Source organism: Aquarana catesbeiana, linkage group LG09, assembly GCF_042186555.1.
Source record: "Aquarana catesbeiana isolate 2022-GZ linkage group LG09, ASM4218655v1, whole genome shotgun sequence".
Lineage (NCBI taxonomy): Eukaryota > Metazoa > Chordata > Amphibia > Anura > Ranidae > Aquarana > Aquarana catesbeiana.
The window spans coordinates 289,671,292-289,815,470 of record NC_133332.1 but is presented as its reverse complement, the minus strand read 5'-3'; the positions used below and the strand labels follow the sequence as shown (position 1 = coordinate 289,815,470).

Genomic DNA, 144,179 nt, shown 5'->3' with positions numbered 1-144,179 from the left:
TCTCCTGGATCTCACGAAGCAAAGGCATATGAGAGAATTGGTCACGCTGGAGTTAACCAATTCTTAGTCCATGAACTCCTCCACACCCTGTTCATGGACTGGGCTTGGGTCAAAGAATGCACCCCAACACCAAGCCTCCACACAGCATGAACTCTACGACGAGTACGTACACGCAACATGGCTTCAGAACGCACTGAAGAACAGCAAGGCCTATGAAGAGCAAGCTGAAAATCAGAAATGAGCGGACAAGAACACACTGAAAAAACAGATACGAACTGTCTACAAGCTCTGAAAAGCAGATACAAACCCACAAGCACAAACTGAAGAGCCAAACCTCACCAAACTTCTACTAACACGAGATAAACACGAGATTAGCAAAAGGAGCCCAAAGGGTGGCGCGCTGGCTATTGCACTTCCTTTTTCTAGTTCCGTCATACGTGCTGTACGTCACCTCGTTCTGGAAGGTCGGACTTTGGTTGGACTTTGGTTTGACTGCTTGAATGGAATTTTGTCAGAGTTCTGTCTGAGAAACCTTCGGAGTTTATTCCGACGGCAAAACCGGTCGTGTGTACAAGGCATTAGTGTTTCAGGCAGGTGTTAAAACCTAATTCAAAATGCCAATAAATACAAGAAAAGTCGTATGATGGGAAAGGGAACCATCTTTTGGCAAAAAGACATGCTTATACTAGCCCCGTCATATTTCCATCACATCATATATATATAAAATAAGCAGGTAGACCAACAATATTTCATGTATAAAATTTAATTCAACACATTTATAAACTCTGGTAGCAGTCCACATTACCATTGCCAAAGGCATCAAACATACTGTTACAAGTTATAAAAATATCGGGCCTTTTATAGGAATTCAGTTTCATCCTTATTAATACTGTATAAAGTCCCACTTCCATTTTGTCACTTGGGATTCTGCCTCCAGTGGTGATTTCTCTTTGTGCTTCCTCTCTGTTTGAATGCTCTGTTACACCACTGTACCCACATCTTCCTACCTCTGTTAGCTCCTCCGTATTCCTCTACAGTACATACTGGCCACTTTTGTACCCTACACACATATCTTTTGCATGCAGTGCCCACTGTTCCTCTACGCTACATATGGCCCCCATCATACACTCTGCACTCCTTTTCTGCACATTCTACCCCCATTCATGCCTTTCCCACTCCTCTCCATCATGTAGTTTCCTGCCACCATACCCTGCCATTCTCCTGCAAACACTGTCCACTATTATACGCTCCACACTCTTCTCCTTTACATGTCCGCTATCATACTTGCCACATTCTGCATATATTGCCCTCTGCCATACTATACCTTACACACCTCTTCTGCACAAACTACCCACCTCCATATCCTGCACACCTCTTCTGCACATGCAAAGAGGTCTATCTCTATGCCCTACGCACCTCTTCTGTGCATGACAATGACTGCAGTCACTCTTGGGCCTAGAATTATCTGCCTGGCTCCTTTGATTTTCGAATCGAAGGATGTCGGGTGGTAGTCCAGTTCATCAGAAACCGCCTAAAATTCAATCAGTGTATGGCCATCTGTGGAGCCAGCCCATTTGCACCATAGTGGCATTCAGTGCCGGGACAAGGTCATCTACAGCCCAGGACAAACATGCTAACGTGCACCTCCCAAGATGTATAAGCATTATATGTCAGCAATAAATTCTCCCTCCCAACACAAATCCCCTCGCCCCTAATCTCCTCTCAACATCCCCCCCACCTCACATAATACCACAGTGCCCAGGGCAGCTGCCCTTCCTACCCACCCCTTGTCCCAGCCCTGGTGGCATTTATGAAAGAGCAAGCTTATTGTAAGTGTAGCACCCCCTAGCGTGGCTAGAGTGCTAAGTAATAGGATTTTTGTTAGGTTAGGTAAATTCGACTTGGCTGTGTGCTTTTCTGGGTCAGGGTTTTGAGTGACTCAGGTAGGCTGGATGACTCAGCAGTAGTTTCTCTGGTGACTCCTCCCTGCTTGCTAGAAATTAGGAGAAGGTTCCAGAAACAGTTTGGGGGGGGCTAGGAGGAGCTGGCTGGAGTGTTCTGTGGGCCCTGACCAATCCCAAACAGAAGGGTTTGTAGGGGGCAGACCCCCTCAAATACTCAGGTTCGGCCGAGCTGGGGCAGTGTGGAGTTTGGGTGGAAGATGGAGATGGAGTGTCAGGGCTTTGAGAGTAGCTCCCCAGTCTGGGGGGGGGGGGTGAACTCAGTCCTGGGCTTGGGTGCAGAAGGGACCCCTGTTCATGACACATAGAGGGATCCTGACCAGGAGGCACAGGAGCAAGGAGAGGACAGTGGGAGAACACTGCCGGTCTAATCTCCTGGGAGGAAGACAGCCAAGAGGGCTGGTGAGTGTTACATAGTTGCCAACAGTCCAGATTTTCCCAGGACAATTCCAATTTTGGGACCCTCGTCCTGATTTAAGCTTGTCCCGATTATTTTCCTGGGATTTTGCTTTTGTCCCGGGAAAATCAGGAATGTTTTTGGCTAAAAACGGCAACGGCTACACAAAAATGGCCACCTCCATGAGTGTTGTTTCCCCTTGTGTTCAGTGCAGAGGAGAGGGGCAGCCAATCGGCTTCTCTCTTCAGTGTACAAATAGAAAATTCTATTGTACACTGAAACCTATTGGCTGCAGGGATTGGTGACCTCTCCCTGCTCGCCACTGAACACAAGGAAATGTTCAGCCTCCACCCACCGCAGCCAACCCTCCGCCCCCCTGTGTCCAATGAGCAGAGACACTGATGAAAGGACCGGGGCTCTGCTGGCTGGGGACACTGGTGGTTCTGGCTACCCCCTCCCCCCATGTCACCACCATACCTGCACCCCCTCCCCCATGTCACTACCATACCTGCAATCCCCTCCCCCATGTCACCACCATACCTGTTCCCCCCTCCCCCATGTCACCACCATACTGTTCCCCCCCTCCCCCCGTGTCACCACCACACCTGCACCCTCCCCATGTCACCACCATACCTGCACCCCCTCCCCCCATGTCACCACCATACCTGTTCCCCCCTCCCCACATGTCACCACCATACCTGTCCCCCCCTCCCCCATGTCAACACCATATCTGAAGCCCCCTTACCCATGTCACCACCATACCTGCAACCTCCTCCCCCCCACATCACCACCATACCTGCACCCCCCCCCCATGTCACGACAATACTTGCACCCCCCTCCCCCATGTCAATACCATGTCTGCACCCCCCTCCCCCCATGTCACCACAATACCTGGACCCCCTCCCCCCATGTCAACACCATGCCTGCACCTGCCTCCCCCCATGTCAACACCATGCCTGCATCCCCCTCCCCCCATGTCAACACCATGCCTGTACCCCCTCCCCCAAGTCAACACCATGCCTGTACCCCCTCCCCCAAGTCACCACCATGCCTGCACCCCCTCCCCCAGGTCACCACCATGCTTGCACCCCCTCCCGCCTAGTCACCACCATGCCTGCACCCCCCAAGTCACTATCATGCCTGCACCCCCAAATCACCACCATGCCTCCACCCTTCCCCAAGTCAGCCTGTACTCCGTCTGCAGCCAACACTCCATCTGCTGCCAACACTCCACTGGGGGCACTGATTTGAGGCACTCTGCTGGGGGCACTGATTTAAGAGGCACTCCGCTGGGTGCACCTTATGTAAGAGGCACTCCGCTGGGGACACTGACCGCTAGGAACACCTGATGTAAGAGGCACTCTGCTGGGGACACCTGATGTAAGAGGCACTCCCTATAAATTTTTTTACAATGTTGGCAACTATGGTGTAGCAGTCAGAGGACTAAGAGGCATTCCTGAAGGGACTGGGTGCAAGCAGTCGGGGATCAATGCAGAGTCAGTCTGGGAGGACTGTAGAGAAGTTGGCAGGAGGGCTCTTGAAAGGAGCAGCTGCAGCCAGGTGGGCTGGCAGTGCCTGAAGAGGTGGTACTGGGAGAAGTAGCTACAGGAAAGGACAGCTGGCACCAAAGACCTATGTTTTTGCTGCAGTACTAAAGGAGCCCGCGGTCCCTGCCTGCAAAGGGCATTCATTTAGCTCTGACTGAGATGTTGGATCAAACCGTCAGTGTTAGCTGGTCCTGGGAGTTGTAGTTCTACAAGTCTGTGCTGGAGGTAGAAGAAGAAGTGTGTATATACCGGATGTATATAGTTGAGTCCCTGAAGATTTCTGATCAAGTAGGCATCCCACAGCAACCCGTCCCCATCCAAGTTTACTCCCCCTAAATAAAAAAAAACTAAACAAAGCTGCAAGGACTGTTTCTTGTCTACAGAGTGAATGAAAAATTCATGTGGCTGACTGTGCAGGGTGGGAGAAAACCATATTCACCAACAGCTCCTGCGGGGGTAGCGCTACATACATTTTGGATAATTTAAAGTGCGTTATTAACAGTAAATGCTACCACTGTGTGGCTAATTGTGGCCCTACCTACACCCTATAGATGTGCAAGTAGCGATCCCCTCCTACTTTCCCTGACTGATGCAGTTCTTGTAATGCTAAATCTAAACTGGCATTGTAACATGCTGACAATGGGAATCAGACAGTTAATTCAGAATTGTTTTTTTTAAATGAATAGGGTGTAAAACAAGAACTCAAAATGCTATGTCAAGGATGTACAATATTTCACAGAGAATGATCATAAATGAAGTATTACAGGAAAAAAGTCAACTGAAATTTCTTGCCTGAACTGGTTTAAAAAGCCTTCCAGGAAAAAAGTTTTAGAAGGCTCACAAGATTTTGTAAAAATAGAAACATATTACGGTAAAACAAATCTTGTCTTCTGGTTACAGTATACAGTACATGGATGATATTTAATTCTCCAAAGTAAACAGTTGCCATGTTTTTGGGAGTTTTTTGTTTATTAAAAGCAGTTTTAACCTTTATTAATTTTTGTCATTTCCATTCTACTGATTTACTGCAGCCCTTTTTATAGCCACTTCCTGTCTACAGGCACTTGCTCCAGTATTGAATACCTATCATTGCTCTGGACTGGATTCCTGTCAGTGGGGGAATGTACCTGTGCAACTTGTATTCACAACTAGAGTCTCATGTGTCAGGATGACCCCTCAAGAAATGCCTGGAAATGCCTGGAAAGGACCTTCATATCATGGTCACCAGGTGTTCTTTTAAAGTGGTTCTAAAGGCAGAAGATTTTTTACCTGAATGCATTGTAAAACCTTCCGCACACAGGATCCCCCCAGAATACATACCTGAGCCCAATCTCCATCCAGGCTCTCTCTCTCCTCACTGGCCATGAAGGCAGCAATGGGAGCTATTGGCTCCTGTTGCTGTCAATCACAGCCTTTGAGGAGAGAGTGGGTAGTGGAGTCAAGCTGCGCTCTGTGTGTCAATGGACACAAAGAGTGGGGCTCAAGACCAAGCCGCTTGCTCTGGGGGCACTCGTAAGGCAGGATGAGCCAAGAGCGCCGGCAGGGGACCCCAGGAGAGGAGGATCGGGGCTGCTCTATGCAAAATCATTGCCCAGAGCACGTAAGTATAACATGTTTGCCATAATTGAAAACAAAGTTTAAAGTGGAATTAAACTCAGAAAATTAAAACCCATTGACAGGCAGGGTTTTTATGACCCAAGAGACCCTTTTGGTCTCTACTGTCATAAATGCTTCCCCCTGCCTGTCAGTGGTCATGTGCACTGAGAAAAGATGGATGCACCTGGCACCAGTAGGAGCGTTGACAGCGAAGCGCTGGAGGGCATTGTTTAACAGGCAAGTCTGCCATGATGTGCTAATATATGGTGTATACTACTAGCATATTATATCATAAACCACTTAGAGGCCCAATAAATACAAAATATAGCAGATTTTAATTCTGATTTAAAATTACAGTTACACGTTAAAGCTGATATTAGATTTTAGTGATTGGGCTAGTGATTAGAACATGGTATACTCCCTTATCTCCCCACAGTTAAATGTTTGATGCCTGACGTGGCAAAATCCAATACCAAACACTGTCACATAGTGATTGGAAAAATCTACCTTTCCATCATTGCCCCACTTTCAGACCCCTACAAGATTCCTATGCAAATTTTGACTTTCTGAAAGGAAAGTACGGACACTTTATATTGCCTGCAGGGTAGCTAACCTGTGACTCCACCAAGTACCGACAAAGCACAGGTTCTCTTTAAAAGCTTCAATACAGGGCATTTTCACCACCTTCCTGCCCAGGCCATTTTTCAGCTTTCAGCGCTGTCACACTTTGAATGACAATTGCGCAGTCATGCAACACTGTACCCAGATGAAATTGTTATCATTTTTTCCCCACAAATAGAGCTTTCTTTTGGTGGTATTTGATCACCTCTGCGTTTTTTATTTTTTGCGCTATAAACAAAAGAAGAGTGACAAGTTTGAAAAAAACACATTATTTTTTACTTTTTGCTATAATAAATATCCAAACTTTTTTAAACAAATTTTTTCCTCAGTTTAGGCCGATATGTATTCTTCTACATAATTTTTGGTAAAAAAAAAATCGCAATAAGCGTATATTAATTGGTTTGCACAAAAGTTATAGCGTCTACAAAATAGAGGATAGATTCATAGCATTTTTATTATTATTTTGTTTTTTACTAGTAATGGCGGCAATCTGCAATTTTTATCATGACTGCGATAATGCGGCGGACATATCGGACACTTTGGACACATTTTTGGGACCATTCACATTTATACAGCGATCCATGCTATAAAAATGCACTGATTACTGTACAAATGTGACTGGCAGGGAAGGGGTTAACACTAGGGGGTGATTGAGGGGTTAATTATGTTGCTAGGGAGTGTTTCCAACTGTAGGCGGAGGGGATTCACAAGGGGAGGAGACCGATCGGTGTTCCTCTGTACTGGGAACACACCATCAGTCTCCTCTTCTGACAGGACCGTGGATCTGTGTGTTTATACACACAGATCCACGGTCCTGCTGTGTTACCGGGGCAATCGTGGGTGCCCGGCGGACATCGCGGCCGCCGGGCACGCGCACCGAGTCCCCAGTGGCACGCGCCCCCTGGTGGGCCGAGAAGGCGAGGGCGTCATATGACGCCCTCCCAGAACGAGAGCCGTGCCGCCCGGCTGTCATATGACAACCGGTGGGCGGCAAGCAGTTAAAAGCAGTAAGACCAGTTATTAGGGAGTGGGTTTTACTGTAAATGAAAGTCATATGCTATACTGTATATGGGAAAGAAAACAACAGATAAGAAGCACTTTTAACTTTTGTTCAAACTCTATGGAAACTTGTAGCTTAGAATAACTATTGTCTTTTCAGATAATGATCTATAGTCAAATGTTTGTTTTGCAAAAGAAACTGGAAGCTAAAGACTAAAGCCCCATACACCCGGGCAGAATGTCAGGAGACATTTGACGGTACAAAAAATACCGGCCGTCAGAACACAACAGCTCAGCGGGGGAGCCTTGCATGGTTAGTACAGCGGCTTAACTCGCGGGATTGCACGAAGAAAAACTCAAAATTGACCTACATTATTGTGCATGATTCTTTACCATCAGAGAACTAACCACAGATCTTCTGTGGATGTTGGCTGCCTCAAATCCTCCTGTCTCTTCATGTAAACCAGACAGACTCAATGATGTTGAGATCTGGGGTCTGTGGGGGCCAAACCATCACTTCCAGGACTTCTTGTTCTTCTCTACTATGAAGATATTTCTTAATGACATTGGCTGTATGTTTGGGGTCGTTGTCTTGCTGCAGAATACATTTGGGGCCAATCACACACCTCTCTGATGGTATAGCATGATGGATAAGTATTTGCCTGTATTAAGGACATTATTGATCAGGCAACGCTGAGGACAGTAGACGCAGTGGTTGGCCAAGGAAACTTAATGAAAGACACATCATGCTTACTTTGCTTCGACATCCCAAGATGTCCAGCAGTGTCAAAAGCATAGATCTGGCGGAAACCAGTGGGACCCAGCTAACACCCATCTACAGTCCAGAGAAGTCTGACCAGAAGTGGTCTTCATGGAAGAATTGTGGCCAAAAATCCATACTATATAACTATGTTCAGCGTAAAGAAGAACGAAGAGTCCTGGAAGTGAAGGTTAGGTTACTTCTTCAAGATGTCTGGAGCAACCTACCTGCCGAGTTCCTTCAAAAACTGTGTGCAAGTTTACCTAGAAGAACTCATGCTGGTTTGAAGCCACAGGGTGGTCATCCCAAATATTGACTTGATTTGGATTTCTATTTTGTTCATTTACTTTCCATTTTGTTAACTGATAGAAATAAACTATTAACACTTCTATTTGTCAAAGCATTCTTAATGTTCTGCATTTTTTCACACCTGACTAAAACTTTTACACAGTACTATATATGATACAGTCTGATAATAGCATTAACACAGCCGTCTTTGTTTTTCTGAGTCCCCTCTGTAACAAAGTTGATTACCTAGTGATCCGGCCAATAAGTCTGTTTTTGAACTTCCTTAAAGCGGAGTTCTGCCTGCAAAAGAAAATTAAAAGTCAGCAGCTACAAATACTGCAGCTGCTCACTTTTAAAATAAGGACACTTACCTCTCCAGGGCGCCCGCGATGTCCTCACCCTTGGCTCCGGGTGCAGGCGTCGGCATCTTCAGTAAGGGAATTAGGAAGTGAAGCCCTGCGGCTTCACAGCCTGTTTCCTACTGCACATGCGCGTGTCATGCTACGCGTTCTGAATGGTCCCTGCTGTCTTCTGGGACCTGTGTGTCTCCCAGAAGACAGCGGGGGGGAGGGGTGGAGGAGGGGCCGGACATGGCGTAGTTCTGCGGCGCTCTTTTGCCGAAAGTGGGAGCAAATACCTGGATTAGACAGGTATCTGCTCCCACCTCCCCCCTGAAAAGTGTCAAATGTGACACCGGAGGGGGGAGGAACCAAATCAGCGGAAGTTCCATTTTTAGGTGAAACTTCGCTTTAACCAGCCCAAGCTGTTCAGCAAAAGTGTAATTTAGAAGGTTGAGACAAGCCATTTAACAATGGCAGGGGTGCTTACAACGATCAGCTTTTATTAATTTATGTAAAATCTTTATCCTAAAAACTGCTTAATAAGTGTTAGCCAGAGTTAGGTCTTAATTTGTTAGTCACTTATAGTAAAGTGTTTGTAAAGTTAAAGCATTTTTTTATGTTAATGCATTACCTGCCTTAACCACTTAAGCACCGAGCCTCTTTCTGAGATTTGTTGTTTACAAGTTTTTTTTGCTAGAAAATTACTTAGAAACCCGAAACATTATACATTTTTTTTCTAACACCCTAGAGAATAAAATGGTGGTCGTTGCAATACTTTCTGTCAAACGTAATTGCGCAGCGGTCTTACAAGCGCACTTTTTTTGGAAAAAATACACTTTTTTGAATTAAAAAATAAGATATCAGTAAAATTAGCCCAATTTTTTAAATATTGTGAAAGATAATGTTACGTCAAGTAAATTGATACCCAACATGTCACGCTTCAAAATTGCGCCCGCTCGTGGAATGGCGACAAACTTTTACCCTTAAAAATCTCCATAGGCGACATTTAAAAAATTCTGCAGGTTGCATGTTTTAAGTTACAGAGGAGGTCTAGGGCTAGAATTATTGCTCTCACTCTACCGATCGCGGCGATACCTCACATGTGTGGTTTGAACACCGTTTTCCTATGCGGGCGCTACTCACGTATGCGTTCGCTTCTGCACGGGAGCTCGTCGGGACGGGGCACGTTTACATTTTTTAAAAATTTATTTTACCTTTTATTTTTTATTTATACACTGTTTTAAAAAAAAAAAAAACTGTCACTTTTATTCATATTACAAGGAATGTAAACATCCCTTGTAATAGAAAAAAGCATGACAGGACCTCTTAAATATGAGATCTGGGGTCAAAAAGACTTCAGATCTCATATTTAGACTAAAATGCAATAAAAAAAAAAAATTGTATTTTAAAAAATTATTTAAAAAAAAATGGCCCTTTAAGAGCTGTGGGCGGAAGTGACATTTTGATGTCGCTTCCGCCCAGCAATTGTATGGAGACGGGTGGGGGCCATTTTCCCCTCACTTGTCTCCATTCCCAGCTACCGAAAGGACGCGATCACCTCTGCCGCTGCCGACGGGTCCGGTAAATGGCGCAGGGCACCGGATCGCGACGGGAGGGGGGGCCTCTCCCACCACTGATAAAAGTGATCTTACGACGAATCTGCTGCAGAGACCATTTTTATCTTGTAGCATACCGCCCGCTGAAGACGGGAATGCCAGGGTTATGGCAGCTAGCTGCTGCCATAACAATGATATCGTCCTTCAAACAGCCGCCGCATAACGATGACAGGCGGTCCGTAAGTGGTTAAGGTAAAAAACATTTTATCACTTGTTGTGCCCAACCCCCTACCCCAAACACTATTCTAAGGCTTCTCTCAATCCATAACTCCCCCAACTGCAGTTTTTCTCACCTCTCTCCATGCTCTTACAAGCCTCACTGATAGCGGAAGCAATTGGCTTACTTCTGCTCTTATTCAAATCCTGTGAAGAGGGAGCAGGGGTGGAGCTGGGCAATGCTGCGTGTGTCTATGGAAGCACAAAGCTATGCTCAGTAGTGCATCCGCATGTGTGCCTACATAGCACATGGCTTGCTTTGGGGGCACACAGGAGAGGAGGAGCAGAGAATACCGGCGAGGGACTCCAGAAGACATGGCAAGGGACAGCTTTGTGCAATACTATTGCACAGAGCAAGTAGGTATAACATGCTTATTATTTTAAATAAAAACAAAAATGGCCCTTACAACTTATTTAAAGTGATGGTAAAGTCTATTTTTTTCTTTAAAAATATCAAACCTGTTATACTTACCTGCACCGTGAAATGGTTTTGCACAGAGCAGCCTGGATCCTCCTCTTCTTGGTTCTCTCTTTGGTCCTCCTGGCTCCCCCCTCCTGTCCCCAAGCCGTGCCGAAGCTCTGTGTGCCCGTTCAGGCATGGAGCTGCAGTTTGGCCCTGCCCCCTCTATCTCCTGATAGGCTAACTGACTTTGACAGCACCGGGAGCCAATGGTGCCAATCAGGAGGGAAAGTCCCAGATGGCCGAGGCACTCGTGCACATCGCTGGACGGAGATGGACCTCAGGTAAGTATTTTATCTTAATGCATAGAATGCATTAAGCTGCACAGATTTTTGGACTTTCATTATACTTTTGGAATCACACTGTTTTTTTTTTTTTTTTCTGTCACGGACGCAATCATTATTTTTACTGTTGATGAAGACTTTTCATATGGACTTTCATACACAGATTCTGCACGTTTTGTTCACTCAGAATTTATTGTCTTTATTGGTTTTGTATTTTGTGCACCTTTGTATTTTTTCATTTGTTATTCAAGGTGACTCAGGTTATAAGCGCGACATATTTATATACACAATTTTTGCACTACATGATAATAATAATAGATATTTGATAGTCTTTTGTTGCAGATATATATATATACACACACACATATACACATACATACATATACACTTGAAACTTTAGCGCAGTATTTACCTTATATTCCAGTTAAGTTTTGGGCACTCGCTTTCCCGGCCCACCAGGGGGCGCGCGCGCCCGCCGTGTCACTGGGCACCCGGTGCGCATGCCCGGCAGCCGCGATGTCTGCCGGGCACCCACGATTGCCAGTAACACAGCAGGACCGTGGATCTGTGTGTGTAAACACACAGATCCACAGTCCTGTCAGGGGAGAGGAGACTGATGGTGTGTATCCAGTACAGAGGAACACCGATCGGTCTCCTCCCCTAGTGAATCCCCTCCCCCTACAGTTAGAAACACTCCCTAGCAAACACAGTTAACCCCCTCGATCACCACCTAGTGTTAACCCCTTCCCTGCCAGTCACATTTATACAGTAATCAGTGCATTTTTATAGCACGGATCGCTGTATAAATGTGAATGGTCCCAAAAATGTGTCAAAAGTGTCCAATATGTCCACCGCAATATCGCAGTCACAATAAAAATCGCAGATCGCCGCCATTACTAGTAAAAAAAATAAAAAAATAATAAAAATGTTATAAATCTATCTCCTATTTTGTAGACAATATAACTTTTGCGCAAACCAATCACTATACGCTTCTTATTGCGATTTTTTTACCAAAAATATGTAGAAGAATACATATCGGCCTAAACTGAGGAAAAAATTTGTTTTAAAGAAAAAAAAATTGGATATTTATTATCGCAAAAAGTAAAAAATATTGTGTTTTTTTTCAAACTTGTCACTCTTCTTTTGTTTATAACGCAAAAAATAAAAAATGCAGAGGTGATCAAATACCACCAAAAGAAAACTCTATTTGTGGGGAAAAAATGATAACAATTTCATTTGGGTACAGTGTTGTATGACCGCGCAATTGTCATTCAAAGTGCGACAGCGCTGAAAGCTGAAAAATGGCTTAGTAGGCAGGAAGGGGGTGAAAATGCCCAGTATTGAAGTGGTTAAGGGGGGATATGATCAACATGTAGAAATACATTAGGGGTTCATATAGTGAATTTTGTGTTGAGATACTCACTTTAAGGTCATCATAGAGCACAAGGGGACACTCTTTACGTCTGGAGGAAAAGAGATTTCATCTCCATACGGAAAGGTTGCTTCACAGTAAGCTATAAAAATGTGTAATAGACTCCCTCAAGAGCTGTTCTGGCCAGCTCAGAAGATTGCTTTAAAAAAGGCCTGGATTCTATCCTAAGTGTACATAATATAACTGGGTACTAACATTTATAGGTAAAGTTGATCCAGGGATTATCCTCTCGGGGCTTCGTGGCTTCGTCTGGAGGATCGAGGATGGTGGCGTAACGCGTAGAGGTGGAGCCTGGCGGTGAGATTATCTACACATACGTGAGATCTACTGGATTCTGTTGATATGCTTTTTTTTATTTATAAATGTGAGTGCATTATATGAAGCTGGGGTGGCGAGGTTTGTTCTGATTAACACCCAGGTACTGCACCATTGGAAGCATTCTTGTCTTTTCATGTCATCTTGTAGCTGTCAGTGATAAGTTTGGAGCCACCCTTAAAGGGGAACCGTACTGTGCTCTATGCTTACTTGACCCTGCTAGGGTCTTGGTTGGAGGTGAGCCTTCATTGCACTAGGGGAAGGGAGTACGGAGCGGAACACAATATTTGCCAAGCGCGGCTCACAATTAGGCCTCTTGCACACTGCAGCTTTAAAAAGCTCAGTACAGCTTATTTTTTTACTGAGCTAGAATACAGCCCATTCATTGTAATGTGCCTATGCACACAGGCGCGTAAACAAGCGCCGTGTATTCTTCAGTAAAAGAAAAGTCTGCATTTTTGGTCAGTAAATTACTCCTATATATGCGCGAATGCGCGTAAGTGTGCGCACAAATGTGGGCTAATGGGCACCATTTACAATCTGCAGAAGAACGCGAGGATACGTTTGAACGAAAATTGAGCAAACGCATATGCGCGAAAATACATTTTTAAAAAAAGTTGGAAAAAGTAGATGCTCAAACAGGAGTATCATGTGCAAGAGGCCTTAGAGGCTCTCTTTGGGCATTCATTTTAAGAAGAATTTGATTCTTAATACATATGGACTTTTTTGATTAACATTTTTTTGCACATTGTTCATCTATGGGCACTTGTTATATTGGGACTTGCACTTTAATAGAAATCATTTCATTTGTTAACTTGAAGTTGGACTATGAATTATGTTACTTTTTAGTTATTTATGGATGTATGTGCTTCTTTATGAGGAGTTATATAGCAGCGCTATCACATTTATATACTATATACATTTGCTGTGGGTAGTGGAGGTACACACACTCTGTCCTTCACGTACCCCCAAAAGAAAAAGTCACAATCAGTTAGGTCTGGTGATCTCGGCGGCCACATGCAGAACACCTGGTCATTTTGTCCAGCGCGACCAATCCATCTGTCTGGCAGGTTCTCGTTGAGAAATTTGTGGAAAGCAGTATGCCAGTGCGGCGGTGCCCCATATGCTGAAAAAGATAGTCACCACACTCAGCAGCTAGTTCTGGAATCAACCAGTTGGTTATCATTTCTAGGTAACTTTGGCCATAAACGGTTGGTCCCTCATAAGTTTTGATTTTATAACTACTTCAAGGAAATCAAGAAGTGTTTTTGTGCTCACCCTGTATAGTCCTGATCCTGCCCTTATCTCATTATTTGTATATTATTTATGGTAATGAACCCCTTGCCACCCAGGCCATATCTGACACTTCTCTCCTACATGTAAAAATCATCATTTTTTTGCTAGAAAATTACTCAGAACCCCCAAACATTATATATATTGTTTTAACAGACACCCTATGGAATAAAATGGTGGTCTTTGCAACTTTTTATGTCACACGGTATTCGCGCAGCAATTTTTTTAAACGCGTTTCTTTTGGGGGGGGGGGGCTGTTTCATGAATAAAAAAAAAAAACTAGCGTTAGCCTGATTTTTTTTTGGTATAATGTGAAAAATGATGTTACGCCGAGTAAATAGATACCTAACATGTCACACTTTAACGACTTACAAACCGCCTGCCGTTATTATACGGAGGCTCTTTGAAGTGGAATATCGTTGTTATGGCAACAGCTAGCTGCCATAACCCCAGTATCCACTTCTTCAGCGGGCGGTCCGCTTTCAGATAAAAGTGGTCTCAGTGGTGGATTTGCCGCAAGATCACTTTTATCAGTGGCAGAAGAGGGCCCCCCTCCTGCCGCACTCCGGTGCCCTCCGCCTCTTACCGGAGTCGCCGGCAGCGGCAGAGGCGATCGGGTCCTTTCCCCTGTTTGGCACGGAGCTAAGTGAGAGGAAGATGGCCCCCACCTGGCTCCATACCATTGCAGAGCGGAAGCGACATCAAAACGTCACTTCCGCTCATAGCTCTTAAAGGGACATTTCTATTCTATTCTATTACAAGGGATGTTTACATTCCTTGTAATAGTAATAATAGTAATAGTAATAAAAGTGATACTTTTTTTTTAAAGAACAGTGTAAGAATAAAAAATAAAAAGTAAAATAAATAAGATTTTTTTTTTTTTTTAACGTGCCCCGTCCCGACGAGCTCGCGTGCAGAAGCGAACGCATGCATGAGTAGCACCTGCATATGAAAACGGTGTTCAAACCACACATATGAGGTATCACCATGATCGGTAGGATGAGAGCAATAATTCTAAACCTCCTCTGTAACTCAAAACATGCAACCTGTAGAATTTTTTAAACATCGCCTATGGAGATTTTTAAGGGTAAAAGTTTGTCGCCATTCCACGAGCGGGCGCAATTTTGAAGCATGACATGTCGGGTATCAATTTACTCGGCGTAACATCTTTTACAATATAAAAAACAATTGGGATAACTTTACTGTTGTCTTATCTTTTAATTAAAAAAAGTGTATTTTTTCCATAAAAAGTGCACTTGTAAAACATATACGGTGGGTGTGACAGAAAGTATTGCAACGACCACCATTTTATTCTCTAGGGTGTTAGAAAAAAAATACATAGTTTGGGAGTTCTAAGTAATTTTCAAGCAAAAAAAATGATTTTAACTTGTAAACAACAAGTTTGAAAAATAGGCCTGGTTCTTAAGTAGTTAAAATTGCGCACACTTGTGGAATGGCGCCAAACTTCAGTACTTTTAAATCTCCATAGGAGACGCTTTAAAAATGTTTACAGGTTACATGTTTAAAGTTGCAGAGGAGGCCTAGTGCTAAAATTATTGCTCTCGCTCTAACAATCGCGGCGTATGTAACCTGTGTGTATCTGGCCCTGATACTAGCCAGTGCCTCACCAGCCACTGACCTCACAGCACGTCCCTGGTGTATTGTGATCTGTTAATGTGGTGTTAGTCAGCTTAGCTGTGTGCTGGCTGTGCACTCTAAGGCGACTTTCACACTGGGGTGCTTTACAGGCGTTTTAGGGCTAAAATTTGCACCTGCAAAGCACTTGTAAAGCGCCTCTCTTGTCACTCAAGTATGAAAGCCCGAGTGCTTTCACACTGGAGCAGTGTGCTTGTGGGATGTTAAAAAAAGTCCTGCAAGCAGCATCTTTTGGGCGGTTAATGAGCGGTGAATACACCGCTCCCAAAATGCCCCTGCCATTGAAGTCAATAGCCAGCGCTGCCGAAGCGCCTGCAAAGCGATTCGGCAGCGGTGCTTTGCGGGCGCTCTTAACCCTTTTTTGGCCGGTAGTGGGGGTTAAAAGTGCCCCACCAGCGCCTGAAAAGCGTCACTAAAACTACGGTAAAGCGCTGCTAAAACTTTCAGCGCATTACCACTAACGCGGCCGCCAAATCAGTGTGAAAGTGACCTAAGTGTCCAGTGATTATTCTCAGTCACATGCTGTGTGATTGTTCTCCAGCAAGGTGTGCTAGAGATATTACTGCACATTATACCCATGTTTCCCCGAAAATAAGCCCGGGTCTTATATTAATCTTGGCCACCAAAAACCCAGTAGGGCTTATTTTCAGAGTAGGGCTTGCCATGCAATGTGCCCAGTGTAAATAATGGCAAAAGTGCTTGTAAACTGCCAGAATCCTGGCCACTACAGCAATATACAATGAAAAAGGTCTATGTCTCACCTTCCTATAGCGTGGCTTGGTGCTTCCATGACTTTCCTGAGCTGTCTTCCTTGCACCGAGCACTGCAGAAGGGGGGGGCTGAGATCCCCCGCTGACAGCCAGGAGAAGAGAAGGGGGAGAGCAGTGAAGATCAGCTGAGCGGCGCTTCCATGGCCCACTCCGAGCAATGCAGAGGGAGGGGGGGGGGGGTCGAGATCCCCCACTGACAGCCAGGAGAAGAGAAGGGGAGAGCAGCAGAGATCAGCTGAGCGGCACTTCCATGGCCCGCTCCGAGCAATACAGAGGGAAGGGGTGGGGTCGAGATCCCCAGCTGACAGCCAAGAGAAGAGAAGGGGAGAGTGGCGGAGATCAGCTGAGCGGCACTTCAATGGCCCGCTCCGAGCAATGCAGAGAGAGGGGTGTTGAGATCCCCCACTGACAGCCAGAAGAAGAGAAGGGGAGAGCAGCTGGAGATCATATTGCGGCGCTATAAGAAGGCATCTGATTAAACCAGACCACAGAAAACACACACCTTCCACACTATACAACACAGCAATAGAGAGGATTCTAGCAGTTTACATCCACTACATGGTGTAGGGCTTATATTTTAGCCCTTCCCGAAAATCTAGTTAGGTCTTATTTTTGGAGAAACACGGTAGATATTTAATACCTGACCAATTAGCAGGCCTGGGGAGCTTACTGTGCATGCTGGGAGAGCTATTAAGTATCGGAGTCACTTCCTGCTCTTTCTCTTTCTCTCCAGGGACTTTCCCTGAGAGGATGTCTGTGTGATCCACTTATCTAGGCCTCAAGCTTTAGGGCCTAGAGTTATGAAGTGTTGAGGGATCTCCTGCCATGGGAGGTGCCCCTAAGCTGATGGCTGAGATAAAGTGCTATTGGCCGTTGGGGAAGCAAAGCTGCGGTTGTCCTACCACAGGGATGGTGAGTGACCGACCGAGCTGGGAAGCACCACATGAACCCACTGCTATCCTGCCTTGTACCCCAAGACTGAGAATACAGAGGAACCTCAGTTGACAAGGAGCCACATTTATGAAATGTATTCCAGCCAGTAGAATTCTGTTACTGAAGGATTGATATTAATGAGAAGACCATGTATGAGACCAGAGACTGTGTATTGTTAATGGAACCCTTGGGTATCCTGTGTTCCCTTCACCCTCCTTCCCACTTTTCATGCATGTGCATTATTAAAACATCTAAAATGTATTTAAAGTGACTGTCATCCTTAATTAATCCACCACCACCTGGGAAAAAGGACTTTCACCCTGAGAAGGCATGTACCTGGGACATTTATCACCAAGTAAGTGGGTCTGGAACATTCACATGTACTTATTGGGCATCCGTAGAGCCAAATGTACCAGGACTGGTTACCAATAGCGTTACATAAAGATACACAACGGATGTGTCTTGAGAAGCAATGTTATTCAATGAGGCTCTCCGAATATCTGCGTTGCAGTTTAAAAACAGAGGCAAGTCCGTTTTCTGACTCCTGAACTGGTCTGTGCTGTCTACTGCCACTTGAAGATGATCGCATCTTGTAACAGGAGAATGTGTGTGTGCCCCAAGCCCAGGCAGATCAGTTTGTATCCTCCTCCCATCTACGCCCTACAGGGCCGGGCACACTTCCAGATATGTTCCACATCTCAGTAAAGGATGGTGCTTCTACTGTGGTCTAGGCTGAGCTGTATGTGTCAGATTGACCTGACAGGTTTACCCAGTTTAAAGGCTTGCAGAGCATTGTATATTATTTTTATTTATGTAGAGAAAGCAGATTACTTAGTCATTTAGGGTAGGGGTCTCCAAACTTTCTAAACAAAGGGCCAGTTTACTGTCCTTGGGACTTGAGGAGGGCTGGACTGTGGCCAGTGGGAGTAGAAAATGTCCATCAGTGGTAGTAAACAATGGGCCAGGACTGGTGGTAAGTGGGAGTAAAAAAAAAAAAAATTACATGGCGCCTGCAGTCAATAGGGGGAGGAATAGTGCCCCATCATTGGTATTAGTGGGAGAAATAATACCCTATCATCTGTGTTAATGGAAGGAATAGTGCCCCATCATTGGTAATAGCGGGAGGAATAGTACCCTGTCATTGGTACTGGTGGAAGAAATAGTGCCCCATCATTGTTATTAGTGGAAGGAATAGTGTCCCATCATTGGTATTAGTGTGTCAGAAACCATGAATCAGACTAAGACAGAAGTACAGTTAAATCACACTTGTTTAATAATAATAATAAAAAGGTAAACAGAGTAAATGTAGTCAAAACATAGCCAGAGTTCAGGAACCAGAACAGATAGCCAGACAAGCCAAAACGTCAGGGAGCCAGAGATGAGCGTAGTAAAACAGCAAGCAGGAAGGAAGAAGGAAGGGCTGAGCCCAGCCCTGACAGTACCCCTCCTCAATGACCCCTCCCCCTGAGAGGACCACCAGACTTGAGAGGAAAAGTCAATGGAAATCACAAGGTACGACAAGGCCATGTACGTCCGAAGAGGATTCCCAAGAGCGTTCCTACGGGAGTCAACAATGGACTATACTTCATACTCCTCATGGTTCTCAACCTGTACAGGGTGAGGACGAGGCACTGAGGCAGTAAAGCGGTTGCAGACCAAGGGTTTTAAAAAGGAGACATGAAATACATTTGAGATACGCATATTAGAAGGAAGGTCTAATGCGTAAGCCACTGGGTTAATCCTGTGAAGAATATGGAAAGGCCCAATAAACTGAGGTGCGAACTTCAGAGAGGGAACACAAAGTCGGAGGTTGCGAGATGACAGCCATACCCTGTCCCCAACCTGGTAGGAAGGCACAGGCAGGCGTCTGCAGTCAGAATGGAGTCTGTATCTATCATTAGCATGTCACAAATCCTTCTGGACTTGTGCCCAAGTGGAACGAAGACCATGGAGAAGCTCCTCTAACGCAGGAATACTCTGTGGAACAAACCAGTCAGGCAACATGGAAGGTTGAAAATACAAAAAGTGATAAAATACCAAAGCGCTGAGATGAATTTGGTGAATAAAATTATGTGAAAAAATTATACTTAAGAGATATCCAAATAATATAGCTGCAATTAATATTGTGAAATGCACAAATAAATAAATGAATATGAGTGAATAATTGCGCTGATATTAACCTCTTAATAATGCACCTAAGTGTCCTTAATCAATATGTGATAAAAATAAATATATAAAAGATATCCAAATAATATAGCTGCAATTAATATTGTGAAATGCACAAATAAGTAACTGAATATGAGTAAATAGTTGCGCTGATATTAACCTCTTAATAATGCACCTAAGTGTCCCTAATCAATATGTGATAAAAATAAATATAAATGTGTGATTGTGAATAATAATCCTCCTGTGAATTAACACACACTAAAATAGATGAATAAACCCATAAATTATGCCAAAAATGTCCTGTGTATAGGGGTACCAGAATCTAATAAGTAAGCCAAAAACACTGATAGGAAGTTCAAGTAATGGATAAATCAAAGAAAAAATAAAAAAATAAAAATTGGAGGTTCACTGATGAATATGAAAATAAATGGCAACAAGTTCAATACCAATTTCACCATTTGGCAATTTCACCATTAAGCTGCCGCTGATATTAGATAGGGTATTTTAGTTTTTCAGCAGATTTCCCCGACATGCAAGATAAGCACAAAAAACAGATCCATTGCGCAGAGATTAAAACAGAGTGATACTAAATATTAAGATGCTAATCTCACTCACATATCCCCGTTCGTTAGATCGCATGAGAAAGAAAAATGATCAACTGCATTCAGCTATGCGCTGGAGGCTCCTCATCCACCGCCAGTGCTCACACACAGACACTGTTGGAAACGTCACAGGCTCCTCCTCCTGACATGGAAGGTTGCAAACCATAGTTCGCCATAAACAAGGACAATTGGGAAGCAGAATTCAAGGCACTATTGTGAGCAAACTCCGCCCACAGCAAGAGGTCTGACCAGTTGTTACGATGGTCAGAAATGTAGCAACGTATAAATTGCTCCAAGGACTGACTGGCTTGTTCTGCAGCCCCATTAGACTGCGGGTGATACGCAGAGGAGAAGGCAAGCTGAATTCCCAACTGTGCACAAAAGGCTCGACACAAACTGACTACCCCTGTCCGAGACAATCACATTGGGTAGCCCATGTAAGCGAAAGATCTCCCGAGCAAAAGTGGAATACAATGGGACATTTTTGAAAACCGGTCAACCACCATAAGTATAACTGTGTTGCCCTGGGAGTTGGGTAACTCCACAATGAAATCCATACACAGGTGGGTCCAGGGCCTCTCTCCATTTGGTATGGGTTGTAGGAGGCCCACTGGAAGGTGTCGTGGATCTTACTCTGAGCGCACATGGAACAGGCAGCTACAAAGTTACATCAGCACGTAGACTAGGCCTCCAGAATTGTTGGGAAATGGCCCAAAAGAGTTGATTCTTCCCAGGGTGGCCAACAGCCTTGGGAGAATGGTAAGTCTGGAGCATGGCAGTATGGAGACTCTCTGGAACAAAGCAGCGGTCACAAGATTTCTCAGGAGGAACATGGACCTGAGCGGCAAGAATTTTGTCACCCAAAGGAGAAGTGAGACTGGTGCGAACCGTAGCCAGAAAACGTTAAGGAGGAATCACAGGAACCGGAACCGACTCCATCTTGGAAGTGGAGTAAAATTGTCAGCCCTTAAATTCTTAGCACCGGGTAAGAATGAGACAATGTAATTGAAACTAAACAAGAAAAGAGCCCATCACGCCCTTCTGGGAGAGAGGCGTTTAGCCTCAGACAAGAATGTGAGATTCTTATGGTCATTAAGAATGAGAACCGGCACAGTGGTACCTTCGAGGAGAGGTCTCCATTCTTGCTAGGCTAAAATGAGATTGCTAACAGCTCTCTGTCACCAATCTGGTAATTGCACTCAGCAGGTGACAATTTCTTGGAAAAGTAGTCACTAGGATGCATAGAGCTCTGAGGTAGAACATTAAAAACAGAAGGGCCCCAACTCCAGTCTCAGAAGCATTAACCTCAAGAATAAAAGGTAACGTAGGATCAGGATGTGCCAACACAGGAGCAGAAACAAAGGCAGCCTTGAGACTCTCAAAGTCCTTAATGGACTCCGGAGACCAACTCTGTGGGTTACTGTCCTTTCTGGTCATATCAGTCAGGGGCTTGACTAGAGACAAGAAGTTACGAATAAACTTCCAATAATAGTTGGCAAAGCCAAGAAAACGCTGCAGAGGACGTAAACCCATGGGTCGGGGCCACTGTAGGACTGCTGAAAGTTTCTCTGGGTCCATCCCAAAACCAGCAGTGGAAATTACATAGCCCAGGAATTTAAGCTGTTCACGATGGAATTCGCACTTCTCCAATTTACAATAGAGATTGTTCTCTCTTAGTTTCTGAAGCACACGACAGACATCTGTGTGATAGCTCTCCAGGGACTTGGAAAATATGAGGATATCGTCGAGATAAACCACCACAAATAACTGCAACAAATCTCGGAGGACATCGTTAATAAATTTCTGGAAAACTGCCGGGGCGTTACAAAGGCCAAAAGGCATTACGAGGTACTCATAATGTCCTGTTCTGGTATTAAACGCAGTTTTCCACTCGTCACCCTCCTTAATCCTCATGAGATTGTATGCCCCTCTCAAATCAAGCTTTGTGAAAACCATTGCTCCCTTGAGGCGGTCAAAACTCCGTAATCAACGGAATCGCATAGGCATTCTTATTCATGAAACGATTGAGACCCCTATAATCAATACAAGGTCTCAGTTCACCACTCTTCTTCACAAAGAAGAAACCAGTACCAGCAGGAGACAAGGATTTGCGGATGAAACCTTGAGAAATTGCATCTGCAACATACTCCTCCATGGCCCTATCTTTCAAGACCAATAAAGGGTAAACCCGGCCACGCGGGGGTATGGCACCAGGTTGAAGGTCAACTGTGCAATCATACGACCGGTGTGGAGGCAAAGTATCGGCTTGACCTTTGTCAAAGACATCGCTAAAATCGCGGTACTCCTCTGGCAGGGAGGAGAGTGGAGAGGTGCACAGGACCTTGGCTACCTTCTGGAAGCATCTCTCACTGCACTGTGGCAACCAGGACAGAACCTCAGCACGGATCCAATCAAAAGAAGGGTTGTGCCTCTGTAACCAAGGATAACCAATAACCAGAGGAAACTTAGGTGAGGAAATAACTTGGAATTGGATTATCTCATGGTGAAGGACCCCTACGGCCATGGACAACGAAACAGTCTCATGAGTCACATGGGCAGGCTGTAGAGGTCTCCCGCCAAGAGCCTCAATGGCAAGTGGAGTGTCACACAGCTGCAGCGGAATCGAGTGCTTTGATACAAAGGCAGCATCAATGAACAGGCATGCAGCCCCAGAGTCGATTAGAGCCTGTATCTCGACGGATGACTCAGCCCAAGACAGGGTAACCGAAACCAGGGGCTTATCTTTATGGGAAACTGGAGACGAAACAACGCCACCTAAGGTCTGTCCATGACAGGACCTCAAGGTTCGGGCGTTCCCTGGACGGGTAGGACAAGACTAGAAAATGACCAGCCTGGTCACAATAGAGGCACAATCTCTCCCTCCTCCTAAGGGCTCTCTCATAAGCAGAGAAACGCGTGAAGCCCAAGTGCATGGGTTCATCTTCACAGACTGACTCGGTACCAGGAGGCATGGGAGGTGAGGGAAGCAAGGGTGGGACTGCAAAGCTCGAAGACAAATGTACAGGAGGCTTGTGCCAGTGCTCCTTAAAAGAGTCTTTCTCTGAGTCTGGAGTCAATGAGGATGGCAAATGTGATCAACCTCTCCAGCTCAGTCTGTTTGATGGACATGAGGCTCTTGGCAGCAGAAGCGGAGCGTGCGGGAACGTCAAATACCCTTTTGAAAGAAGCCACAAATTCTGGGTAACTCAGGACCACAGGTGTTTTGCGTCTCCCATAGAGGGTTTGCCCAGGCCAAGGCTCTCTCAGAAAGCAAAGATATCATGAAATATCCAAAATCAAAACCTATAACAACCAATGAAAAATAGGAAAAGATAGTGGCGCTAATGAGTGTGATAGTGATAAATAACAGTGAATCAAAGAAATATTGAACAATGATTCTGTAGTTATAAATAATAAAAATCATCCAGTGATAAGTGAAAAAAATCTATATAATAATAATATAGTCCATGAATATAAGATGGCAAAACAAATAAGACTTCAATCTTCTTGGACTCAATCTTCCACCACACCAACGTGTTTGTGACACCTCTCCCTCTGAAAAGCGCACTTACTAGCTTGTATTGCCTCCTACTCTCGTGTTTGTCAAAAATAGCAATTGAACCACACCTGGGTTGCAAACGATGATCCGTGACTCAAATCAGAAAAGCTCCATATGTGGAAAATAAATAAACAAAGTGCTCCACATAGCGTGATAACGTTTCAACCAGTTTAATAAAATCACACCAAAAAGACTTCAATGTTTACACTCACATTTAAAACGAAAAAAGTAAGCCTCAAAAGTAAATCCACAGCAAGCAAACAAACGATGGCTTAGCGGTGCACTGCGGTCATGGCGGAGATGAAGTGTGCGCTTATGATGTGTCAAAATGTGGAATCCCATGAGGAGCCAATCCCATGAGGAAGTCTTAGTGATGAAACATGTCGGGGGCGTGGCTACACGGCAATCTATCGTACTGACGTGAGACGCCGCTTGCTGGACAGTAGGACCTTAGGAGTGGGGTGAGAGACACATCATAAGCGCACACTTCAGGTCCGCTGTGACCGCAGTGCACCGCTAAGCCCTCGTTTGTTTGCTTGCTGTGGATTTACTTTTGAGACTTACTTTTTTCGTTTTAAATGTGAGTGTAAACATTGAAGTCTTTTTGGTGAGATTTTATTAAACTGGTTGAAACGTTATCACGCTATGTGGAGCACTTTATTTATTTTCCACATATGGAGCTTTTCTGATTTGAGTCACGGATCATCGTTTGCAACCCAGGTGTGGTTCAATTGCTATTTTTGCCAAACACGAGAGTGGGAGGCAATACAAGCTGGTGAGTGCGCTTTTCCGAGGTAGAGGTGTCACAAACACGTTGGTGTGGTGGAAGATTAAGAGTCCAAGAAGATTGAAGTCTTATTTGTTTTGCCATCTTCTATTCATGGACTATATTATTATATAGATTTTTTTCACTTATCACTGGATGATTTTTATTATTAATAACTACAGAATCAATGTTTCAATATTTCTTTGATTCACTGTTATTTATCACTATCACACTCATTAGCGCCACTATCTTTTCCTATTTTTCATTGATTGTTATAGGTTTTGATTTTGGATAGTTCACATTTTTTATCAAAGTGGCAGCTTTTTATTATACATCATTTTGTTGCTGCTGGCAGCATTAAAATGACCTGCCAATGCTGCCCCCCCCCCCCCCCCCAAATCACCATGTCCCCTCCTCTGCAATACCTATGTTACTTCATACCTTGGCCCCGGGCAGGTGCTGTAGCGTGGTGTCTCTCTTCTTCCTCCCGGCCTGTGTACTTGAAATGTCAGAGCCGAGGAGGTGGGTGCAGCCAGCAGGGAGAGAGATATGATTGCAGTGTGTGGGACAGTCGGACCCTGGACATCTCTGCCTCACTCCCTCCTCCCCCACTCTCCCTGCACATCGCATACAGCTGAGAAGATCCCAGAAGGGAAGGAGGGAGTCGCGGCGCTGGTGCTGTCACCCGCTGCCAGGTGTCACCCGGGTGCGGGCCACACCCCCAGCGCCCCCCTAGCGACGCCACTGACCCTATCCATAAAGAAAAATGTACCAGGACTGGTTACCGATAGCATTACATAAAGATACACAACGGATGTGTCATGAGAAGCATCTCCAAATATCTGCGTTGCAGTTTGAAAACAGAGGCAAGTCCGTTTTCTGACTCCTGAACTGGTCTGTGCTGTCTACTGCATCTTGTTGTAACAGGAGAATGTGTGTGTGCCCCAAGCCCAGGCAGATCAGTTTGTATCCTCCTCCCATCTACGCCCTACAGGGCCGGGCGCCCTTCCAGATTCCACATCTCAGTGAAGGATGGTGCTTCTACTGTGGTCTAGGCAGACCTGTATGTGTCAGATTGGCCTGGCAGGTTTACCCAGTTTAAAGGCTGCAGAGCATTGTATATTATATTTATTTATGTAGGGGAAGCAGATTACATAGCCCTTTAGGGTAGGGGTCTCCAAACTTTCTAAACAAAGGGCCAGTTTTCTGTCCTTCGGAATTCAGGAGGGCTGGACTATGGCCAGTGGGAGTAGAAAATGTCCATTAGTGGTAGTAAACAATGGGCCAGGACTGGTGGTAAGTGGGAGTAAAAAAAATAGTTACATGGCGCTGGCAGGAGGAGGAATAGTGCCCCATCATTGGTATCAATGGAAGGAATAGTGCCCCATTATTGGTACTAATGGAAGTAATATTGCCTCATCATTGGTATTGGCAGATGGAAAGTGCCCCATCATTGGTATTAGTGGAAGGAATAGTGCCCCATCATTGGTATTAGTGGGAGAAATAGTACTCTATCATTGGTGTTAATGGAAGGAATAGTGCCCCATCATTGGTAATAGTGGGAGGAATAGTACCCTGTCATTGGTATTGGTGGAAAGAATAGTGCCCCATCATTGTTATTAGCGGAAGGAAAAGTGCCCCATCATTGGTATTAGTGGAAGGAATAGTGCCCTATTATTGCTATTAGTGGAAGAAATAATCCCCAATCATTGCTATTAGTGGGAGGAATAGTACCCTACCATTGGTGTTAATGAAAGGAATAGTGCCTCATCATTTGTAATAGTGGGAGGAATAGTACCCTATCATTTGTATTGGTGGGAGGAATAGTGCCTCATCATTGGTATTAGTGTAAGGAAAAGTGCCCCATCATTGGTATTAGTGGAAGAAATAGTGCCCTATCATTGCTATTAGTGGGAGGAATAGTACCCTATCCAGTGGCATCACTAGGGTTGGTGTCACCTGGTGCGGTAAAACATGGTGTCACCCCCCCAGGACAAAGCAGGCTAGTGTGTCGGTCTGGCTGTCCCCTCTTAACCTGCCACAATGGAGCTGGGATGGGATTGGGGGGATGGATGGAGCCGGGATGGATGGAGCAGGGATAAGATCAGAGTGGTGGATAGAGCCAGAATGGGATCGGGGGAATGGATGGTGCCAGCATGGGATCAGGGTGATGTATGGAGCTGGAATGGGATCAGGGGGATGGATGGAGCCGGGATGGGGATAAGGAATGGATGGAGCTGGGATAGAATTGGGGAACTGATGGGATCGGGGAAATGGATGGAGCTGGGATGGGATCAGGGGAATGGATGGAGCTGGTCTGAGATCAGGGGAATAGATGGAGCTGGGATGGGGTGGCGGATGGAGCTGGGATGGGATTGGGGTGGTGGATGGAGCCAGGATGGGATCGAGGTGGTGAATTGAGCCTGGATGGGATTGAAGTGGTGGATGGAGCTGGGATGGGGTGTTGGATGGAGCTGGGATGGGATCGGGGTGGTGGATGGAGCCCGGATGGGATTGGGGTGGTGGATGGAGCCCGGATGGGATCGGGGGATGGAGCCTGGATGGGATGGGGTGGTGGATGGAGCCTGGATGGGAGGGGTGGATAGAGCCCGGATGGGATCTGGGTGGTGGATGGAGCCCGGATGGGATCGGGGTGGTGGATGGATTCAGGATGGGATCAGGATAGTGGATGGAGCCGGGATGGGATCAGGGGAAAGGATAGCGCCGGAATGGGATCGGGAGATTGATGGAGCTGGAATGGGATCAGGGGGATGGATGGAGCCGTGATGGATGGAGCGGGGATAAGATCAGGGTGGTGGATAAAGCCAGAATGGGATCGGGGGAATGGATGGAGCTGGAATGAGATCAGGGGATGGATGGAGCCGGGATGAGATCAGAGGATTGGATGGAGCCGGGATGAGATCATAGTGGTGGATGGAGCCGAATGGGATCAGGGTGGTGGATGGAGCCCGGATGGGATGGGGTAATGGATGGAGCTGGGATGGAATCAGGGGAATGGATGAAGCCGGGATGGGGTGGTGGATGGAGCCCGGATGGGATTGGGGTAGTGTATAGAGCACGGATGGGATTGGGGTGGTGTATGGTGCCCGATGGGATTGGGGTGGTGGATGGAGCCTGGATGGGATTGGGGTGGTGGATGGGGCCTGGATGGGATCGGGGTGGTGAATGGAGCCCGGATGGGATCGCGGTGGTGGATGGAGCCCGGATGAAATCGGGGTGGTGGATGGAGCCCGGATAGAATCGAAGTGGTGGATGGAGCCTGGATGGGATGGGGGAATGGATGGAGCTGGGATGGAATCAGGGGAATGGATGAAGCCGGGATGGGGTGGTGGATGGAGCCAGGATGGGATTGGGGTAGTGTATAGAGCCCGGATAGGATTGGGATGGTGTATGGAGCCAGGATGGGATCAGAGTGGTGGATGGAGCCTGGATGGGATCTAGGTGGTGGATGGAGCACGGATGGGATCGGGGGGTGGATGGAGTCTGGGGGTGGATGGAGTCCAGATGGGATGGGGTGGTGGATGGAGTCGGGATGGGATCAGGGTGGTGGATAGAGATGGAATGGGAGCGGGGGATGGATGGAGCCTGGATTGGATGGGGGAATGGATGGAGCTGGGAATGGCTGGGGTGGTGGATAGAACTGGGATAAGATTGGGGTGGTGGATGGAGCCAGGATGGGATCGAGGTAGTGAATGGAACCCGGATGGGATTGGGGTGGTGGATGGAGCCGGGATGGGATCAGGGTGGTGGCTGGAGCTGGAATGGGGTGGTGGATGGAGCCCAGATGGTATCGGGGTGGCGGATGGAGCCCGAATGGGATTGGGGTGGTGGATGGAGCCCGGATGGGATTGGGGTGGCGGATGGAGCCCGAATGGGATTGGGCTGGTGGATGGAGCCCGGATGGGATCGGGGTGGTGGATGGAGCCCGAATATGATTGGAGCCGGGATGGGATTGGGTGGGGGGGTGGATGGACCCAAGATGGGATTGGGGAATGGATGGAGCTGGGATCTTTGATTGGGGGGGTTAGAGGATGTGTCCTAGGGGGTACTTTGGGAGAGGAGAGGAATTGTGCTGGGGGGGGTTAAACTTCAAATCTGCCTCCCTCCTACTTCTAGCAATTTAGTAATTTCTAACCCAAAACAAACCACTCCCTAGTGCATATGCAGCTATGTTTCAAAAAACATATGGAACTGGATGGCACTGGAATAACAAACTTATGAAAAAATAGACAATTTTATTTACTAGAAAAACAGTTGAAAAAAGTACATTACAGTTTGTACGATTAGGTTTGAATTCAGGGTGTGCAGATCCCCAACAATTAATAGAAAAATGGCCTACACGTTTGGAGAACAGTGCCGCTTCATCAGGGCCTTGAAGATAGCACAGTATGACGTTGTGTGAATTCTACAGATGAAACATTAATTAGTACTGTTTAGATTATATAATTACATAGATAAGAATTGAATATACACTGTATACAAATGTTAATGCATGAATCCTTACATAGGTATATATTAATAGCATGTCATCATAAATATTTATCAATAAAATTAAATTATTTCTAAAGCATTGAACAAACAAATACATTTTCAACTCATTGGGGGTATATAGAGATGCTTTTCACACAGAGAGCTAGAACAAAGGGAGTCAATTGCATGCTGTTAATTATCCAGATATGTTACGCTAAACTATGGAATTATGTAAAAATACACACACATATACATATATACACACACACAGATATATAATATATAATATATATATATATATATATATATATATATATATATATATATACACACACACACATACATATATACATATACATACATACATACATATACAGTACATATAGAGACCATAGTGTTTCATGAAGGCGTATCTCTCACTCACCCATTTATTAGGAAGAGCGGCTTCTTGATGACTGGGCCGCACGGCGGGAGGTAAGCGGCGACCGTGGTCCAGACAGGGTTAACGCAGACTGCGACCGCCGCTCACCTCCAGCTATACGGGGTTACATCCCGCTTTGTAGTGGCGGGGAAAGGGAGTTGACTGGGGCTTTCTACTTTACTGATCTGGGGCTGTCTATTACTGGTCTGGGGCTGTCTGTGTACTGGTCTGGGGCTGTCTATTACTGGTCTGGGGCTGTGTACTGGTCCAGGGCTGTGTACTGGTCTGGGACTGTCTATTACTGGTCTGGGACTGTCTATTACTGGTCTGGGACTGTCTAATACTGGTCTGGGGCTGTCTATTACTGGTCTGGGGCTGTGTACTGGTCTGGGACTGTGTACTGGTCTGGGACTGTGTACTGGTCTGGGGCTGTCTATTACTGGTCTGGGACTGTGTACTGGTCTGGGGCTGTCTATTACTGGTCTGGGGCTGTGTACTGGTCTGGGGCTGTCTATTACTGGTCTGGGACTGTCTATTACTGGTCTGGGACTGTGTACTGGTCTGGGGCTGTCTATTACTGGTCTGGGACTGTGTACTGGTCTGGGGCTGTCCGTGTACTGGTCTGGGGCTGTCCGTGTACTGGTCTAGGGCTGTCTCTTTACTGGTCTGAGGCTGTCCTTTTACTGGTCTGGGGCCGTCTCTTTGCTGGTCTGAGGTCGTCTCTTTGCTGGTCTGGGGCCGTCATCCTTGCTGGTCTGGGGCCGTCTCTTTGCTGGTCTGGGGCCGTCTCTTTGCTGGTCTGGGGCTGTCTCTTTGCTGGTCTGGGGCCGTCTCTTTGCTGGATTGGGGATGTCTCTTTGCTATATTGCGATGTCTCTCAGAATGAATATACACAAAAAAGATGCGCAAAAACTAAAACTAATTACGTGACCAGTGACCAACAAGTGAATGAAATGATCACATAAGTGAATAAATAAACCCAATAATTATAATTCATTGATTAGGGTGCAAAAAACCTAGTTTTATGTCACATTTAGTTTTTTTAATTATTTATCATTCACTATATTAATTAATTCATTTTTTGATACACATAGGTTTTTTTGCACCCTAATCAATGAATTATAATTATTGGGTTTTATTATTTATTCACTTATGTGATCATTTCATTCACTTGTTGGTCACTGGTCACGTAATTAGTTTTAGTTTTTGTGCATCTTTTTTGTGTATATGTATTGTTTATGGATTAAGTATTTAATTCTTTAAGATTGCTGAATTTATATAATTAATATAATTTTTTATATTTTAGTTTACATGGTACGGTTTAATTAGCTATCCGGGTAAGCACAGAATTTACCAAGCTACACACCTCTCAGAATGAATATCTGGTCACCAACCACCCCGCAAACGCCCGCCCCACATCTCCGCCCTACTTCCCCCAGGGATTGGGCTGCCCAGTTTAAAATGCCCGGGCCTATTTTTTGTCCCAGTCTGGGCCTGCACACAGCACCCCATATTGACAGAAAAACACAGAACTGTTGAAATTTTTGCACATTTATTAAAAAAGAAAAACTGAAATATCACATGGTCCTAAGTATTCAGACCCTTTGCTCAGTATTTAGTAGAAGCACCCTTTTGATCTAAAACAGCCATGAGTCTTTTTGGGAAAGATGCAACAAGATTTTCACACCTGGATTTGGGGATCCTCTGCCATTCCTCCTTGCAGATCCTCTTCAGTTCTGTCAGGTTGGATAGTAAACGTTGGTGGACAGCCATTTTTAGGTTTCTCCAGAGATGCTCAATTGGGTTTAAGTCAGGGCTCTGGCTGGGCCATTCAAGAACAGTTCACGGAGATGTTGTGAAGCCACTCCTTCATTATTTTAGCTGTGTGCTTAGGGTCATTGTCTTGTTGGAAGGTAAACCTTTGGCCCAGTCTGAGGTCCTGAGCACTCTGGAGAAGGTTTTCGTCCAGGATATCCCTGTACTTGGTCGCATTCATCTTTCCCTGTCCCTGCAGCTGAAAAACACCCCCACAGCATGATGCTGCCACCACCATGATTCACTGTTGGGATTGTATTGGACAGGTGATGAGCAGTGCCTGGTTTTCTCCACACATACTGCTTAGAATTAAAGCGGAGGTTCACACAAAAATTGAACCTCCGCTTTTCGGAACCCTCCCCCCCTCCGGTGTCACAGGGGGAGGGGGGTGCAGATACCTGTCTAAGACAGGTATTTGCACCCACTTCCGGCATAGACTCCCACGGGAGTCTATGCCTCTTCCCGTCCCCACCGCGCTGTCTGCCGGGACACACAGAGAGGTCTCAGAGACAGCGGGGACCAGTTAGGAAGCGCAGTGCGACTCGCGCATGCGCAGTAGGGAACCGGGAAGTGAAGCAGCAGCGCGTCACTTCCTGATTCCCTTACAGAGAATGGCGGCGGCAGCACCCGAGGACCGAGGGACGATTCAGTCTCGGGTGCCGACATCGCTGGACCCTGGGACATGTAAGTGTCCTTATTTTAAAAGTCAGCAGCTGCAGAATTTGTAGCTGCTGACTTTTAAATTTTTTTTTTTCGCGGGACTCCCTCTTTAAAGCCAAAAAGTTCTATCTTGGTCTCATCAGACCAGAGAATCTTATTTCTCACCATCCTGGAGTCCTTCAGGTGTTTTTTAGCAAACTCCATGTGGGCTTTCATGTGTCTGCACTGAGGAGAGGCTTCCGTCAGGCCACTCTGCCATAAAGCCCTGACTGGTGGAGGGCTGCACTGATGGTTGACTTTCTATAACTTTCTCCCATCTCCCGACTGCATCTCTGGAGTTCAGCCACAGTGATTTTTGGGTTCTTCTTTACATCTCTCACCAAGGCTCTTCTCCCCCGATAGCTCAGTTTGGCCGGACGGCCAGCTCTAGGAAGCGTCGTCCCAAACTTCTTCCATTTAAGGATTATGGAGGCCACTGTGCTCTTAGGAGCCTTAAGTGCAGCAGAAATTTTTTTGTAACCTTGTCCAGATCTGTGCCTTGCCACAATTCTGTCTCTGAGCTCTTCAGGCAGTTCCTTTGACCTCATGATTTTCATTTGCTCTGACATGCACTGTGAGGTGTAAGGTCTTATATAGACAGGTGTGTGACTTTCCTAATCAAGTCCAATCAGTATAATCAAACACAGCTGGACTCAAATGAAGGTGTAGAACCATCTCAAGGATGATCAGAAGAAATGGACAGAACCTGAGTTAAATATATGAGTGTCACAGCAAAGGGTCTGAACACTTAGGACCATGTGATATTTCAGTTTTTCTTTTTTAATAAATCTGTAAAAATGTCAACAATTCTTTGTTTTTCTGTCAATATGGGATGCTGTGTGTACATTAATGAGGAAAAAAAAATGAACTTAAATGATTTTAGCAAATGGCTGCAGTATAACAAAGAGTAAAAAATTTAAGTTGGTCTGAATACTTTCCGTCCCCACTGTATATACATATAATGTATTTTTACATAATTCCATAGTTTAGCGTCACATATCTGGATAATTAACAGCATGCAATTGACTCCCTTTGTTCTAGCTCCCTGTGTGAAAAGCATCGCTATATACCCCCAATGAGTTGAAAATGTAACTGTATTTATTTGTTCAATGCTTTACAAATATTTTCATTTTATTGATAAATATTTATGATAACATGCTATTATTATATACCTATGTAAGGATTCATGCATTAACGTCTGTATACAGTGTGTACCCCTACATATAAACCCCCTAGTGCATAGCCTCAACCCCCTCTCTAAAATTACTGCTGGCAGCATAGCTGTAACCTCAGATCGTTGAGACGCTGAGACTGCCATCAGTCAAGGTAGCTGGCAGACCCAGACTTGGAAGTCGGGATGGCACGCTGCCTCGACTGATGGCAGTTACGTCAGACGAGAGCGTACTTCAGACCACTCTCCGCTGAAAATGGGTCACAGAGTTGCAAAACGAATTGCACTTTTGTGACCCAGAGGAGAAACCCAGTCTAAAAAGCTCAGGCTGGACTTCTCCTTTAACCACTAGACATCCGCGCTATGGCCGAATGACGGCCACAGCGCGGACCTGCATTCCCGGGAGGACGTCATATGACGTCCTCCCCTGTGCACGCTCCCTGCGCGCGCCCTGCAGGGCGCGCGCCGGGCGCGCTGTGATCACCGAGTCACTGAGACTCGGCTGATCACCGATCTGAGTAAGGGGCCGGTCCCAGCCCCTTACCATGTGATCAGCTGTCAGCCAATGACAGCTGATCACATGATGTAAACAGGAAGATCGGTAATCAGTTTTTTTTTTACTCGCGCTGACAGCGCGAGTAGAGAAAAAAGCCGATCACCGGCTCAGATGTCAGGGACATCGGTCCCGAAGTGGAAGCACAAAACATTCCTCATCAGTGCCACCCAAAAGTGCCACCTAACAGTGCCCACAGTGCCACCTAACAGTGCCCACAGTGCCACCTATCAATGCCCACAAGTGCCACCTACCAATGCCCACCTGTAGTGCCAATCAGTGCCACCTGTCAGTGCTGCCCATCACTGCCACCCATCAGTGCCCATCACTGCCACCCATCAGTGCCCATCACTGCCACCTATCAGTGCCCATCACTGCCGCCTCATCAACGTACATCAATGAAGAAGAAAAAGTACCCGTTAAAAATTTTTTATAACAAAATATAAAAAATTTTTTTTTTTTTTTTTTTTTTAATTCAGGTTTTTACATTTTTTTAACAAAAAGTAAAAACCGCAGAGGTGATCAAATACCACCAAAAGAAAGCTCTATTTGTGGGAAAAAAATGATAAAAATTTCATTTGGGTACAGCGTTGTATGACCGCGCAATTGTCATTCAAAATGCGTTAGCGCTGAAAGCTAAAAATTGGTCTGGATAGGAGGGGGGTTTAAGTGCCCTGTAAGCAAGTGGTTAAATCTATACAGAAGCACATATCCTAAAGCAGTCATCTCCAAACGGTGGCCCTTTACTTACCTTTATTCGTCCCTTGGGGTACTATTCTTCCCACCAATACCAACATTGAGGCATAATTCCTCCGATTGACACCAACAGTGGCGCATAATTCCTCAGCTGTAAACCACAATAAGTGCTTAACCACTTAACCACCTTAATACCTTAGGGCGTCATATGACGTCCTTGACTTTGTGTGGGGATATCTTAATGATGCCTGCTGCTACAGGCATTATTCAAATATCATTCTTTCCATCCGGCGATTCTGTGCACGATAAGAATGATCACAGTGGCAGTTCTGCCGCTTGATCGTTCTTATAGGCAACGGGAGGGGACGTCCCCCCTTCACGCCGCCAACCGGTGTTTCTCTGGGCTCTCCCGTGCCATCGGGGGCCCAGAGAAAGAATCGTCTGGCGCCGGATGACGACGATAGAGATTTCTGGTGATACAGATGGTCACCAGTCATCTCTATGACCGTCGGAGGCCCAGGCACGACGTTATGACGTTACGCCCAGGTTCGCGGAAGTAAACAAAGCCGCCATCGGCAGCATGAGATCAGTGAATTTTTTTCTAGATCTCATGCTTTCCAGCCTGGAGGAGAGATGTGGGGTCTAATTGACCCCGCATCTCTCCATAAAGAGGACCTGTCACAATAGATTCTTATTACAAGGTATGTTTACATTCCTTGTAATAGGAATTAAAGTGATAAAAAAAAAAAAAAAAATGTAAAAAAAAGTGTAATAATAAAAAAATTAAGTAAAATTTAAATAAATAAATAAAAATTCAAAACGCCCCTGTCCCTCGTAGCTCTCATTTAGAAGCGAACACATGCGTAAGACCCGCCCACATATGTAAACGCCGTTCAAACCACACATGTGACGTATCGCTGCGTGCGTTAGAGCATGTACAACAATTATAGCACTAGACCTCCTCTGTAACTCTAAACTGGTAACCTGTAAAAATTTTCAAAGCATCACCTAAATTGGGCTAACTTTACGGTTTTGTTATTTTTTAATTAATGAAACCGAATTTTTTTCCAAAAAAAGGCGTTTGAAAAATTATTGCGCAAATACTGTGCAAGATAAAAAGTTTCAATGACCGCCATTTTATTCCCGAGGGCAGTGATGGCGAACACGTGGCACTCGTGCCGCTGCCGGCACGCCAAGCCGTCTCTGTGGGCACGTCGTGACAATTGACAAAATCATCATTGGAATCGTCCACACCGCACCCGCGAACTACATCTCCCACAGTTCTCTGGGGCTAGCGGTGATGTGTCCGAGTGGGCGTGACACACGCTCCAAACGAGAGCGCTGAAGCCACGCCCCCGTTCTCTTTATCTGACGTCTCTTTATCTGACATTCCCTGCCGACACACCTGCGTGTTGGAAATCCCTTCATCGGACACCACCGGAGCGCCCTGGGAACTGACCCCACACTGCAGCCCAGATTTCAAAGAGTCAAATGTAAGTTATTATCCACTTGCTGACCCGCCATAGCCGAAAGACGGCTACAGCGCGGTCGGCTTATTCCTCCCAGAATCTTGCTCCCGCAAGCCCTACAGTGTGAGGGAAGAGGGGGAAGGAGAAGGGGAGAGATCGTTTGCAGAGTATGGTTACTGAGCAGCGCTGTGGGCACCACAGATCCAGCCCACAGCACTGCTCAGTACCCATACTCTGCAATAATCTGCAGTACTCTGCCCATACTCTGCAGTACTCTGCCCATACTCTGCAATACTCTGAAGTACTCTGCCCATACTCTGCCCATACTCTGCAATACTCTGAAGTACTCTGCCCATACTCTGCAATACTCTGCAGTACTCTGCCCATACTCTGCAGTACTCTGCCCATACTCTGCAATACTCTGCCCATACTCTGCCCATACTCTGCAGTACTCTGACCATACTCTGCAATACTCTGCAGTACTTTGAACCCGTGTCCTGGCCTATGGACAACAATGAGAATTTTTTTTTTCATTCCAGCCCTTTGTATCTACAGCGGACCCAGCAGAGCAGTGTCAGCGGTTTCACAGTACATTGGACAAAATCGTGAGTTGCTCTTCTACAATTCTGTGTTTATTATGTACCTTTTTTGTGAAATGTCCATACTCTGCAGTACTCTGCCCATACTCTGCAGTACTCTGCCCATACTCTGCAATACTCTGCCCATACTCTGCCCATACTCTGCAGTACTCTGCCCATACTCTGCAGTACTCTGCCCATACTCTGCCCATACTCTGTAATACTCTGCCCATATTCTGCAATACTCTGCAGTACTCTGCCCATACTCTGCAGTACTCTGCCCCAAAAAAAAATGTTTAATGAAAAGCTTTGTTATTGTGTTTTTCTTTTTAAACAAATTCTGTTAATTAGTTGACGACTGTTCAAGTTGTTTTTTCTAAACTAAAACCTCGGTATTCAGGTGTAATTGCGGTGTTAGCACTTTGAAAAAAATAAGTCGTTTTGTGTTGCAGTTTGGGCACTTGGGCTCAAAAAGGTTCTCCATCACTGCCCTAGGGTGTCTGCTAAAAAAACATATATAATGTTTGGGGGTTCTGAGTAATTTTCTAGCAAAAAAAGGATGATTTTTACATGTAGGAGAGAAGTTCCAGAATAGGCCCTGTATTGAAGTGGTTATGGGCATACTTTGCAAAGCCAAGCATTAACTAAAGACTGCAAACATAGGTCACCAACTGATGATTTTATTTTTTCTTACAAATGAGTGTTAGCTCTGTGTATATTCTGTGTGCAATAACCCTTGTATAGAGAAAGTTTGTCTTTAAAGGTTTTGGAATAATTTCCTGGGCCCTGGTCTCACTATGGTTGAGAACTACTGCCTTATACTGTCCAAAACTAGAAAATAAAGTTAGAATGTGTTTGCACTTTATTAAACGCTCATGAAAAGCACATGTACTTTACATACAGAAGTGGAAAACCATATCAAACAGAAATCTAAGGCCCCTTTTACCTGGGTAGGGTCTGATCAGCAGGGGATCCATTCACAGATAAATTGCAGCCGAACGGTATGAATGTCACTTTTGTGACATCATTGTCCAGTTTTTCCACCCGGACCGTAATGGACCCATGGTAGGTCTATGGGCAGGTGGATATAAACACACGTGTGTTGTTTACTCCTTACTACCTCAGATCCGTCACGTTTAGGTCTGAGAAAATGGAAAAGGATGAATTTTTTCAGACCTAGACAGACTCAAAAGTAACCAAATGTACACAGACACTCATCCATTTACATCACTTTGCCCATAGACTTGCATAGAGCTTTTGTTCAGATCTGCCTGAAAAAACGAAAGACGGATCTACAGTTGGAAAGTCCGGGTTGCAGTTGATGAACTGCATGGAATTGTTTTCCTGCTGTATCTAGAGCAGTGGGTCAAAGCGTCACATGCTCTAGACCTAAGAGGAGTTCTAAATTCAGCCACCGGTTTGTCTAGACATAGAGCATATTCAGGTTTTTGTGGTTACAGGCTACTAGCAGAATTCAGCACTGCATGACATCAAAAGGAAAAAGCTTTAACAGAAAATAATTTCACCTGTCGTATGTCATAATCAATCTTTCAGGCAAACTGAGAAGCTGCAGGATATAACTTTAAAACACTCCTTTAAACTGCATTAGCCATTGGCTCCACAGCACACCAATGTACATAACATCCATGCACGTTGCGGTAAAGTGGGTGTTACTACAGAGCACTGATATGAATGGGACCATTTTTAGATGATTAAAGCTGAACTCTGGGAATTATTTGTACTGCCTACTTATGTTGTTCCAGCTTGGCACAATGTAAGTATGCATTATTCATATCTGGTGGACCATTGGGGAAGCTAGAAATCACAGTACAAGTCAGTGCTACCACAGTTATAGCCAAGATCATCTGGATCATGCTCAGGTTCTATGCGAGCAGTTGCTGCACTGCACACTGACCACAGGGGGCCACTCGTACCTCTGCCATTCATACAACTGCCTTGTATTTACCCAGATAGCAAGGATAACTTGCCAAAAATTTGTGGCAGTGTTGAATTGTAAGTCTTGTTAACTTGCTGCACGTTTTCACTGGCAAGTTGTACACTTGCAGAGCACTTGAAGCACAAGTTCTAGCTGACACTTTTCCAATTTGTAGCAAATTTTGTTTGTCAGGTCTCTAGCAAGAGCAAAGTTGCAGTGGTGAGTTTATAGCAAGAGCACTGCAAGTCTATAGCATGAACATTCAATCACAGTGACCCCTGTGGTGGGATGACTATTGCGCAACATAACTGAACTAGAACTTGCTGCAATTGTGCATCAAACAAGTCTAGCAATAGCTTAGCAAAGTCATTTTCAAACTTGCGGTTCAATTGTTTGCTATCCGGGTAGTTCAATGACTAAAAGGCATTCTCTGGTTGGACGCTCTAAAGATGATGATGTCACCACCCCTCCTCTCCACCTTGTCCAATCAAAGAACGCCTTCACTAAAAAAAAAAATACAAGGAGCTCTATGAATGGTGGCAGTGCTGAGCAAGTGACAAATGCAAATGCTTGCATAGAACATGAGTACGTTCCGAAAGGCCGCAGCTATCATTGCAGTAGCATCGACTACTACAGTGATTTCCAGCTTCCTCAGTGGCCCATCAGGTATGAGTAATACATACATCTATTGGGACAGATTTACTAAAACTGGAGCACTCAGAATCTGGTACAGCTGTGCATAGTAACCAAACAGCTTCTAGGTTTTATTATCAAAGCTTAATTGGACAAGCTGAGGTTAGAAGCTGATTGGCTACCATGCACAGCTGCACCAGATTCTGTGTACACCAGTTTTAGTAAATCCCCTCTATTGCGTCAAGCTGGACTGATGTAAATATGCAAAATAAATAATTCCCAAAAACATAAAAAACTTTTCCAAGTTAATAAATAACAAACATTTCCATTTTTCTTCATGTTCTATAATCAGGAACCCTGCTAAACGATAAAACTGTGAATAGGCTGTAAATTTAAAACTTCATCTGGTTTGGATTAAATTAAAACTTAAGCAAATTTGTCAAAGGCTGAATTGCCTTGTCATTACTATCGAGATTGTAAACCAATGTCTTTCGCTAAAAAAAATAAAAAAAAATTGTAAACAATCTTTGGGACTGATATCTTTCCAGTGATGCAAAGTAAAGCTGGGTACACACGGGCCAAACCAGCTTTTGAACAGCGATTCCAGCCAATAGCTGCAAACGCTAACCTGTGTATTCTGGGGGGGGGGGAGTCCCCATGTCAGAATACAGGGAGAGATCGCTGCATCAACATCGCTTGTATTGATGCAGCAATCTGTCAGTTTTTTTTTTTCCATTCAACCTGCTGGTTGAATGGAAAAAAAAAAAAGACATGTGCATAATACTGTCTCAGTATTTAACCAGAGGATGGCGTCAGTTAGCAGGGGTAGTATCCCTTCTTGGAATGTATACTGGATAATTCTGAAGCATGCAGCTCCACATCTCCGTACAAATCACCTGTGAGTAAGAAATAAGAAAGGAGCCTGCACTGACCTTCCCTCCTCAATTCCAGTGTAAATGATGGTGTCTCTTTCCCCGGTGCAATGTACGGACACCCACAGACATGAATCTCTGTGCGCTGCTGTATTACGCCGGTGCTATCGTAAGCACAAGTATAGCAAAGAAAAGAATGTTCTCTATTTTTTGTAGATGCCCCTACTTATGCTTATGGTAAACCCAGCGTATGCTGGAGTACAGCAGCACACACACATTCGGGCCGCATTCACACCTGAGCATAGCGTCTTTTTTTTTGGCACATTTTTATGCGCGATTTAGGCACGTTTTTAACCATTTCAGCCCCAGACCATTTGGCTGGCCAAAGACCAGAGCACTTTTTGCGATTCGGCACTGCGCCGTTTTAACTGGCAATTGCGCGGTCGTGCGACGTGGCTCCCAAACAAAATTGGCGTCCTTTTTTTTCCCCCACAAATAGAGCTTTTGGTGGTATTTGATCGCCTCTGCGGTTTTTATTTTTTGCGCTATAAACAAAAAAAGAGCGACAATTTTTTTTCCTCAGTTTAGGCCGATATGTATTATTCTACATATTTTTGGTAAAAAAAAAAAAAAAAAAATCGCAATAAGCGTATATATTCATTGGTTTGCGCAAAAGTTATAGCGTCTACAAAATAGGGTATAGTTTTATGGCTTTTTTATTATTATTATTTTTTTTTACTAGTAATGGTGGTGATCTGCGATTTTTATCAGGACTGCGACATTATGGTGGACAATTTTGACACATTTTTGGGAGCATTGGCATTTTCACAGCGATCAATGCTATCAAATTGCATTGATTACTGTAAAAATGTCACTGGCAGTGAAGGGCTTAACCACTAGGGGGCAGTGAAGGGGTTAAGTGTGTCCTAGTTTGTGTTCTAACTGAAGGGGGGATGGGACTGTGCAGAGAAGATGACAGATCGCTGTTCATACTCGGTATGAACAGACGATCTGTCTGTTCTCCACTCAGAGAACCGGAAACTGTGTGTTTACACACACAGGCCCCAGTTCTCGGTGTGCTCTGAGCGATCGGGGGAGCCCGGCAGTGATGGCGACTGCTGGGCACTCGCACCGGCTTTGTGGGCTAGCAGGGGGCGTGCGCACGAGCCATGTTGCCGCAGTAAACTGCAGTGGCTGTTCGGCATGCGGTTAATGCGCGATTTTGAGCTTTGGTGTTTTTTATCAGCCAATCAAGAAAACCACCATCGTTGCTAGGTATTTTAGCTTATCCATAAGCTTTTGTTTCTTTTTTATGATTATTATTTTTTTCATTAGGATAAGTACTACCACTACTACTACTACGAAATAATCAATAAATTATAAATGAATACTAGGTAATAATAAATAATTAACCCCAACGTAAAATAATAATAACCAACCCTAACGCAAAATAAATACATTATTATTATAATTAATATTATTAGGGTTGGGGTGTTTATTATTATTATTAATAATAATTTATTTCATATTTGTTAAGGTTAGGGGTTCATGTATTATTAATTTACTTTATCTATGATGATTTTAGTTATTTGTGTATTTATTTTACATTTATTTATTCATATATTATTACTATTTTATGTTTTTAACAGAAAAACACGCAACAAAATAGGTTTCCATTAATTTCTATGGGAATGCCTGATTCGAGCTACAAAAAAAGCTCCAGAACTTTGAGCTTTAGGCGTTTGGCGAACTTAGAGTGGAGATGTGAACCATGTCCATAAAGAATAATTGATTTTTTTTAGGGCTGTTACTGATTAAAATTTTGGTGTTCGATTAATTGATTTTTTAAAATCGATTAATTGACTATTTTCGATTAATTAGAACGCACTTACAGATCCAACTACTTTTAGCTGACATCATGCATAGCTCCTCCCCCGTACGCGTTACGTTCAATCAGAACTTCCTCAGTGGGGCTGGGCTACGGCGTCACCCTACAGTCTATTTAAATAGCACCGTTGTGCATCAGGGGGACCGTTGGAGAGCCAGAGACATCCATCACCTGCTGAGACAGCAAAGTGTCAGCTCTTTGGAAAAAAAGTGCCCTCATCATAAATGTTTCTTGATTGCTGGATAACCAATCAATGTCAGTTCATCGTCAAACTGACTTACAGTCAGTTATAAAGCCCTCAGATATGTTGATTTTCATAGCCAAGTCCAGGATTTACATAGATGTTTATCTGAATACTTTGACCAGTGAGATCAATCAAATCGTTAGGATCTGTCTTCCTCAATTTTTGATTTCACGGACATCGACGTCACCGGACTCCTCCCCCCTTCCCTTCATTAGCAGACGGAGGCACTTGGGGAAGGGGGGAGGAGTCCGGTGATGTAGATGTCCGTGACGACACCGGATCTCCAATGGAACTCCCTGAAGACCCAGAAGCCGGCGGAGAGGTGAGTATCGATCAAAAGAATTTTGATCGATCAAAAAAATTAACGATTAATCGAGGAATTAATCTTTTATTTTCCCAGCTCTAATTTTTTTGCTCCTCCAGCGTTTTGGGGCTTCAATCCTCAAGCTACAAAACGCTGAGATGTGAATGGGGCCTCATGGCTATGGGAGGCTGTATGCTGTACCTGGGCTACCTGGACAGTTTTTATGTTGAATGGGCTCACCTGCCCGTGTTCAAAAGCCCTTAATTTGTAAGTGTGCCTATATGTAGGCAAAATGAATTTTCCTGGCGCCAGCATGGCAACAGACTACCACAGGAATGCTGCTCTGGATTGACACCAGGAAAGGAAAATTATGGTAAGTATTTGATACAATTTTCTGTTTTCCTGGTGCCAAAACCACAGTATACATGTAATAGAATTCTGCCAAGGATTGGTCCAAGGAAAGGAAAATTATGGTAAGTATTTGATACAATTTTCCGTTTTCCTGGTGCCAAAACCACAGCATACAAGTAAAAGCATTCTGCCAAAGATTGGTGTCAGGAAAGTAAAATGACCGTAAGAATTTGATACAATTTTCTGTTTTCCTGGTGCCAAAACCACAGCATATATGTAAAAGTGTTCTGCCACGGATTGGTGCCAGGAAAGGAAAATGATGGTAAGTATTTGATACAATTTTCCTTTTTCTTTTAGATTGGAGGCACTGTTTGGATTCCCCCACATTTACAATCATGTCTTATTTTCTTCTCCCACACACAATATATAACTTGACCTAAATGCATAATCACATCATAAGGTGTATGGATACATACTGTAGATATGCTTGCCTTGTTTTTAGGTATCCTGGAAATGAATGAACAATTGAATTCATAAGTGAAGAAACGTAAGTAGCTTTGATCATTATCAGTGCATAATTTACAGTACTAACAAGAGTCAATGTGTCACGGCATTCCTATACACTGGTTTGTGCTAGTACTGGGCAATACAGTCCAGAAAAAACTAATTAGACTTGGTGAGCTGCTCCCAAAACTCAGCCATTGTGACCTTTAGACACGATCTTCTCGTATGTTGTACTGTATATGCCTGAATTCAACTTAGCATTATAATCTTGCAGTGCTCAGTACAGCAGAGATTAGATTGGGTGAGGAAGAAGAAAAACAAAGAGCCAGTCTGCTATACCAAAGTGATAACAAGGAGGAGGAGAGAGTGGAATATGACAGGGAGAGCTAATCAGGCTGCTGCTTCTTCTTATCACTGCCCACTCACATGAGAACAGGGGCGGATCCGGGGGGGGGGCAACGGGGCAATCCCCCTCCCCCCGAGAATTCGGGTGAGAGAGCGGGCGGCTCCGCAGGCGGTAGGCGGGTGAGAGTGCGGGCGAGCAGCTGTGCGGCTCAGTGGGTGAGCGGACAGCTGGCCAATCAGGGAGCTGGCGGGTGGGGGAGCAGAGAGATGACATCATCTCTCACCGCCTGGCGCCCACCCTGCATCCCTGCAGTGCAGTTTTGCCCTTACTGTGCAGGCAGCCGCAGAAAGCAGAGGGATGACATCATCTTTCTGCTGCCTGACTCTAGGACACAGCAGGAGACCACTTTAGCAGGAAAGTGACACAGCAAGAGACAATCCGCAATGTGTGGCAGGTCACGTGACAAGTGACAATCTGCATCTGGTGGCAGGCGACGGTGGCAAGTGACACGCTCAGGGCTCCCACTGATTCTGCATTATGGTGAGTTTTATCAACCATGGTGCCGTTTTCAAAATTTGGAAAACAGGTAATTTTTCTCCTTCATTGATATGCGCTGATGAGGCGGCACTGGTGGGCACTGATAGGCTGCACTGGTGGGCACTGATAGGCTGCACTGGTGGGCACTGATAGGCTGCACTGATGGGCACTGATAGGCACAGTTAAGGCGGCACTGATAGGCACAGATAAGGCAGCACTGATGGGGACAGATGAGGCAGCACTGATGGGGACAGATGAGGCTGCACTGATAGATGGCACTGATGAGCACTGTTAGGTGACACTGATGGGCACTGATAGGTGGCACTGATGTGCAGCACTGTTGATGAGGCACTGATTGTGGGCACTGATAGGTGACACTGTGGGCAATGATGGGTGGCGCTGGTAGGCGACACTGTTGTCTACTGTTATGTGGCACTGTTAGGGGGCACAGATGGGCACTGAGGGACTGATGTCCCTCTCACGGCCGCCGGTGATTGGATTTTTTTTTTCTCCTCACGCTGTCAGTGTGAGGAGAAAAAATAACCGATTACCGGCTCTGTTTACATCACATGATCAGCTGTCATTGGTTGACAGCTGATCACGTGGTAAGGGGTCGGGATCGACCCCTTACTCCGATCTGTGATCCAGCGAATCTCATAGACTCGCTGATCACAGAGCGTGCCGCGCGCGCCCCTGCAGGAGGCGCGCAAGCCATCATTCGGCTATAGCGCGGATCTGAAGTAGTTAACATTGCATCACTGCTTATCAAAAAGGTACCAATGTTTATTTTATAAAGCGATAATAAAGTGGCCCTGAGAAGTCCAAAAAGATTGGTATCTCTGATGTTGAATAACTACTTCACCTCCGGAAGGTTTAACCCCCTTCCTGACCAGGCCACTTTTTGAGAGATGGCAGTAACTGACAATTGCGCCGATGTGCGACGCTGTACCCAAATAAAATTGATGTCCTTTTTGTTCCCACGAATAGACCTTTCTTTTGGTGGTATTTGATCACCTCTGTGTTTTTTATTTTTTGCACTAAAAAACAAAGAACGTCTGACAATTTTGAAAATATATATATATATATATATATATATATATATATATATATATATATAATTTTTTTTTACTTTTACTTTTGCTATAAAACACATCCAATTTAAAAAAAAATTTAAAAAAATCAAATTTCTCAATTTAGGCCAATTTGTATTCTGCTACTTATTTTTGGAGAAAGAAAATCCCAATAAGTGTATATTGATTGGTTTGTGCAAACGTTATAGCGTCTACAAACTATGGAATATTTTTATTTATTTTTTATTTTATTTTTTTACTAGTAATGGCGGCAATCAGCGACTTATGGTGGGACTGCAATATTGCGGTGAACAAATCAGACACCTAACTGATGCTTTTTTGGAGACCAGAGACATTATTACAGTGATCAGTGCTAAAAATATGCACTGTCACTGTACTAATTACACTGCTTTTACTAGTGGAAGGCATGGATCGGGGTTTCTGCTTTACAGAAACACAGGATTAATGCCTTCTGTACTGATAAAACGCCAAATCTGGCTTGTTTACATAGGCAGACTGTTATTCTATCAGTGTACCAAACAATCAGCAGGTGCCGGCAGACATCGGGTCCACGGGACCCGCTGATCAGCTCCTGCTGTATGAAATCACAGCGGGAGCGAGCCAGCAGCGGCGCACACTCGCGCCCAAAGCCCAGAAGTGCAGAATCATGTATATATACGCGATTCTGCGCAGTGCGGCTGAGAAGCTGGATTATAGCTGGAATGTCGAAGGAAGTCTGGTGGCTCGTTCAAGGAGTTTAACCACTTCAATACCGGGCACTTTTGCCCTTCCTGCCAAGGACAACTTTGAATGACAATTGCACAGTCATGCAACACTGTACCCAAACTAAACTTTTATAATTTTGTTTAGAACTTTCTTTTGGTGGTATTTGATCACCTCTGGGGTTTTTATTTTTTGAGAAACAAATAAAAAAAAAAGACTGAAAATTTTGAAAAAAAAAAAAAAAAAACTTTTCTTAGTTTCTGTTAGAAAATTTTGTAAATAAGTAAGTTATCTCCTTCACTGATGGGCACTGATGAGGCTGCACTGACAGCACTGATAAGGTGGCACTGATGAGGTGGCACCAATGAGGTGGCACTGATGCAGTGGCACTGATGGGCACTAATATACAGCACTGAGGGGCACTGATAGGCGGCACTGATGGGCACTGATAGGCAGCACTGATATGCGGCACTGATGGGCACACATAGGTGGCACTGATGGGCACTGATAGGTGGCACTGATGGGCACCGACAGACGACACTGATGGGCACTGATAGGCGACACTGATGGGTACTTATGGGTGGCACTGATAGGTGGCACTGATGGGCACGGATGGGCACTGATAGGTGGCACTGATGGGTGACATTGATGGACACTGATAGATAGCACTTATGGGCATCACTGTAAAAGAGGCAGTGGCAGATAATTATGATTGGCACTGTGTAGCATGATTTTTTGGGCACAGGTTGGTTGGCATGATTTATGTCCACTGATTGGCATCCCTGGTGGCCATGGGTCACATACCTGGTGGTCATCAGTGGTGGCAATCCCAGGTGGTCCTGGTGGCATCTCTGGTGGTCCTGGGTGGGCATCCTGGGGGGGGGCTGCACTGATAATCAATCAGCACAGACCCCCCCGTCAGGAGAGCAGCCAATCGGCTCTCCTCTACTCGCGTCTCTCAGACACGAGTGTGGAAAAGACAATACACGGCTCTTCCTGTTTACACCATGATCAGCTGTGATTGGACACAGCTGATCACGTGGTATAGAGTCTCCGTCAGAGATTCTTTACCGAGATCGGTGTAGCGTTGTGTCAGACTGACATGCTGCCCCACTGATTGCTGCGCTGCGCAGGGCAGCCCAGATCCTCCTTTTCTGGGATCCCCTGCTGGTGCTCCAGGCCCCTCCTCTCCAGCAAATGCTCTCAGGGAAAGCCACTTTCCCAGGGGGCACCCATGCAAGCTCGCTCCCAAGCCGCCCAGTCTGTGGTTACTGACACTTGGCCCCGCATCCCACTCCCTCTTCACAGCATTTGATTAACGGCAGCGGGCGCCAGAGTGTTCTGGCGGGGGGGGGGGGGCGGTCCCCCTGTCAAAACACAACAGCTCAGTGGGGGAAATCGCTCTACTACCCTTGCATGGTTAGTAGAGCTGCTCCGCCTGGAGCTGTTCGTTTTTTTCGTGCAACCCGATGAATTGCACGCATAAAAACTGTTAATGTATACCCAGCTTAAGTGAGTGCTGTGGGAGTTTATCTCTAGACAGGGTCCTCTAGGAGGGTCCGTTAAACTCAGCTGCCTATTAGTTGGTGAGCACTACAAGTGTATGTGATTGCAATTTTTTTTTTTTTTTTTTTTAAGTTCTCTTTTCTTTTTTCTTTAAAGAGGAATTGCAGTCTGCTAACATAATTTGTAATAAAAACATCTTTGCCATTCTGAAGCTTCCCTCCAACCACTTTGCATATTATTTTATATATACTATGATTCTGTACTTGCCAAATATGCTGCAGAAATCTCCCTCCACTGAGTCTGGTTGCAACCATTTTAACTGTGGGCAGCTGAAGCTGCTGCCTGTTCACTTCCTGGATTTACACAGACACACACCTCTAGCTCTGTAGCTCTTATTGGGCCTCTTATGACTCATCCCCCCTCCCTTCCTGGCAAACGCTCACGAGAGTGAGAGAGAGAGCTGTGTATGATGTCATACGCCTAGGCTTTTTAACAGGAAGTGGGCGGTATAAGGTATTTATTGAAAAAAAATGTTTTACTATCCAAAGTTAAAATAACAAGGGCAGAATATTTAAAATGGTACTAAACCCAGTAATATGAAAATAGTCCCCCCCCCACAGTGCCCACAGCTTATAAATCTTTTTACATTAAAATACTGCCACTATATATTTTTTTGGATGATCTGTATACCACTGTTTCATGATAAACTGCACAGTTTCTCCAGTGCTGAGAGTTCAGGTAGGAGGAGATTTCCACTACAGCCTGTATACACACCCACATGTGTGATGTCAGTATCATGTGGCCTGGCTAGCTCTGAGAACAAGTAAATTCTCTCCAGCATAAAAGACACAACTGAGCATGTGCAGGTCGGCTACCCTGCCTATGTTAGCTGGCCTTCTCAGATAGACTGTGCAGGAGGGAAGGATCTGTACATACAGGATAAAGCAGCCTTTTTACACAATGCAGAGGATTAACCCCTCAAGTTCCACAGTGAGTATAACAAGCATACTATGCTGCATATACAGACAGATTTTACTGTTGTGGGTTTAGTAACACTTTAATAGCTGGAAAGATGAAAAAAATGACTGAAGTTCCGCTTTAAATAAAACAAATTTATGCCAAATTCATAAAGACTGGGAAAAGGAAAAATGATGTGTTGCTCATAGTAAGCAATCACATTCTTAATTCTATTTTCTCAGATCCTCTTGAAAATTTAACCTGATTTCAGTTTTGCCTCCTTCCAGTTTTTATGAACGTTGCCCACTGAGGTTGGCTATTGTCCAGTCTAAAGCCTGGTACAGACTGTATGCTTTTTTCTGTTGAGCCCTGAATAAAAAAAACAAAAAAAAAACCCCTGACAGATCACTGTATGATCACATGCAGTGTTAGAACAGCGATCTCCCCCCGCTGTGCTATTGTGTTCTGACCCAGCCAGAACATGCCGGTCAGTGCTCTCAGCCATGGCACTGCCTACCACAGGGTAGTGCACTGTAATAGCTAATCTTACTGAGCAGGTGCAATGAGGCAGCATCTTGTGGAAGGCAGCACACTCACTGATTTTTTTTTTGTTAACCCAGCATATAAGGCAAGAGAAGTGGTACTGTGCAGTGTCCATACATACAGAACATACCTCCCAACTTTTGAACTTGAGAATCAGAGAAATACGGGTGCCACCGCAAAAAGTGGGTGTGACCAAACATGACAGTGGGAGGAGCTTAAGGGTCATGGTTAAAACCTGGGCTTCCTTGTACCTTTAAAATATGCTTTGATTACTGTGCCACAAGCTGGAGTTTCAGGGATACATATGTAGCGCTGACAAATTTTTGATCAAGCGCTTATTTGTAAATTTAGTGGGTTATCTATTCTGTATATAGTTCAGAGTTAATCTATGGCTAAATTAGCCTCTGTTCCAGCATTGGCTGTGTTGCGTGCAGTTCCACACTGTTGCCTGTAGGTGTCGTTGTCACCATAGGTCAGTGTTGGAAAAGCAACAAGCTGAAGTATATTGAGTGCTCTTCTTTCCCAGAGGTAACTCGGCAGAGGTGGTCCACTGCTATGCATTGTGGGAGAGAGTACTTAAGAGACAGATGCCATGTGCTAGAGAGGAGTTCTACCTCGTGACCCTCGAAGGCTGCGTTGCTGCAGCCGTGCAAGTAGGCCCAGAAGCCTGTCTGGGGCCTACTACTACAGAGATGGTCCTGTGCTGTCTGTCCTGCGGGAAGAAGCCGGACAATTGAGAAGACCCAGGGGAGGACCCATCTTGGAGAGGACCATGCGGAATTCTGGTGTCTCAAGAGGGGCCTGGTGACTCAATTGGAAGATGCATCTTAACCTAATCTACCGCACAAGTACTGCCGGGTCGGCTTAAAGGTTCTGGTACTGTGTTGCTGTTCATCTAAAACTACTACGTCCTGTGGCAGAGGATCGTACAGTTAAATTGTTCTTCTCAAGTCTGTGGCAGAGACTTTTTTTTGTTCGTGCTACGCTCCGACTGCTAGGTCAGTGAGAGAGATCTATCCGGGTGGGCAATGATTTAATCTCGGACTGAAGGTATATTCGTCCCCGAGATTTTAACTCCTCAGTGATTCAAAGAAAAGGTATTTTATTTTATTTTATTTATTTCAGGTACTTATATAGCGCCGTCAATTTACGCAGCGCTTTACATATACATTGTACATTCACATCAGTCCCTACCCTCAAGGAGCTTACAATCTAAGGTCCCTAACTCACATTCATACATACACATACTGGGGACAATTTAGACAGGATCCAATTAACCTACCAGCATGTCTTTGGAGTGTGGGAGGAAACCGGAGTACCCGGAGGAAACCCACGCAGGCACAGGGAGAACATGCAAACTCCAGGCAGGTAGTGTCGTGGTTGGGATTCAAACCAGCGACCCTTCTTACTGCTAGGTGAGAGTGCTATTCACTACACCACTGTGTCGCCCAGGTATTTGAACTTTCCTGCAGCTCTTCTTCTACCTATTTCCTGCTACTTCTTCCAGTTATTTCCCATTAAAGCATTGGAAAAGTACTAAAGTGACTGGTGCCTACATTGTCAGATACAAAGCTCAACATAGACTCTAAGTTCTGGTATTGGTGAAACTATGGGTAAAGAGGTGACGGTAACAGCCCGATCTAAATCAGCAGCTCCTTCGGGGGTCAGTACTACACATATAAACCTCAAAATAATGGCATGAAGGAAGGATCACTATGGCACATGGAAGGCAGGAAGGAAAGATCATTATGGCACCTGGAAGGCAGGAAGGATCACTATGGCACATGGATGGCTGGAGACCCAAAAAGCAGGGTTTCTCAACCTTTTAACCAAGGAACTCGTGGCAAAAAGTTTGAGATCTCCTGGAACCCCTGGAATAATGTTCAGTTCCTAATCTAATCCTAAACCTTTATCTACATCTCTGTGTCTCTAGGGGATGTCTTTTGTGGTTTTATTGTTAAATAATTTGGATAGGGTGTAGGATAGTACAGGATACTCCAGAACCACTAACAATAACAAGAGGACGCTCTATATTGTAAACTTTAGGAACAGTTCTGCTCAGCTAAGGGTACCCTTCCCATGAGAGACTAGTAGAGGAGACCAGAGGGTATGCACTTGTAAGCAGTTGCTTACAAGCATTGGGGTTGAGAGAATGCTTTAGGCTGACGACAGAAAACAAAAATAGCGACACACCAACGTACAAAGAGCAGGCTTCTTTATTTATTTAATCCATACAGGTAAAAAAAACAAAAGCGCACAGCTCCAGGACAGCCAGTAAACGTGTTTCGCACGTTAGTGCTTATTCTTTACAATTTATTTAATGAATAAATAATGGCGTTGGCATGTATGGATTAAATAGAGAAGCCTGTTTTTTTGTACGTTGAAGTGCTGCTATTTTTGTCTATTATCTTCAATGATCACAGCTGCAGACCCAGCTGGCACCCAGGTACATTCAGGGACTTTGGATCTCATGCAGGTTAGCCTCGGAGCAGTGTGTACCCTGTGTACCTTTCTCTGGACAATTCCCGCCAGGGAAGGGCTTAAGCTAAGATTAGCATTTTCCAGGGAATTTCTGGGCACTGCCCTCCACTCTGTGCTGTCAATAAAAAGGGGGAAGGCTCTGCTCAGGTGCTCTCTGTCATGGTCTGCATGGGAAGGAGTCCAGAGGCCAAGCCTGAAAATGTAACCACCAGCAACATCTGGAGCATGCGCTAGGAAAGTCTGCCTGAGCCAGGACTCTTCCATATATGAACTCTCACCTTGGGGAAGGAATGCAATGGGGAGATTGGATCTAGCTAGTTAGAAAGAACTGTTATTGCAATGCTGGATTGTACTGCCGAGATTTCCAGTTAAAGTGATTGTAAAGTCTTGTTTTTTCTATAAAAATAACAAACATGTTATACTTACCTGCCCTGTGCAGTGGATTTGCACAGAGCAGCCCAGATCCTCCTCTTCTCGTGTACCTCTTCTGTGCTCCTGACCCCTCCCTTTTGTCAAGAGCCCCCACAGCAAGCAGCTTGCTATGGGGCACCTGAGCTGAGACACAGTTCCATGTGTCCATTCAGACATGGAGCCCTGGCCGGCCCCACCCCCTCTCTCTCCCGATTGGCTGACTGACTTTGATTGAGTCATTTGCTCCTGCTGCTGTGTCTCAGCCAATTAGGAGGGAGAGTCTCGGACGGCCGAGACACTTGTGGACATGGCAGGACAGAGATGGGGCTCAGGTAAGTATTAGAAGCGCTAAGGGGGGCTGCTGCACGTAGAAGGCTTTTTATCTTAATGCATAAAATGCATTAAGATAAAAAAAACTTCTGACTTTACAACCCCTTTATGTCTGACAAACTGTTTCATGCCTCATCTGACATTATTACAAAAGGGGTGCATAGAGGTACAAGGCGTATCCAGAAGAACAAGGCATGTAAGTACATAGAAGGAGAAGAGGAAGGAACAGAGGGCCACCATGAAGGGTTAACTAAAGACAGGAGTTAGCGGGTAACCATGAACTGGTGGAAATGTAAAAACAGCCAGATAGGCATGAGTGACAGGTCCTCCAGTAGCGAGGGGGACAGTGCCCTGACTCCCTCCCTCGTGGTCTGGTCCCCAAAAACATTCAGGACTGAACCCGAGGTATGCAGACCCCATGGACCTAGCTAAAAAAAAAAGAAAAAAAATAGACTTAATCTTCTAACAGAAAAGCCTACAAGAAAACTATTTGACGTAGATGTAAGCCCTAACTGGATGACATTTAATTTGTTTTGGCAGTAAGTGTTTCATCATTTTTGCTGTTGAGTGCTGCTGGTCTCCTGCAGCCTCTTGCGGATGCTTCTTGTCTATATGCACTCACTGCAGCTTCAGCCGCACATCAATTGCTCTAAACTGGCTTCCTAATAGTGACAACAGTGAACCACACCTGCATAATATGTGTTGGCAGAGCCACTTGCAGTCTCAACCAAAGGTGCATGATACAGGGTGACAATATAGAAGCATAAATTGTCACCAGGGCTTTTTTCTCAGAGAATAGGTGCAGGTACCCCCCCCTTCTGAGTCACCCCTGGTTTCTGCCTGCCAACCTCCAAGCACCATCCTTTGGTTCTGCCCCCTACCCACCTCCCATTACTGCCCCTCTTAGGGAATACAGAAACAAGTATTATTTTGTGCTGCTAAGTTATTTGTATGGAATTTGTTAAAATTAAGCAGTAAAATAGATCCCCTGCAGCCAGCAGCATTCGACCCCCTCAGCAACAATAGATCTACCCCAGCAAAAATCTAATAATAATAATATTCTATTAATAATAATAATAATAATAATAATATACCCTCCAGCAGCCAGACCAATAGACCCCTCTATCAACAGTAGATCACTCCCAGCAACAATAGATTCCTCCAACAACAATTACCCCCCCAAGAATAGATCCACCCACCGATAATAGATTCCTCAGCTTCCAGCATCACCCCAGTACCCATTGTGGTCCCCCACATTTTAACTGAAAAAAAGCCCCGGTTAACGACCCATAACAGGAAGTGCCTGAGAAATGACATTCTTGGCAGGATCACCAAGTATTCTTTTAACAAAAGCTGCACATATGAAAAGATTAAGGCCTGGTTCACACCTAGGCATTTTTAGCACGTTTTCAGGATTGCAGAAACACACTACAGTACATTTAACATAGTTTCCTATGGATGTAGTTTATATTTGTTCATTTTATGGAAATGGCCGGGGACTTTTTTTTTTTCTGGTTTTTTTGGTTCCATAGACTTCAATGGATGAAAAGCATGTATTTAAATACGCAAAATGCACCTGCAATATGCAAACTGCAACCTGAATAGGTGTGAATCAGGCCTAAAAACAACTTTTAGGGTTTTTGCACATGGATTCCAAAAATGCCCAAATTTTCAGGCATATGGGTGTCTTTTTCTCTACTGATCTTAATGAACCCTATTGTTTACAATGGCTCTGTATACACAGGCCTGTACACTTCTGCTGAAGTAAAAGAAGATCAGTAGTAAAAAAAAAAAAAACTGTATTTCTGGCAAGAGTGATTGCTGTTCATACAGCAGTACCATGTGCAAGAACCCTAAAATTCCATTAACATGTTCAATCTTATCAGATTTTATCGATGGTGTTAACCTCCCTGGGGGTTTTCCCGAGTGTGGCTCGGGGTTAAATTTCAGCACCATTAGTGGTAACCCCGAGCCACACTCGGGATTGCATTTCGGGATCCTGGTGTGGTATACTTACCTTGTCCCAGGATCCTGCAATGTCCCCCCACTGTGTCTGTGGCCTGTGTCCTCCTCCTGAAACCTCTCTGTGCCGGGCTCCGTTCCCTGCGAGCGTCACGACGCACGGGGCGGAGCCTGGCGGCAAATTCAAAAAAGTGAAAAATCATAATACATACAGTACACTGTAATCTTACAGATTACATTACTGTATGAAATTATTTCACCAGTGCTTTGTCCAATGCCCTGCATACAGTTTTATATGATATATACTGTTCTTTCTGCCTGGAAACTAGAGATTGTCCATAGCAACCAAAAAGTGTCCCTTTACGTCAAAAGTGGTTTTAGACCAGCTAGACAGCGATAGTAAATTAGAACACTTGCAGAATTGAGCGATAGTGAATCATGGGGAAATTTACTTTATTATTATATTATTATTTTTTATAATTATTTATATTTATTTATTATATGTAGCGCTGGTAGATTTGCGATCTACCATCTGATAGGTACATTTAGTAAATTGCTTGTTAGGAGAAGTTAGATTTGCCTCTGTTCCAGCTTGGCTGACGTTGCATGTGTTTCCATACTGGGCCGGTGGGTGTCGTTGTTACTATTGGCTAGTGTTGGAAAGGCAACGTGTCAAAGCGCATGGATGCTCTTCTGTCCCGGAGACAACTCAGTGGAGGTGGTCCTCCGAGTGGGATTCTGGGAGAGGGTATTTATGCGACAGACGCCATGTTTTAGGGTCGTTTTACAGCCACCTGCTGGCCCTCCTGGCCGACAGGTATGCGTTAGAGTGCTACCTCGTGGTCCAGCTTGTCTGGGGCCTACCACAGCAGCCGAGGAATGGTCCTGAGCTGTCTATCCAGAGTGAGGAAGCTGGACAACCAAGGAGATCCCAGGGGAGGACCCGTCATGGAAAGATCATGCGGAGTGCTGGTCTGGAGAGGGGCCCGGTGACTCGGTTGGAGGACGTATCCTAAAGTAACTTTACAGCATAGTGTTGCCGGGTTTGGCTTAAAGGTTCAAGCACTGTGACTGAATATCCTGTGGCAGAGGATCATACAGGTTCATCCCAAGCAAGTCTGTGGCAGAGACTTTTGTTTGTGCTACGTACTGGCTGCCAGGCAAGTGAGAGAGGCCTATCCAGGCGAGCAAAGAGTGTGTCCCACAAGGGGAGCGCATTCTACTGTAATATTTAACTCTAAAGGACATTTGTCAAGAATCCTACAGAAAGGTATTTGAGTTTTCCCTGCAGTTTCCCTTCTGCCTCTTTCCTGGTACTTCCTTCGTTAATTGTTCAATAAAGCATTGAAAACGCACTCAAGTGTTGGTGCTTGTATCGTCCGGAGGTAAACTCAACGGAACCCTAGACCCGGTGCCGGTGAAACAGAGGGAAGGAGAGTGAAGGTAACAAGCCCGCTTAAACCAGCAGCTCCACCGAGAGTTATTGCTACATGTGGGGGCTCGTCCGGGATTTGTTGACCGTCAATTCTCACAACCCAGAGAAGTGTTTCACCGGGAGTTTACGGTGAGAGCTGGACTTTGTCAAAATTTTGCAGGAAGAGAAGGGGTTAAAGCTGCAGGACTTTATTTCTGAGTGCATAGACGGCGGGCGCCAGTGAAAGCCCAGGAACTACGTGATCAGAGGAACAAGTGGGAGGAGCCTACCCTACTTGATACCGCGTGGGATGCGTGTATGTGTTTGGCGCCAGAGGAAAAGAGAAGCCTCGTGATCGTGCTGAGAAGATCAGAGTGTGGCTATGTCTTTTCCGGCGATGCAGCCAATTATGGGACCAAGAATGTTCCCTGCAAACACTGTGTTGAATGCTGTGCTGACCAGAACCCTGCTTACGGATACTGGAGTTCATTTGAAGCTGCAGGGGAGGTTTGTTCTGTAAACTCAGGAGATATTGAGGGACTGGGCATGATCTGCCACTGATGTGAAGGACTGGCCGTGCATCTTCGTCCGTTTGGCCGATGTCCGCAATGTGGAGAGTACTTGTTTGTGGTGGAGCAACCTACCACATCGCCCGGGGTTATCGGATGGATTGGGCAACAGGTATCGCCACAGTAGAAGCTGCTACTACTACAGAGAGAGAACGGCAGGTCACCACTTTGCCTGTTGTTACTGACAATGTTCCGGAGAGAGACACTGCTGTTGCCGTCTCATCAGGGGACATTACTGTGATCTCTGCGTCCACTACACCTACTCCTGTTGTATCTGTTCAGACGAAGGTGGGATATGTGAAGGCTTCCCGCGGCCGTGGTTCGAGGCCTACCTCAGAGGTTACCTGAACCGGAGCTACCAAAGTCCACATCAGGAACGGGTAAGCCACTGATGGGGAATGTATCTGGGACTGTAAATAAGTATCTGCCAGCGGAAGAGTTAGGAGATTCGGAAATAGAATCCATGTCGGATCTTTCCGGTGATGATGACTTATTTGAGACTATGTCACAAGAGCTGCTGTGGTCACAAGAGCTGTTGTGGTCACAAGGCGAAGACGTCGCCTCTGCTATGATTTTCCCTGAATGGACAGCCCTGAGTTCTGGGAAGACGTCACCCTGTGTGGAGCCGCACAGTACTGTTACTGAGACTTTATCGAAAGTTGCTAGTTCACTACAGACACCGCTGGGTCTATGGTGAGCAAATCATTGGATTCCTGTGTGCCTCCTGGTATAGGGAAAGACAGATCTTTGCCCAAACTTGCACGTTTGCAGAGAATGTTAAACAAGCGTGTGGCTGCAGAGTATGGTTTGGAATTCCCCTATGTGCCCCAGGACATAATGCAAGTGATTGAACTTAACCGGGAACTTTGGTACAGTGAAGCTGTTTGGGACTATTTGTCTGTGCCTAAGCCTTTTCGAAAGACTGGATGTTCTGTTAAAATGGATGAACGTTTTAGTGGATGTTTTATGCACTGGAACTTCGGTCGGCACATCTATGCTGACAAAGTGGTCATCTGCAGGCCCGGAAAAGATGACGTTGTCTATTTCATTACCACAGTGGATAAAACGGGAAAGACACTGACCTTGCCAGATCCCCGGTTTAATTGGTGATTATGGACAAAGGGACTTTGAAGTTAGATAGTTAGTTAGTGTCAGTATAAAGAGATCTTCGTGGTCACGATCTACATATTCTGTTCAGTGTTTTAAATCCAAAGACTTCTCTTTGCTAGCCGGATTTTCCTTCATTTAAAGAAATCATTATACAGGGATGGACTCCTTAAGATTATTTTGATATAGGTAAAAAGGAAGACAGGCTCATTTTTAAAAAAAAAAAAGAGAGATGAGGCTTTGCTCCTGATAGTGTACAGTATATGTGTGTGCTTAATATGTTTTCCTTTTCAGGAACTATTGGATCTCCTATCAAGCTGGGAGGCTTTTCAGCTAGATAGATAGTGAGGTTATGTACAGTCATAGGATAGTTTTGTTTACGGACGTGAACATAATGTTTTGTAGATGTAAGTCTTATATTGTCTTTCCACTGTCTTTCTTTCTTCTTTGACTATCCAAGTTATTAAAAAGTTTAAATACCTACTCCCAGGCTTGGGAGTTACTGTCATTGTTTTTGGACAGACGTTGGGGACAACGTCTACTGTAGTGGGGGGAGTATGTAGCGCTGCTAGATTTGCGATCTACCATCTGATAGGTAAATTTAATAAATTGCTTGTTAGGAGAAGTTAGATTTGCCTCTGTTCCAGCTTGGCTGACGTTGCATGTGTTTCCATACTGGACCGGTGGGTGTCGTTGTTACTATCGGTTAGTGTTGGAAAGGCAACGTGTCAAAGCGTATGGATGCTCTTCTGTCCCGGAGACAACTCGGTGAAGGTGGTCCTCCGAGTGGGATTCTGGGAGAGGGTATTTATGGGACAGACGCCATGTTTTAGGGTCGTTTTACAGCCACCTGCTGGCCCTCCTGGCCGACAGGTATGCATTAGAGTGCTACCTCATAGTCCTCCGTTCCGGAGGCCCGCGTCGCTACGGCGCATGGGTGGGCCCAGAAGCTTGTCTGGGGCCTACCACAGCAGCCGAGGAATGGTCCTGAGTTGTCTATCCAGAGTGAAGAAGCTGGACAACTGAGGAGATCCCAGAGGAGGACCCGTCATTGAAGGATTATGCGGAGTGCTGGTCTGGAGAGGGGCCTGGTGACTCGGTTGGAGGACGTATCCTAAAGTAACTTTACAGCATAGTGTTGCCGGGTTTGGCTTAAAGGTTCAAGCACTGTCACTGACATTCACAGCAAAACCCATACATCCTGTGGCAGAGGATCGTACGGGTTCATCCCAAGCAAGTCTGTGGCAGAGACTTTTGTTCGTGCTACGTACTGGCTGCTAGGCAAGTGAGAGAGGCCTATCCAGGCGAGCAAAGAGTGTGTCCCACAAGGGGAGCGCATTCTACTGTAATATTTAACTCTAAAGGACATTTGTCAAGAATCCTACAGAAAGTTATTTGAGTTTTCCCTGCAGTTTCCCTTCTGCCTCTTTCCTGCTACTTCCTTCGTTAATTGTTCAATAAAGCATTGAAAACGCACTCAAGTGTTGGTGCTTGTATCGTCCGGAGGTAATCTCAACGGAACCCTAGACCCGGTGCCGGTGAAACAGAGGGAAGGAGAGTGAAGGTAACAAGCCCGCTTAAACCAGCAGCTCCGCCGAGAGTTATTGCTACATATATTATAATTTATGATTTTGTGTTTCAAACTTCATTATACCTGGGATATCTACTAGACTCTTGGTGGACAGATTTAAGTTTGTTATTGCTGAGAATTACAGGCCTACAATATAAAAACGCCAAATTTCTATGCAAAATAATTGTACCACTTTGGGACGCAAAAATCTGACATAATCATACCGCCAGGAAGGCTACATAAAAGCTAAATTAATCATAGTATGTCATTTTATAAACAAAAAAAAGAAAAAGCAGTCATTGACAGGGAGTGATAGTCCATACAGACATGGCTGGTAACAAAATACGTTTGACATTCCTGTTTTGTTTCTTTACTGGTGTCACATTGACGTCACCATTGACCTGGCAGTATGGAGATTTGCACGGAGCTGAACAATGAATGTCCTGTTCACACTTCTCACACTTCTCAGCTGCTCGAGAACAAAAGGAGAAAATCCTGACACCCCCTCCAATGATGTCAGCTAATTTACTTTAACAGTATGTGAAAAGAACCAGAAGTTAGCACATGGAAATTCAATACACAGTGTACATAGGAAACACACAGGCTTTAAACATACCTCGCAGATGTTCAACAATCTTTTTAACCCAAGCATTTCTTTTATCCTTTACTTTTGGGATCTTGACACCCTTGATTATCTATTATATATTAACCACTTGACTTACAGAAGATGTACCCCCTTTTATGACCAGGCCATTTTTTGCGATACGGCACTGCATTACCTTAGCTCACAATTGCACGGTCATGCAACACTGTACCCAAAAAAAAATGTCATTTTTTTCCCCACAAATAAAGCTTTTTGATGGTATTTGATCACCACTAGGTTTTTTTTTATTTGCGCTATAAACAAAAAGAGACAAACAAACAAAACAATATTTTTACTTTCTGCTATAAAACATATCCAATAAAAAAAAAATTCAAATTTCTTCATAAATTTAGGCCAATATATATTCTGCTACATATTCTTGGTAAAAAAAAAAAATCCCAATATGCGTATATTGATTGGTTTGCACAAAAGTTATAGCGTCTACAAACTATGGTATCCATACTGGAATTTTTATCTATTTATTTTTTATAGTAACTAGCAGGACTGCGATTTTGTGGCGGACAATCGGACACTAACTGACACTTTTAACACTTTGTGAGAACCAGTGACACTAATACAATGATCAATGTTAAAAATTTGCTCTGTCACTGTTCTAATGACCCTGGCTGGGAAGGAGTTAAACATTTAGGGCGTTTAAAGGATTAAAAGAGTTGTAAACCCTCACGGTTTTTCACCTTAAAGGGTTACCAAACGCTCATTTTTAAAAAAAATAACAAACATATCATACCACCTCTGTGCAGTTGGTTTTGCACAGAGTGGCCCTAATCCTCTTCTTCTGGGGTCTCTGGCGTCTCCTCCTCTTCTCGAGTGCCCCGCTGGAGACGCGCTCTCCTTCGGGACACCCATGTGGACGCGCTGCTGCGTCTATTGTCCCAGACAGCAGGACTCAGCCCCGCCCCCCCCGGGTGCCCGCGTCATTGGATTTGATTGACAGCAGCGGGAGCCAATGGCTGTGCTGCTATCAATCTATCCAATCAGGACACGAGACACCGGCCGGAGCTGGTGTGCTCTTTCCGTCGCGGGAATTACAGGGCTCTGGTTAGTAAAAGGGGGGCTCATTTTGTTTGAATTTAAATTTTTATTTAAATTAGCACATAGTTTAGATGGCGCCACATTCTTTTCAGCTATTTTGTTTCATTTGATCCAATTACCATTACAAATTAAGCTAAACAACCAGTGCCAGCACAAGGTCATTTACTTGAGGTCTTGAGGTGATTTCCTTCCCATTGGAAAGATATCCTCTCACTTTCTGTTGAGTCTACAGGACAGGAAGTGAAGTAAAATCTCCTTAATGAGACACAGATTTAAAAAAAAATTGCAGCACTTTTAACCCTCCCTTTAACTATCCAAAGTGAGAATAATTGGATTTAGATATGCCTAAGGATGGTTTAACACAGACGTTCCTTTTTTTTGTTCAGTTCAGTCACATTTTTTTTTTTAAATGGATCAAAAACAGATACGGATATCAATTTTTCCAAAGTGACTAAACTGAACTTCAAACACTATATACAGCTGATGCTAAGGAGTGGGCCAGGAAGCCGTCCTTAACAACTGACAGGTCATCAGCTGTCAGCGGGATTCCCCGCTGACAGCTGAATGTAAAAAAAAGAAAAAAAAATTGCTGGCAAAAAAAAACAACCCCCCCCCGGTCCATCCCAGGCCCTTTCGGGTCTATTATGGATTCGGAGGAAAAAAAAATTGCGTGGGTTCCCCCCAAAATCTATACAGAACCTTATCCAAGCATGTAGCCCGGCAGGTCAGGAAAGGGAGGGGACGAATGGGCACCCCCCTCTTGAACCATACCATGCCGCATGCCCTCAATATGGGGGGTTGGGTGCTTTGGGGCAACATGGGGGCAAGGGCACCTTCCCGGCAACCCTGGCTGGTGGTTGTCGGGATCTGCGGGTACCGTGAATGGGTATCGGGTACATAATACCCCTACCCATTCACCAAAAAGGCAGTGAAATGTGAAAAATAAACAAGAGCTGGTTTTTGACAATTCCTTTATTAATAGCTCTGTCTTCTCCCGGTGCTGTCCTCTCCACCGCCCTCTCTTCCCGCTGCTGTCTTCTCCTGCCATCTCTCCTGCCAACGTCTTCTCCTCCTGCCGCCGTCTTCCCCGATGCCTTCTCTCCCACCACCGTCTTCTTCCTCTCCGTCAACGGTTGGATGAAAAACGGACTTATGGAACGGCCGTTGTGAAAGAGGCCTAATTGTAATTTTAAAGGACATTTTCAACACTTTTAAATCTGCAGGTTTCATTAACATAATCCCTGATGATCCTTCCATAATACAGGATGATCCTGCCATACAGGTCCTTGTTTAGGCACTTCCTTTTACAGAGTGTCAATGCTCTGTCCCTGTCTCCCGTTTGATCTCCTGCGTTGTCACCCTCTCACGTGGTTTTTCAATAGAGACTACAAATGGACGGTTTTTCAAACATTGCAAAGGCATAGTCCATAGCTGTCACCATCAGGAAACTCGCCTGCAAAATGCCATGTAGCCATTACTGGAGTTCATGTAGACATAAAGAGCCTGCAAAGAGGAGGTCTGCAGCACCAAGATGCAACAAAAGAAGAAAAATTGTTGGAAACAAATATTTAATTGAAAAAAAATGTCAGCTGTTTATGACACAGTGATTTAGAAAACTAATTGTCAGTTAGGGTTTACATGTACTTTAAACCTTTTATTGCCACCAACGTAAATAATATATTGGTGGCTTTGAGGGGTTTTACACACACTCCAGGCAGCTACAGCTGCCAAGAGTCTATGTAAATCTGACAAATCGACTATCTGGATCGCTTGCACACACTCTGGTAACTCATGATCCCCCCCCACACGGCCCTGCCATGTTTCCCAGACTTTGTGTGCCCATTGGCAGACCTGAGACCAGTATGGCAGATACTGCCAGGTAGAGGGGAAGGAGATCAGTGAACATCCATTCCCTGATCTTCCCTTTCTGTTACTGACCTGGAAGTGACATGTAAAATGTCATTCCTGGGTCCTGGTGTAACTTTCCCCAGCCATAATGTGATGCGGGTTCCTTTCATTTAATTGGAGGACAGGTGAGATATCAGTGGTCTTTTAGTCCCTTCTCCTTAGGACCTGTCACTAAAAATGTATTACATAGGGGACTTTTTGTTCCATATGTGATGAAAAAGAAGTTTAGTAAAAAAAAAAACAAAACCAAAAAACAACAATTTAAATAAAACAGTGTAAAATAAATAAATAAATTATATATATATATATATATATATATATATATATATATATATATAGCGGGTAAAATAAGTATTGAACAACCATTTTTCTAGGTAAATGTAAATCTATTTCTAAAGGTGCTATTAACATGAAATTTTCACCACATGTTGGTAACAACCCATGCAATCCATACATAGAAAATTGACGAAAAAGGAAAAAGTATTGAACATGCTAACTGAAATTTATTTAATACTTCGTACAAAATCCTTTGTTGGTAATGACGCCTCCTGTATGGAGAAACTAGTCGCATGCATTGCTCAGGTGTGATTTTCACATTCTTCCATACAAACAGTCTTCAAATCTTGAAGGTTCTTTTGGGCCTCTTCTATGAACTCTGATCTTTAGTTCTTTCCATAGATTTTCTATTTGATTCAAGTCAGTTGATTGGCTGTGCCATTCTAGGAGCTTTATTTTCTTTCTTTGTAACCATTTGAGAGTTTCCTTGGCTACCGATACCGTACGGCAGTGCATCTGAAAGGCTTTGGGATACAGGATCCCCAGTGATAAGATGGTGCCAAAGCTGGACGGTATCCTCCTCTGCCGCCAATGTTTTCTCCTATTGTGTGGTTACTTTACACTTCGGTTGAAGATTGAAGAGAAAGCCCCCCCCCCCCCCCCCCAATTATTGGACACTTCATATGTGGACTTTTAGCTTTTTTATGGTTATCACTTCATAGCACTTTGGGGACACAGTTTGTTGTCAGATATTATTTATTTATTTTTCATTATCTTTTGTATCCATTCTGCCCCTGTGATTGAGGTACTCTAGATGTTTATATACACATTTACACATTTTTATTGATTCACGTTGACATTTTTTAGCGCTACACTTATTTTTTGCATTTCTCCTCAGACTTGGTTTGTTTGTGTGTTAGCTGCTTTTTGTTTATGATTGTTTAGGTTTAGCGCAGTATTTTCACCCTTTTTCTACACAATGCATAGCCAGAGTCCAGTAACCGGATCGGTTAGTCAGCCAGGCCAGAGTTCAGTAACCAGATCAGGTTCTCAGCCAGGCCAGAAGTCAGGGATCCAAGTAGAGGAACAGGAAGCAGGATAAGGAGCCAGAAGGGATGTCAGCAAAGCCAGACTTTAAACAGGAATGCAGGAGATGGTTTCTTGTGATGTGACCAAGGCAAAGGCAGAGATGAAGTGAGCTGGACAGCTTTAAGTAGGCAGGTCAGACGAGCAGGATCAGGAACAGCTGGATAACTGTGGAGAGAGATGAGAGCTGGCAATTAGCTGACAGCTGAGCGGCCAGCTCAGAGAAAGAAGTGCTGAGCCAGCCCTGACAGTACCCCCTCCTCAACGACCCCTCCCCCTCGGAGGACCACCGGGCTTGAGGGGAAAACGTCTATGGAAATCACAGAGGAGGGCAGGGGCATGTACGTCCGAGGATGAGACCCAGGAGCGTTCTTCCGGACCGTACCCCTTCCAATGTACCAGGTACTGTATTCACCCACAAAACCTACAGGAGTCAACAATGGATTGTACCTCATACTCCTCATGGTTCTCAACCTGTATATGGTAAGGACGTGGCACCAAGGTAGTAAATTGGTTGCAGACCAACGGTTTTAATAAGGAGATATGAAACTCATTTGAGATGCGCATACTAGGAGGAAGGTCCAACGCGTAAGCCACTGGGTTAATCCTGCGAAGAATACGGACAGGCCCAATAAACCGAGGTGCGAACTTCAGTGAGGGAACACAAAGTCGGAGATTGCGAGATGACAGCCAGGCCCTGTCCCCAGCTTGGTAGGAAGGCACAGGCAGGCGCTGTGGTCAGCATGGAGTCTGTACCTATCATTAGCATGATGCAAAGCCTCCTGGACTTGTGCCCAAGTGGAGCGAAGACCACGGAGATGCTCCTCTAACTGCGGAAAAAATGAGTCAGGCAACATGGAAGGTTGAAAACCATAATTCACCATAAACGGAGAGAATCGAGAGGCAGAATTCAAGGCACTGTTGTGAGCAAACTCTGCCCATAGTAATAGGCCTGACCAGTTGTTATGATGGTCAGAAATATGGCAATGTAGGAATTGCTCCAAGGACTGATTGGCTCGCTCTGTGGCCTCATTAGACTGCGGGAGATATGCAGAGGAAAAAGCAAGCTGAATTCCCAACTGTGCTGGTAAAAAGGCTTGCCAGAACTGGGAGACAAATTGACTGCCCCTGTCCAAGACAATCACCTTGGGTAGCCCATGTAAGCGAAAGATCTCCCGAGCAAAAATGGAAGCCTGTTCCTTAGAAGTAGGCAACTTCTTAAGTGGAATACAATGACACATCTTTGAGAACCAGTCAACCACCATAAGGATAACAGTGTTGCCTTGGGAGTTGGGCAACTCCACAATGAAATCCATAGACAGGGGAGTCCAGGGCCTCTCTCCATTGGGTATGGGTTGTAGGAGTCCCACTGGAAGGTGTCGTGGAGTCTTATTCTGAGCACACACGGAACAAGCAGCTACAAAGGCAGTTACATCAGCACGTATACTAAGCCACCAGAATTGTTGGGAAATGGCCCAAACGAGTTGATTCCTCCCAGGCTGGCCAGCTGTCTTGGGAGATTGGTAAGTCTGGAGCACGGCAGTACGGAGACACTCCGTTGCTTTGTCCCAGTCACAAGGTTTCTCAGGAGGAGCATGGACCTGAGCAGCAAGAATTTTGTCACCCAAAGGAGAAGTAAGACTGGTGCGAACCGTAGCCAGAATACGATCAGGAGGAATCACAGGAACCGGAACCGACTCCAACCTGGAAGTGGAGGAAAATTGACGTGACAAGGCGTCAGCCCTTACATTCTTAGTACTGGGTAATAATGAGACAATGCAATTGAAACTTGACAAGAAAAGATCCCATCCCGCCCTTCTGGGAGAGAGGCGTTTAGCCTCAGACAAGAATGTGAGATTCTTATGGTCAGTAAGAATGAGAACTGGCACAGTGGTACCTTCCAGGAGATGTCTCCATTCTTTCAGGGCTAAAATGATCGCCAACAGGCCTCTTTCACCAATCTCGTAATTGCAATCCGCAGGTGACAATTTCTTGGAAAAGTAACCACAAGGATGCATAGAACTCTCAGAGGTGGGACGTTGAGACAGAAGGGCGCCAACACCAGTCTCAGAAGCATCAACTTCAAGGATAAAAGGTAACGATCAGGATGTGCCAACACAGGAGCAAAAACAAAGGCAGCCTTGAGACTCTCAAAAACCTTAATGGACTCTGGAGACCAACTCTGTGGGTTACTGTCCTTTCTGGTCATATCAGTCAAGGGCTTGACCAGGGATGAGAAGTTACGAATAAACTTCCGATAATAGTTGGCAAAACCCAGGAAACGCTGCAGAGGACGTAAACCCATGGGTCGAGGCCACTGTAGGACTGCCAAAAGTTTCTCTGGGTCCATCGAAAAACCAGCAGTGGAAATGACATAGCCCAGGAATTTAACCTGTTCACGATAGAACTCGCACTTCTCCAGTTTATAATAGAGATTGTTCTCTCTTAGTTTCTGAAGCACACGACAGACATATGTGTGGTGGCTCTCCAGGGACTTGGAAAATATCCGGATATCATCGAGATAAACCACCACATATAACTGCAACAAATCTCGGAGGACATCGTTAATAAATTCCTGGGAAACTGCCGGGGCGTTACAAAGGCCAAAAGGCATTACGAGGTACTCATAATGGCCTGTTCTGGTATTAAACGCAGTTTTCCACTCGTCGCCCTCCTTAATCCTCATGAGATTATAAGCCCCTCTCAAATCAAGCTTCGTGAAAACCGTTGCTCCCTTGAGGCGGTCAAATAACTCAGTAATCAATGGAATCGGGTAGGCATTCTTAATCGTGAAACGATTGAGACCCCTTTAATCAATACAAGGTCTCAGTTCACCGCTCTTTTTCTTTATAAAGAAGAAACTGGCACCAGCAGGAGGCGAGGATTTTTGCGGATGAAACCTCAAGAAAGTGCGTCTGCAACATACTCCTCTATGGCTTTATCCTCCAAGACCGACAAAGGGTAAACCCGACTACGAGGGGGTATGGCACCAGGTTGAAGGTCAATTGCGCAAATCATACGGCCATTGTGGAGGCAAACTACCAGCATGACCTTTGTCAAAGAAATCGCTAAAACCACAGTGCTCCTCTGGCAGGGAGGAGAGTGAAGAGGTGCACAGGACCTTGGCTACCTTCCGGAAGCATGTCTCACTGCATTGTGGTGGACAGGACAGAACCTCAGCAGGAAGGCAATCAAAAGAGGGGTTGTGCCTCTGTAACCGAGGATAACCAATAACCAGCGGAAACTTAGGTGAGGAAATAACTTGGAATTGGATTATCTCATGGTGAAGCGCCCCCACGGCCATGGACAACGGAACTGTCTCATGAGTCACATGGGCAGGCTGTAGCGGTCTCCCGTCAAGAGCCTCAATGGCAAGTGGAGTATCACACAGCTGCAGTGGAATCGATTGTTTTGATAAAAAGGCAGCATCAATGAACAGGCCTGCAGCCCCAGAGTCAATTAGAGCCTGTATCACGATAGACGACTTAGCCCAAGAAAGGGTGACCGAAACCAGGGGCTTATCCTTCTGGAGCCCAAGTGCATGGGTTCATCTTCACTGACTGACTCGGTACCAGGAGGTATGGGAGGTGAGGGAGGCACGGGTGGGACTGCAAAGCTCGGAGGCAAACATACAGGAGACTTCTGCAAGCGCTCCTTAAAAGAAAGTCTTTCTCTGAGTCTGGAGTCAATGAGGATGGAAAACGAGATCAAGCTCTCCAGCTCAGTGGGTATATCTCGGGCTGCTATCTTATCCTTGATGGAATCCGAGAGACCATGAGAAAAAGCAGCCACGAGGGCCTCGTTGTTCCAAGCAACCTCTGCTGCCAGAGTACTGAATTCAATGGCGTAGTCGGCAACAGTTCTCATACTCTGTTTGATAGACATGAGGCACTTGGCAGCAGAAGCGGAGCGTGTGGGAACGTCAAATACCCTTTTAAAGGAGGCCACAAACTCAGGGTAGCTTAAGACAACAGGTTTTTGCATCTCCCATAGAGGGTTAGCCCAGGCCAAGGCTCTCTCAGAAAGCAAAGATATCACGAAACCTACTTCGCTTCTGTCCGTGGGAAACGCCTGGGGCAGCATCTCGAAGTATATCTCAACCTGATTAAGAAACCCTCTGCATTGAACTGGATCGCCCCCAAATCGCTGGGGAAGTGGAGCTGAACCAGACATACCTCTTGGTGCCTGCACAGAGACTGGCGCAGCAGCAGGGACGGCCTGCGACTCGGGTTGTACTGGAGCAGCTACAGTGGGAGATTCCAGGTGAGCCGTGTGACTCAGAAGCGTTTGTAACGCCATGGCAAACTGAACAAGTGGATCGACTGTATCTTCAGAATTCATGGCTTTCGCCTACTGTCAGAAACCATGAACCAGACCAAGACAGAAGTACAGTACAATCACACTTGTTTATTAATAAAAATAAAAAGGTAAATAGAGTAAGTGTTATCAAAGCATAGTCAGAGTCCAGTAACCGGATCGGGTAGTCAGCCGAGCCAGAGTTCAGTAACCAGATTGGGTAATCAGCCAGGACAGAAGTCAGGGATCCAAGTAGAGGAACAGCAAGCAGGATAAGGAGCCAGAAGGGATGTCAGCAAAGCCAGTCTTTAAACAGGAATGCAGGAGATGGTTTCTTGTGATGTGACCAAGGTGAAGGCAGAGATGAAGTGAGCTGGACAGCTTTAAGTAGGCAGGTCAGACGAGCAGGATCAGGAACAGCTGAGTAACTGTGGAGAGAGATGAGAGCTGGCAATTAGCTGACAGCTGAGCGGCCAGCTCAGAGAAGGAAGGGCTGAGCCAGCCCTGACAGTTATGCAACAATAAGGCTGCAAAGGTCTTGAGAGAACTCATTGCTTTTACCCATCATGAGATGTTTCTTGTGTGACACCTTGGTAATGAGACACCTTTTTATAGGCCATCAGTTGAGACTGAACCAACTGATATTAATTTGCACTGACAAGGGGCAGGATTGCTTTCTAATTACTGATAGATTTCAGCTTTTGTCTTTTTGCACCTCCCTTTCTTCATGTGGTCAATACTTTTTCCCTGTGTCATTCCATTTTATTACATACAACCTAATTTCTGAACTTATTTGTTTTGGTTTCTTTGCATGTATGGATTTCAAGGGTTGAAAAATTCATGTCAATAGCACCTTTAGAAATATATTTACCTAGAAAAAGGTGACATGTTCAATACCTATTTTACTCGCTGCATATATATACATACATATATATATATATATATATATATATATATATATATATATATATATATATATATATATATTTTTTTTTTTTTTTTATTATTATTATTTAATTTTTTTCTAGAGTTATAATTTCTCTTTATATAGTCTCCCAATCTGGTAGAGCGTCCAATGCGTCCATGATGTAAGTCATGTACATCTCTTGTCAGTATAAGCTGCTTTTCCCAATAGCAACCAGGGACAACACCATGGTCTCTGTTTCCGCTATGACATCCCTGTACACATTCAATTATCTCCCTACACACTGCCCTTGTTTGGGGTAAACAAAAGAGAGCTGTGTGTCCCCAGTACACGTCATGCACATAATGTTTGTCCTCTACTCCACAAGGAGGTGGAGGAGGAGGAGGTGGCCTAGGAGGCAGAACCTGTTGGGCAGCACTGGTAAGACTGTAGAAATCAGTGACACTTTATTCAAAGCCAGCAAGGACAGAGAACAATACACACAGAGCTGGGCTCTGAAACACCGGTAGAGCCATCAGATCCATGGCTTATAGGGAATACAGGCAGTAACTAAAAATCAATTCAAATATTTATAGACCGCAAATTCATGTCCTGTCTCTTACACCTGCAGCACAAAACTATTGGGGTTTATTTTAAATTATTATGGAGAGCGAAAATAACACATGCTTACTGCGACTACAAGGAGCCGAGGTTTCATTGACGCTCGAAGAGGAGGCTCTGACCTGGTCCTACAGCAAGAAACGGACATGGAAACAAAAAAGTGAGTACAAGGGCTCCTGTTCTAGGTTTTTATGTGACTACCAACATGTGTGAATTGTGGGTCTCATTCAGACAGTACACACATGTGCTTTACATTGGATTGGTAAATACCGCATTCAGTGGACTGCTTTTTATGGCTTTTGCACCCAGACGCCTAAAAACGGCACGTCTTTAGGTATTCTGATTTTTTTGTTTTTGCCATGGTTCACATTGGAGAGTTTTGGCATGCGATTTGACATGTCGCATTGGCAGCACAGCACCGATTCCCAAAAATAGTTTCTGTACTATTATTGACGACTTCGGGGTGCGATTTCCATTGGCTTCTGTGCAGCAACCCGCAACAGAAATTGCCCCCCCCCCCCCCCCACTCTGAAGTCAGGACTGTCATTCAGGAATGAAAGCGTGTGAGTTGAGCTGAACTTTTCATTCTTTCATTTCATTCCCGCTGTCAGTGTGAACCTGGGCTTACTGCTCTAAATGCAGACCATTATTTTTTAATGGGCCTGTACACTCGGGCGCGTAAACTAGCACTGTGTATAGATCAATAAAAACTAAAACAACAATTAGCATTGCCGGTCAGTATTTTACACATGTTTACATGCAAAAACATGCGTTTGCCACAACCACTTGATATAAAAAATAAAAAGCTAGAGGAGTTTTACGTGCATATATGTGTGTACTATACAGCCCATCCTCGTGTTTTTACGCAGGAACTTTCTGCCATGTTCATACATCAGTGCCATGTGCAAGAACCCTTAAAGAGCTTGTCCATGGTAAAATGTAAGCCCATGTTCTATGTATTAAGGAATAATACTAATCAGAAAACTAGCGCAAGCAAAAGCATAAAAAAGGGATGTTTACATTCCTTGTGACAGCAATAAAAGTGATCAGATTTTTAAATTTTTTTTATTGTTTTTTTGTCAAAAACAAATAAAAAATTAAACATTTTTAAAGCTCCCCCATCCCCGTGTGCTTGCGCAGCAAAGAAAACGCATACGCAAGTCACGCAAATGTAAACGGTGTTCAAATCACACATGTGAGGTATCGCCGTCAGAGTGAGAGCAATAATTCTAGCACCAGACCTCCTCTGTAACTCTTACCTGGTAACCGTAAAAAAAAAATTTAAAACGTTGCCTATGGAGATTTTTAGGTACCATAGTTTGTCGCCATTCCACGATTGTCACTTTCAAAGCATGACATGTTACGTATCTATTTACTTGGTGTTACATCATCTTTCACATTATACAAAAAATTGGGCTAACTTTACTGTTTTTGTTTTTTTTTTGTTTATTCATGAGAGTGTTTTTTTTCCCCTCAAAAAAATGCATTTGAAAGACCGCTGCGCAAATACCGTGTGAAATAAAATATTGCAACAATCGCCATTTTCTTTCCCTAGGGTCTCTGCTAAATCTATCTATCTATCTATCTATCTATCTATCTATCTATCTATCTATCTATCTATCTATCTATCTATCTATCTATCTATCTATCTATCTATCGATCTATAGATCTATATATCTATATAGATCTATATCTATATAGATCTATAGATATAGATCTATATAGATATATATATCTATATATATCTATCTATATAAATAAATAAATAGTTTGGGGGTTCTAAGTAATTTTTTAGCAAAAACTACGGATTTTAAAGTGGAGTTCCACCCAAAAAAAAAAAAAATTAATTAATGTGCATAAAAAAAAAAAAAAATATGGGGAAATTTTTTTTTTTACTCACCTCTTAATGCCTGTTGCTAGGGAGTCCCTCGTAATCTGCCCCCTTCAGTGCCTGGACTCCTGACATCACTTCCCTCAACGCAGGAACGGAGATCAGCTCTCCCCCCTCCCTCTAGGCAATCATCTGGGACACGTCACAGGCCCCAGATTATTGCGCGGCCAGTCACGGCGTGAGGCACGCGCATGCGCAGTGGGTGCCCGGCTGTGAAGCCACAGCCGGGCGCCCACAGTTACAACACCGGCGCTGCCGAGCGAGCAGAGGGGGAGACGAGCGGGGCTTCGATCCCCCACATCGCTGGATCCCTGGACAAGTAAGTGTCCGATTATTAAAAGTCAGCAGCTGCAGTATTTGTATTTAATTTTTTTTTTTTTTTTTTTTAAGCGGAACTCTGCTTTAACTTGTAAACAACAAATGTCAGAAATAGGCTTAGGCGTAAAAGGGTGAAAAACCTCTCTATGTGTGTGTCCTCTACAGCTGAACAAGTGTAAAATGACACTCTCTGTACATTCCCATTACATCCCAACCCCCCATTTATGGTCATTGGTTTTACTTCCCTGGATTTTCCTCTTCTTACTGGAAACCTGTAATTAGAGAAACTTGGAGGCTGCCTTTGCTAAATTGCCCTTCTGACATTGCTCCTGTTCCAGGACTCTGAGTTACGGACCTAGAGCAAGCATGCAGAGAAAAGAAAATGACCAATTTTCTCTGACTTTTCTGATCTGAATACTTGTTTCTTGTACAAAGGTTTTTATTGAACAAAATAATCACCAAAAAAAAAAAAAAATACAAAAACAGTGGTAGATACACCATGTAAACACATCTACTTATAACTACAGATATACAGAGAATATGATAGTGCTAGACATAACAGAACACATACCTTCCTGATATTCAGGAGAGGTTACACTTGGTCTACGGGACTTGTTGATATGCTGGCATACTAGACTTCATTTGCGTGTGTTTAAGCTTATAGAGCCTGTTACAGTTTAATGGGCTAGCTTTGAATATATAACAAAACAATACAAAAAGAGACCATATAGAGCTGGGTAACATATTCTCTTATGTCATAAAAGTGTTCGCTCGACATGTGTCCAGCCCAACGGGGGTTGGACTGTAGATCAAAAATCAAAGAGAAGAAAATAAAAAGAAGATGTAAGAGAGAGAAGGCTAAGAGAGAAGAAGAGGAAATGTTGCAGAAGAGGAAAAAAGGGTAAGAAGGTGGGTGAGGGGTCCCCGGGGTGGGGGGAGTGGAGGCATCTCACAGTGAAAGTAGTGCTGGATCGAATCGGGAAGGGTGGACATGTGACACCCAGGGTTGCCATGTCCGAGGAATTTATCATGTGTATCTGATAGCACAGCTGTCAGCTTTTCATCAATCATAATATCATTTACACGGTTTTTGACTGCTTCGAAGCTGAGAGCCAGAGTTTTCCAGGCTTTTGCTATGGTCAATTTAGTTGCAGTAAAAATATGTGACGCCAGTTGGCGTTCTGGTCTTAGTAATTCCGTGATTGGTTTTCCTAGGAGGGCCTCGTATGGATCCCTCCTTATATTAGTATTGAAAAGGTTACGAAGAAGTGCATAGATTCTGATCCACAATCTGCATACCCTGGGACATTTCCACCAAATATGTGCCATTGTGCCTTGATCTGAATACTTGTTTCATGTCAGAGAACAATGCTTAGCACAACAGCCAGGGACCTAGCATTTTCATAAGAAGGTCAACAGTGCCCCCCTCCTTTTTCTCTTCTGACAGCTTTACATAAAAACCCAACTGAACCCTTATATATTATTACTGTAAAGCAGTCATGCTGACTTAAACGTAACATATACTTGGGTCTAAACATCCTATACCCACAGCACTAATCCAGACCCGCTCCTATATCTTGTCTATGAGCTGACGGCTCAAGAAAGCCTTTCGTCGCTCACCATTAGAGAAAATGTATGAATGAGAGCCGAATTCCAATCTCTGCTTTCTTGGGTTGTTTTATTTGAACATCCACAAAGTAGCTGCAACTATGGTATCTCCACCCAGGGAATATGTCTCCTTAACGCATTTCACAAAAAAATGGCTAGATCACAAGGAGAAAAACAATCTTTCTACAAGCATACTTTGAGTGAGAATGCATGTTTTGCACCTATGAAGAAGAGGGGGATGGCAAAAAGGTGAGGGCTTGTCTCTGGGGAAACAATAGTGACCAAATGGGAAAGTCCATTCTGGCCAATCAAATTTCCTGTAAGCAGGATCAGACAGGGACCATTACCCAGGGTCGTAGAAGGGCCTACAAGCATTGCCCAATCATATTATAAGTGACTTAATCTAGCCAGTGATCTCTAATTACTATATACTGTAAGCTTCAGTGGTCCTCTTACATAAATGTATGCTTGCAAAGACTGGCCCTTTCTGTCTATAATGCTAATCATGGTTTTCTGCAATAACCAGGGATTTATTTCAGCAGGAACGTGGGGGAACACAGTTCCAGAACTGATTGGCAAGGGGTGCTGGGGTGTGCTGGAGGGTCTATTGATGCTGGGATCTATTTTTGCGTAGGAAGGGGGTCGATTATTGCTAGGGAGAGATCTTCTGTTGCTCATGGGGAATCTATTGTTGCTGGGGGTCATTCTTATGTTGCTGGGGGGTCAATCGTTGCTGGGAGGGAGGGGTCTTTGTTGCTGGCTGCTGGAGGGTCTAATTATGCTGGTTGCTGGGGAATCTATTGTTGCTGGAGGGGATCTATTTTTGCAGGGGGGGTCTATTGTTGCTGGTGGGGGCTTTATTTTTCCTGGGGGTGGGTCTTATGTTGCAGGGAGTCAATTGTTGGTCTACTGATGCTGGCTGTTGGGGGTCCATTGTTGCTGGGGTGTATCTATTGTTGCTAGATCCATTTTTACTGCCTTTCTTGGTTTCATTAACAAATTCCATACAAACTACTTAGCACCACAAAATGATACTTGGTTCTGTATTCACTATAAGGGGTGGTACTGGGAGGTGGGTAAGGGGTGGAACCAAGGAACGGTGCTCAGAGGTGGGTAGGGGGTGGAGTCAAGGAGTGACTCAGAAGGGAGGAGTTCCTGCACCTATTCTCTGAGAAAAAAAGCCCCGCCAATAACTATTATTGAAAAATGAGGACTGTAATTTTATACCCTTTCTGGGAGAAACTTGGGGGCTGCCATTGTGTCTTACTTTTCTGCAAATGCAGGTTTCCTGGCAGTCATGGTGACCCTCTGGCTTCACCTCTTTGAGTCACTAACCTAGAACAAGTTCATACTGTATATACAGTGCAGAGGTTCTAATATTTCTCTTACTCTCCTGGTTTGCATACTTGTTCCAAGTCAGTGATTGGTATAGGCAGTGGGAGGTCAGCAATGGCAGTCTCTGTTTCTACCAGGAAAGTCTGGTAAAGTGTATATTCACCCTTTAATTGCTCTATGAACATGAAACGGCCATATAACACATGTACCTCTATAAACAAATAACCATGACTTCTGTCCACATTCCAGTTGTCCAGCAATCAGCATTGGGGATATCGGGGAACTGGAGAAAGTGCAGAGAAGGGCAAACAAACTGATAAGAGGCATGGAGGAGCTCAGCTATGAGGAAAGATTATTGGAGGAACTGAATTTATTCTCTCCTGAGAAGAGGTTAAGGGAGGATATGATCAACATGTACAAATACATAAGTGGTCCATATAGTGAACTTGGTGTTGAGTTATTCACTTTAAGGTCATCATAGAGGACAAGGGGGACTCTTTACGTCTAGAGGAAAAATTTCATCTCCAAATACGGAAAGGTTTCTTCACAGTAATGCCCTATACACACGATAGGATTTTAGGACAACAAATGTTCGATGGGAGCTTGTTGTCGGAAATTACAACTGTGTGTAGGGTCCATCGGACATTTTCTGTTGGAATTTCCGACAAACAAAATTTGAGATCTGGATCTCAAATTTTCCGACAACAAAATCCGTTGTCGGAAATTCTGATCGCGTGTAGACAAAATTCCACGTATGCTCAGAATCCAGCAGAAGAGCCACACTGGCTATTGAACTTAATTTTTCTCGGCTCGTCATATGTGTTGTACGTCACCGCGTCTTGGCGTTCGGAATTTCCGACAACATTTGTGTGACCGTGTGTATGCAAGACAAGTTTGAGCCAACATCTGTCAGAAAAAAATCCAGGATTTTGCTGTCGTAAAATCCTATCGTGTGTACAGGGCATAAGAGCTGCGAAAATGTGGAATAGAATCCCTCCAGAGTTGGTTCTGGCCAGCTTAGTAGATTGTTTTAAAAAAGGCCTGGATTCTTTCCTAAATGTAAATAACATAACTGGGTACTAACATTAAGGCCCCTTTCACACTGGGGCGGTGCGAGCGCCGGCGGTAAAACGGCGCTATTTTTTAGCGCCGCTTTACCGTTGTTTTAGCGGCGATATTCACCCGCTAGCGGGGCGGTTTTAACCCCCGCTAGCGGCTGAAAAAGGGTTAAAAGCGCCGCTGCAGCTGGAACATGGACACCCAAGGCGTATACGCAGTGTACCAGAACTACAGCACACCACAACAGATACGGATTGCAGTACAAAAAAAATAGAATTATTTCTCCTGCGTTGGGACCCAGTAATAATGAACACATGATAAAGCACATTTCGTCGCATGCATTACGTTTATTTTTACAGGCATTGTCCACTTTCTCTGATGCAAATTCGTACTGACTTGTTCCTAAAATAGTAAATATAGGTTTGCATTAATTGTGTTTTCTACCTTTGTCCTTGTAAATAGTGCTGAGTGCAGGATGTTGATCTTCCTTTGTGTCAGCTCTGGTTGACCATTAATCTAGGTTTGTGGATTAAATTAGTGAATAGAACAGTGGAATTTATGGTGTCAAGAACAAATAGAGATTTTGAAGAGACACCCACATGTGTAAACACTGTGTAGAAAGGAATGCATTGTGAGAGTAATACACATCTGTAGATGATCTAGCTCCCAACTCTGGAGGACAATGTTATCCACAGGAAATACACATTCACAACTCAGTATGTGTATAAAGGCCTTGCGAATCTACGGGGCTGTACCCAAATGAAATTTTTATCATTTTTTTCCCACAAATAGAGCTTTCTTTTGGTGGTATTTAATCACAGCTGGGGTTTTTATTTTTTGCTAAACAAACAAAAAAAGATGGAAATTTTTGAAAAAAAAAAATCATGTTTAATAGTTTGTTATAAAATTTTGCAAACAGGTAATTTTTCTCCTTTATTGATATGCGCTGATGAGGCGGCACTGGTGGGCACTGATAGGCTGCACTGATGGGCACGGATAGGCACAGATAAGGCGGCACTGATAGGCACAGTTAAGGCGGCACTGATAGGCACAGTTAAGGCGGCACTGATAGGCACAGTTAAGGCAGCACTGATGGGGACAGATAAGGCGGTACTGATGGGCACAGATAAGGCGGCACTGATGGCCACTGATGGGTGGCACAGATGGGTGGCACGGATGGGTGGCACGGATAGGTGGCACTGATGGGCACTGATAGGTACCACTGATGGGGGGCACTGATGGGCGGCACTGATGGGGGGCACTGATGGGCAGTGATGGGCGGCACTGATGGGCACTTATGGGCACTGGTAGGTGACACTGATGGGCACTGATAGGTGGCACTGTTGTTGCACTGATGTGGGCGCTGATGGGTGGCACTGATGGGTGGCACTGTGGGCACTGATGGGTGGCACTGTGGGCTCTGATGGGTGGCACTGTGGACACTGATGGATGGCACTGATTGATGGCACTGTGGGCACTGATGGGTGACGCTGGTGGGCACTGGTAGGCGGCACTGCTGCCTATTGCTGTGTCACAGAAGATCGCCGTGATCGGGACTGATGTCCCGATCACGGCCGCCGGTGATCGGGTTTTTCTTTTCCTCCTCATGCTGTCAGCGCGAGGAGGAAAAATAGCCGATTACCGGCTCTGTTTACATCACATGATCAGCTGTCATTGGCTGACAGCTGATCATGTGGTAAGAGGTCGGGACCGACCCCTTACTCTGATCTGTGATCAGGCGAGTCTCATAGACTCGCTGATCACCGAGCGCGCCGTGCGCGCCCTGCAGGGGGCGCGCAGGCCACTCGTGCACGGGACAATGTCAATAGACGTAGTCCTGGCAATGTAGATCTGCGCTGTTGCCGTCATTTGGCAATGGCCCGGATCTGAAGTGATTAAAGTGGATGTAAACCCAAAAAATTATTATTATTTTTTTTTTAGATCATACTATAGAGTATAAGATTTCCTATCATTTGAGCCCAGTCTTGTCACACAGAGTTAATTCATCTCTTAGCAATCCTCTTTTATTGTTCAGTGAGATAAATCTTGACAAACTGAGAAAAACTTTGTCAAATCCTCCCCCTTGCTGTGAGTGACAGCCTAAGACACAGGCATGATTGTTTAATTCCCTCCCCCACTCCTTTCTTCAGCAGCTCTGCAAGGATTGACTGTTCCACACCTCAGCATGATTTGGGATGCTGAAGTCATGTGGTTACTTTCCTGTCTTTTCACTGGATGTTAGAGATCATAGCAGAAGTTCAGTGTAAGAAATACACAGGAGAAAATGCATATTGACAAGGGGAGTGTAGAGGTGGGCGGGGAGTCTACTGACATCATGACTCCACCCACCGAGCTCCAGACAACAGACCCGCCCACAGAATCTGCAATTTTTCGGGTCTCATAACAGACAGAGGGGAGACATTTGACAGGTAAAGATACATGCAGGAGGCGTGTATAGCCTTATAGATAACCCCTATGGCAGTAGTTTAGAAAAGATGACATTGGGTTTACATCCACTTTAATTCAGGGATCCTCAAACTCTGGCCCTCCAGCTGTTGCTGAACTACACATCCCATGAGGCATTGTAAAACTCTGACATTCACAGACATGACTAGGCATGATGGGAATTGTAGTTCCTGAACAACTGGAGGGCCGTAGTTTGAAGACCCCTGGAATCGAACAAGCTGAAGTTAGAAGGTGTTTGGCTACCATGCAGAGCTGCACCAGATTTTGCACTCTCTAGCTTTAGTAAATTAACCCCAAAGTGTCTATAAGGTATTTTATTGTTTTTGTGGCAGCTGGGGAGAACATTCTCTGTGGTTACTGAGATGGGACGTGGGGAAAATCTCTCAATGGGGACCCAGAGAGAAGGGCAGAACGGCTACACCTTGGATGTCATATTTGGCTGTACAATTGTGTCTGGGATCAAGCTGTCCATTGTCATATCTAAAGCCTGGTACACATGGGCCAAATATCAGCCGGTTCAACAGAAACTGGCCGACATTCAGCCCGTGTGTACAGCAGCCTGCCTAACATAAGCAGCCCCCCTGTCAGAACACAATAGCTAAGAAGGAAAATTGCTGTACTAAAATGGCATAGTTAGTACAGCAAGCTCCTCATTTTTAATTTAGCCTGCTTGGTTAAACAAACAAAGAAAAAAAAACTGTCAGTGTGTACTGGGGCTTAAGCCATTCAACGATTGATCAAACTGGAAGACTCCATTCACTTTGACATTAATCAAGGACACACATGGAAAGCCCCTTTAGGACACTTTAAACTGGCCATACAATCATTCACCTGACATTCGTTGTTGAGCAGGATGGACATTTTTTGTTGATGGAACAAATGTTGTTTTTGTTTGGGAAAGTCCATTTGTTAAGAAATAGAAAAGTAAATACAATTTTGAAGTATTTTTGAATGACATTTGTCAAGTCATTAAGTAGTCAAATCCTAAAGCTGGTTATCCACCAGTAGAAATGCATTCACATTTTTTTTGTGTTTAAGAATGTTCGATTTTCTGATTGTTAGTGGGGTCAATTCAACTTTCATTTTCATGATGAATCATTTCCTAGAAGCAGCAAGGGAAATTTTTCTCGAATGAACTCATTTCTAGCAGTGTATCTGGTTTTCATTTGAGAAATTTCATTCCAAAATCCAATGTTATAATTCTAAAATTTTCAAGTACTTTTGAATGACATTTGAGAATGAGCCCCCTCTCCATTGATATCATCAACGGCTGCCTTGAGTTTATGTATTTATGTGGCATTCTGTAGGGAATTTAGTACTGTATGTGACCAGTTGGAACCCAGCCAAGCTTGCATGGTGGTACCCAAATCTCAATTCCTCTTTTACTGAAGGCGGAGTCAGGGCTTGTCACCAATATCTCCATCTGACAGAGTTATGACCATAAATACATTCTATTTGACTGTCACATATTTATAAAGTACACATGCTATGGTGCCAGATAATAGCAGAACATTGCCTCCAGGTACAGGAAACCTGCACATATATTGTGTTCAAATCACAAAAAAAAAAAAAAAAAAAAGAAAGAAGGAAGTGCAAAAAGACCATACCTAAAGTTAGAAACTAGCTAAACAAAAGTATTTGTTTTTTAGCACATAGTAAAAATTCACACCCCTTTTCAAAGATGAAACAGTGATAATCCCAAAATCACACATTTTTTTAAAATCAGCTATCTTGTGTCTCAGGTCTCTTAGCACTCAGATGTCAAATAGGGTTGTTTTGAATCTATGGAAACCACACATCTACTTCCAGGTACAATTTCCTGATAGACTTTATTGTGGCTGGAAATAAGGTGCAAATTCTGGGTAGTCTTTTGTTAGGGCTCATTATTTCCTATGGCAACACCTCTTTTTAGCGTAAAGAAACAACACAGGAACTGACCCATCAACCTGCAGTAGAACACTTATATTATAATACACACACACACACAGCTTAGAGTGGTTTAGTTGAGTCCCAGTCAAGTGTGTCACTTTCTTTGAACATTTACAATGTAGAACCAATGACTCCTCTACTTTTTATTTATTATTTGTAGGACCTTAAAAGGTTCGGTTTCATTTTTGCAAGATTTACTTTCATCAGTTGTTCTGGTGAAGTCCACATCATGGGTATACCATCCAGTTCTGGGCACCAATCCTGAGGAAGGATGTGCTTAAACTGGAGAGAGTCGAGAGATGGGCAACCAAGCTAACAAGGGGTCTGGAGGACCTGAGCTATGAGGAATGACTACAAACATTATACTTATTCTACCTGTTCTCCCTGGAGAAGAGACTGCAATAAACAAATCTTTAAATGGTCACTCTATCATTGGGAGTAAACTTTTTAATCTTAGGTTAGTAAAGAAGACACATGGCCACACAATGAGGTTGAAGCAGTTCAGTCCTAAACTTCATAAGTGGTTCTTTACTGTTAGAGCGGTAAGGACGTGGAACTCCCTTCCACAGTTGGTGTCAGCAGAGAGTGTAGATAAGGTAAAAAAAAAAGTTTAGATGTGTTTCTTAGTGAACATAGTGTACAGGGATAAGGGGAAACAGTAGTCACAAGCCTACACACTTTCTCAGGTTGAATTGGATGGGCAAATGTCCCTTCCCGCCGACCGAACGCACATATGCGTACTCGGCTTTCCGGGGTTATACCGGGATGATGCCCGCAGCTGCAGGCATCATCCCGGTACCGTTGTTTACAGCGGGCGATCGGCTACCCGTGTATAACAACCGATGCGGCTAAAAGCCGCTCGGCTGTTATACCGGAGGAGCGGGAGGGGACATCCCCCCCCTCCCGCCGCCTCCCGCTGCTGTTACCGGGCCTCCCGTGCGATCGGGAAGCCCAGTGTCCGTTCGGCTGCCTTCGGCGGCTGGGGGCGGGCTGGAACGAAGCTGCAAGCGGCTTCGTTCCAGCCTTCTTGTTGTAAATGCGGAAGCGACGTCATGACGTCACTTCCCGTTTACTCGGCTGCCAATGGCGCCGAATTAAAAAAAGTACACAGTATTCAGAATCGCCGTTTTCGGCGATCTGAATACTTTGAAGTGTAAAGGAGGGATGGGGGGTCTTTTAGACCCCCCATCCCTCCATAAAGAGTACCTGTCACCACATATTACTGTCACAAGGGATGTTTACATTGCTTGTGACAGCAATAAAAGTAAAAAAAAAAAAAAAAAAAATTTTAAACACAATTTATAAAGTACAAAAATAAATAAATTAAATAAAAAAAAAAAAAAAATTTTTAAAGTGCCCCTGTCCCCGCGAGCTCGCGCAGCGAAGAAAACGCATACGGAAGTCGCGCCCGCATATGTAAACGGTGTTCAAACCACACATGTGAGGTATCTCCGCGATCGTCAGAGCGAGAGCAATAATTCTAGCCCTAGACCTCCTCTGTAGCTCAAACCTGGTAACCGTAAAAATTTTTTAAATCGTCGCCTATGGAAATTCAAAGGTACCGTAGTTCGTCGCCATTCCACGAGTGCGTGCAATTATAAAGGGTGACATGTTTGGTATCTATTTACTCGGCGTAACATCATCTTTCACATTATACAAAAAAATTGGGGTATCTTTACTGTTTGGATTTTTTAAAATTCATGAAAGTGTCACTTTTCCAAAAATTTGCGTTTAAAACACCGCTGCACAAATACCGTGTGATAAAAAATATTGCAACAATCGCCATTTTATTTTCTAGATTCTCTGCTAAAAAAATATATATAATGTTTGGGGGTTCTAAGTCATTTTCTAGCAAAAAATACGGATTTTAACTTGTAAACACCAAATTTCAAAAATAGGCTTAGTCATGAAAGGGTTAATTCAACCTTACCAACTATGTAACTATGTACAATTTAGAATTTCCCCATCACTTTCTGTCTGCTTGAGAATGGTCAAGGTTTATTCTCCTTAGCAGCAGCACAGCCATGAATTAAAAGCTGACTGTCGGGGCCTTAACCCTTCCCTTTCTATGCATACACTTTAATTTCCTGTCTGATTAGTTGCCAGCATTGATTATTTGAATAAACATTTTTATCTCAGCAGCTTCCTGTTCTCAGTAATCAATCACCAGTTTACTCAATATGCTCATATTTGTGCCCGGTGGGTATATTACATAAAAACTCTCAAATTCTTTTCTCTTTTCAGGTCAGTTGGTCTCTGTTCCTGTGAATGAAATCGTCTCTGTTCAGCAAGGTGACAGTAAACAACAGACAAAGACAATCAATGCTCCTAGCAACCTGTTCACAGGTAAAACTGACACTGGAATGGAGGAAGTACAGTTGATGTCACTTTGCATCCTGTGTGTAATTAAATTTAGAAGGTGAAGGCGATGAGTCACTCTATTAAGTAGGGGAACACTTCCCAAAAGCTTTAAAAGCTGACGCCGCATTCCGATTGGCGTTTGCCATTTTATTGTGGACAATTATGTCTGCCTCATCATAAATATGAGGACCTGTTTGTCCACCCGAATGAATCTGCATTCATTAGCCTTGTGCAACTCTAATGCTTTCATAACTATGAAGATCTTCTATGAATTTATTAAGGGCCTGTTCACACCAGCCTCTGATGAGCGATTTGCGGAAGATCACTTTTCAGACGGCATTTGACAGGCGCTTAGAAGGTGATATATCGCATGGCATTTGTACAGGCGTGTGTTCAAGTGGGCAGTCAGGGGTGGTAAAACTGTGGCTCAGCCGGCTGGTTTTACTGCCCCATGGCTACATGTATGAATAACACCTAAAAATCACATCAACTTTTATTTAGTACCACTGCGTTGTGAACAGTGATTTGTAATTATCCCCACATAGGCTGGTAAGAATTGCTTGATTATAGCTGGTGGATGTAAACACTGCCTGCACATACTGTGACTGCACAGCTGTCAGATGTGAACTCAAATCAATGTCCGGCACTGATGCTGTTCTCATGTGAGCACTCTTCTGAATAGAGCCTTTGACTGACCCTAGATGCAGACAATGGGGGTCGCCGTTTCTTCAGCATTTTGGCTGCACACAAACTGGCCTCAGCTAATCGGGCAGTTTGTATTTGGACATAGCACCCAATGTTGCAATGTGGCCTTACAGTAAGTACATCACAAATTGCCCATATTGGCCCCATAAAGAATGAGGAAGGACATCTGGTTACAAAGGATGGGGAGATGGCGAAGGTATTGAATTTATTATTTTTCTCAGTCTTCATGAGGGAATCGGGGGGCTTCAGTAACCAAAACTGCAGTGTTTATCCTCATGACACAACACAGGAAGCACCTCCATGGTTAACAGAGGACAGAATTAAAAGACTTGAGACTTGACTTGAGAAACTTAACATTAATAAATCACCGGGACCAGATGGCTTGCACCTGAGGGTACTTAGAGAACTCAGTCAAGTAGTTGCCAGTCCATTGTTCCTAATTTTTACTGACAGTCTACTGACTGGAATGGTACCAGCTGATTGGAGAAGAGCCAATGTAGCACCTATATTTAAAAAGGGCCCTAAATACATCCTTGGGAATTACAGACCAGTTAGCCTAACATCAATAGTATGTAAAATCTTGGAGGGGATGATAAGGGACTATATACAAGATTTTAGTAATGAGAATGGTATCATTAGCAGTAATCAGTATAGATTTATGAAGAATCGTTCTTGCCAAACCAATCTACTAACCTTCTATGAAGAGGTTAGCTGCCAGCTGGATAAAGGAAGGCCCGTAGACGTGGTGTATCTGGATTTTGCAAAAGCATTTGACACAGTTCCCCATAAATGTTTACTGTACAAAATAAGGTCCATTGGCATGGACCATAGGGTGAGTACATGGATTGAAAACTGGCTACAAGGGCGAGTTCAGAGGGTGGTGATAAATGGGGAGTACTCGGAATGGTCAGGGGTGGGTAGTGGGGTCCCCCAGGGTTCTGTGCTGGGACCAATCCTATTTAATTTGTTCATAAACGACCTGGAGGATGGGGTAAACAGTTCAATCTCTGTATTTGCGGACGATACTAAGCTAAGCAGGGCAATAACCTCTCCGCAGGATGTGGAAACCTTGCAAAAAGATCTGAACAAATTAATGGGAAATGAGGTTCAATGTAGAAAAATGTAAAATAATGAATTTGGGTGGCAAAAATATGAATGCAATCTATACACGGGGGGGATCAACTCCAGAGATAAAATGATAATTCTCCTGCTCTACTAGACTCTGGTCCAGCCACACCTAGAGTATGCTGTCCAGTTCTGGGCACCAGTCCTCAGGAAGGATGTACTGGAAATGGAGCGAGTACAAAGAAGGGCAACAAAGCTAATAAAGGGTCTGGAGGATCTTAGTTATGAGGAAAGGTTGCAAGCACTGAACTTATTCTCTCTGGAGAAGAGACACTTGAGAGGGGATATTTCAATATACAAATACCATACTGGTGACCCCACAATAGGAATAAAACTTTTTCGCATTTTAACAAGACACGTGGCCACTCAATAAAATTAGAAGAAAAGAGGTTTAACCTTAAACTACATAGAGGGTTCTTTACTGTAAGAGCGGCAAGGATTTGGAATTCCCTTCCACAGGCGGTGGTCTCAGCGGGGGGCATTGATAGTTTCAAAAAACTATTAGATAAGCACCTGAATGACCACAACATACAGGGATATACAATGTAATACTGACACATAATCACACACATAGGATGGACTTGTGTCTTTTTTCAGCCTCACCTACTATGTAACAAATTTCTGGTGCTAAAAATCTGCACTAGAAACCAGGAAAACCAAGGCAAAAAATAAGGGGCATTCAGGTAATAATAAAACTCACATTCAGATGTAAATATGTAGAAATGAAGGCAAAACTTATTTTTTTCAGTTTGCATAGAGTACAGGAGGGTTATAAACCCAGTTGGTCTTTTTTTTGCCATCTGCATCCCATTGAGGAGATTTCTCTTCACTTCCTGTCCCATAGCAGAAACAGGAAGCGAGAGGAAATCCCTCCAAAGTGGGGGAGATTCCTGGTAGTCACCAGGCCCACCAGAACTAGAACTGAATGGATTGCCCTATGCGTGGGAACTGCTAAAATGTGCACTTGCATACATTTGGACCAAGCCTAAGACCCCTTACACAATCCATTTTTATCATATGCATTTTTGTAGAAATAAATGGCAACCCACCAAACTGCACATCAGTGGGCATTGTAACATGGAGTGGGACACACTGCTTACAAGACCAGCACGCGGAGCGGAGGAGAATTACACAGGAGGTTTATAGGCTTATTTATGCATGCGTTACAATTCATGCACATGCGCATTTTCATTGATTTCAGTGGAAAAACGCATCTGGTAAAAATTGAACAAGTGTCAGTGGGCCTTTTTTCTCAACATTGAAGAGGGAAGGGTTGATGGTGGCTTGATTTTTCTCAGTGATGAAATACTTTAATTGCTGTGCATTGAAGCAACATATCAATCTGAGTTACATGACTCATCTACCTGACTACACATCAGGATTGATTTACTAAAGGAGTACAGAATGTTTACTTAGCAAAGTGAATACAGTGGAGCTATGTTCAGTCATAAGTACGGCAAATTCCTGTATTTCTTTTAACCTCTTTCTGCCCCATCTCTGCAACTCTTTAACCGGTATTTCATCAGATTAGGCGACCCGTCAGATTTTGTAATGCAAGTGACGTTCCATCGCCGCCATCTTGCTACACCCCACACTCGTCCACAGTAAGGATGCAGTGAGAAGGCGGCGAAGCGGTCATCTTGTTACACTCACCGGAGTCATGCATTTCACACTTATTTTTAACAGTAAACCGAGCTTATATAGTGAAATACAGTATTTAAAAATCCATCCGACTGTTTAGATGTTGAATTTTAAAAGCAGAGGCAAGCCTGCTGATCTCACAGGTTTGCTAATCTGACAGAACACCTCTGCTTTTACAATTCAATATCAAAACAGTCTGACGGATTTCAAAACACTTAATTTCACTATATAAGCTGAGTTTACTGTATATAAATACATTTACCGTATATAAATATAAAAAGCAAGACTCCTGTGGGTGTAACAAGATGCTTGCTTGCTGCCTTCTCACTGTATCCTTACTGTGGATGAGTGCGGGCTGGGTGTACCAAGATGGCTGCGACGGAAAGTCACTTCTGTTACAAAATCTGACGGGTCACCTAATCTGACGAAACACCTGGTCTAAGCAAAGGAAGGTAGGATGGACTTCCTGAACATGTGATGTCTATAATTGGCTTTTACAATGGTCATATGAGCATGTCCACCTGATTATAAGCAGAGACTGGGAGCTGTCTTGACAGCTTGATCACCATGCTGGAAGAGCACAGTGACTGCACTCTCATTACATAAACCTTGCCCCCCTACTGATAAATATGTGCTGACTGTGGGGGTTTTAAGGCCAACCCTCCCTGTGGCTGCACATATGCATTAATCAGAGGTCTCAAATTGGCAGCCCTCCATCTGTTGCAAAACTACAAGTCCCATGAGGCATTACTAGGCTGACAGTTACAAGCATGACTCCCACAGGCAGAAGCATGATGGGACTTGTAGTTTCACAATAGCTGGGAGGAACGCCAGTTTGAGACCCCTGCGCTAAGTGGTTGGCAAGAGGTTAAATTCCCATGTATATGATTGAGCACTCAGACAGTAGTAAATCAGCTCCATTGCGTAAAAGAGAAGTAAAGTGAAATATTTTTCTGGCTATACTTTTTGGTCACTGTAATACAATGTACTCCTAGTACCATTACCATGCGTTGTGTCGAAAGAAATGGTGCATACCTGTTTTTGGATCCATTGTGGTGCGGTGGTAGCCCACCAAATGAGCTAGCTGCCTTTATACACTGCATGTCTACCTGTGTGCATTACCCCCTTCCTGACCAGAGCATTTTTTTGTGTTTCGGCACTGCGTCGCTTTAGCTGACGATTGCGAGGTCGTGTGGCGTTGTACCCAAACAAAATTGACATCCTTTTTTCCCACAAATAGAGCTTTCTTTTGGTGGTATTTGATCACCTCTGCGGTTTTTTTTTTTTTTGCGATATAAACAAAAAAAAGCAACAATTTTGAAAAAAAAGCAATATTTTTACTTTTTGCTATAATAATTATCCCCCAAAAATATATAAAAAATAAAAATCTCAGTAAGCTTATATTAATTGTTTTGCGCAAAAGTTAAAGCGTCTACAAAATAGGGGATTTATGGCGTTTATTATTAATTTTTTTTTATTATTACTATTGGCAGCGATCTGCGATTTTTATCGTGACTGAGACATTATGGCGGACACATTAGACACTTTTGACACTATTTTGGGACCATTTTCATTTATACAGCGATCAGTGCTAAAAAAATGCACTAATTACTGTGTAAATGACACTGGCATGGAAGGGGTTAAACACTAAGGGGCGATCAAGGGGTTAAGTGTGTCCTAGGGAGTGATTCTAACTGTAGGGGGGGATGGGCTACCACTGACATGACAGCGAGCACTGCTCCGGATGACAGGAAGCAATGATCTCTCTCATGTCACTAGGCAGAACGGGAAAATGCCTTGTTTACATCTCCCCGTTCTGCCTCTCCACACCGCAATCGCGAGACGCCGGCGAACATAGAGTTCCCGGGACCCGCGGGCTCGCTCCCGCGGCGGCATGCGCGCCTGATAGATGGCAAATTTAAAGGGACGTACAGGTACGCCCATTTGCCAGCCTGTGCCATTCTGCCGACGTACATCTGTGTGCAGCGGTCAGCAAGCGGTTAATGTATCACAAGAGAGCAGATAGATGTGAATGGGCCCTAAAGGAGTACTGCATACCAGTAAAACCCCACCATGAGTTGTAACTCTTCCTCACTGTTTCCAAAACAAAAGAGCGGCAAAGATGTGGAATTCCCTTCCACAGGCTGTGGTCTCAGCGGGGAGCATCGATAGTTTCAAAAAAACTATTAGATAAGCACCTGAACGACCACAACATACAGGGATATACAATGTAATACTGACATAAAATCACACACATAGGTTGGACTTGATGGATTTGTGTCTTTTTTCAACCTCACCTACTATGTAACATTGAATAGTATTTTGCATCACTATGTATTGTATATGTGTACTTGGTAAGAACAAAAAGTTTTTATATTGTCTAGTCAGTCATTCACTTTATTCCTTCATATGTGGTAGATTTATTAGTAGTAGGCTCTGGATCATTGGTAAATCAGTTCTATTCTAGCCTGACTAACATACTGTAGCTGTCATCTATAGCACACGTGCCACGTCCATTTATATTACAGGATGTGCACACCTGCCCAGACCTAACATTTATTATGGAGGACATTTTGTTGTGTATTAGTCACGATCTGGTCTGTCACTTAGTGTAGTGCATATTCTGGACTGAGGTGTTATATATAAAACACAGTACATTCCGTTCATTTCTTTTTTTTTTTTTAAAGGTAACTTTATTGTACATAAAATTTACAAGAACAAAAGAAATAGTATAAAGAAGGCAGAGCAAACAATGCTCAAGTATCTCAATATAAAATGTACAGAATGTCTATTCATTACACTTGGATCAGGGACTAAAGGAACATTTATGCAAAATAGATTAGTCTACAGAGATAGAATGCAGATTAGCAATATAACAGTGTATACAAATACAGAAATCGAGTAAAAGCAAAAAAAGGATTCAGCAATAGTTCCTTGGTTGTAAGCATGGGACAGCAGACATCAGGTTTTTAAACAATAAAGTAAAACACACCACACATATTTTTGTTGGATAAAGTTGGCCGCGGCCTTTATTATTATTGGCTTTACAATAAATAAATATCTGAACTTTTTTATACACCTATCATCAGCTCAAGCTGGAATATTAAAAAAAAAAAAAAAAATGATGAGGGTAAAATACCCATAACATTAAACATTTTTTTTTTCAGAAGATAATCATATAATAAACACTTTTAAGAGACCTAGTCATGAAAACCTAGGTTCCCAAACTGTCCCCCGTAACAAAAAGGTGACACTGCCACATAATAATTAGCCATGAAGGGTAGGGAGGGAACACCACAGCTTGTGCTTACTGGGGCCATTGAACCTCAGGGGCTGGAAACCCCTTTTTATTTCAAATTCTTCCTGCTTTTTTTCCTAAACTGCCTGGATACTAGGACAACTGACCTATCCAGGGAAAGGACCAATAAAACCCCTTCCCGCTCTTTTTCAAAACTGCCTGGATGCTAAGTGCCAGGGGAAAGTGACCAATAGCACACCTTCCCGCTCGTTTTTTAAAACTGCCTGGGTGATAGGCGATAGAACATCCAGCATTTTTAGTTAAAGGGACACTGGGAACACCGCTGCCGCAGTCCCATGAGGGAAGGGGGTTTTAGAAACAGGTTTCCCCTCTTTCCCTTTTTTATTCCCTTAAGTACTAGGTGGTATAGTGCGATCTGAATTCACCCAAAAGTCCCAGGTTTTATGGAATTTACAGGGGCAACCTCTGGCTTCATATGTCAGTTTGTACAATGTTATATTATTAAGACAACACTACTGAGTTTATATATGTAATGGGCAGCACATTATTTAACCACTTGCTGCCCGTCCACCATCAAATGACGGCAGGACGGTGCAGCTTTCATTCTGGGTAGACATAATATGACGGTGCACCCGAACGGCCGCTCCTGCGTGCCTGCGGGGGCGAGCGGCGATTGTGGTCGCGCCCTGTTGCTAGGACACGGCGCAACCCTGATCTCTGTAAAGAGCCGCTAAAGCGGCTCTTTAATCATGTGATCGGCTGTGTCCAATCACAGCTGGTCACATGTAAACAAGGAAGTGCTGGTAATCGGCTCTCCTCGCCTCACACTGAGTGTGTGGCGAGGAGAGCTGATCAGCGGCATTTCCTTGCAGGGGACAGTGAGAGATGTAATCAGGGCACTGATGATCAGTGCTCTCATGTATAACATATATATATATATATATATATATATATATATATATATATATATATATATATATGTTATATGTTATATTAAGCAAGTACAAAGGTCAAAGTTTCAGCTTAAAAAAAAAAAATACCGGGTAAATGTCTAAACTGAAAGCACAGAAAAAAAATGGTCATAAATAAAGGACAGAGCTAAACCCAGGCACAATAGAGAGTGCCAGAGACAAGAAAAGGGCATGACAGAGAATAACACTATCTTAGCAAAATGACCATTAGAATGTAAATATTTCTAATATACACAGAGAGAATTGAAACTCTTGTACAATTGTAAAAACATTTTTATATGATAACCATTTCAGCCCCGGAAGATTTTACCCCCTTTCTGACCAGAGCACTTTTTACAATTTGGCACTGCGTCGTTTTAACTGACAATTGTGCAGTCGTTCGACGCTGCACCCAAACGAAATTTGTGTCTTTTTTTCCCACAAATAGAGCTTTCTTTTGGTGGTATTTGATCGCATTAGAGTGCCACCAGTGCCAGCAACCCTTGCTAACCAGTGCCAGCAATCAGTGCCCACCAGTGCCAATTATCAGTGCCCACCACAGCCAGAAATCAGTGCCCATTAGTGATGCTAGTCAGTACTGGCTTTCAGTGCCACCTATCAGTGATGCTCATCAGTAAAGCCCATCGATATCACCCATTAATGCCCATTAGTGCCGCCCATCAGTGCCGCTTATCCATGCCGCCTATCAGTGCCCACCAGTGCCGGCTATCAGGGCCCATCAGTGCCACCCAGGGCTTTTTTTCTCAGAGAATAGGTGCTTGAACTCCCACCTACTGAGTCACTTCTTGTCTCTGCCCCCTACCCACCTCTGAGCAACATCTCTTGGTTCCACCCCTTACCCACCTCCTAGCACCGTCTCATTCAGAGAATACAGAGCCAAGTCATGCTATGCTAAAGTCATTTGTATGGAAATTGGTAATGATAACAAGAAAAGCAGTACAATAGATCTCCTGAAGCCAGCAGAAATATACCCCCCCAGCAACAATAGACCCCCCAGCAACATAGGACCCCTGCAACAAAATATCACCCCAGCAACAATAGACCCCCGGCAGCAAGACCAGATCTCCCAGCGGCCAGCATCAACAGACTCTCCAGCAGCCAGAAAAAATAGACCCCTCCTTTAACAGTAAATCCCGTCCAGCAGCAGTTGACCCCCCAGCAACATAACCCCCCCAGCAACAATAGATCCCCCACCAGCAACAATAGACCTCCCCAGCAACAATAGGCCACCACACAAAAACAGATCCCCTCCAGCAACAATAGATCTTCCAGCAGCCAGCATCAGTAGACCCTCCAGCTCACCTCAGCACCCCTTGCCATTAAATAAATTCAGTGCTGAAGGTGCCGGAACTGCGTTCCCCCGCTTTCTCGCTGAAAAAAGCCCTGGTGCCATCTATCAATGCAGAATATTAGTGCCTCCTCATCCGTGCCACCTAATCAGTGCCCATAAGTGCCGCCTCATCAGTGCAGGAGAAAACATTACTTATTTACAAAATTTACTGACAGAAACTAAGAAACTTTTTTCTTTTTTTAAAGACTGTAGTTTCTCTTTAATATTTGATTTTGGAGTAAATGGACTTTTCTGAACAAAAAACACATACATTGTTAAAGTTAATTCATGTGGACATTAATAACTCACTATATGATGGCCCGTCCAATAACATGGAGGATAGTAATTAAAACACATATGGCTGCTTCTGGTGGCGGTGGGTCTAGCGATTGAGTCTGCTCTCATGTACAAATGTACTCTATTTTAAGTGTTTAACCCGAACTTAATTGAGTCCGTAAAGTGCTATATTTTCTTTTCTTATATTTCGCTTAATTTCGTTTTTTTTTTTGTTTGTTTTTGTTTGTGCATTATATTGTATATCATTTTGAGCATCTCTTTAGGTTGCTCCTACCTTGCTGTATATCTGTCTTTGTATTGAAAAAATGGTCATCGGGTGGGGGAAGCATTCACCGCTCAGAGAAGACAGGGATTATTCACAACCAGCCTGCCAGATTCTTTTGCGATTATCACTAATAGCTACAATAGCTGCTAGCGATAATTGCAAGAGAATTCGGCGGCTGGTTGATCAATTTGATGCATTAAGCCTGGCCATACACGGTTCGAATCTCGGCTGGTTCAGCAGGAACCGGCCGAGATTCGAACCGTGTACAGCAAGCCTTACAGAGGTAGAATATCACCTTCAGGTGTTCCAGTCCTATAATAAACTGTTACAAAACTTACAGTGGACATAGTCACTCTGCGCATTGAACCAATGTCCTGTAAAAATAAGTTATGTCACATGCGTGTGATGATGAAGCAACTGTCTATTAGGCTACAGATTTTAATCATAGGGTGTAAATTAGTTAAGAATAAGAGCTAAATGAATGGTCTTTGTATCATTTACAGAGGTGGCATGCTATCAAGTGTTGTATACAGAAGATTCTGAGGAAGTAGCTATTAGTAGTAGTAGTAAGGCAGGCCATACATTATGCAATTTTCTTGCCTTCAACCACAGGTTGCTCGATTCCCTCATCAACACAATCAGTGTTGATGGGGGAATCCCTTCTGCAGCTCTATTGTATTTTGTTGGCGGGGGTTGCAGGTTGCAGGGAGCCTTCCTCACCATCGGAATATGGCTATAGCCGATGGCAGCGACCAGGCGAAATAAACCTGACACCCTGGTCGTACTGAAGTTGATCAATGGATTGACTTCAGTACAACCAGCCTGCCCATAGATGGATTGAAATTCGCCCAGTTCCTGCTGAACTGGCATGTATGGCCGGCTTTAATCATATAGACTTGTTCTGTAATGTTGAAGATGTCTCTTCACTCAACCAAATAGCTTCTTCAGCTCTAATGAGTATCAGGCATATACCCAGCATTTATATCCACATGAGTAACATTGTCACCTTGAGTATTCTTTACACCAATGCATCATGGAGACACACGTGTGGTGTTTTGCGTGTTGACATGTGTTGTGTTTTGGTTGGCAGCCCATTTATTTTGAATGGGCTGCCAACATGTTGTAAAGCACTGCTCAAACTGTTGCCACTAAAACAATCCTGTATAATAATAATAATACAACACACATAAAACTGGACATTAACTACAATGCAAATGCAGAGCAGTGAGCTGCCTAGGGACTTTGGGGGACATTCAAAATTTAAAGCGGGGTTCCACCCAAATTTTGAACAATATCTGTATGTATTCTCTTCCTTGCCTAGATGCTGACATGCCGTTTAAAAAAATTTAAATCGCCTTAATTACCTTTTATTTTTCTATTCTTCTTTGCACTTCCTGGTTCTCCTCCCGTGGGAGTAGGCGTGTTTCTAGCCTCTCCCAGACTCCTGGGAGCTAGTCTCAGGCTTCCCAGGATGCCACTGAGCATGTGCGGGAATGAGCGGTGAATGCTGGGAGCACAGCATTCACCACATCCAGGAAATAAATGCTTGTGGGCTTCAAATGCCCACAATGAAGATGGAAACCGCCTGCAGTGAATAATATAAGTTATTCTTTCCGACGAAATCTGACACAGGCGGACATATTACACACAATATGTGAGTATATAATGCTGAGAAGAAAAGTTTGTGAATGAACTAAAAAAAAAAAAGGATAGATAGGTGGACCCCCGCTTTAAGAACTAAACCCTCCTATCCTTTATATCTAAGGATGCTGCCAACTTAGCCTTTGTTTAATCTGCAACTGCCATAGTGCTGCATATGTGATCAGTTATGATATCAGCCATTTGATGGCTTGACAGTTCGGATGAGGGCATAAGCAACTGTGACAGTTATTCATGGCATGCCTTGAATTGGATATAAATGTTTTGGCAAACAGTTAAAACAATGAGGTTAGTTCTGCTATAAAGGGTTAGTTCCCCTGTATCAATAAACTGCTATGCCTGTAGATAAAAACAAACTGCAACTTTGACTAAAGATGGATATAGGTGTAGTAGGCCACTTATGTACCTCCCAAAACCTAGCCAAAAACTCCAAAACATGGCATCACCCTGTCCTGCCTTGTTGCTAGGACATTTTCTAAGACACTTCCAGCCATTACTGCTCACTCCCACCATCACAGGAATGGGTTTTCAAAGCCCTGCCTGTCTGGTTCACTATCTTCTCCATCACAGCATTGCTGAGCTCAGAGCTACTGCAACTGTGGATGATGTCACCTGTTGCCTGGGAAAACGAGGGACTCAAGATCCCACAAAAATGCACTCCTGCAATGGGCTTGGGTAAATTCTTGTGGGATTTCGAGCTCCCAGCTTTCCTCAGAGGCACCATGACGTCACCTACGCCTACTGGAAAGGTCGGAAGCCAGGGATGAAGTAAATGGTGTTTTTTTCACTATAAGTAAAGTGGACTTTCCATTTTTAATGAAAGGTTCACTTTAACATGAGGCATCTTAGCAAGTAGGGCCCAAAACATTATAGATAATGGACCTTCAAAGTCAGGACCTTCAAAAGTCAGAAGAATGAGGGCAAAATGTTCAATGAGTTTGGTTTCCTTGCGGGCATTGTAGACCTCTGTCACTACTCTTCCTATCATCCTCAAAAGCCAGATGACGAAAGAGGACAAAATGTTCAATGAGTTTGGGTTCCTTGAGGGCATGGTATACTTCTCAACAATGTCACCATGTATGTATGGCCTAAAGGGACAGCTTAATGTGACAAGTGACTTACAGCAGTGACTGTGCCATTTTTGCCAGCATGTTTTACTAGTTTTTCTGAGTGAACTGAGATAAGTAAGCGAAGTCAGCAAATTCTTAGAAAGTCTTCATCTTTTTTTTTATCTCCCTTCCCTGAAGTGGAAATCTCCTGGGGGTTCATATTTGCTGCACTTAACTCATATACATACACATTTTTATTTTATATTTACTAAATACTTTAATATGATAAAGTGCCCATGCATTGTCCTATGTGCTTCTGATGGATACAAGTGACCATTTTAATATATATTAGGCAGCCATGGTCCACTGCCCTGTGTAATTCCATGCAACCATCACTGGTGTTCGTGTAGACAAAAAGTGGCTGCAAAGAGGCTACAGGAGATCAGCAGCACTGATGTGTAACAAAGCATGATAAAGCACATAGCAAAACACAAAGCAATTGTTTATGAAAAAGAATACTTTAGTAAACTAATTGCCATTCAGGATGAGCTTTACAAATATGCGTGTCTGAGTCTCTGCCTCGGCATAAACTAGAAAATTTAACTTGTAAATAACAAAAAATTAATTTAAAAAACAGTCCATCAGTGGTATGCAAACAGCAGAGGTGCCCCCTATCGCACAGTGGTCGCTGAAAAATCAGGAGATTATACAGTCACAAGGGCCAGTTCACACCAGGTGAATTCATAAATCCAGGCATAATGGTGATAAGGAAAATGGAGGTTATTAAGACTCTTCCATGTTGGAGTCATTTGCTGATAGTATTATTGTGTAACATTTTTGAGACAATTTTGCAACAAAATTTGTCTCTGTGTTCGGCTAGGTTCACACTAGCCCACACTGTGTGTTCTGGTTGTGGGTGCAGGAATCTCATCTGTTCCCACACCTGCAACCACCCACAGCCAAATCACTCTGCTCTTAGGAGACACGCGGGGCTGGCATTCATTCTAAACATGCAGCGCATTTGCAGGGGCGACAACCGCAGGGAAATCGCACAGTCAAAAAGACCATGTGATTTCCCTGCGACTGTGTCTTTGAAAAAGTGCATGCACTTTTTTTGCGGAAATGGAGGCACAGCAGCCCACTCATTTGAATAGGCTGCCGTGCCTGTGCAAATGCGGCCCGCACGAAACGCAGACGTGTGAACCTAGGGTTCTTGTGGAACTGATATTTGATTCGTGTCCATTGCCCTCCTATTTTCTCCAAATAGATTATCTGCCTGTAAAACTCCCACACCAGTTCTGTCAGAGTTGTGACCAATCCATAGATGCCATACTGGCACGTACATGAATCTGCCACAATGTCCGCCATTTCTCACACTACCATGAGACAGATTTACAAAACGTATTTATGACCAGGAGTTTGCCTGAGGCAGCCATTTTTGCTGCCCCCACCCCAAGGTTGACAACACTACACCTCTCTCTCCCCCCCTGAAAGCCACCTTGTTTTTAACATCCAACAACCCCCCTTTGGTTGCTAGGATGCTGGCCCAGCACTGTGCATCATTGGCATAAAATGTCACTGGTTGTTATAGTGAAGGCAGGCACCTGCACAATAACAACCAACGATGCTGTGTGGCCCAGCTGCCAACGTCCTAGCAACCAGCTTAGCAACGCTCCCCTGTGTATACATTGAGGATAAATTATCCGGTATGGGCACTCCAGCCTCAAATGTAATGTGAGAGTCTGAAACCACAGCAGATTATACCTCACAATGACACGTCACACTGACAATGGTGCAGCTCCCAGCCATAAGCAACTTGAAGCGGGTCATTTACTTTGCTTTCTCCTCAGCCTGCAGGTAAATGTGACCTTTGTTTTCTTGTGGCCGTGATTGGCCACATTCTCTGTCAGCAGTTCCAGTGACGTCAACGCTATTATTTTCTCACAGGCTCAACACAGCTGAGATTTAACTTAGCTCTACAGGGGTGTGGATCTGCATTATCTTGGAATTTTACTAAATGCCTGCATTGACGAGACTCTATTCACGTGATAATTTTCTCTCCCAGGGTGGATGCAATGCTGAGCATTGAAATGTTAATAGTAAGAGTTAATTAGGTCAAGCTGTCGTAATAGCCTCTGTACATCCCAGTGATAGGAGGCAAGATGGCTGCTTCACTTCCTGGTATCAGAATGCACAATCCGCTGATAAAAATGAGAGCAAAATAAACATATGGGTCCTGTATGACTACTGATCACATGACAATTTTAGCTTTATAACTAAAAAACTTGCAGTTGATTGGCTACTACTTCAGAAACAGCCAAAAAACTGACAGGTGTTATGCTCTGTCCAGTGCAAAAAAATAAATATATAGAATTGCCGGGAGTTCTGCTTTAGACTAGATCTGTTACACAGAAGAGGAAAAAAAAACAGTAGCTATTTTCAGTTTGGACAGATTAAAAGTGGGTTAAAACCTATGTCAGTTTTTTTGTTTTCTTACCTTCTGTGTCCTTTTGGATGATTTTCTTTCACTTCCTGTCCCATTGCAAAAACAGGAAATCCCTCCAAAGTGAGGGAATCCACAGTTGTCACCAGAATTGGTGTCCCCATTGGAAGATTTCCCCTCTCTTCTGTTTTGCTGACAACCCAAAATTTGGGATTTTCTTTCGCTTTCACTTTTGATGATAATGGTAAACAGTGCAAAAAGAGAGGGTGACTTTCCCTAATGGGGGGCACAGACAGCAATAAAACCTGACAGGTGTTCTAATCCCTCTCCATTTTATCCCCCCCCCCCCCAAAAAAAAATTGCCTTTAAATATACTTTTAATCACCAAACTGGGACATGTCATGATCAGGTTCTGATTTAAAAGTCAGTGATTCAATAAGTACTAAAGCTAATAACCAGGTAACCAGTATTGGCATGATAACCAGGTAACCAGTATTTTTAGAAGTAGATGTTAGCAATGGCAGCCTCCGTATTACATTAATTCTAGGTTTCTTTAAGACAGTGGATCTCAAACGTTTTCCACCCCCACTATTGGAGTCACTGCAACTTTTCATTTCCTCCTACCTTACCCATACATACCTGTATAAACTATAGACGCACCCCCCTTCGGTACCTTGGGGCCCCTCACTTTGAGAATCACTGTTTAGGCAGTCACTTGACCGGAGCTTATTTTAATGTTAAAAGCAAAATGTATAAAAAATATAGACTGTTGCCGTATATTGTGACTTCAGAAATTTATTCTTCCAGTCTTGTACAGACACTGTGGACTGTAAAAATGTTTTAAAATGGCAGTCCTTTTAAAAAGTGATCCAGGTTACCTATACAAACAATAACCTAGCATTTAGCAATGACAGATAGCACATTGTTTATGGCCCAATGCTTGTGAGAACTCCATGTTCAAATAGAACCCAAGCTAACCAAAAATTGCCACCAGAATCCAATGCTACAGACACATTTAGATTATAAAAATGATCCCATTGTGATCCTAATGCAATATTCCCAACACACACATTCCTGTAGAGATGGCTGTATCTACGACCACCGGCTGGAACCGTGTGTAGTCAAAGAAAGTAATGTCACCAGCACACCAGGTTCTCCAAAAATGTGTCCAAAACTTTAATCCAGGGGTAGGCAGCCTGGGGCCCTCCAGCTGTTGCAGAACTACAGGTCCCATCATGCCTGTGGGAGTAATTGTAACTGCCAGCCTTGCAATGCCTCATGTGAAATGTAGTTCCACAACAGCCGGAGGGCCCCAGGTTGCCTACTCCTTCTTTAATCAATGATCACATCGTTACAGCAGAAAGCAATGTTTTGGAGCCACACAGGACCCCTTCATCAGGCATGTGACCATTGTGATCCTTTCTGCTTGGCCATGCTACCTGGAGTGACATCCACCTACAGTCACCCCCTCTTCTCCAATCCAAATGGCCAGATGATCTATTTTGATGGCTAAATGTTTGCAAGAGTAACATATACATATAGAGCATGGGTTAACCAAAAATGACCACCAGAATCCATTACCACAGACACATTTAGACTATGAAAATGTGATCCTTTCTGCTTGGTCATGCTACCTAGAGTGGCATCAACGTACAGTCACCCCCACCTCTCCAATCACAGTGGCCTGATGACCTGTTTTGATGGCTAAATGCTTGTAAGAGCAACATATTCATATAGAGCATGGGCTAACCAAAAATGGCCACCAGAATCCACTGCTATAGGCACATTTAGTCTCCTTTATTCTCTTTTGTGTTGCTCTCCAGAAGATGACACATGACCACTGCCCTATCAGATAACTGTGGGGTGCTGAACGTATTCCCATAGTAATCTTTTCTGTTTAGCCATAATACCCATAGCAGCATCCATCTACAGTCACCCCCCCCCCCCCCCCGACACACACACACTTTCCATCTAGTGCCATGGCACCCCCCCCCCCCGGGATAAAAAAAAGTTGCTATAAGATTACAGCCCAATTAAACTTCATCTTTATCACACAATTGGGATGACCACTGCCCAGGCAGGCTTACCAGAACTTGCAATTTAATTGTGAGATTGCATATTGTCTATGACTGTTACATAGTCTGTAGAATACACTAGAGCACGGTTACCTATATTATACCTATATTGCTATAAATACCGACCTTTGCAATCTTTCCTTTGACTTGACAGGCAATAATGCTGCTATTTTTAGCTCAAGCAGGTCAAAGTCTACATGCGGATGTGGTCTTGCGTGCATTGCTACCTTAACGCCTTTGCAAATAGAAATGACTTATCACTGTGGAACCTTTACTAGCTCTATGTTGGCAGATATTTATAAAATCAATCAATATTTAAAGTGTTGTTTGATGAGATTGTTAAAAAATGGTTAGTAACATTGTTAATAGATTTTCCATGGAACTGCAATAGAATTTGGAAACTTAAAGTAATCAACATACAATTCTTTATGTCAGTTCTTGTGTGCAGCAGGAAATAAAGAAATCAGCAACTGACTTCTGAATTTTTTGATCTATATTTAATAATGGTATGCAAACAGCTGATATGACAGATTGACGATAGGTAGTCAGCATCAAAAGATTGCATTATAAGAAAAACTCTTTATTCTATGGATATTGCTCAATATTTCTGCAGGTGTCATACACCTTTTAGAAGTGTAAATCTTGATTCTTATGTATATCCTGATCTTTTATCTTTAGGCTTTTGGCTTCTTTACCCACTTTGACCATCAAAAGACACCTAAGCGTAGGCTTTGGTGCCTTGGTGTTGGGTGCAGTACAGCCCACTTTTGGAGGTATTGCTGAGGGTGGGTTTATTAGAACTTGCCAAACCTGTCTACCACTATCCAGTGCTGCTTTGGTTCTAGATCACACCACCTAATGCCACCTTGGCTGTAAGAGCTAATACAGTAGTGTCTTCAATATGAGCAAAGACACCGTTAACATTTGTGTTCAGAGTGCAGAGCGCACAGCCTAATAGTTGGTCACATGACCCAGGAATCAGAACATTGCAGAATCTTTTTGTTACAGCAGATGGATACGCTTATTCCAATACCCTTACTCACCCTCTCTAATGGTTTAATTCATCCTATACTTTTGGCTTTATTACTCATTGTGGCTCTGTTCATTGGTCATCAAAAGACATCCAAGCATTGGGTGAGTTTGTGTTGTGTGGCGTGCAACCCACTGTTGGAGTTAATGCTGAGGGTGGATTCATTAGAATTTGCGTAACCACTTCCATACTGGGCCTATTCTGGTGCTGCTCTCCTACATGTAAAAATCATCATTTTTTTGCTAAAAAATTATTCAGAACCCCCAAACATATATCTACATATAGTGGCATGAGGAATTGTTCAGCTCAGTGGTAGATGCGTTTTTATGTAGTGAGTCCACATCAGACAGTAACTGCTGTTACAGGTACTGGTCCTCAAACCACCAGCTCTTCTAGCAATCAAACAACAATCAACTTCTGCTCTACCAAGCCTAAAGCTGGCCATACACCTATAGATTATCTGCAGATTTTCTATGGTTAGATGGAAAAAGTGGGAGATTCCTCCATCCACACAGTTTAGCGAACATGGAGAAATCTGTTGTACTTTTTCCATCTAACCATAGAAAATCTGCAGATAATGTATAGGTGTATGGCCAGCTTTACTGTGTCCTTAGACTGACCAGTCCTTGGTCTTGAAGTAACTGTCCTTACAAACAGATGAGCAGCCGTTCTCCTGGATGTCTCCTCACATGGAGACTCTCTCTCTCTCTTACACTCACACTTACACTTTCCCTTTACATTTTTTTTGTATCACTTTTTTTTCCTATTACAAGGAATGTAAACATCCCTTGTAATAGGAATAGGGCATGACAGGTCCTCTTTATGGAGAGATCTGGGGTCAATAAGTCCCCTAGAACTGTCATAGGGCATGACAGGTCATCTTTATGGAGAGATCTGGGGTCAATAAGTCCTCTAGGCAGGAAAGGCTGAGATAAAAAAAAACAAAAAACTATCTAGCCTTTTCTGCCGAGCATACGGCAGTATTTACAACTGCCAGGCCGGGCGTGACACCATAACGTTGCGCCCGCACCTTCAAATATCTAGAGACTGCTGGGGACCATCTGGTCACCGTAAATGTCTATGGCAAATTTCTTTTGCCGACGGATTCCTTCTCTGGCTCGCGGATCACACAGGCGAACCGGTAGAAGCATCGGAGGGCAGCAGGGGGAGTGGGACTTCCCGCCGCCAGTAAGAGCGATCAAGCGGCTGAACTGCCGCTATGATTGTCCTTACGGAGCAGGGAATCGCTGGCTGAAAAAGATGATATCTGAATGATGCCTGTAACTGCAGGCATCATTCAGATATCCCCACTCAAAGTCCAGGATGTCATATGACGTCCTTGGGCGTGAAGTGGTTAAACCCTTTCTGTTGGCCATTATTCAGTGCTGCTTTGGTTCTAGATCTCACTGGGGTTGATTTACCAAAACTGGAAAGTGCAAAATCTGGTGCAGCTCTGCATGGTAGACAATCAGCTTCTAACTTCTGCTTGTTGCTTTGACATAAAACCTGAAAGCTGATTGGTTTCTATGCAGAGATGCACCAGATTTTACACTCTCCAGCTTTAGTAAATCAATCCAACAATCTAATGCCACATTAGTCGTAAGATCTGATGTAGTAGAGTCTTGAGTCAATATGAGGGAAGAATCTGTTAACATTTGTGCCCAGTGTGCAGAGCGCACAGCCTAATACTTGGCTGCATGACCCAGGAATCAGAACAATGCAGAATCTTCTTGTTACAATGGATGGATGAGCATGCTTATTCTAATATCCCTACTCAACCTTTCGAATTGTTTAAAGTGAGCCTAAGCTTTTTTTTTTTTTAATCATGTAAAATGTCTTCTAAAAGATAACCATATTTCCACATCCTGTATAAGCACCATCTTTTTGTATAATTCGAAAATTTTCTGAAAGGGAACTGTCGATTTGTCTCATTGCAGTGTATTACGTTCTGCGTAATAAGTCCTGTAAGCGCTGGTCTCTGCAAACGGCGACGTTCACAGCTCCAGATGCACAGGTGGCTCATGGCTGGGTACAACATATTCAAGAGAAAATACAACAGACAGGTGAGTAAAACCTTTCTCGTGGTAAAAATATGTTTATGAGCTTTAGAAGCTGTGTTCACATATAATATTGAATAAACTAAAAGTAGTGCTTTTTTCAGTAGTTAACCACGTACCGGCATCGTAACACATATACGTAGCGGTGGGGCGGGTGGGCCTTAATGCCCTGCCACTACACATATGCGTCCATGCGGCTCCGAGGTTCTGTGCTGAGAGCACATTCACTGTGCACCTGGTACACTGACAGATTTGCCATGGACAGCCCTCAGTCATTATTTTGGTAGAGGAGCCAACGGAACGGGCTCTCAATCACAGGGATCGCATCATTGGAAAACCACCTCTGCTTTCTGACATTACCACCCACTTAAAGTTGGTGGCAAGGGATTAAAGTGGAAGTTCACTCTAGAATTCCTCTATGATCAATAAACAGCAATAAATGCATAGCACCATGTTTGACATCTGTCCATGCTCTGGTTGTCCAGCAAACAGCACTGAAACCTACTGCTCATTTATGTGAGACACCATGCAACTCAATAGTTTTGCTCAGAATCCTTCAATCTGTCTATAGGGCATAGAGGAAGGGTTTCCCAGTTGAGGTTTGAAATTAGATGGCATGGGAGGCTGAGCAAAACCATAAATGGCTGTCAACTTCCAGTGCTGATTGTTGACCAACCAGAGCATGGTGTCTTGCATATATCAAGGTACACGTGTTATATGGCTGTTTTAATTGTTATAGATGACTTCTAGGGTGAACTTCCACTTTAGGATGATGGTTATAATCCTCAGGGCTACATTAGAACATCAACAGTGTAATACTGACATATAATCACACACATAGGTTGGACTTGATGGACTTGTGTCTTTTTTCAACCTTACCTACTATGTAACTATGTAACAGCTGGTATCTACCTATGAAGACACACTTTTTTTTAAACTAGTATACTTGAGATTCATTGGACGGGACCTTGAAAAGAAAAAAAGTAGACCTAAACTCTTTTCAAACACACAGTTTAGGAGGTGGTACAATATTTCTGCACTAAAACAAATGGTGACTAATTGTCACCACTAATCTGCACTAAAGCCTAAACTACAAAACGTAAGCTTGACCCAATAGACCAGATTAAAAATTAGTTTATGAAATTAACTAGATTAAGGGGCTTAAATTTGATGTTTAGATTGAGGGCTAAGTTTCACAAACAACCCTCTAATACCTAAACCAAATTTTGAAAATGAATCATTAACAACTAAAGCCCAGTTGTATCCTTTTTTGAAAATTCTGTTTATTAGGTTAGACTGTGCACTTTGAAAAGTGTAGTTGCTCCAGAGCTTAGTAAATGAGGTAAAGCTTCACTTTGCAAAGAATACCCAATCACGTGCAAGGAAAATGAAAAAAAAAAAAAAAACAGCATTTTTGCTGGCATGTGATTGGATGATGGAAGTCAGCATAATTTCTGCTCATTTACTAAGCTCTGGAGCAACTGCTCTTGCAGTGTGCAAGTGCACTTTGCAAAGAGTACAGTCTTTTTGCCTTTAGTAAATTAACCCCAGCGCGTGTGTGTCCAGTCCACACCTCAACTGCTATACCCAAAATAACAAATGGGTAAATACAGACTTCTGACCTAACTGAATGTTTGTAATGTTACTGTAATGCTGTCAGTCTGTGTTTACAGTAATGAATTTGCCTTGCAGCAAAGGTTAAAATCCCTTTGTCGGCAGGTCTAGGAGAGTCAGACTAGCCCTCTCATACGCACGCAACAGCCCTCCTGAAAACTGGTTTGATCAACATCTCTGTTCAGAAGTGAACTATGAGATCACAGGAGAGCTTGTGTGTATGAGCTGACGTCAGACTCTCCTATGTGCTGGCAGCAATAAAAAAAATGATATTTATTATATTTATAATGCAGCCTGACTGCATTATAGTAATATATTTAAAGGGTTTAATCTGGCTCTGTGTGCTAATGGTTAATTTTCAAACTTATGTTAGGTTTTAGAGGGCTGTCTGTGAAGGTTCTCAATTAGCCAGGTCATGGGCACATAAAACTGAATTTGTTCTTTAATGTTAAAGTGGAATTAAAGCTTTACTATCAAAAATTGTGAGCAATAAGCTTTTTATTGCAAAAGAAAAGTGCAACCTACCTGCTTGCAATGTCTTTGCACATGCGCAGCTCAACATACATTTGCATTACAATGCCAGCGTGCAAGGGCGGGTGACCCCCAGGCACTTGTGCACTATGGCCAATCAAGAGGCCAAAAGTCTGACATCCGGAAGAAGCAGGGGGAGAAGATGTCAGTGGCCAGCAAGAGGTCCAACGGTCTCATTACTGGAGTGGAGGTGAGTATTCTGGGGACTTTAGTTCTGCTTTAAAGCACTATGAGTAATTCACTATTTTTTCAAGCAGCTAAAAAACTCTACCCAACAATTCTTTCCAGTTCTTTTTACCTTAAGATGCTTCTATAGTCATTTTACACTATGCTGGATAAAGACAAGTTTTAGTAGTGAGTTGAAAGCGAACTCCGGCCAAACATTTTTTAGGCCTGCATAAAGTATAGAAAAAAAAGAGGTTCTTGTGCTCTTTGATAGTAAACGGTCATTTACAACTGGCAAGAAACATCTCAAATTCCAGCTATTCGGTATGTGGCATAAATAAGAGAAATCAATTGATTCTTACTTCCATGCCAACAGCGTGGATGAAGGAATCTTCACTGCATAGGATTCAATCACTGTTCGGCCAATTTTTTCCACCAGGCTCAGTTGGTTTTTTAAAAATGGACTTTTGATGGGCCAGAATATGCTTGCAAGGCCACTAAGGCTGGGTTCACACTGCCACTCGGAGCGGCTCACAACAGGGGTCTGGGGCGTCCCTATTCACTGTTTCAGGTCCGATTTCAGTCCGAATTTTTGGCTGAGTTCGGACCTGAAACGGACAGAAGACGCACACGACTGCTGTGCAATTCGCACCGGAGCTGCTCCGGAGATGTGTGAACCGGCTCCATAGAGTTGGTCACAATCTTCATACATGCGAATTGTCAGCATCCAATTCGCAGTAGTGTGAATCCAGCCTTAAGACTTGAATTTTCACTGATTTGACAGGACTCAGATTTGAGCCATCTGTGGTCAGCTTTACACTTTGGCCTACCGTTTTCTTCTGCAGCCTAATCCAGCTGATTCATGATGGGGAGAAAATCGCACTTTGTTGTAGGTGTGACAATGGCTCACCTATAAAACTTACTCATCTACTTACAGACTAATTTCTTGGGCAGCTTATGTATGGAAAAATGGCTTAAATGCTGTGAACTCCTTTATTAGGAGACACGTTTGCTCATTAGGAAGGATCTCACTATTTTTTTATTCATTGAGTCTTATGCATCGCTCATGTCCCTGAGTCATTATTTCGCATTTACCTGTATTGTAAACACATTGCTCCTCATTCACCTTTAATGTCTAAAATAGAAACTGTTGTTCTCTGTTATGACCAGATTATAATTTTAATTTTCCAACTCATTTTCCAGCATAGTTTGGAATCTAATTACGTCTGATTTCAGACTAAAGCCAAGGTTTTACAGAAATGGTATTCACTCTATACATTTTGTCTTGGATGTTTGTTTTTTTTATCCTAAATTATAAATGTTAATTTTTTTCTTTGTACTCTCTACCATAATATATATTAAAACAGTACAAATATAAAAACAAAAATTATTAATGAATAATATCAGATATAAGATTGTTTTGATTTAATTCTACATTTGTATTTGCCTACTTGTATTTTCATATCAAACCAAGAAGTGGAGCTCTCATGTTTTTTTTAGACTCTGCTTTGCTCCTCTGTTGAAAACAGAGCTCAATAGCTCACACAGAAATTTACACATACAGTTGATTTCAGACCAGTGGCTCCCCCCTTCCTTACAGGTATCAGATTTGTCAAATTCCAGAGACCAAGAGTTAGATTTTCTAAAACTGGAGCATTCAGAATTTGGTGCAGCTGTGCATGGCAGCCAATCAGCTTCCAACTTCAGCTTGTTCAATTAGGCTTTCACAGTAAAAACTGGAAGCTGATTGGTTTCTGGCCAGAGCTGCACCAGATTTTGCACTCTCTAGTTTTAGCAAATGCCCCCCAAGTGTCTGAAAGGAGACAACTACTACTGCATTCTCAGTTTCGAAAACCCATAGTGTTCTGTGATGCCTGTGTCTTGAGGATCTCATTGGGGGAGATTTACTCAAACTGAAGCACACAGAATCTGGTGGAGCTGTGCATAGTAGCCAGTCAATTTGACATACAATATCGCATGCCAAATCGGAGCTTATTGCCGGCAATGGCATGGTCCGAATCGGTGTGATGCCGACTTTGCGGCGCGGCACCGATTCCCAAAAGTGGTTTCTGCACTACTTTTGCTGACTTGGGGGACGATTTCAAAAGACATCAATACATGAACCTGCATAGATGTCTGTCAATTTGCCCCTGAAGTCGGACGGAAATGCCGTTTTGAAATCATGTGAGAACTCGCACAATTTCAAACCTGCCCTCAGTGTGAACGTGGGCTCAAACTTAGATTGGTTACGATGCACAGCTGTAGCAGATTCTGTGTAGTAAATCTCCCCCATTGTGTCATGGATGTATCATTATATTCTGTGTTAATATTTTAATTTGGAAATTAGGTATTTTATATAAACAGTAAAAAAATACAGATATAGAACATCGTTTGCCTTTGGCCCCATTCACATCTAGTGTTGTGGGAGTGTCGAGCTTTTGATGAGGATTTTTTTTGTACTTTTTTTTTGCTCAAATGAATGGGCTGCCCTCCGCTTCAGAAACGCGCCAAATGACCTCTTGTACCTTTCTTTGGAGGCAATGTTGGTGTGCTCTATGTGCAATTTATTGCACAACAAAAATGCGTCAAAACGCCCTTTTTTGACAATGTTTGGCACGCCATTAAAAATGAATGGCACCCAAGCACATTTGGTGCGTTTTTCTGTGATCTTAGCACGCTCCAGAATCGCTGGCAGAATTGTGCTTTTCTGTCTGCGATTCCGTTGTAAGCCAGCCATACATGGTTTGAGTCTAGCAGGAACCGGCCGAGATTCAAACTATTGATGGGCAGGTACAAAAGCTTGTTTGATTGATCGATCAACTTGGGTACAACCAGCCTGCTGGATTCTATTCCAATTATCGCAAGCGGCCTGCATTTTGGGATACTTGCCACCTAAAAATTGGCTAAGAAGAACATTCATTTTTGCTTGCAGAGGTTGTTGACTGTGTAATGCCACTGTAATATGTTTAAATACTCTTTGCACTAATTATCTGTTTCTACAGCAGGTAACACAAGGCCAAGGAAACTGCTTGTATTCATTAACCCCTATGGAGGGCGTGGCAAAGCACCGAGCATTTATTACACTGAAATAATCCATCTCTTCCAGCTGGCTGGGATTGAGACTGATGTGATTGGTAAGCTTCAGCTCTTGTTTTACATGTTCTTAAAAAAAATAGCCTGATTAAAATAAAGTTATCATGATGAGGATTTGTATTTCTTTCCATCCAGTACTGAGATTTACATAGCCCTAGAAGGCTGCACAACCATGCAGATGACAGCACTTCCCTGTTACCTATATAGACTGTAGAAGGGATATAGTGATGTCTTTTCTCCACCCTGGCCTGCTGTTTTGGGCAGTGAAAGTGCAGCAGACGGATGAGATCATCCCTCTGCTCCCTCTCCTCCTATCATTGTGTTCCTTGTCAGCACATCTGCTCCCAGTCCTGCCCCTCCCTTTCCCAGTGTGAGCTCGGCTGTAAGGGAGATTGCAACAGACTGATACCAAGTCAAATTCAAGTACTACACATTTATTAGGTTTAATAATAAATATATAACTCCATTAATTTATAGATTGTAACCTGCTTCTAGTTTAGCTTTTACAAAAAAAGCACTCCCTGCGCTGTTGAAATTGTATTTTAGTACCTTGGATTGCGAGTAACGCGGTTTACGAGCATTTCGCAATACGAGCTATTATTTTTTTTTTTAAATCCTGACTCAGTTTGCGAGCGTTGGCGTGCAAGACGAGCAGGATTCAAGCCAATGGGGTGTGCAGTACCGCATTTGGCCGGAGGTGCGGGGGCGCCGGTGACACTTGGAGCTGCTCGGATGCACTCGGAAACACTCGGTAACACTCCGTTCTCGACTGTCTTTGAGCCTCTCCGAGTGCATCCGAGTGGTCTCCGAGTGCATTCAAGCGGTCTACGAGTGTTTTCGAGTGTCTCCAGCGCCCCCCACCTCTGGCCACATGTGGTACTGCATACAATAGCAGTCACATTATCTGAGTTTCCTCTGACTCCTATGGGGAAACTTGCTTTGATATACGAGTGCTTTGGATTACAAGCATTCTTCTGGAACAAATTATGCTCGTAATCCAAGGTACCACTGTAGCTGCAAAGAGAATTGACTGAGTCAGATACAGGCCCCCTCCAGCAGCTTTTCTACCAATATACTTGTATATAATAATATATATTAATATAATATATAAAAGTTATATAGAAATTCAAGCATTTTTAAGCAAATGTGAGAATCACATAAGAAATCACCATAGGTAAACATTGGAATATTGACTGATATACCATAGTAGCTGAACTTTATTTTTCCTAATTAAAATCTGTATAGAAATGACACTGAGAACACACACAGGTTTAAAAGTTCAAACCTCATTTTGACAAAGAAATAAGGGCATCATAAAAGGTTTCTTTTACATAAGATGTTGTCCCTTCTTTTTCTGAAATTCTAATAAATCTAATAAAGCTAATTTAGAGCTAAATGAGTCATAAATGACTTTCCTATCTGTTTTTCTTTCAGAGACTACCAGAGCTAACCATGCCAGGGATCATATATTGGACTCTGATCTCCGGACGTATGATGGGTAAATAATATTCACCAAATTAAAGGCAAACGTAACTCTAAAATGGATCAGTCTTGTGTAATTTTTGCAAGTGAAATCCCATGATGTCACCCTCTGTCTCCTGATTGGCGAGATCTGAGATCCAGGATCCGCCCCTGAGGAGATACTTTGTCTCTGGCTTGTGTGATATGAGGCTTCTAACATGGATGGTACAGAAGAAGCAGTTTATTTTTTGCAGTTTTTTTGTGATTGTAAGTGATTGTAAAGTCTTGTTTTTTTTCTTTTAAAAGTAACAAACATACTTACCTGCAGTGTAGTGGATTTGCACAGAGCAGCCAAGATCCTCCTCTTCTCGGGTCACTCTTCGGTGCTCCTGGCCTCTCCCTCCTGTCGAGTGCCCCCACGGCAGGCAGCTTACTATGTGGTCACCCAAGCTGAGTCACAGCTCCCTGTGTCCATTCAGACATGGAGCCCCGACCCGGCCCGCCCCTCTCTCCCCTAATTGGCTAACTGACTTTGATTGACAGCAGCAGAAGCCAGTGGTGACACTGCTGTCTCTCAGCCAATCAGGAAGGAGAATCTCGTTGTGTGAGACACTCGTGGACATCGCTGGACAGAGAGGGACCTCAGGTAAGTATTAGAGGAGCTGAGGGGGGCTGCTGCACACAGAAGGCTTTTTATTTTAATGCATAGAATGCATTAAGATAAAAAACCTACTGCCTTTACAACCCCTTGAAGGCTCCCCCAATTTGGTAAAAATACCGTACATCTAAATTTGACTGACTATGCTATGTGTACTTACATGAAGACAAATATATACATAATACATTTTAGGTATTATATGTGAGGTTAAGTTGATTTTGTCCTGCCAACCTGCTGGATGGAACAGTAAAAGGTGCACTTGCTATGCTTATGCTCATACCTAAAGTATAACTAAAGGCAAAACTTTTTTTTAGTTTTGGATAGAGTGGAGAGGGATTAGAACCCCTGTCAGGTTTTTATCGCTACTTCTGCCCCCGGGAGGGAGATTCAACCTCTAACTATGTTCTGGTTACCATTATGATTAAAAGGGAAAGTAAGAGAAAATCCCAACAGTAATAGAGGGGAAATCTCCCAGTGGGGACACTATTTCTTGTGAGCAGGAGGGCCACAAGAGATCCCCTTTATATTGGGAATTTCCTCTCACTTCCTGTTTTGGCTATCAGACAGGAAGTGAAGGGAAACCTCCCCAATGAGGCACAGATGGCAAAAAAAATGACAGAGGTTATAACCCTCCCCTAATCTATCCAAAATGAAAAAAATACTTTTGCCTATAGTTCTACTTTTAAGGTCTATTCACCCCTTGTGTTGCATTACCACGTTTTCTTGTATTGAACAGCATTGCATAAAGGCTAAGTTCACAGTTTCTATAAAATAGCCTATGCAGTTTAGGGTCTTCAGTGGATATTAAACGCTTGCCGACCTGCTAACGCCGATATACGTTGGCAGAATGGCTCCGCTGGGCAAAACAACGTATGGGTACGTTGTTCCCTTTAAGAGCCGTGGGGGGGGGGCGCACGCCTGCCCGCCACACAGCTGGGGACCCGAAGCGCGTTCCCCGCCGGCCACCCGCGATCGCTGGCACGAGAGACAGCACGGGGATTTGTGTGTGTAAACACAAAAATCCCTGTTCTGTCCCCGGGCCACCGGTGGAGCTGAACTAGCAAAACTGCCCCTACCCCCCGCCGCGCAGAACTAACACCCCCCCAGCAATCCCCCACCACCCGCTGTCCTTTCCCTGGATGCAGGTGGTGAGAGCAACGGTCGGAGCTGATGCGGCCATCTTCCAGCCCTGTCCTTAAGCGTGGCGGGTTCGGAGAGAGCTGCTCCAGTGTCCTCTCCTGGAGCAGCTTCTGCTGTGCGTCTCCTCTCTGCTCCTCCCGGCGCTAGGCATCCAATAGGATTGCCTGACGTTTTGGCCAATCGGGAAACAGGTTTCATACTTGCTTCCCAATTGGCCAGAGGAGGATCAGTGTTGCAACAGCGAATATTAAAAGACACCTAGGTGGGCTCTGGTCACATCCTCTGCGACTGGGAAACCACCCTATTTTGAAGCCTATTAGAGCCTCTGTCTCTAATCGGGTGCTTAAAAAAAAAAAAAAAAAACCCTGGCTGCTGTAATTAATGTGCCTGATGCCCTGAAAGGGGCCGGACACATGAATAAGGGGTGGCCGCGGCGGCCATGGATAGATTAATGCCATGCAAGAATCTATCCACTGCATATAGGGGGTGGCGAGGAAAGAGGAGGTGGCCCCCGGGAACCTCTAATGGACGGGCCACCATTGGCTCTCAGCCAATGGAAGAGAGCGCTGATTGGAGTGTTTTGGGGGATTGGGGGGGGCGTCCTCCTGTCAGAACACAACAGCTCAGCGGGAGACATCACTGTGCTAATGTCGGAACATTAGTACAGAGTCTCCAACCGGAGCTGACAGGTTTTTTTTTGTGCAACCTGCTGGGTGTAAAAATCTGCAGTGTGTACCAGGCTTTACTGTTAAAACTATTGTAAAAAAACTTCTAAAAGTACTAGGTGCCTTTACCTAGAGGTGGCTTCACATACTTGCAGCAGTTTCAAAGGCCTTTGGATATGGCCAAATATGGGGACATAATTTAGTATACATGTGGATGGTACTAGTAGTGAGTTTTCATGCTTTGTGTTTGCAGGCTTGTGTGTGTTGGTGGCGATGGGATGTTTAGTGAATTGCTTCATGGTCTGGTGAGACGTACGCAGACTGACAGTGGCATTTGCGAGGAAAAGGAGGGCGCAAAACTGACACCGTGTACTCTGCGCATTGGAATCATACCTGCAGGTAGGAATAGTCCCTCTGAAGGAAGGGACAATATGTCAAAAGTTAAACATCAGTGATATTAAAGAATATTCAGTGTTTTCATTTTCCTATCATTTGTGAATACGATTCGGGACTCCTGGAAAATAAAACATTGCCATATACTGGGTCCAGCTTAGTTATCTCTAAGTCCTCATGCACACGGACGTTATATCTATGTTAGTCTATGGCTTCATGCCCACCTAGGCGTTTTTGAGCTGCAAGTGGCATAGGCGTTTTTAAGCTGTAAAAAAAACCCAGGACCAGTGGGTTCTGAAAGACGTTTTTCAGCTGTAAAAATGCTCTAACGCTCAAAAACGCTCAAAAACGTCATTCACCAACGTATTTTAGCGTTTTTGATCCATTGAAAAAAAAAAAAAAATTTGAAAAAAAAAAAAAAACGCTCAAAAACGCTAACGCGGAAAAACGCTCAAAAACGCTAAAAACCGCTAAAAAACGCTATTGCAAAAACACTGAAAAAAGCTGAAAAAAGTTAAAAAAAATCACTGCAAAGATACTGGCGTTTTCATAACGTTTTTTTAACAGCCTGTGTGCATGAGGGCTTAAAGTATAACTAAAGGCAAAACTTTTTTTTTTTTAGTTTTGGATACAATGGAGAGGGATTAGAACACTTGTCAGTTTTTATTGCTCTTTGTCCCTGTTAAGGAGGTTCACCCTCTTTATTTGTCCTGTTTACCATTATCATTGAAAGTGAAAGTAAAATAAAATCGCAAATTTTGGGTTGTCCCCAGAAAAGTAATAGAGGGGAAATCTTCCAATTGGGGCACTACCTCTGGTGACCTGGGGTCCCCAGGGAATTCCCTTCATTTGTCGAGATTTCCTCGCACTTCCTGCTTGGCTGTGGAACAGGAAGTGAAGGTAAAACCTCTGCAATGGGACACAGATGGCAAAAAAAAAAAACTGGGAGGGATTATAACCATTCCTTACTTTATACAAAATGGAAAAAAAAAAGTTCTGCCTATAGTTCTACTTTAATTCTTGGTAGACTGTCTGGGGGATTGCTAAAATTCCTACTTGTATTATTCCACTGTTGGCTTTGATCTTCAGGCTCAGCTGCTGTGAGTTTTAGCCTGAGTTCACACTGCTGCGACTTCAAAGTCACGTGACTTTCGCACAACTTTGAATCCGACGTCCCTGCACGACCTCGTCGTGGCTTGCATACGATTTCTTTAACAGAAGTCAATGCAATCCGTATTAAAATCACAAAAAAAGTAGTGCAGGAACTTTTTTCTAAGGCGGAACGACTTGAGTCGCACCGATTAGAACAGTTCCATTGGCGTCAGTTTTAAAAAGCAGCTTTCTGTTGCACATAAACATTGTGGTATTTTCATTAACTACTCCATCAGTCGTTCCAAACCTACTCTTCCTCTTTGTGAAATGTGCAGCCTGAGTAGATTAGACAGTGCTGATACGAATATGCAAATTTTGACTTTTGTTAAAAGTCAGCTAAGACTTTATCTCTCTCCACTCCCTTGGCTGCTAATGTATGCATAGAGCAGTGACAAACAATTGTTTTAAAAAGGGTAGAGGTGTCTTAAATACTCAGCTTGCAATTGACAGTCTGCGTTCACCTTCTCTGCTCCAACAAGAGGTAATGTGCCTGTGCCCAGTAGAGGAGTAGCAGAGTCTTGGGGGACAAAGCTGTGCAGAACTTTTGTTTGCTGATTGGGGAGCTTATTTTTAGTACTGTTGTCTTTATGAAAAATAATTCTTTCAACGTGTACATCGAGTCCATCTAAAAAAGAGGCGAAGTTCACGCTGTCACTCACATAGCTTTGTTTATGAACAGAGCTATGTAATCTCCATGGTATAGCTAACATGGTGATCACATGATCAGGAGCCATGCTGATTGATAGATATAGACTGACATTCCTTCTGCAATCGGCATCACACAGACCAATGTTAAATTACTGATTATATATGGGTAGTGAAGGTATTCAGAATTGCATGATTTTTAGTAGATAGTTTGACTCGGTACACACACATTCAGAAGAATATGAAAAAAGAATGATTTGACAGTTACTGCAGATTTGCTCCATACATGGATCAGTTCACCTCCAGCCAAAATCAGAGTCAATTCTGAAGTTTCATTTGTTCCTCCTTTGGGGGCATACCTCCCAACTTTTTGAGATGGGAATGAGGGACACCTATTAGTAAAAGTATGTAGGTATAGGACACACCCCCTGCCATGCCCCCTTAACCGCTTCAGCCCCGGAAGATTTTACCCCCTTCCTGACCAGAGAACTTTTTGAGATTCAGCACTGCATCGCTTTAACTGACAATTGCTCGGTTGTGCGACGTTGCACCCAAACAAAATTGACGTCCTTTTTTTCCCACAAATAGAGCTTTCTTTTGGTGGTACTTAATCACCTGTGCGGGTTTTATTTTTTGCGCTATAAACAAAAAAACACATTATTTTTTACTTTTTGCTATAATAAATATCCCCCAAAAATATATAACAAAAACAATTTTTTTCCTCAGTTTAGGCCGATATGTATTCTTCTACATATTTTTGGTAAAAAAAAAAAAAAAAAAAAAATCGCAATAAGCGTATATTGATTGGTTTGCGCAAAAGTTATAGCATCTACAAAATAGGGGATAGTTTTATGGCATTTTTATTTTAATTCTTTTTTTATTAGTAATGGCGGTGATCTGCGATTTTTATCAGGACTGCGACATTATGGCGGACACATCAGACACTTTTGACACTATTTTGGGACCATTGTCATTTATCCAGCGATCAGTGCTATAAAAATGATTACTGTGTAAATGACACTGGCAGTGAAGGGATTACCACTAGGGGGCGATCAAGGGGTTAAGAGTGTCCTAGGGATTCTAACTGTGGGGGGGATGGGCTTCAAGTCACATTGCAGCAATCACTGCTCCCAATGACAGGGAGCAATGATCTCTGTCATGACACAAGCCAGAACGGGGAAATGCCTTGTTTACATAGGCACTTCCCCTTTCTGAGGCTCCGTGACACAATCGCCAAGAGACCGCGGGCACGGTCACACCGTATTTGGCGGTGTGAGCGCGCCTGCTATCCCGGCTCTTAAAGGGGAGGTTCAGGTACTGCCATTGTGCCGACATATATCGGCATGCAGCGGTCGGCAAGTGGTTAAAGGAGAATTATACAAAAAAAAAAAATATTAGTTAAAGCGTTTGTTAACCCCCCCAAAAAAATATATAGATCCTGGTCCCTTAAAGCAGATTACACAGCACAGTGCTTGTGCTGTGTAATCTACCCCCCTCTAAACTGTATCCCTCCGTCATACGTTGGCCTGCTCTGATCTCCTCTCCCCCCTCTCACCCCCCTCCTTCCTGCCTGTCATCTCCCTCTCTGTCTGTCTCCAGCCCGGCCCCGCCCCCACCTCTATTATTGTAAAAAAAAATAAAAAATTAAAAATTAAATTTGTCACTGCCAGCCCCGCTATTTGAGGCTGGCATAGCTGTGTAAGGCTGTGTAAGTTGTTTTTCAAAATGAGTGTTATAAAAAACAAATTTCAGCTGTTTTCAGGCCGGTCACGTGACTCGCAGCCGCTTTACAGCTCTGATGGATGGCCGATGTGACTGACCTGAAGACAGCTGAAATTTGGTATTTAGAACACTCGTTTTTAAAATCAACTTAAACACTGTGCTATGCCAGCCTCTAATAGAGGGGCTGGCATAGTCTTATATAAGTGCCATAAAAAACATTTTAAACCCACAAGTGCTTCTTTTTTACCACTATTTTTTCCTTTATACTGGCTTTTGCAATTTACAAATACAGAAATTTTGAAATCAGATGAAAGGTTTAGCACTGGAAAACACTTTTTGAAAGTGAAATTGTGCATTTTATATACAACTATATAGATCAGACCAAAATGAGGGACAAAGGAGGAGGAAAGAGGGACAGAGGGACATTGTTCCAAATCAAGGACAGTTCCTCGAAATCAGGGACAGTTCCTCGAAATCAGGGACAGTTCCTCGAAATCAGGGACAGTTCCTCGAAATCAAGGACAGTTCCTCGAAATCAGGGACAGTTGGGAGCAATGCGTTTCCATTCTCTCTCTCCTGATATGTGATAAGTTGATACAGATGTTTGCGCAAGCAATACCACACCTACAGCATGTTAGTAAGGGCTTAGCGTAAATGGGACTCATTTGTGACATATCACATGACACTTCATGCTTGGGTGCCTGTCTTCTTTATGGCAGGTATACAGTGGTGCAAACATGGCTAAAGCATAGCAAGACACATCATTCATGTATCTGCAATGAGAGCAGACCTGTGCACTTATCATACAGAGGTTTATTATTACTAAATCAAAAAGAGAATTTATGTTAAATAACGATGGCTTTACTTTAGGTACACATAACATATATTCTGATTCTCTATTTTATCTCTTGCAGGTTCTACAGATTGTGTGTGTTTTGCTACAATGGGGATCAATGACCCAGTGACATCAGCCTTGCACATTATTATAGGTAACTAAATGTTTGTAATAGGGCCTATTTATTAAAGTACTGTATATGTATAGCCATTTGTTTGTCTTGGATAGAGCAGGGAAGGGTTAAACCCATCAGTTTATTTTTTTGATGTCTGTGTCCCATTGGGGAGATTTTCCCTCACTTCCTGTCCTGGGACATAGCAGAAAGTTATTAGAAACCTCAAGAAGGTGAGGGGAATTCCCCCCTTAGTTATCACCAGAACAAATATCCCGATAGGAATATTTACTCTCACCTCTTGTTCTGGTGAAACCTGATTTTTTCCATCTCTTTCTGTCTATAGCTGGGTAAACACTGTCAGTTTAGCTGAACAAAACAAAAAAAAAACAAAAACTGATTTCTGCATCCACACAATCAATGTGTAGTTACATAGTTACATAGTAGTTACATAGTAGATGAGGTTGAAAAAAGACACAAATCCATCAAGTCCAACCTATGTGTGTGATTATATGTCAGTATTACACTGTATATCCCTGAATGTTGCGGTCATTCAGGTGTTTATCTAATAGTTTTTTGAAACTATCAATGCTCCCCGCTGAGACCACCGCCTGTGGAAGGGAATTCCACATCCTTGTTGCTCTTACAGTAAAGAACCATTTACACAGTTTAAGGTTAAACCTCTTTTCTTCTAATTTTAGTGAGCGGCCATGTGTCTTATTCAACTCCCTTCCACAAAAAAATGTTATCCCTATTGTGGGGTCACCAGTACGGTATTTGTAAATGGAAATCATATCCCTCTCAAGCGCCTCCAGAGAGGATAAGTTCAGTGCTCGCAACCTTTCCTCATAACTAATATCCTCCAGACCCTTTATTAGTTTTGTTGCCCTTCTTTGTAGTCGCTCCATTTCCAGTACATCCTTCCTGAGGACTGGTGCCCAGAACTGGACAGCATACTCTAGGTGTGACCAGACCAGAGTCTTGTAGAGAGGGAGAATTATCGTTTTATCTCTGGAGTTGATCCCTTTTTTAATGCATGCCAATATTCTGTTTACTTTGTTAGCAGCAGCTTGGCATTGCATGCCATTGCTGAGCTTATCATCTACTAGGACCCCCAGGTTCTTTTCCATCCTAGATTCAGGAGTGGATGCAGGAATCCCCACTTCGGGGACATTGGATTCTGACAGCAGGGATTCTCCGCTGTCGAAATACACTGATTAGTGTTACAGCCGATTGGCTGCAAGCAGCTGATCGAACAAGTGAAAATGGTTACCAGGACTAATAGAGAGGGAGAATTTACCCAGCAGGGATACAGACAGCTATAAAAGCTTGACATGAGTTCCAATCCTTCCCCACTTTATCCAGAACAAAAAGAAAAAAGTTTTGGCTATACATACACTTATAGGCCTCATTCAAATGGATTTTCTGTCCAGTGAGCAGATTCTTGCGGCTGGAATCACAGGTGGTTCCAGACAGCTGTGGCCGCTTACACAGAACAATGGCATACAATGGTTACCTGCAGCTGGTGACAGATGACTGGTCTAGGACATCATTTGTCTGCCAGGGCTTGGTCACCTGACTACCTATGTGGATACATGCGAATAGAGGCATACCTGTGATTTTAGCCATATTAATCGCTGATTCTTGCTGCACGAATCTGCTCATTGGACAAAAAAGCCAGTGTGAATGAGGCTAAGGCAGTGCCAATAGTAACAGTAATATTCAAACTGAGTAACTTACACTGCATTTACTTTGAACTATAAACAGACATTTTTTTTAAAATTCAAATAGCCTTATAGACATGAACATTGTGTTTATTCACAGGAGACACACAGCCTATGGATGTCTGTGCTTCCTACCATGATGGACAACTCATGAGATATTCTGTGTCTCTGACCGGCTATGGTTTCTTTGGGGATGTTCTGAGGGAGAGTGAGAGTATGCGCTTGATGGGACCTATGAGATATGACCTAGCAGGTGAGACTTGGGGTTTATATAGGTTGGGCAACAATCACTTTAGTTTTTGTTTTCAACTTTCATTGCTGAACTGAATTTTAGGAGAGAGGGTTTAGGGGTGCAGGATGCCTGAAAGTAGTACAACAATAGTACTAGTATTCTGAAAGTAGTGGTAGTAGTAGTAGTAGTAGCTGTGAAACCCTTTGAGCACAGCCTCTAGGTAATTCCTGGTCCTGTGAGAGCAGCCAGATAGATCCATGACCCAGTAGGAGCAGTCACAATCTTTCTTAAGTTGCAGTGGTTCTTTCTCTCTCTGGTTCTTTCGCTCCTGCGCCTTTAAGGAGGGTTGGGCTCCCTCCAGTCATCTGCCCTTCATCTATCCATTAGAATACATGTGCTCCCACTGTGGAGACTCTTCAAAGTTAGAGTTAGGGTCTGCAGGATACAGGGTGCCTTGCCGTGGCCTGCAGCTTATGCATGTATTTGCAAATGTGTGCAATTAAACCCCTGTTTTTAACGCATACTGTTAGGCAGGTTAATTTGGTTGGTCGCAGGCTGGTTGGTAAGTTGAGCTTGGAAATTCTTTGGTTTTATTTTACATGCGTTTGCCCTTCCAGTGCTCCTTGCTGTGAAGACCAGTTATATGTGGGGGCAGTGACATTTTTTTGTATTCATAGTGCCACCCTATGGCTACCTCCCACTCTATATGGTGGACAATTAATCTTTCTTACAATGTCCAGATGGTAGCTTCTTCGCAACATCTCTGTGACATTCTTCAGCAAGAAGATCCAGTTCAGTGAACTCAAGAGATCCATTCCAGCAGGTAGCTGAAGTCCACAGGCCTCTGGCCCATGGCTCTCCAGCTTAGGCAAGGCCCAAGCGGAGTGGCATTCCAAACACACATCCTATCCAGACAGAAGCTGAGAAGGTAGAAAACATTCCTGGAGGCCCTGCCAACCCACTGAGTTTGGTCAAGATCTGCAGAGCCTAGAAAAAAAAGTAAATGTATGCTGAGGCTGATTAAACCTACGCTGCAAACACAGTAAATTGGATTAGGAGCAAAATAGCATATGTGAGGTTCCCTACACTTACAACTAGAACCATTATTAGTATTGTAATATGTCTAGATAGCAGCCTTCTGTAACCCCTGCACAGCAGCACTTGAGAGGGTGATACAACACTATGGTCCATTCAAAGCTCTTTTGCTTTGTACATTATTGTCAGATTACCACTGTGAACATGCTTACAGGAAAGGAGAGGAATAACCTCACTACTGCACCTGCAAACACACCCATACATACTTTTTTCTCTTAGGTATAAAGATGGTACTCAGTAACCGATCTTACCGTGGAACAGTAGAATTCCTGGAGGCCAGTGACGATTCCAGCCCAAGAGACAATACTCGCTGCAGGACAGGGTAACACAATGCTTTTCACTTTTATCTGTGAATAGGAACATGAATAAATCACTTTAAAGGGGCCAGCCACATTCTTATGGAAGCCTAGTTCCATCCAAGATTCCAAAAGTAGGAATTATGGGAAATAAGTTATAGACTGCAGTGGCCAAGCATTCACAAGCCCAACTCCATCTATGTTTCCAAAAACAGGGAATTATGCGTAGTGCCAGCTGCTGCTGCTGTAAAAATAGAGCAAGACCTGGCTGTCATTTTTACAGGTGGGATTTACCAACAAGAATGGTGGCGTGAGCTGCAATCAGGGGGCCTCTCTGGCTGCAAAATAAGTTGCTGTAAGCTGACAGTTGGACAGCCCTGAATTTAAAGCTACAGCAGCTAATTTGAGCCTGTTGGCTCATAGCAGCACAGCTCTATCCATAGTCCTGACAACAGGAAATCATAGAAAGTAAAGTTAAGGCATGGGGGTGCATGCGCGGCTCTTCAAGATGGTCGACGTGTGATCCATGAGCGCCAGACCCGCTCTGCTTTCCGTGACCCCTGCACAGCTACATCAGCATACATTCCCACGGAGGTAAGACATATAGACCCCTAGAGCCTCCTAGCACCCCATGGTAAAGATCGGGGAGCCCGCAAGCGCTGTGGCCTGTAGTCACAATGGACCGCTACTTGACTAGGCCTCAATCCCCCGTCTCAATTACACAAGGAGACCCAGAGGAGTACGTTAGCATCCTGATGGCAGACAACAACTTCCTCCACATATCCCTTCACCGTCTCAGTCCATTTTAACCCCTGAACTGCTCGATGTCAAACTACAGGCTCTAGCACAGCAGCTCACAAGGGGAAAAGTCCAAGAGGTGGGGAAGATTTCTAGGGAACTGAGAGAGGAGATCGACCAGCTTGGTGAGCGCACAGCCACTTTAGAAACCAAGTTTGATGAGACATTACAGTATGTTTAGGCCCTGGAAAAGGAAAATGCCTTTCTTAAAAACTCCATGTCCCTGCTACAACTTCAGCAAGAAGACCTGGAAAATAGGGAGAGGCGCCAACATCTCAGGATCCGCGGGGTCTCAGAGCATGTGGCTGACAATAACATCAGACCGTACTTATTAGGCTGTTCAACCATCTTGCTCCTGACATAGTGGACATAGACTGGCGCCTTGATCGGGTCCACAGGTCTCTGGCTCTCAAACCTCCTGCAGGTGCCAGACCGCGAGACTTCAATGCCATACTCTCACCTACATGAGATAGGAGATCCCTATTTCACGCTAAACTACCCCTGCCAGTGCAATCCTTAGCCACATCTTTTCGCAAACTGACACATGCCCACCACCTGTTTGACACCTGGAGGATTAAACATCCTACTAGCAAACAGTTTTCATTCGATTTCCCCCACAAAATGTTCTCTAGACTTGACCACTTCTTTGTGACGGCCCCTCTCCTACCCAACATAGTGTCAGCTGCATAAGGCCACATCACCTGGTCGGACCAAGACCCCCTGACTCTAGACCTTTCCCTCACCACTGCGTACCCTAAGAAATGTCACTGGAGACTTAATGAATCACTGCTAAATTACCCCAAAACTACTCTCCCACGCTCTGACAGAACTTCCAGCTCAATGTAGGCACTATCTCCAGTCCATACACTCTATGAGAAGCTCACAAGGCGTATTTTAGGGGGCAATGTATTTTGGTCAGCTCCCGTAGAAAGAAAGATACCGCCCTCCTGAAATCGTCCTTACTGGCTGAACTGCAAACAGCTGAGCGCTCCCTAGTTCACTCTCCCACTGTGGCTCGACTGCGGACAGTAACCTCGCTACGAAACAGGCTAAAGTCCCTGGAGATGTCAGCTATAGACAAATCCCTCCTATGGGCTAAGCAAAAGTTCTATGAGTTCTCCAACAAGCCACATAGAATGTTAGTTTCCAGACTCAAACATAGGCCCTTCCATTCCTTTCCGGATCACCTAAAACAACTTGATGGGACCCCCACCCACTGCCCACAAACCATGACTCGGGTCTTTGGTGAGTTTTACGCTAAACTTTACAATTGCTTGACCCCAGAACTCCATCCCCCATTTGATCAGGAGACGTTCGAGACTTTTCTGTCAGACATAAAACTACTAAAACTGATCAAAACTGGACCTACACATCTTAAACGCCCCCATTACTGGAGAAGAATTAGCTAATACTATTAAACACCTACCGCTACACAAATCCCCTGGCTCAGACAGTCTCCCCTATTCCTACTATAGAACATTTTCACCGATCTTGTCTTGCCTTTACATATCCCCCCGGAAGATCTAACACCCCTGAAAAGCTCATATCCATACCACTGGCACACCACATCTCTTAAATATTTAGGCGTACAAATTACCCCTACCTACTCCTCCCTGTACTCAACCAACTACACACCACTGTTTAAGGACATCAATGCCATGTTAACTCGCTGGAATTTACTTCCAATATCATTGTTAGGCAGAATCAATGTGTTGAAAATGTCTGTCATGCCTAAACTACTATACTTTTTTGAGACCCTGCCAGTTCCCATACCCATGTCTCAACTGAAACTGATCAAACAATGGTTCCTAAGATTCATATGGGGGAATAAGGCACACAGAGTAGCGAGCTCAGTGATCTTCTCTCTCAGAAACCGAGAGGGTCTGGGGGCCCCAGACATTCACAAATATTACCTGGCCTCACATCTTCTTGCAGTGATATCCTGGTCTAGCCTTTCGCTGCCAAATAGGTGGTTAGAGATTGAGATGGGTTCTCTGTTCCCTACTCATCCCTGCTCCCTAATCTGGTCGCCTCCACTGCACCAGGATCCTAAACTTCAAAGTCTATGCCTGGGTCCTATGCTGTTCTCATTAAAGATTTGGCGTACTTGCGCTACAAGGTTCTCTCTCTGTTCGTCATGCCCCCCCCCCAATGTTCTCTACAACCCTTTAATCCCAGACAGCCTATCCCACATTTGAATGCTTTCCTGTGCTCAAGCGGGTCTGTTTCAGCTCCGCCAATTTGCTCATCCAATTACCTGAAAGCTCCGGACCTTTGTGGACCTCCAGTCTAAGCACTGGATACCCAAAAATGTGTTTTACTCATATCTTCAAGTGAGTCATTACCTATCAACTCTCTCTCTGACCCATACTCTACCTAAACTAATGGTCTTTGAGCTCCTTTGTTCCCAAGGCCCCCATCAAATGTGGCTAATATCTACCATATACCAGTTACTGCAGGAGTCCTCTCCACTCTCTGAGGACTTACACACTTATATGCGAAAATGGGCCCATATCACCCAAACACCAATTTCCCTCCATCAATGGGCTAAGATATGGACTTCAACTTCCAAAGTATCCAGGTGCATGACGCAGAGAGAGACAGCACTTAAAATACTACTCTTCTGGTACAGGACTCCAGAACTACTGCATCATTATGACCCCTCCCTCCTCTTTGTTGGAGATGTGGTAAATCTAGAGGCACCCACTACCACATCTTCTGGCAATGTGAATTAATTGTGCCTTTTTGGTCCATGGTGATGTCTCCGCTTCAGTGTATATTTGAGCACTCTCTCCTGCTGGATCTGTTATATCTCCTTCTGGGTCTCCCCTTTTCTGAACTGGGGAAAGCTTCCAAAAAATTAGCCTCCTATATCTTGCTGGCCGCCAAGCGAGTTATCCCAATTTGCTGGTTGTCCCCCACCCAAACCCCCCTCCCCCATTTCAGGATCATTTTCTACAGGTTATTGCCGATATACGTAGAATGGAACACATGACAGCCCAGGTAGATGATGCAGTGGACAGATTTGATAGAGTTTGGGATTTGTGGGGCAAATCTGAGTACGGCATCACACCCCTGAACCCAACCTATTACCCACGTATCAACCCAACATTACAGTCCCTCATCTTCAGTTTTCAATTACTTCTAGGTTATAGCCCTCTGATTACACCCCTTTGTATTCCCTTTAATATTGTTACACATTGTGTACTAGATCTGTTTGATGTTACTAGATCTACAATTGTTTTTTTTTTATTTCAATGTACCAGATGTGCTTTTGTTTGCATTTTTTTAGTTTCGGTACTATACCATGCTCTATATTCAATATTCAATAAAAAACACAATTAAAAAAAAAAAAGTTGAGGCACAGTGGTCCATCAAAATCTGTTGCCTCATAGGAGTATAACTCCACCCGTGTTTCCTGTAGCAGGAAATTATGTCAATGAATTTACAGGCAATAACATTAATTGTTCATTTTTTTATCCTCTGTGTGCTTTTCTCTTTACAGGTGTCTTGTCTGCTCTGAGTCATCAGAAAGACTGTCAGCAAAATTTAAAAGTAAGACGTCATTCAGTTTTTGTTATAATCAGATGGGGCAGCTTATAGAGAAACAAAAGGAGAAACTATAGTGCATAGTATATCCGATCTCAGTTATCATTTTCTTATTCTGAAAAAATACAGCTGGACTCTAATTGGTTGCAATGAAGGACACACCCACTTTTTTCTAATTAGTCTGCATTCATATGGCAATAGGGTATAGATAGTTTGCTGCATTCAGAGGTAACTAAAAACGCTTAGCTATGACCAGTTTGTATGCAAGCTGAAACTACAGAAATGCCAATCCTGGACACACACTCCAGGGTCGATTGGAGACTCTATCCACATGCAACCACTCAGATGACGGTGGTGGTGCTGGTTATTGATTTGTGCAGAGTACAAATCTGACAACTGCTGACGACAGCTGCAGCTGTTCACACATAATGTGTACAGGCAGTGTACTCAACCGTCAGCAAATTTCAGTAGATTAGTAAATTCTTGGGAGGAGTTGTAAACGTTGCCTGTACACACTGTGTGCGAGTAGCTGTAGGCGATGGCTGTCAGATTTGTACTCTGTACAAATCGGTGGGCAGCATGCGCATGTGCAATGTTGACATCACGCCAGCTGATCAACGTATGAGCTGGAGTAACATTGCGTACTGCGCATGCGCCGACTGTCTGAGGCATTACCCAACGGGAGGCAGTATTCGATAGAACACATGCGTCTGCTGTGTGGTCATGTGAATGTAGCCTCAAAGCCCAGTATTTACTGCTGTCTTATTGTTTAGAAAGAATTTTCTTTACTTGCTGTTAGGAACAAAAGTGACAGGATATTTTTCCATTGACTGAACCACACTGGCTGTGTTTCAAAAAGACTTTTATGTGAAATAAACTTTTGTACCAGGCTGTCATGTTCCTAAATGGACGCCAAAGTGATGAGAGGGCTTCCCTTGCTGCTATGGTCCATGCACCCCTGCAGGTGATGGCAGGGAGTGCAAGGCTCAAAGAAGCATGCCCATAAACTGATCTGCTGGTGGCTGCTCTAGGAGGTGCCCAACTAGGAATTTCTTAGGCAGGCAGGTGAGGATGTCAGCGGGAACACTATGACACCCGTAGTGGATGAAGGTGGTGCAAAAACAGACTTGTAGGGAGAAACTGAAGAGGTGTGGTCAAGGTCAAGATATGAGCAGAGGTCATACACGGAGGGTTAGTAGGATAAGAGGTAACAGCAGTCAGAGTCAACACAGGCAAGCTGACTATGATCCAGTAATCTCCTGTCACTGTTACTGTTGGTGCCAGTTCTGGAATTGGACACGTACGCATTGGCATGCCAAGTTGTGTGCGTCTTCGTGCAAATGAGGATACTGGTGGAAGTTCCTGGCTTGTATATTGGTGCACGCATGCCTCGTATCTGAGTGAGGTTCAGATACAGGCACTCTTCAGTACACATCCAAGAATTTACCCACTTAGATTGGTGGACATTGGAGAAGGGTGGTCAGTGGAAAGGCTCCTTTAAATTGGTGGTCCATAGAAAAGAGCCCTCTTAAGCTCACCTACATGTTACAATATAATCAGATTGCTTTAGATCCCTCACTGCAGATATACAACTAGGAGGCTGTAGCACAGGAGTGCCTAGGCACAGTCACACACCAGAAAGTGTAGTGCTACTTTTCAGGAAGAATTCCAGACCAAAAAGTAGATTTCCAGGGTACTACTTAAGCACAATTACCATTTCTAAAGTTATATTGGAGTAATTGGTAATAGAAAAAATGTGTTTATGTCTTTCTAAAATGATCCTCTCCTTATTCCTGACAGATAATGGTTCAAAATCAGAAAAGTGGAAATCCGTTACTGGATCCTTTGCAGCACTCAACATTACCGCCATGTCCAGCGCCTGTCCCAAGAGCCAGGATGGCCTTTCACCAACTGCACACCTGGCAGATGGCACTGCTGATCTGATAATAGTACAAAAGTGCAGCACCCTTCAGTTCCTGAAATATCTCAACAGACACACGAATGGCAAGGACCAGGTAAGAGAGATTGTGCTGAGCAGGAGGAAAGCAGAACAGTTTTCTCGTGTGCTTGTGTTTGCTTTTATACAGTACACACATAGCAACCATCACTGGTATGAATCATATTGTGTTTGCAAAAAAGTAACCATCACTGGCATTAATCTTTTTATGTTTTTGAAGTGGAAAACTATATTGGCTCAAATGCGAAAATGCAGTTTGTGTTACTGCCACTAGAGGGTGCTATTACTGTTGAATGGGCATTTGCAGAGACAAGTATAGGTTAAAATATCTGTAACTAATGAGGAATGCCGGTCTATAAGACTCCGTATTTTCAGGGTGCTGCCGTCCTACTAAACAGAGTTGGGTGCTGGCTGTGCACAAGATAATGGAAATAGAAAAGTCCTGGATAGCCGCACTCCATGAAAAAAGCATCTTTATTGGGTATATAAAATCCAAAAACGCAGACAGGAGCTATGAGTAAGCATCTTTGGATGTGAAAACGCGTTAGCGATTTGATCCCCTTTGTGTCTACTTCTGCTACCTGTCTGCATTTTTGGATTTTATATACCCAATAAAGATGCTTTTTTGATGGAGTGCGGCTATCCAGGACTTTTCTGTTTCCTTCAAATATCTGTAGAGAGGTTCTTGTATGAAACGCTTAGGGCCAGTTCACACCACATGCAGTCAAGTGCGTTTTTTCCTGCATCAAAAACGCATGGAAAGTAGGTTATATGGTTTTCAATGGCATAGTTAACACCAGTGCTTGCAGTTCCAGTGCGTTCCAGAAAAAAAAAGTAGAACATGCTGCATTTTTCTTGCGTAGACTGTACTGGAACGCTGTAAAAAGCATCCAAAATGCACTGGAACGCACATGACCTTATTTAAGGCCAGTTCACACCACAAAACGCACTCCAGATCCATTCCGAATGCGTTTCTGTATGTGTGTTTTTGATGCGTTCTGGTGCGTTTTTGATGCGTTTCCGGATGCATTCCAGGTGCTTTTTTTCCTGTTTTTTTTTTCTCACTATACTAGGGTCCAATGCGTTTTTGATGCATTTAACAGCAAAAAGGGTCGCTGGTTCAAATCCCAACCACGACACTACCTGCCTGGAGTTTGTCTGTTCTCCCTGTGCCTGCGTGGGTTTCCCCGGGGTACTCCGCTTTCCTCCCACACTCCGAAGACATTCTGGTAGGTTAATTGGCTTCTGTTCAAAAATTGGCCCTAGTATATGAATGTGAGGACCTTGGATTGTGGGCTCCTTGAGGGTAGGGACCGATGTGAGCGTGTACTCAGGTTGAACTGGATGGACTGGTGTCTTTATTCAACCTTACTACTAACGATGTAACTGTGTTCCAGTACTGTCCAGTGCAGGAAAAATGCAGCATGTTCTACTTTATTTTCTGGAATTGAAAAACCCTTGAAAAGCCCTTGAACTGACTGCTCTGGTGTAAACTATGCCATTGGAAACCATATAGCCTACTTTTTATGCGTTTTTGATGCAGAACAAAAACGCACTGGACTGCATGTGGTGTGAACTGGCAGTTAAGGTTAAGAAATAAGAGGCGGAAAAAAAGCACTGGCTTACATCAAAAACACATCAAAAATGCACCAAAAAATGCATCAAAAACGCGAATGCAGAAAAGCATCTGGACTGCGTTTCTATGGTGTGATCTGGCCCTTAAGTCCCATACACACTATTAGATTTTCTGCAGATTTTTGTCTTCAGATTTACCAAAACCATATAATATGAGGTCAAACCTTAAGAGTTTCAATTCGTATCCAATCAGGCAGGCCCTTCCACTACATGGTTTTGGTAAATCTGAAGACAAAAATCTGCAGAAAATCTAATAGTGTGTATGGGGTCTTAGTCTGTACTTTTTGAAAAGCAAGATTTTGTTTGAAAAGGAGGATAGTTCTGTTGCCTGTGTAGACCAAAGTGACAGGTTCTACTGATAGCCCACCTCCATCCATCTACAGATACATAGCTGCGCCTGCACTGTGCTCCCCGTTCCACCCTGTTCACCTGCCGGAGCCTTGAGCCTATTCTCTGTATAAGTTCCATGTCTGTCTGTGTCACAACTTATGAAATAAGTCATAAAAAAAAATTGCGGCTTTAACTAAAGTTGGATGAAGCCCTTGTCATAGGTGTAGGCCATTTACATACCTCCCGAAGCCTGGACATACTGTCTTACAGTTGCTACTCACCCCCACCAAGACAGGAGCGAGCTCTTAAAGCCATGTGTGGTCCACTATCTTCATCTCCATCACAGCGTTGATCAGAGCTGCTACGACAGAAGAGAGAAAGCACATGCAAGTGGTTTGAATTGTCTGGGAGGGTCTTAGCAACATCCTAGCAACCAGGCAGGGTTGGCTGATGCCATCACTGGGAGTATTTCAGTCAGGCTTCGGGAGGTGCGTAAATGACCTATGCCTATAGCAAAGGCATTATATAACTTTGGTCAAGCCTGCACAGTTATTTTTTTTTTCTACAGGCGTCCCTTACCTGCATAGGCAGTTTTTTAGTAAAGGTGAACTAACCCTTTAATGACCTTCCCTCCTCGGCCATATTACAGTGTTTGGCAGTTAGGAGGAAGGAGCAGGTCCAAAAAAAACAAAACAGAACAGCGGGGTAGAAAAGAAACGTTGAGTATCCTTTTATTATAACCAATAGTGATTTGTATTTACAGTACTCTATTTGCAAAGTGAAAACCTCTCTATAATTGAATTAGTGTTTCTTTAGGGAGAAAATCTACATAAAAAAAAGATAAAATGTAATCCATTTGTGCATTCATTAGAGAATCATTATATTTTCATCTAGAACTGGCATATGTGACTACCTTTGTTTTACTGGCCTACTGTAATCTTCAAATAGCAGCACTAAACAAGTGAATGAGAGCACCTGAAAGTTAAAGAGGAAGTAAACCCTGATGGATTTATTTCCTCTTTGTTTCCCTGCAAAGGTAAAGCATAATGGGCTACTATGCATAGTAGCCCATTATGTGTCACTTACCTGACACAGGATCCTGCCATGTCACCGCTGTCCCCTCTGCTACGGAGTGTCCATCTTCTTTCCGGGTATCGTGGCTCTGGCGCTGTGATTGGCCAGAGCCGCGATGACGTCACTCCCGCTTATGCGCACGGGAGCCGCCACTAACGGCATATCGCCTAGATACCTAGATTAGATTAATCTACCTGTAGGTCAAAGTGGTCTGTAAGGGTTTACAACCACTTTAAATGACCACAGCTCTATAATCATTAGTATATCATTAAATATGTTTTTAAATGAAAGCAGTGTAAGGTACCCGAATTTGACCTGGTATCAGCCTCTTGTCGTCCCTGTACAGCAGAGCTTAGACTGGAAATGGGGAAGAGATCCATAAGTGTTATTGAATTGCAGGGGAAGAAAAAACTTATTTTCTCCTCACCTGTGTGGCAGAGCTGTGTAAATCTCAGAACTGGATGGACAGAAATGCAAATTGTTTGGCAGGCAAAACAGCTCTCGGATTTATATTTAATCTGTGTGGTTGGCGGTTTGCCTGTAATTCAGCCAATTAGGCGTCACCGTACTACGCGATGCTGTCTGTGTACATACAGAAAAAGGACACATGTCAACACAGGGCTTTACAGGCTGCTACTAAAAGTGATGGAAAGTGCCCCATATATTATGGGGGGGGATCACAACTAAATATAATGTGCATAAAAAAATTAAAAGGCAAAATGTGATCAAACAATATAAAAAAGTCCATATGTAATGACACCTGAATGTCTTTTGATGTATTGTTATCATAATATTTCATAATTGATTCCTGCTCTGACAGTTTGCCTTTCCCAACGTGGAAGTCCATCGGATACACGCCATGCGCTTTACCCCCGAGCAGCTTGATGACGAGGAGATGGTGCGGCGTCAGAAACGCATGTTTGTCTGCCCGTGTGGGGAGGAGTCGGTCGCCAGCACATGGAACTGTGATGGAGAAATTTTGGATTGTGCCCAACTCAGCATCAGGTGAGAAACGGGGAATCAGGCTTGCACGCCTTCAGTGCATTCATTAGAGAATCATTATATTTTCTTCTAGAACTTGCATATGTGACTACCTCTGCCAGTTATCGTCTCTCCTTTCCTCAAACGGACACAGCTTGAGGAAAAGAATGGTTGGGCATAGCTGATCACATGGTAAAGGGCTGTGATTTCCCCTTTTTTTGTGATCAACTGTGTCCAAAGGACACAGCAGTCACTGAGCACGTCTGATGTGCGCCCCCAGGAGGCGGAGTTCTGGGAAGAAGTCCATGGATACCCTCCCAGGATTGGACGACCATGCTGTAGCCCTCTTTTAGCTATTGTGTGGTTGGTAAGTCGTTAAATGGGAACCTAAATGGTGGGATCAGTTTAAAGCGGAGTTCCACCCAAACATGGAACTTCCGTATAAAGGGAAGGTGACCCCCTGACATGCCACATTAGGCATGTCATTTTTTTGGGGGGCGGAGCAGAAACCCTTTTAGAGGGTTCCAGCTCGCACTTCCTCCTGGGGCTCCGTGACGCCGGAAGGAAGATCACCTTTCCCCCCTCCCACCCGGCAATCATCTGGGACACGTCACAGGTCCCAGATGATTGCCGGGCCAGTCGCAGCACGGCTCGTGCATGTGCAGTGCGTGCCCGGCTGTGAAGCCACAGCCGGGCGACCACAGTGACAATGTCGGCGCCGAGGAGAGGAGGGGAAGATGAGCGGGGCTTCGTTCCCCCGCATTGCTGGACCCTCGGACAGGTAAGTGTCCGATTATTAAAAGTCAGCTGCTGCAGTAGTTGTAGCTGCTGACTTTTATTTTTTTTTTTTTTCGGCGGAACTCTGCTTTAAGGTGCTAAGAGGTCTGATCACGTTAACACTAACCATTCTGGTCCTTTCCACACTGCTATACACCACTTCTAGCAAACGTTTTAGTTCGCATACATTGCAATACATGTTTAACCACTTCAATACCAGGCACTTTCCCCCCTTCCTGCCCAGGACAATTTTCAGCTTTCAGCGTTGTCGCACTTTGAATGACAATTACGCGGTCATGCAACACTGTACCCAAACTAAATTTTTATCATTTTCTTCCCACAAATAGAGCTTTCTTTTGGTGGTATTTCATCACCTCTGGGGTTTTTATTTTTTGCTAAACAAACTAAAAAAGACCGAAAATTTTGAAAAAAAAAAACGATGAGCACTAATAGGTGGCACTGATAGATGGCACTGGATAGGCAGGAGATACTGACAGGCATTACTGAGTGGCATCTGGAGGGCCCTGACAGGCATTACTGATGGGTCACTGATTGGCACATTTATGGGCACTGATTGGCAAATTTAAGGGCACTGATTGGCACTTTGACGAGCACTGATTGGCACTTTGACAGGCACTGACAGGCGTTGTTTATGGGGCACAGGCTGGCAGCTGATGGGAAGTGATTGGCAGCTGATGGGCACATCTGATAGGGGCTGTGCTGATAATCAGTGTGCTGATTATCAGCGCAGACCCCCCTCCCTCTCATGGAGAGCCGCTGATCAGCTCTCCCTGTCAACTTGAACCAAGAAAAGCCGTTTATGGCACTTCCTGGTTCACGCAATGATCAGCTGGGATTGGTTACAGCTGATCATGTGGTAAGAAGCCTCCGTCAGAGACTCTATACCACGATCAGAGATGCAGTGTGTCAGACCACGGACGCGCGCCAGCTCTATTATCACGTCATATGAATGTCCAGTCAGGATAACAGAACCACTTTGCCAAAGTCATATTGCTATATGGCGGCAAGTGGTTAAGCTGGCCAACTGCTTCAAAGTAGCCCTCTCTGGCCCACCCCTACTTTACTCTGCAAAATGCAAATGCTCCAATGGATATAGTGCTAATATGGGGCAAGTAGACACAAGTTGTAGGAGAGGTACAAGTTCAGGTCTGATCATTAACCTGCACTAGGCAATAGAAATAAGATATACCTGTGATCAAATTTCAGTACCTTAAACTTATATATAAAACCATTCGGTGCTAAAGGGGTGTGACCACATTAATACTAAAAATTGTGAATGGGCCCTCTGCACACTACTGTAGACCCTTTCTAGCAAACTTTGCACAAAAATAGGGATTTGTTGTTCACGTACATTGCAATACAAGCTAGCAATCTTCATCATTACCATGGTTACATAGTTACATAGTAGGTGAGGTTGAAAAAAGACACAAGTCCAACCAATGTGTGTAATTATATGTCAGTATTACATTGTATATCCCTGTATGTTGCGGTTGTTCAGGTGCTTATCTAATAGTTTTTTGAAACTATCGATGCCCCCCCGCTGAGACCACCGCCTGTGGAAGGGAATTCAACATCCTAACCACTCTTACAGTAAAGAACCCTCTACGTAGTTTAAGGTTAAATATCTTTTCTTCTAATTTTAATGAGTGGCCACGTGTCTTGTTAAACTCCCTTCCACAAAAAAGTTTTAACCCTATTGTGGGGTCACCAGTACGGTATTTATAAATTGAAATCATATCCCCTCTCAAGCGTCTCTTCTCCAGAGATAATAAGTTCAGTGCTCGCAACCTTTCCTCATAACTAATATCCTCCAGACCCTTTTATTAGCTTTGTTGCCCTTCTTTGTACTCGCTCCATTTCCAGTACATCCTTCCTGAGGACTGATGCCCAGAACTGGACAGCATACTCTAGGTGTGGCCGGACCAGAGTCTTGTAGAGAGGGAGAATTATTGTTTTATCTCTGGAGTTGATCCCCTTTTTAATGCATGCCAATATTCTGTTTGCTTTGTTAGCAGCAGCTTGGCATTGCATGCCATCTACTAGGACCCCCAGGTCCTTTTTCATCCTAGATTCCCCAAGAGGTTCTCCCCCCAGTGCATAGATTGCATTCATATTTTTGCCACCCAAATGCATTATTTTACATTTTTCTACATTGAACCTCATTTGCCATGTAGTTGCCCACCCCATTAATTTGTTCAGGTCTTTTTGCAAGGTTTCCACATCCTGCTGGGAAGTTATTGCCCTGCTTAGCTTAGTATTCTCCGCCAATACAGAGATTGAACTGTTTATCCCATCCTCCAGGTCGTTTATGAACAAAATAAATAGGATTGGTCCCAGCACAGAACCCTGGGGAACCTCACTACCCACCCCTGACCATTCCGAGTACTCCCCATTTATCACCACCCTCTGAACTCGCCCTTGTAGCCAGTTTTCAATCCATGTACTCACCTTATGGTCCATTTCAACGGACCTTATTTTCTACAGTAAACATTTATGAGGAACTGTGTCAAATGCTTTCACAAAATCCAGATACACCACGTCTACGGGCCTTCCTTTATCTAGCTGGAAACTCACCTCCTCATAGAAGGTTAATAGATTGGTTTGGCAAGAATGATTCTTCATGAATCCATGCTGATTACTGCTAATGATACCGTTCTCATTACTAAAATCTTGTATATAGTCCCCTATCATCACCTCCAAGAGCTTGCATACTATTGATGTTAGGCTAACTGGTCTGTAATTCCCAGGGATGTATTTTGGGCCCTTTTAAAATATTGGTGCTACATTGGCTATTCTCCAATCAGCTGCTACCATTCCAGTCAGTAGACTGTCAGTAAAAATTAGGAACAATGGTCTGGCAATTACTTAACTGAGTTCCCTAAGTACCCTCGGATGCAACCCATCTGGTCCTGGTGATTTATTAATGTTCAAATTCCCAAGTCTAATTTTAATTCTGTCCTCTGTTAACCATGGAGATGCTTCCTGTGATGCGTCATAAGGATAAACACTGCAGTTTTGGTTACTGAAGCCCCCCGATTCCCTCGTGAAGACTGAGGAGAAGAATAAATTCAATACCTTCGCCATCTCCCCATCCTTTGTAACCAGATATCCTTCCTCATTCTTTACGGGGCCAATATGGTCTGTCCTCCTTTTTTACTGTTTACATACTTAAAGAATTTCTTGGGTTTTTTGTTTTTTTTTGCTTTCCTCTATGTGTCTTTCATGTTCTATCTTAGCCGCCCTAATTGTACCCTTACATTTCTTGTTGCATTCTTTATAAAGTCTGAATGCTGATGATGATCCCTCAACCTTGTATTTTTTGAAGGCCTTCTCCTTTGCTTTTATATGCATTTTTACATTGGAGTTAAGCCATCCAGGACTTTTGTTCGCTCTTTTAAATTTAATACCCAATGGGATGCATTGGCTAATGGCTCTGTGTTCTTTGTTCCTAAGATTTTATCCCAATTCGTGCCTTCTAGCAAGGCTCTTTTGAAATTCAGTGTCTTTGTATTCCCCTTATATTTCCTTTTTGTGTGATTTATACTGAAGCCAATTGACCTGTGATCGCTGTTTCCTAAATTGCCCCATATTTCCACATCCGTGATCAGGTCTGGTTAGGGGGCCTATAGCATGCTCCCAGTATTATTTTCCCCTTAGCTTTATCCCTTTGGAGCTCTACCCATAAGGATTCCACCTCCTCCCTAGCTTCCTTAGTGATGACATCTCTCACATTCACTTGTACATTATTCTTGATATATAGGCATACCCCTCCCCCTTTTTTACCCTCTCTATCCCTGTGATAAAGGATATACCCTTGAATGGTTGCCAGCCAATTATGAGAGCTGTTGAATCAGGTTTCTGAAATTCCCACAAAATCCAAATTCTCCTCATACAACAGTATCTCTAGTTCACCCATCCTGTCCGCCAGGCTCCTGGCATTGGTGAACATGCCATGTAGTTTAGACCGGTTACATACTATCCTCTTATTGGGTGTTCCGAGATTGCAACTAGAACTTGTTACTATACTTACCTTGGGTTTATGTGCTTTAGTCAACCTACCACTAATGCCCCCAATCCTACCCTCTGCAATATGTTCCACATTGGCTATCTCTACCTCTGCCCCCCCCCCATTGCCTAGTTTAAAAACCCCTCTAGTTTTTTGGCCGTCTTTACTCCCAGCTGATCTGCACCCTCCTCATTTAGGTGCAGTCCGTCTCTTCTATAGTACTGGTAATCGACTGAGAAGTCGGCCCAGTCCTCCAGGAACCCAAACCCCTCCTTACTACACCAGCTCCTCAGCCACTTGTTTACTTCCCTAATCTCCCCCTGCCTTTCTGGTGTGGCTCGATGTACCGGTAGTATTCCTGAGAAAACTACCTTGGAGGTCCTTTTCCTCAATTTAGCTCCCAAGTCCCTAAAATCTTTCTTTAGGACACTCCATCTGCCTCTGACTTTGTCATTGGTGCCAACATACACTATGACAGCCGGGTCTTCCCCAGCCCCTCCCAGTAATCTGTCCACCAGATCTGTAATGTGCCAAACCCAAGCGATCGGTAGACAACATACAGTTCGGAGCCTCAGGTCTTTGTTACAGATTGGCATCTCTGTCCTTCTAAGAATTGAGTCCCCTACCACCAGAATCTGTCTTTCCTTTCCCTTGGCTTTACTCCCACCCTCACTGGAGGAGTTCTTCCCCCGGCAGCTAGGAGCTCCAGCAGTGCTGGTCCCTGACTGGTTTCACCAATGTCACTCAAAAGATGCTCCAGCCCTGGATCGGCCTCCCTGCCACTTCCCCCTTTACCCTTCCTGACTGTCACCCATCTACTCCTTCCTAGTGCTTGCATCTCTTTGTCTCCACCCGCCTCTGTTCTGGCCCCTGCCGGCACCTGCCGTGTACGTTCCAGGCTCTCCTTTAGTATGGAGGGTCTTCTCAGTTGCTTCCCTAGATTCAGAACCTGGGCTTCCAGGGAAATGTGCTTACATTTTGCACAGCAGTATTCGTCCTCGATCGGATGATCAAGAAACGCATACATGCCGCAGGATGTACACCGAGTCGCATCTCCACACCCACCGGGCATCATACCTACTAATTTAATGAGGATTGAGGATTATACCCTGTCCAAATTACCAACAACTAGCTTCCTGACACTAATGCCGTGTACACATGATTGGATTTTCCGTCGGAAAAAACTTTGATGGTTTTTCCGACGGAATTCTGCTCAAGCTTGGCTTGCACACACACGGTCACACAAAAGTTCCCTGTACTTTCGACCATCAAGAACGTGGTGATGTACAAGACTACGACGTGCCGTGAAAATTAAGTTCAATGCTTCCGAGCATGCGTCAAATTGTTTCCGAGCATGCGTAGGAAATTTGCGCGTCGGAATTGGTACAGAGGATCAGAATTTCCGATCTGAACTTTTTCCAAACGAAAAACTGAGAGCATGCTCTCAATCTTTTGCTGGCTGGAATTCCTCCAGCAAAAGTCCGATGGAGCATACACATGGTCGCATTTTCGGACCAAAAGCTCTCATCGGACTTTTGCTGGCAGAATTTCCGCTCGTGTGTACGGGGCATAGTACTCAATACAATACACAGGTACCTATACACAAGTAGGCGGACTTGATCAGACAGCCGTGTGAAAGGAGCCTTATGGTGCAGAGAACAGCCCCATGTGATGAGCGCTAGATATGTGCGATTCCTTTTGTTACAAATTGAAATTCTGACAAAATTTTCATTATTCTGAGATTTGGATGTATCCGAATCTCTAGATCAAAACAGTAATGAATTTGAAATAAATTATAACGAAACGACAAATTAATTTTTATTCACTTGTTTCATTCAAACAGATGTTTATGTTTGAAGCATCTGAAATAACGTAACGGCATAACGAATGATCCGAATCGATTCAGATCCATTTCATTTTTATATTGCATTACCATTTGTCTTTATTATAAAAAATTCACTACATATGGAATGGAAACATTTTGCAATAAATACAATAAGGCCAAGTTCACACTGGTGCGAAATGCACTCGGACTTTGTTGCATGACAAGTCGCACCCCATTAAGTGCAATAGAACTGTTCTAATAGAAGCGACTTGAGTTGCTCCAACTTAGAAAAAGGTTCCTGCACTACTTTTGGTGCGACTTCGGAATGACTTGCATTGACTTTCGTTAAAGAAGTCACGCTGGGATGTTGGTTTCAAAGTCGCACGAAAGGCACGTAACTTTTAAGTCATGGCAGTTTGAACCATGCCTTAGGTTGCTTTCACACTGCTCCGTTGCAAAAATGTGTGTTTTTGCCACAGTGCATTGCATTTTTTCTGTTGTGCACATGAGTGCATCTCATTGTAATTTGAGCTTCAGCTATTGAGCTCTGTAAAAAAAAAAAGGCATTTCAGAGCAAGTTAGATCAGCCTGTGAAAAGGAGTCTCTACAGTTTCACATGCTGAATGAAAATTGTATAAAATATTCCAGTGCATTGCTTATATTTACCGGTTAAATCTTTTTTTTTATTATTTATTTTTTATTTTTTTTAGTCTTGAACATAAAATATACACAAAAACACATTTCCTTTCAGTTGGAGGTGGTCTCATTGTCTCATTCTTATCCATTGTAGGGTACATCATCAGCTCATCCAGCTCTTTGCCCGGGGAATTGAAGACAAGGAAAGCAGATAAGCCTGACCGCTATGTCCGCCATGATGGGTGGAGCCCATTACTGATGACACGCCAGTGTTCAGAACAGAAGGAATGATTTTTATGCTGCTGGCTCAGTACGGTGCCCACTGGACAAACTCTTCACACTGCCATGCACTTTAAACCCCTGCCGGAGATCTCCCATTTACTTTATGAACTTTGGCAAATGCAGAATTTTATCAATATTTATCTGTTATACCCCATAATGGGGCACCAGTTATAGCTACATGTTGTTAATTTATAAACAGAAAACCAATATGACAAGCCTGGAGCTTGAGTGAACTATTTATGTTCGTAAAGGAGCAGCATTGAATTCATGACAAACGTTAATTTTCCTGGACTAAATTTTCTGGAGCAAAACCTTCCTACAATGGGCATTGTACAGTCAGAGGCACGTGCAGGCTGTAAAGAACTATTGTGAGGTCTGTGAATGTATATAAATGGTGCTTCTGAGATGACTGGATTTAGTTCATTAAAATTCCTTTACTTTAAATCAACTCAAATACAGTGCTTTCTTGTGTCAGCATAAAAGTGATTGTTTCCAAGCTAAGAGCGCGCCCTTGCAGTGGCACAAAAGTGGTTGAAGACCAACATATGTCAGCATAAATATGGTTTATTACAATAGGGCAGCCATTCTCAACCAGGGTTGCTCCAGAGGTTGCTAGGGGTGCCTTGGGCTGTAACTGATTGACCTCCTACTTGATAGTGTCTGCAAAGTTCCAGGGCCAACACTACTAGACAGATCCAGCAGCATGACACCAATGACTTTTGTAGCTGTCTTTTAGGATGGCCTTCTGGCCACCACTGTAGCACTTTTGACGCTGACTGGTCAGTTTTTCAGGCGGACCTAATCGGACCATCCATAGCTCTCTATAGAGTGGTGGATCTGACACTCACCAGCGCCTGATCCGATCCTGTCAGCTAAAAACAGATGTCTGGGGATTCGTTCCCTATCCGTCCGGCAATCCAGATCAGATGACAATCAGATGGAAATGGACAGGTGGTCCATTTCCAACTGACCGCCCCATAGAGAACAGCGGGCTGTGTCCGCTCTGCACAGCGGAGCAGACACCAATTTGTCATCTGCCTGCCCAGTGGAGAAATCCCCCGCTGAGCTTTAGGATGCACTTGAGGGAGTCCACCCTGTCTGAGAGGGGCCTGAGGCTGGGTTCACACTTGTACGATAAACGCTCCGACTTTGGGAGCTTATGTCGCATGATGTGTGAAAATCAATGTTTCCCTATGAGAGCCATCTTAACTGGTCCGACACAAGTCGGTCCGACTTTGAAAATGCTCCCTGCACTACTTTGGTCCGACTTTGGTCCTACCTCAGCCCATAGAATATCACTGAAGTCGGATCAAAGTAGGATCCTTGTCCTAACCATCTGACTTGTGACTTTACAGCAGCAGTAAAAGGAATTTATGTCACTCTGGGATTGTTTTGATTGGTCAAAGGACTAGTCGTACTATCTCGGATGGAAATAGGACCGAAGCAGAACAGATGTAGCAGGGCAGAGTAGGATGACAGTTGTACAACAGTCGTGTCGTACCAGTGTGAACCCTGCCTAAGGGTTGCATTCTTCCTCCTGACCACCAATGTATGGGGCATTTTCACAATTACCGGGTTCCCTGAGATCTGAAAACTATTTTAGGGGTTCTTATGGGGTAAAAAAGGTTGAGAAAGACTGCTCTGGTGAGCTGCTAAAGATATAATTTGGCTGACAGCAATTCGGGTGGCAATTAGCAGGGCTGTCCAGACTAATCCATAAAAAGCCACAACAAAGCCTTAATTTCATGTGATTATTAATCTGACATAAATATTAATTAACAACTGGACAAACTTTTCATTCCATTCACAGCTAGCTAGAAGTCAGCCATATCCAAGTGTATATGACAGCAAGAAGGGGTCCCAGCATCCATTAGACTCACCTGTACCATTAATGGCCCCTAACTCCAAGAGGCCTTGTGCAGCTTTCGGGCCCTCTCCCATTCAATCATTGGCCAGTTAAAACTATTCTTCATTGTGCATGGATGCACAGCTAGTCAGTCATGTCCCAGTCCATATGACAGCAGGAAGCTGTCCTAGCATCCATTAAACTCACATTAATGGGTTCCTAACTCCCAGAGGGCCTTTGTGCAGCTCCATAGTCTGCACAGATAGTATGGCCTTGCATCTAGGATCAAGGTCTGAAATTTACTATCCACCAGTGCCTTGTTGTCGTCCTGAGGTATCTAGAGGCTCACAATATAATAATTTGGTGATGTGACCAAAATCAAAATATGTGGCCAAAGTAAATCATATTTAGCATGACTCAATGTCGGCCATGATAGAACTGTGCGTGTGGCCTAAATAACTTAGGTCAGAAAATATGGAACTAAGGAAGACAAAGGGATACAAAGGAGACCACCACAAGACCTTGACATGTTTTTATGGTTATCAGAGGCTAACATAAACTTCAGTGCAGTGTTTAATTCTCCTAAACTAATGAAAGATACCGGTACCTGAGATAATATGCATTCATCTTCTCTAAATCAGTGGTTCTCAACCCTGTCCTCAAGTACCCATGTTTGCATGTTTTCCTTTATCTTGCACAGGTGCTTTAAATCAGAGTCAATGGCTTGGTATTTTGGACAGCTATTTTATCTAAGAGAAATTCCCAAAATATGGCCTGTTGGGGGTACTTGAGGACAGGGTTAAGAACCACTGCTCTAAATGGTAGTTCCCTGGTGGTCCTGGTGATTTAATAGCTTTAGTACTTTCTGAGCCACTGATTTGGGACAATCGGTCCTGACTTCACGCTGACTTTCTAACCTGTATGTTGGTTCAATTTCTGCAACTTGGAAAATATTGAAGCCCATGAAGATTCAGCAATAGCAGTCCCTTACATCTCCCAATAAAGATCCTCTTCATGCTGTTTTATGCTTTGAACAAGGTAGTGTAAACCCCTTATATATCTACAATAGCAGTACAGGAAAACCTGCATGTAGGCTGCCATTGTTGACCTCTGCTTTTGGAAAGTACTAGCTATCTGGCTGTCATGCTGATCCACAGGTTTTAGTACTTTTTGAGGCACTGACCAAGAACTAGTATGCAAAGATAAAAAGTTATAGCTTTTAAGTCCAAGGCCAGCTATAGACAGGTCAAATCCTGGCTGGTTCAACAGGAACCGGCCAAGATTCAAATCATGTATGGGCATGCTGAATGTACCCAAGCTGATCGATCAATCAATTTGGGTACAACCAGCCTGCTGAATCTTACATGTGATTATTGCTGTCTGTGTTGATGGGGAAAGTCAAGCAAATTTCTTTCCTGCAACCAGAGGTTGCAGGAAAGAAATTTGCTCTGTCTATGGCCGGCCTAAAGAAGTATTGATGTTAGAGGTAGCCAGGTAACTGGTATTTTTAGAAGGTCAGCACTTGCAGCCTCCATATTCAGTACAGGCATCTAGGTTTATGTTGAATCATTAAGTAAATGATTCATCATAAACCTAGATGCCTGTACTGAATATGTTGAATCATTTAGTAAATGCATTTATCCAGCAAAATGCCCAATAAGTGTTGGGCTGTTTCACACAACTCTGCTGGTGTGAATACCCTTAGCCCCCCTGCAAAGTACCGCAAATACCTGTTGAGGCTATTTGGGAAATAGGTGAAAAAAGATTCACCATTTTGCCTCAAACAGCACAGGAAAAGTCTACAATCTTGATACGTTTATATTTTTCAACTCTACGAATGTTGTTTATCTCCTCCAATGTACCTGTGGTATACAGTGCACTGGAAGGACTATGAGATGTCTAAAGCCCCATACACACTATCAGATTTTCTGCTGATTTTTACCTTCAGATTTACCAAAACCATATAATATGAGGTCAAACTTTAGGAGTTTCAATTTGTATGCAATCAGGCAGGCCCTTGCACTACATGGTTTTGGTAAATCTGAAGACAAAAATCAGCAGAAAATCTGATAGTGTGTATGGGACTTTAGAGACTGTTTTAGAGAACATATATGCAACATAAAACGAGGCTATGATGTCCATAAAAAAAAACATCCCAAAGACATCTCTTTTGTGGGTATTGAGAATCTTGAACCACATTGGAGGTAATGTAGTAAAATCAGAGAAGTGGGTTTTTGAGCTTAAGGCCTATGCCACTTATGGGTTAAATGTCAATTGGGTCATTAACTGTTTCATCGATACTGAATTAATTTTTATTTCACTTTTGTTTTTATTATTATTTCTTTATGCTGCTTGGCACTTTTTTTAGTAAAGGGGAAATGGCAATTTTTTTGCATGATATATGCACATGCCACATGCCGTGGCCTCGCAGTGTAATTTGGTACACCTGCAGATGGGGACACCATCCTTTATAAATTTAAGACGAGGTCAAGGCCAAACAACTCCTTGATAACGTCCCATTCTGGACAAGGAGAGCATTAACAATAGTGTGAAGGCTTTACAGGTAAACCAAAAAGAAAAAAAAACATACGGGTATCCTGTTACAACAATCTAGCAAAACATCCATATACCTAGAGCGAAATACTTAGAGTACAGCGCAAGGTTAGAGCAGTCATTGCTTAGAAGGCATACGCTAAACAAACAATATATGCAATAGCCTAGTACAGCAGAAGAAACATTAGAGAAATCCAGGAATACAGTAGGCATAAGACGTAATAGATACATCTAAAGTATGTAAGGATACATGTGCATTAACATAGTTGGAACTTCATTGAAAACAACTCTTTCTAATACCTGATATAAGATAACGCAGAAGAAACAACAGACCATATCAAAGAGAACAGTGAAAAAAAAAGTGAGAAAGTGGATCTGGAGCCAGAAGGGATGTCAGCCAAGCAAGTCTTTTAACAGGAATGCAGGAGAGCGTCTCTGTGATGTTGACTAAGGCAAAGGCAGAGATCCTCTGGGCTGGACGGCTTAAGTAGGCAGGACTGACGAGCAGGATATCATCAACAGCTGAGTAACTGTAGAGATATAGGAGCTGGCAATTAGCCAACAGCTGAGCGGCCAGCTCAGAGAAGGAAGGGCTGAGCCCAGCCCTGACAGTACCCCCTCCTCAACGATCCCTCCCTCTTGGAGGACCACCAGGCTTGAGGGCAAAAGGACTATGGAAATCATGGAGGAGGACAGGGGCATGTACGTCCGAGGATGAGACCCAAGAGCGTTCCTCCGGACCGTACCCCTTCCAATGCACCAGGTAAAGTATGCGCCCACAGAACCTACGGGAGTCAACAATGGACTGTACTTCATACTACTCATGGTTCTCAACCTGTAAAGGGTGGGGACGTGACACCGAGGTGGTAGAGCGGTTGCAGACCAAAGGTTTTAATAAGGACATGAAATACATTTGAAATACGCATGTTAGAAGGAAGGTCTAATGTGTAAGCCACTGGGTTAATCCTGCGAAGAATACGGAAAGGCTCAGTAAACCGACGTGTGAACTTCAGTGAGGGAACACGAAGTCTGAGGTTGCAAGATGACAGCCAGACCCTGTCCCCAATCTGGTAGGAAGGTGCGGGCAGGCGTCTGCGGTCAGCATGGAGTCTGTACCTATCATTAGCATGTCGCAAAGCCTCCTGGACTTGTGCCCAAGTGGAACAAAGACCACGGAGATGCTTCTTTAATGCAGGAATACTCTGCGGAACAAATGAGTCAGGCAACATGGAAGGTTGGAAACCAGAGTTTGCCATAAATGGGGACAATCGGGAAGCAGAATTCAAGGCACTATTGTGAGCAAACTCCACCCACGGTAATAGGTCTGACCAGTTGTTATGATGGTCAGAAATACAGCAACATAGGAATTGCTTTAAGGACTGATTGGCTCGTTCTGCGGCCCCATTAGACTGCGGGTGATACGCAGAGGAAAGGGCAAGCTAAATTCCCAACTGTGCACAAAAGGCTCGCCAAAACCGGGACACAAACTGACTACCCCTGTCCGAGACAATCACCTTGGGTAGCCCATGTAAGCGAAAGATCTCCCGAGCAAAAATGGAAGCCAGTTCCTTAGAAGTGGAAAACAATGAGACATTTTTGAGAACCGGTCAACCACCATAAGGATAACTGTGTTTTCCTGGGAGTTGGGTAACTCCACAATGAAATCCATAGACAGGTCTGTCCAGGGCCTCTCTCCATTGGGTATGGGTTGTAGGAGGCCGGTTGCAGTGGCGTGCATCTATAATCCCAGCTACTTGGGAGGCTGAGGCTGTTGGATTGCTTGAGTCCAGGAGTTCTGATCTACCCTGCGCTATGTTGATTGGGTGTCCATGCTAAGTTCAGTATCAATATGGTGGTTCCAGGGGAGCCCAGAGCCACCAGGTTGGCCTAAGGAGGGGTGAACCGGCCCAGGTCGGAGACGGAGCAGGTCAAAACCCACGTGCTGATCCGTAGTGGGATTGCGCCTGTGAATAGCCAGTGTTAGAGC

The 144,179-nt window shown here is 43.8% G+C and overlaps 1 protein-coding gene across 2 annotated transcripts; it reads left to right on the top strand.

Annotated features, from left to right (window-relative positions):
- Positions 1-69,344: 69,344 nt before the first annotated feature.
- LOC141108616 (ceramide kinase-like) lies at positions 69,345-138,241 on the top strand. Of its 2 annotated transcripts, none has more exons than XM_073600388.1 (13): positions 69,345-69,676; positions 82,367-82,468; positions 102,270-102,395; positions 107,705-107,833; positions 109,227-109,290; positions 111,970-112,115; positions 116,543-116,617; positions 118,400-118,552; positions 119,846-119,948; positions 124,226-124,275; positions 126,070-126,284; positions 130,086-130,270; positions 137,666-138,241. In XM_073600388.1, exons 1-13 carry the CDS (start codon positions 69,559-69,561, stop codon positions 137,724-137,726), a joined length of 1,527 nt encoding a protein of 508 aa, XP_073456489.1. In that variant the 5' UTR covers positions 69,345-69,558; the 3' UTR covers positions 137,727-138,241. The 2 variants fall into 2 exon arrangements, with proteins under 2 accessions (XP_073456489.1, XP_073456488.1); XM_073600387.1 differs by having other exon boundaries at positions 107,702-107,833.
- The last annotated feature ends 5,938 nt before the right edge of the window (positions 138,242-144,179 follow it).

Excerpts from the sequence above, each read along its gene's own strand:
- LOC141108616 (XM_073600387.1), top strand. The coding sequence starts at position 69,559 with ATGGAGAGCGAAAATAACACATGCTTACTGCGACTACAAGGAGCCGAG. Across the intron at positions 69,677-82,366 it reads ACGGACATGGAAACAAAAAA|GTCAGTTGGTCTCTGTTCCT; the intron begins GTGAGTACAAGG and ends TTCTCTTTTCAG. Across the intron at positions 82,469-102,269 it reads TCCTAGCAACCTGTTCACAG|TGTATTACGTTCTGCGTAAT; the intron begins GTAAAACTGACA and ends GTCTCATTGCAG.